The following is a 144,179-nucleotide window of genomic DNA, read 5'->3' as shown; positions in this document are numbered from 1 at the left end:
TTAGAGCTAGATAGAGGTGATGGTGGCACAACACTGTGAGTGTACTAAATGTCAATGAGTTGTTCACTTTGAAATGGTTAACGGTTAGTTTTATGCTGATATTATAAAATTTTACTTCAATGAAAAAAAACAGATTGACTCTGGGAGAAATGAAATTCCAACAATTTATTTGTTTTTCTCTGTACTTGCTCAAGATTAAAACTTTTCAGTTTTCAGGCCAAATTTAGGTCACGTGTCCTCCTTTTTGTCGTATGGGGACATTGAAAGGAAATATCCTCCCCCTTAGGCTTCTTAGTGAGAGGTAGGCTTCAGGATTTCATGGGCCCCCAAGAATAGAGAGACAATGGGAAAGACGTAATTTCCCCAAATAATAACAATTCTATTAGTAATGCATAGTGAATACTGGGCATACAGAAACACCCCTAAAATATCCGTATATGAGACAAAAAATAAATCTGGTGTTTGTAAACAAAATTGATAAGATGTCTTAAGAAAAAGAATCTTCATACATATTTACTACGATTTTTAGAGTCTAGCTTTTTCTTAACAATATATGTGGGCCAGTCACGGTGGCTCACGCCTGTTATCTTAGCACTTTGGGAGGCCGAGACAGGTGGATCACTTGAGGTCAGGAGTTCAAGACCAGCCTGGCCAATATGGTGAAACCCTGTCTCTACTAAAAATACAAAAATTAGACACGGTTGTGTGTGCCTGTAGTCCCAGCTACTCGGGAGGCTGAGGCTGGAGAATCGCTTGAACCTGGGAGGTGGAGGTTGCAGTGAGCTGAGATCTGAGATCTCACCACTGCAACTGCACTCCAGCCTGGGCGACAGTGCGAGACTCCATCTCTCTCTCTCTCCCTCTCTTTCTGTATATGTGTGTGTATATATATATATCTGCCTCACCCAGAGTGCTGGGATTACATAGTGCTATATATAGATCTCTCTCTCTCTCTCTCTCTCTCTCTCTATATATATATATATATATATATATAGTTGTTCTGTATGTAAAACAAGTGCTTTGGAATATTCAAATAGCGAAAATTAAATTCGAATTAAATTCAATTCCCTTTGAATAGCTACTAGAACATATATTGTACAGAATTCAGATAATAAATGGAGCTGGCATACAGCCTCTTGTGAAAACAGTATAGGAAAAGGAGCATAACAATTAGTTCATTTTTCACAAATCACATTTCTTAGAATTCTTTGAGGAATTGTTTTGAATAAAACGTGGGGATTTAGATTGGTTTTCTTGAGGTGTTTGAGAAGTCTTAAGGGGGATTATTGAGAAAAACTAATGATAAACTGACACTTGATTTTTAGGACACAGAGAGTATAAAGAATTCAGCTTCAGGTTATGTCTGCTTCTATTTCTGTGTCTAATATGAGCAGCATGCAGTGATGCTTGTTCTCTGTGACAACTATGAAAGTTGAACCAGAAAAAGTATTTAAATTTTGTACAAAATTGAATATAATCTCATCAATGCACCTGTTTTCTGTGTAAAGGAAATAGCTTGGTTAGTCTGTATTTATTCCAAGGAATTTACCTGAAATGCAGATGACCTGCACTGTATTCTTATACTATAGTAATGCGTCAGGCAAGTGTTCATCCAAAAGGGAGGAAATTAATATCAACTTTCTAATACACAATATGATTTTTTTTTCTTGGAACACAAGTCAGAAAACGTACAGATTTAGACATCAACCTAACAGAGTAAAAGAATCACTGGGTATGAATTCCAAATACCACAGTTTGAGTACTGAAGGCTATTGACTACCTTTGCAAACTCAAGCAGGGCATCAGACTTCTCTGTAACTTAGTTATCTGCCTTAAAGTAATGTTGTGGAAGTGTCATTTGTTATAATAAATTTTCTGGGTTTTTTAATTTTATGGAATCTTTCTCAAAAAACATCGATCATGGTTTTAATGCTGTTTGAGATAAAATGAGGGAATAATCAGAGTAGGTTAACGTCATGAATTACCCATTCTACTAAAAAGCTTATTCTGCAAATTGATGTTTTTCCATTGGCAAAATTACACATTAGCTACTAGTGTGGGAGAATGTAATCTACCACTAGTAAATTTTGACCGTGAGTTACCCTTGTTATCAAGCTTCACCTCTTACTATCTTTCACCATACACTTTATACACAGTGAGTTCATTTAACACTGGTTCCTGGTTCTGGTCTAGTTATCTTCCATAATGCAATTCATAGTGTTAAAATAAAATGAAAGCCAAAAAAACCAACCCAGTGTGAAATCTGTAGGTGACAAGGTACAACAATAGGACAATGGGAATAAAACCAGTAATGTTAAATAAGCACAGATGGAGAGTGGTGAGCAGTCACTTATTCTTTGGGATGGTGAGGAATGAGATGCGAATTGACACATCTGTGGTAGAAGGGAGGGGAAGATAAAAGGAAGACTAGAGAGACTGTGCTGAAGGTGAGGGATGGGAGGACAACCAGGATCAGTATCCAAGCTCAATTGGTTGTACTTAGATTCTATTTTAGATTGTGTCAAATAACACTTTTAGCCATGTAGCTATTTGAAACTGGCATTTAATTAGTGAATGGCAAGCAAGAAATAACAAGGTGACATGGAAGCACTTAAGAATAAAACCATCATTAGTTCTTTAGCAGTTTATACTTGTAAAAGTTTTGTATTGTCCTTTATTAAACCTTCACAATATTACTGTGAGAAAGATGGATAACAAGAACTAGCTACTCTCTCTTCCATGTGGACTAAAGAAAGGGAAATTGCTTTGTAGTTGAGTAAAAATGTCTTGGCTAAAAAGCCCATAGCCGTGCTGTAAAGTATTTCCTAAATGAATTGCCCATTTTAGTAAATGGCTATTGAATGTACTGATCTTTGTTTTTACAACACATCAGCTTTATGCCAAGGTGATACATTCTAAGACCTAGGGTTTAACCTAGACATAGAAGGCAAAGTCAGCTTTCTACAATGTATGTTTGGCACTCTCTGGCCCTAAAATTTTCCTTCACATGACTGTCACATTTCTTTTTTTTTTTAATTAGTTTTTTTATTATTATTATACTTTAAGTTTTAGGGTACATGTGCACAATGTGCAGGTTTGTTACATATGTATCCATGTGCTATGTTGGTGTGCTGCACCCATTAACTCATCATTTAGCATTAGGTATATCTCCTAATGAGATCCCTCCCCCCTCCCCCCACCCCACAACAGTCCTGGAGTGTGATGTTCCCCTTCCTGTGTCCATGTGTTCTCATTGTTCAGTTCCCACCTATGAGTGAGAACATGTGGTGTTTGGTTTTTTGTCCTTGTGATAGTTTACTGAGAATGATAATTTCCAGTTTCATCCATGTCCCTACAAAGGACATGAACTCATCCTTTTTTATGGCTGCATAGTATTCCATGGTGTATATGTGCCACATTTTCTTAATCCAGTCTATCGTTGTTGGACATTTGGGTTGGTTCCAAGTCTTTGCTATTGTGAATAGTGCCGCAATAAACATACGTGTACATGTATCTTTATAGCAGCATGATTTATAATCCTGTGGGTATATACCCAGTAATGGGATGGTTGGGTCCAATGGTATTTCTAGTTCTAGATCCCTGAGGAATCACCACACTGACTTCCACAATGGTTGAACTAGTTTACAGTCCCACCAACAGTGTCAAAGTGTTCCTATTTCTCCACATCCTCTCCAGCACCTGTTGTTTCCTGACTTTTTAATGATGGCCATTCTAACTGGTGTGAGATGGTATCTCATTGTGGTTTTGATTTGCATTTCTCTGATGGCCAGTGATGATGAGCCTTTTTTCATGTTTTTTGGCTGCATAAATGTCTTCTTTTGAGAAGTGTCTGTTCATGTCCTTCACCCACTTTTTGATGGGGTTGTTTGTTTGTTTCTTGTGAATTTGTTTGAGTTCATTGTAGATTCTGGATATTAGCCCTTTGTCAGATGAGTAGGTTGTGAAAATTTTCTCCCATTTTGTGGGTTGCCTGTTCACTCTGATGGTAGTTTCTTTTGCTGTGCAGAAGCTCTTTAGTTTAATTAGATCGTAGGAATCCAACTTACAAGGGATGTGAAGGACCTCCTCAAGGAGAACTAGAAACCACTGCTCAATGAAATAAAAGAGGATACAAACAAATGAAAGAACATTCCATGCTTATGGGTTGGAAGAATCAATATCGTGAAAATGGCTATACTGCCCAAGGTAATTTATAGATTCAATGCCATCCCCATCAAGCTACCAATGACTTTCTTCACAGAATTGGAAAAAAACTACTTTAAAGTTCATATGGAACTAAGAAAGAGCCTGCATCGCCAAGTCAATCCTAAGCCAAAAGAATAAAGCTGGAGGCATCATGCTACCTGACTTCAAACTATACTACAAGGCTACAGTAACCAAAACAGCATGGTACTTGTACCACAACAGAGACATAGATCAATGGATCAGAACAGAGCCCTCAGAAATAATGCCGCATATCTACAACTATCTGATCTTTGACAAACCTGACAAAAACAAGCAATGGGAAAAGGATTCCCTATTTAATAAATGGTGCTGGGAAAACTGGCTAGCCATATGTAGAAAGCTGAAACTGGATCCCTTCCTTACACCTTGTACAAAAATTAGTTCAAGATGGATTAAAGACTTACATGTTAGACCTAAAACCATAAAAACCCTAGAAGAAAACCTAGGCAATACCATTCAGGACATAGGCGTGGGCAGGGACTTCATGTCTAAAACACCAAAAGCAATGGCAACAAAGGCAAAATTAACAAATGGATTCCTTAATTTTTTGAAGGGTTTTTTGTGTCTCTATTTCCTTCAGTTCTGCTCTGATTTTATTTATTTCTTGCCTTCTGCTAGCTTTTGAATGTGTTTGCACTTGCTTTTCTAATTCTTTAAATTGTGATGTTAGGGTGTCAATTTTGGATCTTTCCTGCTTTCTCTTGTGGGCATTTAGTGCTATAAATTTCCCTCTACACACTGCTTTGAATGTGTCCCAGAGATTCTGGTATGTTGTGTCTTTGTTCTCATTGGTTTCAAAGAACATCTTTATTTCTGCCTTCATTTTGTTATTTACCCAGTAGTCATTCAGGAGCAGGTTGTTCAGTTTCCATATAGTTGAGCGGTTTTGAGTGAGTTTCTTAATCCTGAGTTCTAGTTTGATTGCACTGTCGTCTGAGAGACAGTTTGTTGTAATTTCTGTTCTTTTACATTTGCTGAGGAGAGCTTTACTTCCGACTATGTGGTCAGTTTTGGAATAGGTGTGGTGTGGTGCTGAAAAAAATGTATATTCTGTTGATTTGTGGTGGAGAGTTCTGTAGATGTCTATTAGGTCCACTTGGTGCAGAGCTGAGTTCAATTCCTGGGTATCCTTATTAACTGTCTGTCTCGTTGATCTGTCTAATGTTGACAGTGGGGTGTTAAAGTCTCCCATTATTATTGTGTGGGAGTCTAAGTCCCTTTGTAGGTCACTCAGGACTTGCTTTATGAATCTGGGTGCTCCTGTGTTGGGTGCATATATATTTAGGATAGTTAGCTCTTCTTGTTGAATTGATCCCTTTACCCTTATGTAATGGCCTTCTTCATCTCTTTTGATCTTTGTTGGTTTAAAGTCTGTTTTATCAGAGACGAGGATTGCAACCCCTGCCTTTTTTTGTTTTCCATTTGCTTGGTAGATCTTCCTCCATCCCTTTATTTTGAGCCTATGTGTATCTCTGCATGTGAGATGGGTTTCCTGAATACAGCACACTGATGGGTCTTGACTCTTTATCCAATTTGCCAGTCTGTGTCTTTTAATTGGAGCATTTAGCCCATTTACATTTAAAGTTAATATTGTTATGTGTGAATCTGATCCTGTCATTATGATGTTAGCTGGTTATTTTGCTCGTTAGTTGATGCAGTTTCTTCCTAGCCTCGATGGTCTTTACAATTTGGCATGTTTTTGCAGTGGCTGGTACTGGTTGTTCCTTTTGATGTTTAGTGCTTCCTTCAGGAGCTCTTTTAGGGCAGGCCTGGTGGTGACAAAATCTCTCAGCATTTGCTTGTCTGTAAAGTATTTTATTTATCCTTCACTTATGAAGCTTAGTTTGGCTGGATATGAAATTCTGGTTTGAAAATTCTTTTCTTTAAGAATGTTGAATATTGGCCCCACTCTCTTCTGGCTTATAGAGTTTCTGCCGAGAGATCCGCTGTTAGTCTGATGGGCTTCTCTTTGTGGGTAACCGGACCTTTCTCTCTGGCTGCCCTTAACATTCTTTCCTTCGTTTCAACTTTAGTGTATCTGACAATTTTGTGTCTTGGAGTTGCTCTTCTCGAGGAGTATCTTTGTGGTGTTCTCTGTATTTCCTGAATCTGAATGTTGGCCTGCCTTGCTAGATTGGGGAATTTCTCCTGGATGATATCCTGCAGAGTGTTTTCCAACTTGGTTCCATTCTCCCCGTCACTTTCAGGTACACCAATCAGACGTAGATTTCGTCTTTTCACATAGTTCCATATTTCTTGGAGGCTTTGTTCGTTTCTTTTTATTCTTTTTTCTCTAAACTTCCCTTATTGCTTCATTTCATTCATTTCATCTTCCATCACTGATACCCTTTCTTCCAGTTGATCGCATCGGCTCCTGAGGCTTCTGCATTCTTCACATAGTTCTCGTGTCTTGGCTTTCAGCTCCATCAGCTCCTTTAAGCACTTCTCTGCATTGATTATTCTAGTTATACATTCATCTAATTTTTTTTCAAAGTTTTTAACTTCTTTGCCATTGGTTTGAATTTCCTCCTGTAACTTGGAGTAGTTTGATCATCTGAAGCCTTCTTCTCTCAACTCGTCAAAGTCATTCTCAGTCCAGCTTTGTTCCATTGCTGGTGAGGAACTGCGTTCCTTTGGAGGAGGAGAGGCACTCTGCCTTTTAGAGTTTCCAGTTTTTCTGCTTTGTTTTTTCCCCATCTTTGTGGTTTTATCTACTTTTGGTCTTTGATGATGGTGACATACAGATGGGATTTTGGTGTGGATGTCCTCTCTGTTTGTTAGTTTTCCTTCTAACAGACAGGACCCTCAGCTGCAGGTCTGTTGGAGTTTGCTAGAGGTCCACTCCAGACCCTGTTTGCCTGGTTATCAGCAGCGGTGGCTGCAGAACAGCAGATTTTTGTGAACTGCAAATGCTGCTGCCTGATCATTCCTCTGGAAGTTTTGTCTCAGAGGAGTACCTGGCTGCGAGGTGTCACTCTGCCCCTACTGGGGAGTGCCTCCAAGTTAGGCTGCTTGGGGGTCAGGGACCCACTTGAGGAGGCAGTCTGCCTGTTCTCAGATCTCCAGCTGCATGCTGGGAGAACCACTACTCTCTTCAAAGCTGTCAGACAGAGACATTTAAGTCTGCAGAGGTTACTGCTGTCTTTTTGTTTGTCTGTACCTTGCCCCCAGAGGTGGAGCCTACAGAGGCAGGCAGGCCTCCTTGAGCTGTGGTGGGCTCCACCCAGTTGGAGCTTCCTGGCTGCTTTGTTTACCTAAGCAAGCCTGGGCAATGGCAGGCGCCCCTCCCCCAGCCTCCCTGCTGCCTTGCAGTGTGATCTCAGACTGCTGTGCTAGCAATCAGTGAGACTCCGTGGGCATAGGACCCTCAGAGCCAGGTGTGGGATATGATTTCCTGGTGTGCCGTTTTTCAAGCCTGTTGGAAAAGCACAGTATTAGGATGGGAGTGACCCAATTTTCCAGGTGCTGTCTGTCACCCCTTTCTTTGACTAGGAAAGGGAACTCCCTGATCCTTTGCGCTTCCCAAGTGAGGTAATGGCTCGCCCTGCTTCGGCTCGCACAGGGTGCGCTGCACCCACTGTCCTGCACTCAGTGTCTGGCACTCCCTAGTGAGATGAACCCGGTACCTCAGATGGAAATGCAGAAATCACCTGTCTGCTGCATCGCTCACACTGGGAGCTGTAGACCGGAGCTGTTCCTATTCGGCCATCTTGGCACCTACCGTGACTGTCACATTTCTTGAAATTTTCACATTTTTTATTATTTGGGATGAGTCACTGAGGGCCCCAACAATGGAAAATAGTGTCCGCTTTATGCTATACATTTATTTTAGCCATCTATATTTACACAGATAATTTTCAGAATAATTCCTAATCATCTAGAAAAATTTCAGGAGAAAGGAACACAGGACAGGTGGTTTTCAGTGTAGCAGGGAAGTGAATCAGGAATCATTTAAGACAAGAGTCACTGGATGGAGTTCCCCAGTGGTGGCTTGGGAGCATGAAAATCTCTCATAAAGGAGTCCAGCCATTTGAAATGATAAATGGCATATCTAGTAATTGAATTAGCCATTCAACAAATATTTATAGAACCCATATAATGCATCAGGAACTGATCCTTGGTGTGAGGATAGAGTAGTTAGTAAGACAGACAAAAATCCCGGTCCTCATAGAGCTTAAATTCTAATAGGAAAGACAGACAATAAACAATGACAAATGCTAAAATGCATATAGTGTATTAAATATTGGCATGTGTTAAGGAGAAAAATAATTCGAAGTAGGGGATAAAAAGTGTGTGTGTGTGTGTGTGTGTATGTGTGTGTTTCCCAGAAGGGAGGGTTATCTCATGGGAAAGGCTGAAGGAAACCAGGAAATGAAACATCTGAGGGAAGATCTTTCAAGCAGAGGAAACAGTCAAAGGCATTTGATAATCTCATGATAGTGTAAGGAAATAGAAATTTCAAAATGAATGATGAAACACTGAAATAACTTCTTTAATAATTTTGCTAATGCCAGTCTTTCCTTGAATCACATCTTCGAATAAGCATACAGACAGCAGTGCTTGCATTATCTCACCACTCACTTTGCTACCCAGGTCTCTGGTGCTTTACTAAAAGTATTATTATCTACAGGCACTCTCCTAAAAATCTCATCTCTCTCTTCGGCCCACACCTCTGTATCCCTCTATTTATCATTTGACTCTTGGTTTCTCCATGTCTGGAAATGGATTTCTTTGTCAACTTTTGTTACCCTTCCACTCTTTCACCATCAATATCTTTGATTTTCAGGTCCTTTACTTTTTGTGAAAAAGCAGTCTATAACTGCCAAGCTGTAATCATTCCCATCACCCTTGCCTTGGATTAGGTCTTCCTCTATCACCTGGATTCAGGCACTATCTTTTCCTTCCCTCACAGCCCATCACTCCTCCCCATTGACTACCACTGTGCTTCATATGCACGGGAGGTGGGGATGTGTGTGGGATGGAGGCGCCTGATGAGGACACTGTCATTGCCTCTTACTGTATCCTGGTAGTGCTCTGATGCTTGGCCATCTTCAAACTGAGCAATGGACAGCTCCACTGCAGCACCACTATCAGCTGCTCCAGTTGTCTGCTGAGCTTCTTAAAGTCATGACAATTCAATTTCCTTCCAGGGGATCTGGAGCCCTTTATCTCAGCTTTGTCAGTATTTCCAACATGCTACTGGATCCGAGGAATGTTGGGTTAAGGATGGTTCCAGACTGATACCTATCTGGGTACAAACCTCTTGGAGGAAGGTAACTTTTCCTTTTAAAAGTCTCAAATAAATCCCAGCACTTTGGGAGGCCAAGGCGGGCAGATCATGAGATCAGGAGATCGAGACTATCCTGGCTAACATGGTGAGACTCTGTCTCTACTAAAAATACAAAAAATTAGCCAGGTGTGGTGGCATGCACTTCCCTGATGAACCACTTCTAGGATCTTATTGCTTGTCAACATTTCCATTTTGGTTATTTGGGCGGCATCCCCATTCTGCCTTTGCATGCTGCAAACTATCCCTATTACCAACACTCTATTTTCCTGTTTCATTAATTTTCCAACTATTCAGGTTTACACAAAGCCCAGTTTGAACTTACTCCTTCACCACCTGAGAGAATACAACCAAGATACTTTTCAGGTGGTAACATCTACAGGCCTCGGTGATTGATTGGCTCGGGGTGAGGAAGAACTGTCTCCAGTGCTACTAACACTTCCTTACTAGCTAAATAGATGGGATATTGGACATTAGCCCACCCCACACTTCTGGTCTGAATGGCTGAATGGATGCTGACAGAGGTATTAATAATTGAAGATGGGGACAAAGAAAGCGTTAATAATGAACATAGTCTGTTGACTGGCTAGCTGGTAGTGCCATCAACTGAAATAGAAAATGTTGAAGAGAAAAACCTTTGGGGACAGTGTGGTAAATTATAGATACAATTTTGGACATAGTAGTTTTAATTTGCCTTTGAGAATGAAGGTAAATATATAACTCAAATTTAGGAAAGGGTTAGAATAAGAAAGAGAGACATGAGAGCTATCTACATGTGATTTTGTGTGTCTACAGAGGCATTACCATAGAATGGCTTGGAAGAGACAGAATTTATGTTGATTACCAGCAATATTCCTAACTATATCGTAATAAAAATAATATTTTTTCATGTGAAGGACTTATGCTTTGCCATACTTATATAAAGGCTAAATAAAATCCTACAAAATATTGCCATTTTATTGAATATAATATACAATCTAAATAAAAGCAGTACACTTGCTCTGCAAATGTGGTTTCCTGACAAGTTTCCTGGCTTAGCCAGATTGCTGCCCTTAAGATCTATTTGTGTATAATTTTGAAGCCACCTTTCTATGTTCAAAGTATACATGTACTGAACTCTACTTTCATCAAGACATTGCTGTATACACATTCAAGATGTGTTTAGAGAAAGTCCTACTTTTATTGGCATTAGTGGACAGTATGGTAAGTCATGAAGACTATAAGTATAGCCATTGTGACAGTTAATATTGAGTGTCAACTTGATTGGAATGAAGGATGTAAAGTATTGTTCCTGGTTGCATCTGTGAGGGTATTGCCAAAGGAGATTAACACTTGAGTCAGTGGACTGAGAGACGCAGACGCACCCTCAATTTGGGTGGACACCATCTAATCAGTTGCCAGCATGTCTAGAATAAAGCTGGCAGAAGTTGGAAGGATTTGACTGGCTGAGTCTTCCGGCCTTCATCTTTCTCTTGTGCTGGATGCTCCCTGCCCTCGAACATCAGACTCCAAGTTCTTCAGTTTTTGGACTCTTGGACTTATACCAGTTGTTTGCCAGGGGCTCCCAGGCCTTCAGCCACAGACTGAAGGCTGCACTGTTGGCTTCCTTGCTTTTGAGATTTTGAGACTCGAACTGGCTTCCTTGCTCCTCAGTTTGCAGAAGGCCTATTGTGGGACTTCACCTTGTGATCATGTGAGTCAACACTCCTTAATAAACTTCCCTTCATATGTACATCTATCCTACTAGTCCTGTCCCTCTAGAGAACCCTGAATGATACAGTTGTGGTCCCTCTGTGATATGGTTTGGCTCTGTGTCCCCACCCAAATTTCATTGCCCTTTCCACATATTGAGTACTGAGGGAGAACTGGTGGGAGGCGATTGGATCACAAGGGCGGTTTCACCCATGCTGTTCTCATGATAGTGAGGAAGCTCTCATGAGATCTGATGGTTTTAAAAGTGGCAATTTCCCCTCTGCTCTGTCTTTCCTGCCACCACGTAAGACATGCCTTGCTTCCCCTTCACCTGATGATCTGAGGTGGAACAGTTTCATCCCAAAACTATTACCACCCTGTCCTGCGTCCATATATGGAAAAATTGTCTTCCACGGAACTGGTCTCTGGTGCCAAAAAAGTTGTGGACCTCTGGGTTAAAGAAATAAAAAAGATTCCTTACTCTATAAATCATGATTCTATGCTTATATATTTTCAGAATTATATTTTGTGAACTTTTCTTAAAGTGCTATAAAATTTAAGAATAACGAGGAGGTAAATTCTTTCTTATAAACTTAAACATACCTATTGGACAGGCAATTAAGTCTCATTGATCTTTCTAAATATATTTACAATAATCATCTTTGTACCAACATATATCCTAGTCTGCGTATAATGTTTCAATTAACTTTCCTATAGATATATTTGGTCACCCTTTTTGGCATCTTTCTTCCTTTTTTTTTTTTTTTGTCCAGCGATCTCCGCTCACTGCAAGTTCTGCCTCCCGAGTTCACGCCATTCTCCTGCCTCAGCCTCCTCAGTAGCTGGGACTACAGGCACCTGCCACCACACCCGACTACTTTTTTTGTATGTTTTAGTAGAGACGGGGTTTCACCATGTTACCCAGGATGGTCTCGATCTCCTGACCTCGTGATCTGCCCGCCTCAGCCTCCCAAAGCGCTGGGATTATAGGCGTGAGCCACTGCGCCTGGCCTGTCTTTCTTCTTATGAAATGTATGCAAGTTGCTATCTGTGCTGCTTCTGCGACCCTGTACAGCTGGATAGATGGGACACTAATACAAGGATTAGTCCTGATTTTGCTAAGAAATGTTTAACTTTCATCATTTGGAAAATTATTCTTAACACTACTTGGTGATGACAACTCCACATTTCTTCTGAAATATGTTTGTCCCACTGAAAGCTAAACATCTTCAATAATAGGCTTGTGTATTGCTTGACAGCAGAGAGTGTAACTTTTCTTTTTGATAACACTTGGCATAATTCCTAGGATGCAATATGTTCTTTATAGTATTTGTGATCTAATGAAACAGTTTTAACTATTTTGTATTTATTGGGTGTGATCCGTAAGTCTCAGGTTTTCCTGTTGGTGTGGCTGCTTATTATCCGATGATATAAAACATGTCTAGTTTAGAAAGGAACCATTGGTGGTGCATTTTGCAAATGAGCCACTCCTAAAATATTTTAACAAATATTTGTTTCTTCCTTCTAGGTTAAACTCAAATGTTATTTCTTCCAGAAAGCATTTTAAAGACAGAATTAATCATTTACGTCTATCTTTCTAGCAAACTAAAAGTGTGATAGAATCTGTATGTTGAACATAATTTATGTGGCTTTCTCTTTTGCCTTTCTGGACTATGTTCCATTGAAGAGATCCTTCTAGTTTGATGTAGATTAAGACTTCGGAAGAAGTCTTAAAGTAATATTAAGTATTCAAGAACAGAATTTTCAGTAAGTTAATTGTTTGGTTTTTCAGTGATTGGGAATTCAATGTTCAAATTCCATTATATCTATTGTTAGCATAGGCTTGGGAGCCTCATCCATAGACTTTTCCATAAGGGTTCTAGATAGAAAGAGGATAGAGAAAAAGCCTTTCCCTTTCTGGTCCTGTAGAAATGTTGCAGGGAAAACAGAAATGGGAGAATGTGATGAGCAGATTTATTATTTCTGTGAGTAAAGATATCACTGGGAGCAGAATGAGATTTTGCCCCTGTCCCCCGACCCCATCCCCATTTGGGACCCGGGGTATGGGGGCCCTCTCATACTTTTCCTTGTACCATCCTGGCTTGGACTCAGCCATAACAGCGGAGTGTTAAAATTTTAAAAGCACAGCCTGAAATTTTATATTTCCAATTCACTCTTACCTTTTCCTGTCTATTATAGGCCCCAGGGTAGCTAAGAGTCTGACTGGCAGCTTGCCAAAACTTGGCAGTGTAGTAGAGTGTTTCTGTGCTGGACCACCTAGGCTGGTACTCAGCTTAGCATTTATAGCAATGATATGAGTGAATGTGAAGCTGAACCTGCTAGGGGAATAATACTGGCACATTGTAGAGGCTGAAAGAATGGTTCCCAATTTCCTTGCTCAGATTCCGGTGTTGAAGGACCACAGAGCACCCAGAAAGCAGGCAATTGGAAACATTAATGGGAGACTGGAGGATCCAGACTTCTTCACTAAACGAACTTCCTCTATCCCTGTCACCCTTATCCCACACCCACTTGCTGTATTGGAGAGGAACCTGGGAGGTGGTACAAAAGGGTGAGAAATCTGAGAGATTGAAAACAGCTTCCTGGAGTTACTGAATATTACCAAAATATATTTTTTCACTTGTTATTTTGGACTAAGTTTTAAATTGGATTGGACCATCAGTTAATGCTTCTCCCAAGAAACCACAGATGGGGCCTCTTGAAGGAGAGCAGATCAGCTATAGACAAAAATAAAGAAACTGTATATTCTCTAAGAATTACACTTTATAACTCAGCTTTACACTTTAATTGAAGTTGAAATTTATTCTCCTCAAATGTTTAATTTATACATCTATTCGTTCTTTTCATATTCTTAATGCACCTATCTCTGTATTAGTCTGCTAGGGCTGCCATAATGAAATTATAAGTCTGAGTGGCTTAAACTACAGAAATTTATTATTGTACAGTTATGGAGGCTGAAAGTCCAAGATCAAGGTTCTGGCAGGGTTGGTATCTGGTGAGGCCTCTCTTCTTGGCTTGTAGATGACTGTTACTCATTGTGTCCCCACATGGGCTGTTGTCTGTGTGCACGCACTTCTGGTATGTTTTCTGCTTTTTATAAGGACACCAGCCTTATTGGATTAGAGTCCTACTCTTATGAACTCATTTAACCTTAATTATCTCCTTGAAAACCCTATCTCCAAATACACAGTTCATTAAAGGATGGGGCTTCAACATACAAATTTGGATGGGGTGTGGGGGACAATTCAGTCAATAACACTGTTCATCCCTCATCTTATATTCATACTCTCTAGCATGGTGACTGACACATAGTAGGTGCTTAATCAGTGAGGAATATACACAGAGGAAAGTAACATATGCACAAAAGTAGTATGATGTGGCAATTCAAGGCACAGAATTTTGAGACCATGGGTCAAGTTCCAGCTCTACCTGTGATCCAGACCCAGTTTCTATATCTGTAAAGCAGCATAATAATAACTTCTCTCCTATAGAATTGTAAATAGATTAAATGAGCATCTGGTAAATTAAAGATGCTCAATAAATGTTACTTGTGATTATTATTTAGCTGTGCCAGCTCTACCTGTGATCCAGACCCAGTTTCTATATCTGTAAAGCAGCATAATAATAACTTCTCTCCTATAGAATTGTAAATAGATTAAATGAGCATCTGGTAAATTAAAGATGCTCAATAAATGTTACTTGTGATTATTATTTAGCTGTGCTTCATTTTATCAACCTATTCTCACTTGCACATCAGTTAAAGCTAACACCTTTCTTTTCTGGTAAGCAGGATCCAAGCATCCTAGGTTGTAATCAAGAGCTGCAGACATGGGAATAGAGTGAACATGTCATGGAGCTGTCATCCTGGGCAATTGTTCTCCAGGGATGGTTTCAGTCTGCTTGGAGGAGATATTTTGGCCCTCATGATGGTAATATTCTTAGTGTTTTCAGGCAAAGTTAGGCTGAATTAATTTTAGAGCTGACCCACTTACATATTTTTTACTTCAGACTACAGCAGCTGAACAGCTAAATTGGACAATTTACAAACTATATTATGGCTTATGTGGGCCAGGCCACTCTTGAAATAGGACCAAGAGGCCTGAGAGTCCAAGTGAGTGGTTGCATGACAGATTCAAAATATCAATTAAATCTTTAACTCTGCTGCAAATTTAGCAATTTGTAGGGGAAGGAAAGAGAACATATCATATCCTTATTGGGGAATCACAAACAGAAACAGAAAAATGAAATCTAGAATGTCAGAGAATAGTTATTAAATAAACAGAAATTAGGGCAAGTTTCAATTACACTGAACTATATGTACTTGCTAAACTTAGATGTTAAAAAATGTGAACTTATTTGATAAACTTACAGGCTCTTCAGTTCAGAGTTCAGGCAGGTACAGGACTTTCTTTCTTTCTTTTTCCTTCCTTCCTTCCTTCCTTCCTTCCTTCCTTCCTTCCTTCCTTCCTTTCTTTTTTGGTGTATTGGGGCTGAGGGGTGGAGCCCCACTCTGTCACCCAGGCTGGAGTGTGGAGTGCAGTGGCGCAAGCTCGGCTCACTGTAACCTCTGCCTCCCAGGTTCAAGTGATTCTCCTGCCTCAGCCTCCCCAGTACCTGAGATTACAGGAATGTGCTACCATGCCCAGTTAATTTCTCATATTTTTAGTAGAGACAGGGTTTCACCATGTTGGCCAGGCTGGGCTTGAACTCGTGACCTAAAATGATCCACCCACCTCAGCCTCCCACAGTGCTGGGATTACAGGTGTGAGCCACCATATCCAGCTGATATAGGACTCATTCTTAACCTCCAAACAGTATTTGTAAAATCTTTTACCATCTCCACCATGAATCTTTATGAAAAACTTCTTTGAACTAAAATAATCTCCTTTCTCCAAACTCCCAATTAACACTTTATCTGTACCCTTCATATGTCACTTTTATCATTCAGTGCAATATGGTTTGTTTTGCCTCTTTCATCCTCCTCACTCTGCTGCCTTCTTTGAAGTCAAGAGTTGCAACCAACTTATCTTTGTATCTGTTGCAGTCGTATGCGTGGAGTCTTCCACATACTAGGTGCTGAATAAAAATAAATTAAATCCAACGTCACCAGCATCTATGTAGACTGCATTCCCTGTTTCCTACTATTATGTAAGATTCCATTAAAATATTTTTCCTACTGAGTTGGATTTGTGCTTACATTTTTTCTCAACGGTACTCAAAGTAGCAACTATCTGTCAGTTGTACTTTGTATGAAAATAAAACCTCTTTGCCATTCCGGCTCTTATGTTTGAGATTTAATCTTACATTTTAATTATTCACCTAAGCTCTTGTTTTGAGGGATAAATGAAATGAGGTGTTTTCAAATCAGGCTAAAGCTATCATTGATACCTATGAAACAACACATATAATCTATTATGTTGATACCAGGTCAGGGCACTGTTTTAATATAGGAAAGGTAGCCAGCATCTATCAATTATTGTGACTAAGTATAACTGAAAGTGTGAAATAAATACTGCTTATGAGTTAAATTATGTTAATTGTTTTGATAATTAGACATAGGCGTAGCCTTGTTTTTGATGATTTTTGTTCATTTAATGTGAAATAATTCCAAGATGTTGGCCCACCATTCTCACTGGAGAAGTTAGTTTCTTGACCACCGTATTAAAGATTATGGGTTTCTCCTTTACTCTTCCTTTAAACATTTATAAAAGTATTTGATACTATTATAATGTTTCTAAGAAAAGTTACAGACCTTTGCTTCAAAGTAAATAATTTTACTCTTTTTAAAGTTGGACAGTATTAATCATGTTATTTACTTTTATGTGCACAATATCTAATATCTTTACATTTCCTTCTAAGTATAGTAGTTCTTGGGTTATTGGACATTTAGGAATTATATGGTTCTATAATGTAAAGATACTAGAATTTTGTCTTATCAACCAAACTAAAGAATAATATTACTTCATAGTCTAGGGTTTATTTATTGGCAAATACTTTCTTCCTGTCAAAATTCTATAAGAATCTGATTTGATTTTCTAAGCCTATTAAAAATAATAGGCAAGTCAGTAATAATTTAGTGAACAGCTTCTTTCCACTACAACCTGTTTCACATAAAATGAGTGAGAACTTTCATTTGGCCACTTATTGGAAGATTAATAAAGTCCTAATCTATTGACATAGAATCAAATGTCTACTGCTTTACCTTGGCCTTGTTATTTTACCTAGAGCAAGGACATATTATCATGTGAAAATATTTTTAAATATATGTATTTTTAAATTAAATTTTAAATTAAACTCATTTGGCCACTTATTGGAAGATTAATAAAGTCCTAATCTATTGACATAGAGTCAACATATACTGCTCTACCTTGGCCTTGTTATTTTATCTAGAGCAAGGAGATATTATCATGTGAAAAGATTTTTAAGTATATTTATTTTTAAATTAATGGATAAGCCTTTCTATTCAACCAATGGTTAGCTATAGATGTGACAATCTAAGGTTGCCAAGATTTGGGTACATAGTGAATACTGGGGTCAAAAACCCTGAAGATATAAAAATGTTCCTTGGTGTTTATCAATAATATTGAACTAATGTCTGAATATGGAGCACATTTCAATAGCACGCTACTAGTAATAGTTCTGCATAGTTCTTCTAATACAGGAAAAGAAAAGTTTTCTTATGGAAATATATTGGCTACTTATTATGTATATTGTCTGAGAAACATTTTCAAAATACTTTTTATATAGACAAATCCTTAATCACTAATGATTTATAAAGCAAATTGGATAAAAGTACTTTTAATGATAAAACAAAAATTATATAATTCAAAATGGAAGCATAGATACCATTCAAAATTAAAATTACTGAAAAACTAATACAAAAGTTTTTGCAAGTACTGGCTGTTTTTATCCTTAATGGAGAAATCATGAGATAATTCACATCTTTATTTTAATATCAGTATCTCACATCCTTTATTTAACTTTGAAAAATATCTTTGAAAACTAAAATCATATCAGTTCTCAACTTTGTGTTTTTATAACTGTTAAAAATATTATGTTACTTGTAAGCTTGATGAAACATTTTGTGTGTTTTAATTTATACTAGTTGTAAAGTTCTATTTGCCTATTGTGCATGACTCTTCAGTTGTTTTTTTTTTTTTAAGGTAGGTGAATTAAATGTGTAAAAGGCAGAATTAATGCCAAATGACTCTAGAACACCAGCATTCAACTTTGCACTTTTTTGAGTCCTACATTGCTTTTAGTCCCTATTCTATTTTCAGTTCTGTCTTTGTTCTTATAACATATTTCAAACTCTATAAAGAACTTCTACATAAAGACCTTATAGGGGGTCCATGCATGGAGCATGCCTGCTACATCCTGGGCAAATAGAGCCCACTGTAATTACCTCTATTTTATAACGGATGAAACTGAGATGCAGAAAGGTTAAGCCATTTGTGAGAAACCACATAGAAGTAAGCATTCTTTGAGATGGATATAGAAACCTTTAATCAAGAGGAGGTTAAAATGTCGCAATTCCAAATCTGAAATTGATGGTCTGAAATGGCAGATTCTTAAGAGAGAATAATTAAAGGAGTTGATGCCTCATTGTCTTTAACGATATTCCTTGCTGTTCCATCAAACCATTGAAGAGGTGAGCAATAAGTTTCAAGCTGATCTTTTGTGTAGCCAGATAATTTAGACAAAAGCTCATAGGGATGATGTGGAAAGTAAATTCACCTACCTGGCTTCCAAATGCCTCAAGTTTCAGGAAAGGATGAATGAGTAACATCTAGACACATGGAGCAGAACAAAATGATTCTGTATATTCTGGTTTCATTTCTGAAACTTGCATTGTTGAACCACAGACCATGTATGCTATGATGATTGTAGTGGTTTGAACCTTGGAAACAAAGATTGATATGCCACTTCTGAATCTTAGAATGGGCAAATTAACTTTATTCATATTTTATTTTCATTTCACCTATGCTGAGAATACTTAACTTATAATTATGTAATATGAGATGGTTAATCCTCCTTCCTTACTGCAATGATTATAATTTCCACTGTTTGAAGAGTAGAAGAAAATTTCACATTCCAAGTAGGCTAGAACATAATTTTCAGAGGCTTTACCCCATGTCTGGGGAAGTTCTGGATCAAAAAATTTGTGATGAACCTTCCCTACCCTGATTTAAATTCTGATTAGCCTCCTGGGGAAAGGAAATAGGCCATTCCTAAATTTAAAATCTTTACAACCAGGTAGAAGTAGTGACAGTGTGTATTTATCACATCTCCTCTAATGGTTCTAATTATCTGATATCAAGTTTTAACAGATCATTTCCCTCGTATCTTCATATTTTATATAAAACTATACTTGAAAAAAGATCTAATGTTATTCTATTTGTTCATGGGATTTTAACTGTTTTCCTTTGTACCTGTTCTTTAAAATTCATCTTTCTCTTTTTTACTTTTTGAGAAGTCTATGTAAAACATGATGGAAAGTTATTCTTTAAGGCTTCTCATATAAATAAGTTTATAAGCCTCATATATATGAGAACTTTTTATGGTGGCTATTTAGCTATTCTTTTAAAGGAGTTCTTTGAAAAGATGTAAAGCACTCTCCTTTAGACTCTAGCATAGACAGTGGAAAAATCACTTCCAAGCAGGGATGAGCAGAGAAATGATGACATAACTGTGTGGTAGGAATCCCTTACCAACTGAGGGATCATCTCTGGATGTTCTCATTATCTTGGAATGTGGTAATGATCCTTGTTTGCTTTGCTTGAATTAAAAGAACAGATTCCACTTCCCTTCAGGAGACTTGCCTGATTTTCAGAATTGGATTTTGTGAGTCCATCCAATCTTAAGTGTGGGTACCATAAACATATCTGGAAATGGCCGGGCACAGTGGCTCACACCTCTAATCCCAGCATTTTGGGAGGCCAAGGCAGGAGGATTGCTAGAAGCCAGAAGTTTAAGACCAGCCTGGTCAACATGGCAAGACTCTATCTCTATAAAAAATAAATAAATTAGTTGGGTAAGGTGGCTCATCCCTATAGGAATAGCTACTCATTAGGCTGAGGCAGGAGTATCACTTGAGCCCAGGAATTTGGGCTCAATTACAGTGAGCTATGACCACGTCACTGCACTCCAGTGCAGCCTGGGTGACAGGGTGAGACTTGTTAAAAAAAAAAAAAAAAATCTAGAAAAGAAAGGTCTAGCTGCTAATGTTTAAGAGGGCACCTTCAGGAGTGACACAGGGACACATTTTAAGGAGTTTTCTTAATTATTCAAATTAAATGTCTACTTAACAAGTTCAAGGAAAAAGGCCATTGGATTATGAGCCAGCTGACCAAATTCTGACTTTGCCTATGCTGCAAGTGCACTAAAAAGAGGAGGGAAAAAAACTCTTTTCTTCTCTGTAGGCCTTCTTTGTACAATAAAATGACGCAGAGAATCTAAATGCTCTCTAGAATCGCTTTCAGTTAAAATATGTTCTAGTATACAAACGTCTACCGGTAAGGCCGTATTCCGGAGCTGTGAGAAACATGGTATCATAGAAACACTTTTCCAGATTTTTAATAAGCAGTTCTCACTTTAGCATATCTATAAATAATAGAGAAAATTCAGCTTAAACTTTGAGCCAATCCTACAGTATTATGCAAGCAATGGAAAGATTCCATAATGCTGTCTAATCCATCTAATCTGGACCTGGCGATACCTATGATTATATCTTCATTGCCTGTTTGTTGGGCATGCAGACTGCATGACAAGAGTGAAGTACCATTTGCCGTGGCAATCCATGGTTATAAATGCCGTTAATCAGCAAAGTTCAATGTGATGCATTTTTGATATAGGCAGATGACCTAAATGGTGTGTAGAAAGCTAACTATTAAAATTTTAAAAATTAGAATGTCACAGGTTGGTAAAGTTTAAAGGAAGTAAAAGGAAGAACTGTAATTATTGTATCTAAAAATATTTGTCTAATTCAGAATGGAGAAGTTATATAAGCTAAATTTTCTGTTATAAATTCTGGTTCCTTTGAGGGCACAGAAACTTCCTCAATCATTTTCTAGGTACAGGGCCTGTCATAAGAATATCAATAAGTATTTACTGAATGAAATTTCATAGAATGGAAGTTTTTAGAATCAATCAGTAGTGCTAGTCCCAACATATACATGTACACACACACTGAAAAAATAGGCACAATTCAATATACAGATTCAATTACAGTATAATAAACTCTGTGGGCCATAGAGTTAGAATTACAAAACTAAAAATGCCTTAGAAATATTCTAATTATTTATGATAACATTTTTATAATGAAATAACATAACTGGAAATCATGTTTTCATTCTGTGAGAGCTAAAGATGAGAGTTTTATGTTTAACATTTCTGAGGGAATTATTAAATGAAAATAAGTTTAAATTCCAGAATTATAGAAAGAATAGTATCAGTTTGTTTTTTTTTTGTATTCCTACGTCTTTACCCTTTCAACTTCTAGGTACTTATGTTTTATATAGTTATTTTGGTTGTGGTTTTGGAGTACATGGGAGTGTGTTTTTCAAACAAGCTGATAGAATTTGGGGATGGAAGATGGAAAAATTAAATGTTGCCAGCCTGATATTTTAAGTGGGTTCCTGATCCCATTCCTCATCACTGGGTGGAGCCTCCCAACCAGGATCTCCAGCTACCCCTATTGGTATTTTCTGGCTGACAGAAGTTTCAGGTCCCCTGAGATGGCACTCCCAGGGGCTGGGGTGGGCTAACAACTTTGCAGTTTGGGTGACTTATCTGTTCTGCCCTTCAGGCTTTGGAGAGTCCAAATCAACCATGGGTAGAAGGGATGCCCCAGTACAGCATAGCTTCTCTATAAAAACATGGCCACAGTGCTTCTTTAAGTTAGTCCCCGATCCTGTTCCTCCTCATTAGGCAGGACCTCCCATCTGGGGCCTCCAGCCTCTCCTGCCAGTATTCTGCAGCCTACAGAGATTTGGAAAACTGCTTGGGATGGAGCTTCCAGAGGAAGGGGTGGGCCACCATCTTTGCTGTTTCGGCAACTTAGCTGTTCCAGCCTTTGGGCTATAGAGAATCCAAGCTGACCGGGGGTAGAAGTGGTACCCCATCACAGTACAGCTGCCCTACATAAATGTGGCCAGAATGAGTTTTAAATGGGTCCCTGATCCTGTTCCTCATCACTGGGTAGGGCCTCCCAACCAGGGTCTCTGGCTGCCCCTGCCGGTATTCTATGGCTGACAGAGGCTTCAGGCCTCTCTGAGATGGAGCTCTCAGGTGCTGGGGTGTGCCACCATCTGTGCTGTTTAGGTGACTTAACTGTTTCACCCTTCAGGCTTTGGAGGGTCCAAGGTGACTGGGGACTGAAGTAGATCCCCAGCACAGCATAGCTTCTCTACAAAAATGTGGTCAGACTACTCTGAAAATTGAGTTCCTGATCTTGTTCCTTGTCACTGTGTGATACCTGCCAGTTGGGGTCTCCAGCCACCTCCTACAGGTCTGTTCAGGCTGGCAACAGGTTTGTACATCCCTGGGACAGAGCTCCCAGAGGGAGGGGAGCTCCAGAGGGAGGGGCAGGCTGCCATCTTTGCTGTTTTTCAGCCTTCACTGGTGACACTTCCAGGTACTAGAAAATCTGAGGTGACTAGGGACTGGAGTGGACTCCCAGCATACTGCAGTAGCCCTATGAAAAAATGGCCAGACTCTAACATTGGTGCCCATTCCCATATTTCCTCACTGGGCAGGTTCTCCAGGTCTGGGCCTGTAGCCACCCCCTGCCAGAGCTATTATGCCAGTAGCAATTAAGCAACTCCCTGGAAAGAACCTCCAGGGGCAACTGAAAGCCTCTCTGCCACTGTCTCTGCAGTGAAACTATCCTTGCTACACTCAGACTAACAAAGGAGCAAAGACCCTAAGCTTCTCATCCATACCTCCAACAGTCAATGCAAGGAGAGGAGGCCAGCCTGTCTCCCATGGGTCCTAAACACCCCTACTACTTGTTACCAGACAGGGAACTCCTGGCTTCAGCCCACAGCACAGGCCCTCCATCCTGACCAATTGCTGACACATATCTCTCTGGAATGGAGCCCCAGGAGTCAAGCTAAGTGGTGGAGGAGCAAGCCAGCTGATGTGGAGACCAGAGGCTTTGGTGCAGGAGAGTCTGTAGTGGAGTGTGGCCAGGGTCAATTATTCTTCTAGGCTCAATTTACTTCCATAAGACTTTAGTCCTAGGGGAACTGTCAGATCTGATCTCTGTGGGGTAGTCTTGAACATCAGATGGGGCTGGTCCAACCTGATGGTTGGTCTGCTGGCCTCACTTGGGGCACCAGCGTGGCCATGTCTGCTTACAGGGCAGTCTCAGGTGTCCTGGGGGCCCACACTATAGCGTCTGTGTCTGTGGACCGCACCTGATTGGCGGAGAGCTGGTTAGCTTTCTTTGAGCCCGTGGCAACTCCCCACATCATTTTGCTGGCATGTATCTGCATGGGTGGGTTTTGCATCACTTGCCCCACCAGAATGTGTGAGTGCAGTGTGCCCTTCCACCCCCACCAACCACCATTACAGATGGAGCCTTGATGCACAGAGCCAGGAAGCACCACCCCTGTCAGCACTTCACCCTTGTTCTAACATTGTGCAGAGATCAGGGGATCTTCCCACACCCTGAGTGATCTTCCCACACCCTGAGTGACACTCCTGCTTGCAGGGCACAGACAAGGCACCCAGACCTGCACTGGCCAGCACCCTGCCCCAAGCTAACACTGCCTCCAGTGCAACAGTGCACACAATCATCAGGAGGGGATCCTTGCTTCCCCCCCAGGCTGCCTTGCCTCCACCACTGTGATAAGCACCTGCAGGGAGGCAGGCACCCCTGTATCTGCTAGCACTCTGCTGCAGCTGCCACACTTTGGTCCCCCCAGTGCAGCAGACTCCAAACCTCAAGAAGCCAGAAAAAAATGATGGGGCTCAATACAAGTTTCCCAGAGTAACAGCACATAGTCTGGGAGCCTGGAGCTGATGATTGGCCCCCTAAAATCTCCCAGAAATGAAGGCAGTCAGCTGGATCTTCCTTATACCACAATAAAACCTTCAATGTCACCAAATGGGATAAAAGAAAATAAAAAGAAAAGAAACTCATCCAAAGGTCAGCAACTTCAAAGATTGAAGGTAGATAAGCCCACAAAGGTAAGAAAGAATCAGCACAAGATCACTGAAAACTCAGAAAGTCAGAATGCCATCTTTCTTATAAATAGCCACATAAAATCTCCAGCAAGTGTTTGGAACTAGGCTGACACTGAGATGGCTGCAATAACAGAAATATAATTCAGAATATGCATAGAAATGAAGTTCACTGAGCTACAGGAGTACACTGTAACCCAATGCAAGGAAGCTAAAAATTATGATAAAATATTACAGAAACTGACAGACAAAATAGCCAGTATAGAGAGGAATGTAACCAATCTAATAGAGCTGATAAACACACTACAAGAATTTCACAATGAAATCATAATTATGAACATCAGAATAGACCAAGTGGAGAAATAATCTCAGAGCTTGAAAACTGGCTTGCTGAAATGACATAGACAGAGAAGAACAGAGAAAAAAGAATCAAAAGGAATGAACAAAACCTCTGAGAAATATGGGATTATGTAAAGAGACTTACTCTGCGACTGACTGGTGTGCCTGAAAGAAATAAGGATAATGGAACCAACTTGGAAAACATATTGCAGATTATCATACATGAAAACTTCTTCAACCTAGATAGAAAAGCCAATATTCAAATTCAGGAAATGCAGAGAGCCCCAGTAAGACACTCCACAAAATCATCCCCAAGACACGTAATGCTCAGATTATCCAAGGTCAAAGTGAAAGAAAAAATGTTAAAAGCAGACAGAGAGAAAGGCCAGGTCACCTACAAAGGGAAGCCCATCAGACTCACAATGAACCTCTTGGATAAAACCCTACAAGCCAGAAGAAATTAGGGACCAATATTCAAAAGGAAATTTTAACAAATAATTTCTTACCCATTCAAACTAAACTTTATAAGTGAAGGAGAAAGAAGATCCTTTTCAGACAAGCAAATGCTGAAGAAATTTGTTACCATCAGACCTCCCTTAAAAGAACTCCTGAAGGAAGCACTAAATATGGAAAGGAAAGGCCATTACCAGTCACTACAAAAGCACAATGAAGTACACAGACCATTGTGTACATAAACAGTGTGGTTTATCATAGTGCTGCAAAATACCTAGCTAACGTCATGATGACAGACTCAAATCCACACATATCAATAGTAACTTCAAATGTAAATTGGCTAAATGCCCTAATTAAAAGACACATAGTGGGAAGCTGTATAAATAACTAAGACCCATTAGTATGCTGTTTTCAAGAGACCCATCTCACATGCAGTGACAAACATAGACTTAAAATAAAGGGATGGCTAAAAAAAATACCAAATAAATGGAAAACAAACAAACACAAAAGCATTAATTGCAATCCTAGTTTTGACAAAACAGACTTTAAACCAGCAAAGATCAAAAAAGAAAAAGGTTTCAATTCAATAAGAAAATCTAATTATTCTAAATAAATATGCACCCAACACAGGAGCACCCAGATTCACAAAGCAAGTTTATAGAGATCTTCAAAGAGACTTAGATTCTCACACAATAATAGTGGGAGACTTCAACACTCCACTGATAGCACTGGACAGATCATCAAGGCAGAAAAATAACAAAGATATTCAGGACCTGAACTCAGCATTAGATCAAATAGACCTGATAAATAGCTACAGAAGTCACCACACAAAATCAGCAGAATTTACATTCTTCTTGTCAACACATGGCACATATTTAAAGTCAATTACATAATCAGGAGCAAAACACTCCTTAGCAAATGCAAAAGAATTGAAATATCAACGAACAGTCTTTTGGACAACAGTGCAAAAAAATTAGAAATCAAGACTAAGAAATTCACTCAAAGTGATATAATTACATGGAAATTAAATAACCTACTCCTGAGTAACTCTTGGGTAAATGATAAAAGTAAGGCCAAAATCAAAAAGTTCTTTGAAACTAATGAGAACGAAGATATAACATACCAGCAACTCTACGACAAATCTAAGGCAGTGTTAACATGGAAGTTTATAGCAATAAATGCCCATATCAAAAAGTTAAAATGATTTCAACTTAACAAGCTAACATCACAACTAATGGAACAAGAGAACTAAGAGCAAACCAACCCCAAAGCTAGCAAAAGACAAGAAATAACCACAATCAGAGCTGAACTAAAGAAGATTGAGACACAAAATCATTTAAAAGATCAGCAAATCCAAGAGCTGTTTTTTTTTTAAACAAAGAAAACAGACCACTAGCTAGACTAATAAAAAAGAAAAGAGAGAAGCTCTAAATAAACAAAATTGGAAATTACAAGGGGGACATTACCACTGACACTACAGAAATACAAACAACCATCAGAGAATATTGTGAATACCTCTATGCGTATAAACTAGAAAATCTAGAAGAAATGGATAAAGTCCTGGACACATACACCCTTCCAAGACTGAACCAGGAAGAAATTGAGTCCCAGAGCCAATAATCAGCTCTGAAATTAGGCAGTAATAAATAGCCCACCAACCAAAAAATGAAATTAAAAGCCCAAGAGCAGATGGATTTACAGCTGAAATCTACCAGATGTATAAAGAAGAGTTGGTACCATTTCTTTTTCTTTTTTTTATTATACTTTAGGTTTTAGAGCCAAAATTGACAAATGGGATCTAATTAAACTAAAGAGCTTCTGCACAGCAAAAGAAACTACCATCAGAGTGAACAGGCAAACTACAGAATGGGAGAAAATTTTTGCAACCTACTCATCTGACAAAGGGCTAATATCCAGAATCTACAATGAACTCAAACAAATTTACAAGAAAAAAACAAACAACCCCATCAAAAAGTGGGCGAAGGACATGAACAGACACTTCTCAAAAGAAGACATTTATGCAGCCAAAAAACACATGAAAAAATGCTCATCATCACTGGCCATCAGAGTTGGTACCATTTCTACTGAAACTATTCCAAAAATTGAGAAGAAGGGACTCCTCCTTAACTCATTCTATGAAGCCAGCATCATCCTGATACCAAAACCTGGCAGAGATACAACAAAAAAGAAGACTTCAGTCCAATATCCTTGATGAATATTTATGCAAAATGCTCAACAAAATCCTGGCAAACCAAATCCAGTGGCACGTCAAAAAGCTTATCCACCATGATCAAGTAGGCTTTATCTCTGGGATGCAAGATTGGTTCAACACCTGCAAATAATCGATAAATGTGATTCATCACATACACAGAACCAAAGACAAAAACCACGTAATGATCTCAATAGATGCAGAAAAAGCTTTTGATAAAATTCAACATCGATTTCTGTTAAAAACTCTCAACAAACTAGGTATTAAAGGAACACATCTCAAAATAATAGGAGCCATATATGAAAAACTTACAGCCAACATCATACTGAATGGGCAAAAGCTGGAAGCATTCCCCTTGAAAACTAGCACAAGTCAAGAATGTTCTCTCTCACCACCTGTATTCAACATAGTATTGGAAGTCCCAGCCAGAGAAATCAGGCAAGAGGGATAAATAAAGGGCATCAAATAGGAAAAGAGGAAGTCAAACTATCACTGTCTGCAGACAATATCATCTTATATCTACAAAATCCCATAGTATCAGCACAAAAGCTTCTTAAGCTAATAAACAATTTCAAAAAAGTCTCAGGATACAAAATCAATGTGTAGAAATCACTAGCATTCCTATACATCGACAACAGTCAAAGCAAGAGCCAAATCAGGAATGAACTCCCATTCACAATTGCCACAAAAAGAATAAAATACCTAGGAATACAGCTAACTAGGGAGGTAAAAGATCTCTACAAGGAGAACTACAAGCCACTGCTCAAATAAACCAGAGAGGACACAAACAAATGGAAAAATATCCCATGCTCATGGATAGAAGTATTACTATCATTAAAACGGCCATGTTCTCCAAAGCAATTTATAGATTTACTGCTATTCATATTAAACTCTCACTGAAATTCTTTACAGAACTACAGCAAACAATTTTAAAATTCATATGGAACCAAAAAAGAGCCCAAATAGCCAAGGCAATCATAAGCAAACAAACAAACAAACAATAAACCAAAGCTAGAGGCATCACGCTACTCAACGTAAAACTATACTTCAGGGATACAGTAACCAAAACAGCATGATAGTGGTACAAAGAAAGACATATAGACCAATGGAACAGAGTAGAGAATTGAGAAATAAGACTGTACACCTGCAACTAATTTTCAAAAAAAATAAATGGGGAAAGGATTCCCTATTAAATAAATGGTTATGGGATAACTGGCTAGCCATATGCAGAAGATTAAAACTGGACCATTTCCATATACAAAAATTAACTCAAGGTGGATTAAAGACTTAAACATAAACCCAGAATTATAAAAATCCTGGAAGACAACCTAGACAATACTGTTGAGGGCATAGGCATAAGCAAAGATTTCATGACAAAGTTGCCAAAAGCAATTGCAAAAAATGCAAAAATTGACAAGTGGGATCTAATTAAGCCAAAGAGTTTCTGCACAGCAAAAGAAACTCTCAACAGAGTAAAGAGACAACCTATAAAATTAGAGAAAATTTTTACAAAATATGCATTGGACAAAGGTCTAATATCTAGCATCTAAAAGGAACTTAAACAAACTTACAAAATAAAAACAACCTCATCAAAAAGTGGGCAAAGGACATGAACAGACACTTTTCAAAAGAAGACATACATATGGCCAGCAATTATATGAAAAAAACTCAGCATCACCGATCATTCAAGAAATGCAAATCAAAACCACAATGAGATGGTATCTCACACCAGTCAGAATGGTTATTACCAGAATGTCAAAAAATAATGAATTCTGGCAAGGTTGTGGAGAAAAAAGAATGCTTGTACACTGTTGGTAGCAATGTAAATTAGTTCAGTAATTGTGGAAAACATTGTGGGGTGATTCTTTGAAGACCTAAAGATGAAAATACCATTTGATTCAGCAATCCCATTACGGAGTATATACCCAAAGGAATATAAATCAGTCTGTTACAGAGACACAAGCATGTGTTTGTTCATTGCAGCACTATTCACAGTAGCAAAGACATGGAATCAACCTAAATTCCCATGAATGTTAGACTGGATAAAGAAAATGTGATACATATTTGCCATGGAATACTATGCACCTATAAAAAAGAACAAGATTATGTCCTTTGCAGGAAGATGAATAGAGGTTGAAGCCATTATCCTTAGCAAATTAACACAGGAACAGAAAACCAAATATTGTATGTTCTTACTTACAAGTCGGAGCTAAATGATAAGAACACATGGACACACATAGCAGAGAACAACACACACTGGGGCCTTTTAGATGGTGGAGGGTGGAAGAAGGCAGATTATCAGGAAAAATAACGAATGGGTAGTAGGCTTAATACTTAGGTGACGAAATAATCTGTACAACAAACCCTCATGACACAAGTTTACCTATGTAACAAACCTGCACAGGTACCCCTGAAAAAAATCTCTAAGTGATGTTAATTTTTTCTTTAAAATCTCTATGAGACTTGTCCTGTGGCTTATTATATGGTGTAGCCTGGAGAATGTTTCATTTGCTAATGAGATGAATGCATATAATGAAGTTCTTGGGTAAAATGTTCTGTAAATATCTGTTAGGTCCATTTTCTCTAGAGTGCAGTTTAGGTGCAGTGTCTCTCAGTTGACTCTCTCCCTTGAAGACCTGTCTAGCTGTCAGTGGAGTGTTGAAGACCCCACTATTATTGTGTTGCTGTCTACCTCTTTTCTTATGTCTAGTCATAATTGTTTTATGAATCTGAGAGCTCCAGATTTAGGTGCATATATATTTACGGTTGTTGTATCTTCTTGCTGAATTGATCTTTTTATCATTCTATAATGACCTTCTTTGTCTTTTTCTACTGTTGTTGCTTTAAGGTCTGTTTTATCTGACATAAGATTAGCTATGCCTGCTTGCTTTTGGTTTCTGTTTGCATGGAATATATTTTCCACCCTTTTATATTGAGTCTATAACAATCCTTATGTGCCTCTTGAAGACAACATATTTGGCTTGTAATTTTTTATCCATTCTGCCATTGAAGTGGAACATTTAGACTATTTACATGCAATGCTAATACTGAGATGTGGAAAGTCTTAATAATAGACTAGACCAAATAGAAGAGAGCATTTCAGAACTCAAAGACAGAGGCTTTCAAGTTAACCAAATCAGACAAAAATAAATAAAAAGTAATTAAAAGAAATTAACAATGTCTCCAAGACATATGGGATTATGTAAAATGGCCAAACCTAGGAGTCACCATCTATCCTTAAAAACAAACAACATTAAAAAAGGATAGATAAGGTCATTAATAGTGAGATGTGAGATTCTATGTTCCTGTCATTTTGATGATTGTTACCTACTTTTTCTTTTCATTGTATTATTCTTTTATAGGATCTGAATTTTATGCTCTTAAGAGTTTCTATTCTGGTGCATACCAATCTTTTGTTTCAAGGGATAAAACTCCTTTCAGCATTTTTTTGTGGGGTTGTTCTTGTAGTGACAAATTCCCCCAGCATATGCTTGTCTGAGAAAGACTTTATTTATCCTTCATTTACAGAACTCAGTTTTGCTGGTTATAAAATTTTGGGCTGACAGTTACTCTGTTGGAGACTAAATTTAGAACTGCAGTCCCTTCTGGCTTGTAAGGTTTCTGCTGAGAAGTCTGCTGTTAGTCTGACAGGTTTTCTTTTATAGGCTACCTGATGCTTTTTTCTCACTACTCTTATAATTCTTTCCTTTGCATTAACTTTAGATAGCCTGATGACTGTATACCTTGGTGATGTCCTTTTTGCAGTGAATTTCCCTAGAGTTCTTTGAGCTTTTCATATTTTGATGTTTATATCACTAAACTATGAAAGTTTTCCTAACTTGTTTTATTTTTTCTTCTCCCTTCAGAACACCAATGATTCCTAGGTTTTGCTATTTTACATAATCTGATGATTCTTGGAGACAGTATTCATTTCTTTTAATTCTTTGTTCTTTATTTTTGTCTGATTGGGTTAATTTGAAGGCTTTTGTCTTTGAGCTCTGAAATTCTCTCTTCTACTTGGTCTAGTCTATTATTAAAACTTTCCACCGCATTTTCTAATTCTCTAAGTGTGTCTTTTGTTTCCAAAAGTTATGATTGTTTCGTATTTAAAAATCTCTATTTAAATTGTTTTCAGTCACATACTGAATTATTTTTAAAATTTCTTTATGTTAGTTTTCACCTTTCTCTTGTATCTCCTTGAGTAACTTGTTAATCATCTTTTTGAATTCTTTATTTGGTATTTTGAAGATTTCATCTTGGTTTGAATTCATTGCTAGACAGCTAGTGTAATTTCAGGGTCTATTATAGAACCATGTTTTGTCATATTGCCAGAATCATTTTTTGGTTCACACCTTCTAATTATTTTTTAATTAATTTATTTATTTTAATATATTATTTATTTTTTATTTCCATAGGTTTTTGGGGAACAAGTGGTGTTTGTTTACATGAGTAAGTTCTTTAGTGGTGCTTTGTGAGATTTTGGTGTACCCATCACCCAAGTAGTATACATTGTACTGAATTTGTAGTGTTTTATCTCTCACCCCTCTTCCACCCTTTAACTAGTACAGCCACTATTGAACACAGTGTGGAGATTCCTTAAAGTAATAAAAATAGAACTACCATTTGATGCAGCAATCCCACTACTAGGTGTCTACCTAGACGAAAAGAAGTCATTATATGAAAAAGATGCTTGCACTCACATGTTTATAGCAGTACAAATTGCAATTGCAAAATATGGAACCAGCCCAAATGCCCATCAATTAATGAGTGGAGAGAGAAACTGTGATATATATATATGAATTTCTGGCTGATATATATATATCACAATTTCTCTATCTCTCAATATATACATATACATATATATACATGTATATACACGTATACATATATACATGTATATACACATGTACGTATATACATGTATATACACATGTACGTATATATACATGTATATACACATGTACGTATATATATACATGTATATACACATGTACGTATATATACATGTATATACACATGTACGTATATATACATGTATATACACATGTACGTATATATACATGTATATACACATGTACGTATATATACATGTATATACACATGTACGTATATATACATGTATATACACATGTACGTATATATACATGTATATACATATATACATGTGTATACATATATACATGTATATACATATATGCAATATATACATATATACATATATATACAAATATATACACATACACACACACACACCATGGAATACTATTCAGCCATAAAAAGGAACAAAATAATGGCATTTTCAGCAACCTGGATGGAACTGGGGATCATTATTCTTTTTTTTTTTTTTTTTTTTTACTGTTATTGAGAGAAAATTTATTATTAATACTTTTGTGAAGAGATTTCCTGTTATTTTATCTATGTGTGTTTAATTTGTTTTTCAAACTTGGGAGCATGATGTACTATGATGTTTTAATGATACTTTAGTTAATATATCTTGAGCATTTATTTATATCATTATCTTTTAAAATTTTATATAGCAACCCTTATTGTTTTCCTGGTTTTAAAATTTCTTTTACGCTAAAATTAAGTAACCTTAAAGTCATCCAAAAATGATTTAATTAAAAAAAATTCTCAGATAAATAAGAAGCTCTAGCTCAGCACTATCCCAGAGAAAATGTGAAGCAGGTATGTAATTTAAGATATTCTAATAGTCACATTTTAAAAAGTCAGAAGAAATTTCAAATTAATTTTAATAATATATTCTATTTATCCCAATAGATTCCTGTATTGCCATTTTAAGATGTAATCATTACAAAATATTAATGAGAGATTTCACATTCTTTTTTGTTTTAAATCTTTAAAATCTAGTGTGCATTGCACACACACAGCACATCTTAATTCTGACTAGCCACATGTCCAGTGATCAATAGCCATATGTGACTAGTGGCTGCCATGTTGGACGGTGTAGCTCTATATTGTCTCACTTTTTTTTTTTTATGTATTTATCTAATTTTTTTTTTTATTATACTTTAGGTTTTAGGGTACATGTGCACAATGTGCAGGTTTGTTACATATGTATCCATGTGCCATGTTGATTTCCTGCACCCATTAACTCGTCATTTAGCATTAGGTATATCTCCTAATGCTGTCCCTCCCCCCTCCCCCAACCCCACAACAGTCCCTGGAGTGTGATGTTCCCCTTCCTGTTTCCATGAGTTCTCATTGTTCAATTCCCACCTATGAGTGAGAACATGCGGTGTTTGGTTTTTTGTCCTTGCGATAGTTTACTGAGAATGATGTTTTCCAGTTTCATCCATGTCCCTACAAAGGACATGAACTCATCATTTTTTATGGCTGCATAGTATTCTATGGTGTATATGTACCACATTTTCTTAATCCAGTCTATTGTTGTTGGACATTTGTGTTGGTTCCAACTCTTTGCTATTGTGAATAGTGCCACAATAAACATACGTGTGCATGTGTCTTTATAGCAGCATGATTTATAGTCCTTTGGGTATATACCCAGTAATGGGATGGCTGGGTCAAATGGTATTTCCAGTTCTAGATTCCTGAGGAATCGCCACACTGACTTCCACAATGGTTGAACTAGTTTACAGTCCCACCAACAGTGTAAAAGTGTTCCTATTTCTCCACATCCTCTCCAGCACCCGTTGTTTCCTGCTTTTTTAATGATGGCCATTCTAACTGGTGTGAGATGGTATCTCACATATATGCAATATATACATATATACATATATATACACATATATATACAAATATATACACATATATATATACAAATATATACACATACACACACACACCATGGAATACTATTCAGCCATAAAAAGGAACAAAATAATGGCATTTTCAGCAACCTGGATGGAACTGGAGATCATTATTCTTTTTTATATATATATATGTATATATACATGTATATACATATATGCAATATATACATATATACATATATATACACATATACATATATGTACACATATATATACAAATATATACACATATGCACACACACACCATGGAATACTATTCAGCCATAAAAAGGAACAAAATAAATTTTCAGCAACCTGGATGGAACTGGATATCATTATTCTTAAGTGAAGTAACTCAGAAATGGAAAAGCAAACATTGTATGTTCTCACCCACAAGTTGGAGCTAAGCTATGAGGATGCAAAGGCATAAGAATGATACTATGGACTTTGGGAAGTTGAATTTATTTTTGAGTTGATTGTGCTCTTTTTTATTTTTTATATTTCCCCTTAAGGATTTGACTTTAATGTTTGTAGTTTATTGAAACCTATATCAGCTCTGGGTGATTTCACTGGTACAGACTCTGTATGAATTTTTTAGTTATAGAGTCTTTGTGTGATGGTTTTCTCAGATTCCGATTGCAGTAGTGATGTACTCAGTGTGTTCACTGTCTCCTGTCAGGCCAGAATGGCAAAGGTTTCATGAAGCTTATCTTATTCCCCAGTGGTATTCACTTTTTAAATTATTTTCCCCCCAATATTTTATTCACTTGGTTGAACAGTTCAGCCTTCAGTCCAAAGGAGGTTTCCACAGATAAAAACCAGCTGCAGCTAAATCAGGTGGATAAATGCAATGCCCAATGGTGGGCAGAGGTTCCAGCCTTGACAAAGATAGCTGGGGGAACTCTCAGTGAAACACACTGAGATCTTTTTAGGGGGAAAAGAGAGAGCAACTTCAGCTCTCTTACCCGGCCATCAGGAATGCAATCCACCTTCCAGTCCCACTCCTGATCCAGTGTTCCAGCTATTCAGATCAGACAGGTACCTCTTTTCATCTGCAGGAATGCTATTGTTCCATGTAGAGAGAGACTGTGGCTGTCCCTCATGCAAGCCTGAACCTGGAGGGCACTCCTCCTGTGGGGATGCAGTCAACTTGAAGTGTTGCAGAGAGACTGTCGCAAATGCACCTATGCTGAGCTCCCATGGGAGAAGACCCAAAGTCTGTAGTAGTAGATGAGATGGAGAAAAAGCCCCCTCCTCCAAGACTCTTCATGAGCCCCAGGGCTGCCTGACTGTTGGGGTAGAGCTGCAGACTTTCCCCACTGAGCCAAGCATTGCACCTGTGCCTCTGCTGAAAGAAACTTCTCATAAACTAAAAGTTCTGGGACTCAAGACCTGCAGTCTGGATTCTTTTGTCCTACAAGGTGCTCCCTTGATGTGATGCACTTTCTCTTTCCCTTGGAGTAGGAGTCCCTGAGGGCCAGAGAACTACAAATCCTTCTGCTCCTCTGGGTCTAACTGCCTAGTGGGGCTGCCATGCTTCAGACTGGTACTGGGGAATGTATGCAAGGAACCTAGTGATCTGACCTGTGCGGTAGTCTTCTAGCAGTGGGTACCAGCGCACACTCTGCTGGGGGTAGCAGGGGACTGATGTAGACTCTGTGAGATTTCCTTGGTTATAAATAGCCTTAGAGTGTTGGCTTTCTCAACTGCCAGCTGTAGTAGTAATGTATTGGTCACATGGACAGACTCACGACCTCCTGGTTAGCCAGGGTGGTGCAGCAGTGGTGATAGCTGAGGTCATGCAAAAGTTTTCTCCTTCTTGGGCTCTGTGTTATTCTGCCTGCAGATGCTATACTGGATTGTGTTGGCTGGCCTCCAGCCAGGAGCTGGTACTTGCAAAAAAGCACCAGCTGCACTGGTAGTGGTAGGATTTGTGCTTGTCTTATGTCCTTGCCAGAGAAGGTACTCTGATTTCACAGGCAATGGGTGGGGCATTGGGGTTACCCAAAGTCCCCATCCTTTGTGATAAACTACCAGGTCAGGTGGGGGGACAAAGCCAGGTTGGGGCTAGGTCAGGTAAGTCTATGGTTTGGCTCCCCACGTTCAGGTACAAGCAGCAGCTCCAGTGGGGATGGGAGGGCATTTCTCTGGCCACTGGGGTAATGTTCCAGGGAGAAGTGCAGCTACATCTGCTGTACAAAAGAACCGGCACAGGGAAGTGGGGGTAGCAGGCAGCAGTAAGCCCCACCCAGCTCCCATGTACTTGGCAAGGCAGGTTTTACACCCACAGTGTTCTAGCAGCTAGCTGGGTTCCAGGCAGCCTACACTCAGAACTCAAAACTGCCCCAGGCCATAAGCCTTCCCTACTAAGACAGAAGCCACAGCTTTCAGGCCATGCCACTCCTGGTTTGCCTGCAAAGCAGAGATGCCCAGCTTCTGCAGCTGCGTCTACAGCATACTTCCTACTTGCCCCTTGGTTCTGGCCAAAGGGGTTTGTTCCCACTCAAGATTATATCCTAAATCTCAGTTGGGAGCTTCTCTCAACTTGTGAATGCCACCTGAGTTAGCTAGCTGAGTTCCATGAGGTCCTTTGTGAGACAAGATCAGGAATGGCTTCCCTTCTTCTCTGCTGGAGTCTGGGAGTGCATGCAAAGCACACCCTGATGCTGCTCCTTCTGTACTCCTCACTGCTCACTACATCAGCTCTGGTTCTAGATAGGGTTAAGGGATTCCCCCATGCCCTGGATTGCTAAGGTTTCCCAGTGGGATTGTATATTACAGAGACAGTCTCTCCCCATCTCACACTCTGGAGACTCACAGTTTTCCACCTGATTTATGGTATATTCTCTGTCTGTCACTTTTTTTCAAAGGGTCTGTGGTTTCTTTCACTTTTCCTGTTAAGTTCCTGTGTTGCTTCTTGGGAAAAAGTTCACAACATGAATCTCTATACACTATTTTGTCTTTCCAAGTGGGAGAGGCATGCTAACAAATTCTCCAATCCAACGTCTTGGGAAAAAAATCTTCTGCCCATTTTCGAACTGGGGTATTTGATTTTTTATTCTGATGAGGTTTAAACACTATAGAGATTCTATTTATGAGTCCTTTATCAAATATATTATTAACAAATATTTTATCATTTTCTGTAGGTGGTCTTTTAACTTTCTTGATAATGTCCTTTGTAGCACAAACATTTTTAATTTTGATGAAGTTCATTTTTTTAATCACTTGTAATTTTGGAGACCTAGATAAGTAAAATTGTCTACTCCAAACTCATGAAGATTTATGCCTATATTTCTGTCTATAAGTTTTATAGTTTTAGCTCCTACATTTACATCTTTTATTCCATTTTGGGTTAATTTTTATATATGGTGGGAGGTGGGAACAACTTAATTATTTTGCATGTGGATATCCAGTTTATTCAGAATTAAATGCTATACTTAATGATAAAATACTAAAATCTTTTTACCAGGTGAGAACTTAAACAAGGATGCTATTTATAGGAACTACTATTGAATATTGCATTATAATTTTTGCCAGTGCAATAAAGCAGTAAAATAGCACAAAAGATATACAGAGGAGAAATTGGGAAATGAACTATAATTATTCACAAAAGACATGATATTGTACACATAAAATGCAAAATAAACTATAAATAAACTATAATTAATAAACTTAGTAAGATCATTAGATTCAAAATCAGTATGGAAAAATCAATTGTATTTCTATATAGAAACAAAAGGAAAATTTGAAAATGATATGTTTTAAAGGACACTATTTATGCTAGCATAACAAATAAAATACCAGAGAATTCATCTGATGATAGATGTGCAAGGGCCGCTCAATGCAATCTACCAAATATTATTGAGATAAATTTTAAAAAGCTAGAAGATGAAGGGCTACACAATGTTTACCAACTGGAAAGGTCAATAATGTAAAAATGTCAATTATTTTCAAATTCTCTTCAAATATTCTATAGGCTCAATGTATTCTAAATAAAATCCTAGCAGTATTTTTGGGAGAAATTAAGCTGATTCTAAAATTTAAATGGAATTGCAAAGGGCCAAGAAAATTGTGAAGGATAATGAATCTGGAATTTACTTTGCAGGATGTTAAGGCTTATAATAAAATCTCAGTAATGAAAAATATAATCCTAGCATAAAATAATAAAATAAACCAGTTGTTCAGACTATAGATTATAGACTACAAAAACAGATCTCCACACATATGGTTATTAATTTTATTATAAAGGTGACACCACAGTATATGGAAAAAGAGTAATCTTTTCAATAAATGCTGTTGGATAAATTGGATATCCTTATGCAACAATAATATATCTTGATTCTCCTACTTCATATCATACCTACAGATTAATTCCACATGGACTATAGATCTAAATGTGAAAGAAATTTTAAAGGATTTACATAAAGAACTAGCAAATGGACCCCATTTAAAATAAGTTCTATTCATCAAAAAACACCATTCAGAGTGGAAAGACAAGTCACATAATGGGAGAAATAATCACATATAGACATATACACATCTCTTTCTGAAAGAGGACGCATATCTACATATATTTGTGTCTATCTACCTGACTTGAACTTCACTTCAAAAAAGCAAAAGATCCAATGGCCAAAAAAAAAAGGTGCTCAAATTTATTAGACATTAGGAAAACTCAAATGAGAAACAAAGGATACCACCGTAAAACGACCAGAGTGACAAGCAAAAATATTGACAATATCAAGTGTTTGCAAGGATATGATGCAACTCAAATTCTTACACATTGCTGTTTGGGAGTGAAAATTTGTCCCACCACTTTAGAAAACTATTTGGCAGTATCTACTAAAGCATATATCTAATGGAAATGTGTATACTTCTGCATTAAATGACATATGCAAGAATGTTCAGAGAACCATCTTTAGAGGTTTAAACCTAGAAACAAACCGTAATGTTTATTATGAGTTATTTATAAAATAGAATATTATACATCAAGAAAAATAGGTGAATCTCACAAACATAATATATTAGGGAGAAAAGCTAGACACTGAAGAGTCTGGCTCTATTTATATGAAGTTCAAAACCTGCAATACTAATCAGTATTTTTCTACCAATGATAGAAGTTAGGATAGTGGTGCACTTTAAGAGGCACCTATTAGGAATAGACATAAAATGAATTTCTGGCTGAAGTGCTGATGATCTCTTTTTTGAACTAGTTGAGGGTTATATAATTAAGTTTACTTTTGAAAAATTCACTGAGCTGTATATTTATGGCTTGTGAATTGTTCTGTACGAAAGTAATACTTAAACATTTTGCAGCAGTTACAATAAATTTTTATGAAGACTTTGGTTCACACAATACATTCTTATGAGAATATCAAATGCTGCTTCTAAAACAAAAATAAAAATAAAACACAAAAACTGATACGCATTATATTGTGGCACAAAATTAGAAAGAAGTTTTAATTAAAGTTTTTCAAAAATGAAAGGTGCTGTTGTATGCAGCAGTGAATTTGTTATCATTGGATGTAAGCAAGCTGAAGCATTCCTGTTAACATATCTTATGGGGAGGCTTTAAAAGGTGAAGGTTGGACAAAATGACTTCCAAGCAGCTTTTCAACTCTAAGACTATATAACTTAAGTTGTATAATTCCACATAATACAAGTTCCCAAATGGGTTATACCACATAATTTGCCAAACACTGTTCATCAGTGAACAAATCACTTAAACTTTCAAACTGATTCCACTTGAAAGAACATATATTCCTCACTTCCTTCTATTTTTGATAACTTTTGTTACATGATTTAAAAATATATATGACTCAGCTACTGGGCTAGGAAAGAGATTATGCCTAGGTTTTTTTTTTCTTTCTATTCTTAAGAAAAATCCAAAATAATCTAAAGATAGTTGACTGCTATAGTGGTAAAAGATGATTTGCCATAGGAAAATTTAGAAGGATGCTAAATATATCTATTCACTGTACTAGGAAGTACCTTAAAAAATTAAGCAAGTTGCTATTTATTTCTCACCTGAATATTCAGATTATATATACATAATATGTATATGCCTTCGTATTACATAGCAAAGATAATTTAATAACAGATACTGGTTTAATTTTAGCTGAACAATAACTTTAGATGCATAAAAGGTAAATACTGGCATATACTTTACTTTTAATTCATAGGACCAACTCCTCCTGATTGTTAAATAATGATTTGCATATATCAGTAATAATCATCGTCTTCTGCAGATTCAAATTTTTTATTTTCTATCATTTTATTATAAAAATTTAAAGCATACAAACAATTTGAAAAAATTATACAGAGACATTCCTAAATTTTTGATTCAGGTACCTGGGCCGAGAATTTCATATATTCTACATAGTGAAATGTAGACATGCACAAACAAAATATAATTTTAGATAATATTTTGGACCCTTTGTTTTCCATCTACAGACTCTGTGGGGTGTGCATATGCTAGATTACAAACTCCTGGCCTGGCAAACTAGTAAAATACAACATTTAGACAACTAGCTAATTTTTCTGGCTTTTTCATATTATTAAACATGATTAAGCATCCTACCCTGCAGGCTAAATTCAGTCAATTCTTTAAATTGTTGCAGAGACATAAAGTATTCATTATCACCCAAACTGTGCCAAGTACTGCATAAAGCATATGCATAATCTTTGAAACTTTTGGAGAAATTTATACTTATTGCTGAATTTTTACCTATATTAAGTAACCCAAATGATAGAAGATCCATAAAAAAATAAGTCACATATCTTACAATACTACCCTATAAACAGGTTGGAAAAAATGAAAACTTTTGTATGCTGATTTATGTAGGACCCTGTAATAAAATCCCAGTAACTCTTAATTTTCCACAATCAAATTTTGTTTTCTTCCATGTCTTATGTTGTTTCATCCTATTTTAAACCATTTATTGAATTCTATGGCAACAGGAAGGACTAATATGGACTAGTGGAAAAGTACATAGTGAAGAAGTCACATAATTGGTCTAGTGAAGAAGGCAAAAGTCTTTTAGTAATCTGTACTAATGGTGACAGTCTAAAGAAAACATATGCCTCTAAAATAGAGTAGTATAAAGCAAATCCAAAACAACTAAGCAATTCTTCTGCTCTGATTTGGGTATACACATGATGGAGCGTCATCAATATCATGCATTGGGATTTACTCTCTTTAGTATGGAAAATATCTGATCTAAACAAAGAATAGAGATTTCTGTTTAAAAAATGCTTTGGAGATGGAGAATTGCCACATATACCACACATGAATAACCATTTTGTAATGATTTAGAAGGTACTTCAAGATCTTATATTGTTGAACATTGATTTTTACTATATTGTAGAAGTACAGAAATAGCAAGAAAATGTATCATTAATAGACTACTAGGAAGATGAGGGCTTATGTTAAATTCATTCATTCTGCCTGGTATCTATCCATTTACCCATCCATCTATCCAGTCATCGATCTATTGATCCATGGATGCATCCATTTATCCACACCATCCATTCATTCATTTACACACTATGGGATTTATGGGGATACAGTGTTACACAAAATAGATATTTTTTTTTGTCATGGAAGTTTCAGAAAGAAAAATACGCAATGGCTATACTAGATAATGGGATTTTAAGTAATCTTTTCCCTTGTAAATTTTTAACTACGTAACTTTGACTGATACAGATATTGTTATTGTTTCAAAGCTTTCTATTAACTCATTTGATCCCTGTAGCATCCTTTTGAGGTAGTAACTGTTAGTGTTCTTATTTTACAGTTGGGGGAATAAAAGCAGAGGAAGAGTGAATAATTACCTATGGTCACTCAGCTAATAAATAGAAGAAGCAGGATTTGAGCTTGTGCAATGACTCTTCAGACACCGTGACACTGTGTTCTGAACCCCACAGCTATATTGTCTCTCAATATTAGAAGTATGTTAATACAATCATCAATACTGCAATATTATCAGCAAGAATAACAATAATAATATATGCCACTTTTACTGCTTATAATAAACTTGTCACTGTTGATAACTGCTTATAGACATGCACTAGTTTAATCCTCCCAGTGATCAAATGAGTTAGGCATTATTGTGCTTCATTCATAGAATGAAAAGTAAGACACAGAGTGATTTAATATCCTGCTCAAGATCAAACAGCTTATAAGAAAAAGAGCAGGCATTTGAATCAGGTCTCTTATTCTAAAACCCAGATTCTATGCCAAGAAGCCATAAGAAAGAACAAGATGGTGCCATTTGCAAAAACATGGATGGAGCTAGAGGCCATAATCCTAAGTGAACTAAGGCAGGAACAGAAAACCAAATACTGCATGTTCTCACTTTTTTTTTTTTTTTTGAGATGGAGTTTCCCTCTTGTCTCCCAGGCTGGAGTGCAATGGCGTCATCTTGGCTCACTGCAACCTCTGCCTCCTGTGTTCAAGTGATTCTTCTGCCTCAGCCTCCTAAGTAGCTAGGATTACAGGAATGTACCACCACGCCCAGCTAATTTTTGTATTTTTAGTAGAGATCTGTTTTCACTATGTTGGCTAGGCTGGTCTCGAACTCCTGACCTCAGGTGATCCAACCACCTCAGCCTCCCGAAGTGCTGGGATTACAGGCATGAGTCACCACTCCCGGCCTGCATGTCTTCACTTATAAGTGGGAGCTAAACATTGAGTACACATGGACACAAAGAAGGGAACAACAGACACTGGTGCCTACTTGAGGGTGGAGGGTAGGAGGAGAGAGGGAATCTAAAAACTACCGCTGGGCACAGTGGCTCACGCCTGTAATGTAGCACTTTGGGAGGCCGAGGTGGGCAGATCATGAGGTCAGGAGTTCGAGAACAGCCTGGCCAACGTAGTGAAACCCCATCTCTACTAAAAATAATAAAAAAAATTCATCGGGTATGGTGACAGATGCCTGTAGTCCCAGCTACTTGGAGGCTGAGGCAGAGAATCACTTGAACCCGGGAGGTGGAGGTTGCAGTGACCCAAGATTGTGCCACTGCACTCCAGCCTGGGTGACAGAGTGAGACTCCATCTCAAAACAAACAAACAGACACAAAAAACTACCTATCAGGTATTATGCTTATTATCTGGGTGATGAAACAATCTGTACACCAAATCCCCATGACACACAACTTACCTATATAACAAACCTGGACCCTTGAACCTAAAATAAAAGCTAAAGAAAGAAAAAAAAACCCACATTCCTGACCACTTGCTAAACTTCCAGCTAAATGTTTAATGAAATAAATATTGTGTATAGGCTGGGCGCAGTGGCTCACGCCTGTAATCCCAGCACTTTGGGAGGCCGAGGCGGGTGGATCACGAGGTCAGGAGATCAAGACTATCCTGGCTAACACGGTGAAACCCCGTCTCTACTAAAAGTACAAAAAATTAGCCGGGTGTGGTGGCAGGTGCCTGTAGTCCCAGCTACTCAGGAGACTGAGGCAGGAGAATGGTGTGAACCCAGGAGGTGGAGCTTGCAGTGACCTGAGATCGCGCCACTGCACTCCAGCCTGGGCAACAGTGCAAGACTCCATCTCAAAAATAATAATAATAATAATAATAAGTATTGTGTATAAAAAATATGACATACATTGGAACAACATGGCCAACTAGATGCAGCCAGGTGGAACTGCCGCTAAGGGTCTAGGACTGCTGGTGCACTCCTAACAGATCTGCAGAGGGAAGGCACTGAGAGTGCAGGGAGGGAAGACACAGAAGCTGAGCTGAAGGGGAGGAAGCTGGGAACCCTGCAAGGGGCTAGCTTGCACCAAGACTCCTACCTGGCCCCCACCGACTCTGGCAGAATGGGCGAGTTGAACTGGCAAGGAGCAACCTGCTCTTCCAATCCTGGAAGGAGGACACCCCTTGACCACCATGGACACTTGAGTTGGCAGGGAAAGCTGCTTAGAGAAGTCTTAGGGGTAGCACATCAGCCAGTGCAGAGCCCTGAGGGTTTGGTGTGAGAGCATCTGTAGTAAAGCATGGGCAGGAATGCCCATCCCCCTAGGCTCCACTTGCACCCATAGCAGACTTAGGTCCTAGGGAGACTGTCAGACCTAAGCTCTGCAGGGCAGTCTTGCTCATCAGATGACGCCAGTCCTACCTGAGCAATCCTTGGTCTGCTGGCCTCTCCCAGGGCCCCAGCCTGTCCATGCCTGCTTGCATTGCATCCTCAGGTGCCCTGGGGGCCCATTCATAGCTCCTAGGCTGGCAGACCATGCCTGACCAGCAGACAGCTCCAGCAGGGCAGCCAGCCTATAGGGTCATGCACCAGCCTGCCTGCTCCCTCCCCAACTGCAGCTTCCTTGGGGGACCATGGCCACCCCCACATCACTTTGCTGGTGTGTGTGCACACACAAATTTTGCCTTCCCAGTCCTGCCAGCACATGTATGTGCATGCACCCTGCCCTGACAGCACATGTATGTGCATGCACCGTGCCTTGCCACTGCTGCCAGTGGAAATTCACTCTGCCCCTCCTCTCCTGCTGTATTGCCATTGCACTTGGAGCCTTGGTGGGCACAGAGCCTGACAGCCCCATCCCCAACAGCACCTCACCCCCACCAGCACCTCACCCCCACCAGTGCCCCATCCCTGTGCCAAAACTGCCACCAGGGTGAAACTAGGCACTGGAGAACAGCAGACACTCCCTTGCCCTGAGTGGCCACCCCCAACTGCCTTAATGCACAGAGAGGGCACACACAGGCCTGCATCTGCCACTGCTCTGCCCCTGTGCTAACACCACCACCAGTGTGACTACGTGCAAAGTTACCAGTGGGTACCAACAGAGCCATGCTATCTCCATTGCTGCTGTGAATGCAGGCATGGAAGAAGGCACCCCAGCACCTGCTAGCACCCTGCCACAGCTGATGAGCATGGACCTTGCTGTGTTGCCACTGCTGCTGCTGGCACATGTGAATGAGGACAGATCCTGCTGCCACCACCCTATGAAACACTTTGGCTGGATGGCACCCACCAGAGGGTAGTGGCCAGTGGTCCAGGAGCACCCTGGCTCCACTGGTGCAGTGGGTTCCTAACCTCGAGGAGATGGAGAAGAAAGTTGGGCCTGTTACAAGTCCTTCAGAGTTAAAGCATGCAGCCCAGGAGATGGGATCTGAATCTTGGTCCCTAAAATCTTCCAGAAACAAAGCCAGTCAACTGAACCCGCCTTATACCACAATCAAACTCTCAAGATCATCAAATAGGATAAAATGAAAAAAAAAAAAATCCAAAGGACAGCAACTTCAAAGATAGAAGGAACATCAGCCCACAAAGATGAGAATGAGCCAGTACAAGAACTCTGAAAACTCGAAAAGCAGACTGCATTCTTTCCTCTAAATGACCACACTACCTCTTTAGCAAGGGTTCTGAACTGGGCTGAGACGTCTGAAATGACAGATAGAATTCAGAATATAGATAGGAATGAAGACACTGAGATCCAGAAGTATGTTGAAACCTGATATGGTTTGACTCTGTGTCTCCACTCAAATATCATCGTGAATTGTAATTCCTATGTGTCAAGAGAGGGACCTGGTGGGAGGTGATTGGAACATGGAGACAGTTTCCCCTATGCTGTTCTCGTGATAGTGAGGGAGTTCTCATGAGATGTGATGGTTTTAAAAGTGTCAGTTTCCCCTGTGTGCTCTCTCTCTCCTGCTGCCATGTAAGATGTTCCTTGCTTCTGCTTTGCCTTCTGCCATGATTGTAAGTTTCCTGAGGCCTCCCTAGCCATGTGAAACTATAAGTCAATTAAACCTCTTTTCCTTATAAATCACCTAGTCTCATGTAGTACCTTTATAGCAGTGTGAGAGCAGACTAATACAGAACACAATCCAAGGAAGCCAAGAATCATGAAAAAATGATACAGGAGCTGACAAAAAAAAGAATGTAACTGATCCGATAGAGCTGATGAACACATTACAAGAATTTCATAATGCAAGTATTAATAATAGAACAGAGAATGCTGAGAAAAGAATCTCAGAACTTAAAGACTGGCTTCCTAAAATAAGACAGCCAGACAAGAATAGAGAAAAAAGAATAAAAAGGAACAAACAAAACCTCCAAGAAATATGTGATTATGTAAACAGACCAACTCTATGACTCATTGATGTCCCTGAAAGTGATGGGGAGAATGAAACCAATTTGGAAAACATATTTCAGTGTATTATCCAAGAGAACTTCTCCAACTTAGTTAGAGAGGCCAACATTCTAATTAAGGAAATGCAGAAAACCCAATAAGACCCTTCTTAAGGAGGCCATCCCCAAGACACATAATCATCAGATTCTCTAAGGTCAAAATGAAAGAAAAAATGGTAAAAGCAGCTATAGAGAAAGGTCAGTTTATCTATAAAGGGAAGCCCATCAGTCTAACAGAAGACCTGCCAGCAGAAACCCTACAAGCCAGAAGAGACTGGGGGCCAGTATTCAACATTCTTAAAGAAAAGAAATTCCAACGACTAACTTCATATCCAGCCAAACTAAGCTTCATAAGCAAAGGATAAATAAGATTGTTTTCAGACAATGCTGAGGGAATTTGTTACCACCAGACCTGCCTTATAAGTGGTTCTGAAGAAAGCACTCAATGTGGAAAGGAAAAACCATTAGCAGCCACTACAAGAACACACTTAAGTACACAGACCAGTGACACTAAAGCAACACACAAGTCTGCATAATAACCAAATAACATCATGATGACAGTATCAAATCCACACGTATCAATACTAACCTTGAATTTAAATGTGCTAAATGCCCCTAATTAAAAGGCATGGAGTGACAGGCTGGATGAAGAACCAAGATCTATTGGTATGCTGTCATCAAGAAACCCATCTCACATGCAGTGACATGTGTAGGCTCAAAATAAAGGGATGAAAAAAAAATCTACCAAGCAAATGGAAAACAGAAAAAAGCATGGGTTGCAATCCTAATTTCAGACAAAATAGACTTTAAACCAACAAGGATTTTAAAAAAAGAAGGCTGTTACATAATGGTAAAGGGTTCAACTCAACAAGAAGAACTATCTTAAATATATATGGACACAACACAGGAGCACCCACGTTTATAAAGCAAGTTCTTAGATACCTTCAAAGACTTTGACTCCCACACAATAGTGGGGGACTTCAACATTCCAGTGACGGTACTAGACAGATCAAGGCAGAAAATTAACAAAGATATTTAGGACTTGAACTCAGCACTGGTTCAAATGAACCTGATAGACATCTACAGAACTCTCCACCACAAAACAGCAGAATATACATTCTTCTCCTCACCACAGGGAACATACTCTAAAATAGAACACATAATCAGACAAAATGCTCCCCAGCAAATGCAAAAGAACTGAAATAACAGCCACTCTCTTAGACCACAGCACAATAAAAGTAGAAATCAGGACTATGAAATTCACTCAAAACCGTACAATTACTTGGGATTCAATAAACTGTCCCTGAATGACTTTTGAGTACACAATGAGATTAAGAAAGAAATCAAGAAGTTCTCTGAAACTACTGAGACAAGACATACAACATGCCAGAATCTATGGGACAAAGCTAAGGCAGCGTTAAAAGGGAAACTTGTAGCACTAAATGCTCACATTAAAATGTTAGAAAGATCTCAATTTAACAACCTAAAATCACAACTAAAATAACTATAGAACTGATTTGATTTGGCTGTCTCCCCTCCCAAATCTCATTTTGAATTGTAGCTCCAATAATTTCCATGTGTTGTAGGAGGTACCCTGTGGGAGATAACTGAATCATGGGGCCAGTTTGCCCCATACTCTTCTTGTGGTAGTGAATAAGTCTCACAATATTTGATGGCTTTATAAGGGGTTTCCCCTTTCACTTGGCTCCCATTCTGTCTTGTCTGCCACCATGTAAGACATAACTTTTGCCTTCCATCATGATTGTGGAGCCTCCCCAGTCATGGTTTTTCTTTATAAACTACCCAGTCTCAGTTATGCCTTTATCAGCAGCATGAAAATGGACTAATACAGTAAATTGGTACAAGGAGTGGGTGCTGCTGTAAAGATACCTGAAAATGTGGAAGTGATTTAGAACTAGGAAACAGGCACAGGGTGGAACAGTTTGGAGAGCTCAGAAGAAGACAGGAAAATGTGGAGAAGTTTGGAACTTCCTAGAGACTTGTTGAATGGCTTTGATCAAAATGCTGATAATGATATGGACAATTAAATCCAGGCTGCGGTGGTCTCAGATGAAGATGAGGTACTTGTTGGGAACTGGAGTAAAAGTGACTCTTGCTATGTTTTAGCAAAGAGACTGGCAGCATTTTGCCCTTGCCCTAGAGATTTGTGGAACTTTAAACTTGAGGGAGAGGATTTGGGTTATCTGGTGGAAGAAATATCTAAGCAGCAAATCATTTGAGAGGTGACTTTGGGGTCAGGCACGGTGGCTCATGCCTATAATCCCAGCACTTTGGGAGGCTGAGGTGAGCAGATTATGAGTTCAAGAGATCGAGACCATCCTGGCCAACATGGTGAAACCCCGTCTCTACTAAAAACACAAAAATTAGCTGGTTGTGGTGGCATGCACCTATAATCCCAGCTACTCAGGAGTCTGAGGCAGGAGAATCACTTGACCCGGGAGTTGGAGGTTGCAATGAGCCAAGATTGCCATTGCATGCTAGCCTGGCGACAGAGCAAGACTCCGTCTCAAAAAAAAAAAAAGTTCAGAAAATTTGCACCCTGATAATGTGATAGAAAAGAAAAACACATTTCATGAGGAGAAATTCAAGTTGGCTACAGAAATTTGTATAACTAATGGGAAGCCAAATGTTAATCACTAAAACAATGGAGAAAATGTCTCCAGGGCGTGTCAGAGACCTTTGTGGCAGCACCTTCCATCACAGGCCTGGAGGCCTAGGAGAAAAAAAATGATTTCATGAACCAGGGCAGGGCCCCCCTGTGGTTTGCAGCCTAGGAACTCGGTGCCCTGCATCCCAGTTGCTCTAGGCATGGCTTACAAGGGGCGAAGGTACAGCTTGGGCCATGGCTTCAGAGGGTACAAGTCTAAAGCCTTGGCATCTTCCATGTGGTGTTGAGCCTGTGGGTCCACAGAAGTCAATAATTGAGTTTTGGGAACCTTTGTCTAGATTTCAGAGGATGTACGGAATTGCCTGGATGTCCAGGCAGAAGTTTGCTGCAGGGGAGGGGCCATCATGGAATACCATTGCTAGAGCAGTGTGGAAGGGAAATGTGGGATCAGAGCCCCCACAAAGAGTCCCCACTGGGGCACTGTCTAGTGGAGCTGTGAGAATAGGGCCACTATCCACCAGACCCCAGAATGATAGAGCCACCAACAGCTTGCACCATGCACCTGGAAAAGCCACAGACACTCAACTCCAGCCCATGAAAGCAGCCAGGAGGGAGGGCTATACCTTGGAAAGCCACAAGGATGGAGCTGCCCAAGACCAAGGGAATCCACCTCTTGGAACAATGCGACCTGGATGTGAGACATGAAGTCAAAGGGGATCATTTCAGAGCTTTAAGATTTAGCTGCCTCACTGGATTTTGGAATTGCATGGAGCCTGTAGCCTGTTAAATTTTGGCCAATTTCTCCCATTTGCAATGGGTGTATTTACCCAATGCTTGTAACCCCATTGTATCTTGTGAGTAACTAACTTGCTTTTGATTTTACAGGTTCATAGGTGGAATGGACTTGCCTTGTCCGAGATGATACTTTGGACTGTGGACTTTTGAGTTAGTATTGAAATGAGTTAAGCCTTTAGGAGACTGTTGGGAAGACATGACTGGTTTCAAAATGTGAGGACATGAGATTTGGGAGGGGCCAGGGCAGAATGATATGGTTTGGCTGTGTCCCTACCCAAATCTCATCTTGATTGTAGCTCCCATAATTCACACATGTCATGGGAGGGACCCCATGGGAGATAATTGAATAATGAAGGTGATTCACTACTGCTGTCCTCATAGTAGTGAATTAGTCTCATTAGATTTATTTACTAGTCTGATGGTTTTATAAGGGGTTTCCTCTTTGCTTGGCTCTCATTCTCTTTTGTCTGCCACCATTTAAGATGCTTTTCACCTTCCACCATGACTGAGGCCTAACTAGCCATGTGGAGCTGTGGGTCCATTAAATCTCTTTTTCTTGATAAATTACTCAGTCTTTGGTATGTTTTTATCAGCAACATGAAAATGGACTATTACAAGAACCAAGAGCAAACTAACTCCAAAGCTAGCAGAAGATAAAAAATGACCAAAATCAGAGCTGAACTGAAGGAGATTGAGACATGAAAAACCATTAAAAAGATCAACAAATCCAGTTGGATTTTTGAAGAAAATAATAAAATAGACAACTATCTGGAAAAATAAAGAAGAAAAGAGAGAGGATACAAAGAAACAGAACAGAAATGATGAAGGGGATATTATCATTGACCACACAGAAATACAAATAACCATTAGAGAATATTGTGAACACCTCTATGCTCACAAACTAGAAAACAGAAGAAATTGATAAATTCCTGGACACATACACCCTCCTAAGACTGAACCAGGAAGAAATTGAATCCCTGAAGGGACCAACAATGAGCTCCAAAATTAAATCAGTAATACATAGCCTGCCAACCAAAAAAGTCCATGACCAGATGTCTATTAGTCAGTTTTCATGTTGATGATAAAGATGTACACAAGACTGCGATGAAAAAGAGGTTTAATTGGACTTACAGTTCTGCATGGCTGACGAGGTCTCAGAATCATGGAGGGAGGTGAATGGCACTTCTTACATGGCAGCAGCACGAGAAAAATGAGGAAGAACCAAAAGCAGAGACGCCGGATATACCCATTAAATCTAGTGAGACTTATTTACTATTACAAGAATAATATGGGTAAGACCAGCTCCTATGATTCAATAACCTCCTCCTGGGTCCCTCCCACAACATGTGGGAATTCCGGGAGATACAATTCAAGTTGAGATTTGGGTAGGGAGACAGCCAAACCGTATCATTTTGCCCCTGGGCCCTCCAAATCTCATGTCTTCACATTTCAAACCAATCATGCCTTCCCAACAGTCCCCCAAAGTCTTAACTAATTTCAGCATTAACCCAAAAGTCCACAGTCCAAAGTCTCATATGAGACAAAGCAAGTCCCTTCCACCTATGAGCCCATAAAATGAAAAGCAAGCTAGTTAGTTCCTAGATACATTGGGGATACAAGTATTGGGTAAGTACTGCTATTACAGATGGGAGAAATTGGTCAAAACAAAGGGGTTACAGAGCTCATGCAAGTCTGAAATCCAGTGGGGCCATCAAATTTTAAGCTCCAAAATTCTCCCCTTTGATTTCAGGTCTTACATCCAGGTCACACTGATGCAAGAGGTGGGTTCCCATGGTATTGGGTGGCTCTGCTGCTGTTGCTATGTAGGGTACAGCCCCCCTCCAGGCTGCTTTCACAGGCTGGTATTGAGTGTCTGTGGCTTTTCCAGGTGCACAGTACAAGCTGTCAGTGGATCTATCATTCTGGAGTCTGGAAGACAGTGGCCCTCTTCTCACAGCTCCACGAGGCAGTGCCCCAGTGTGGACTCTGTGTGGAGTCTCCAAACCTACATTTCCCTTCTGCACTGCCCTAGCAGTGGGTCTCCATGAGGACCCTACCCCTGCAGCAAACTTTTGCCTGGGCATCCAGGCATTTCCATACATCTTCTGAGATTTAGGCAAAGGTTCCCAAACCTCAATTATTGACTTCTGTGTACCCACAGATTCAACACCACATGGAAGCTGCCAAGGCTTGGGGCTTCTACCCTCTGAAGCTGCAGCCCAGGCTGTATGTTGGCCCCTTTCATCCATGGCTGGAGTGGCTGGGACACAGAGCACCAAGTCCCTAGGCTGCACACAGCAAGGGGACCCTGGGCCCAGCCCACCAAACCACTTCTTTCTCCTGGGCCTCTGGGGCTGTGATGGAAGGGGTGTTGTGAGTGTCTCTGACATGGCCTAGAGACATTTTCCCCATAGTCTTGGGGATTAACATTAGGCTCCTTGCTACTTATGCAAATTCCTCAGCTGCCTTGAATTTCTCTCCAGAAAATGGTTTTTATCTTTTCTGTTGCATAGTCAGGCTGCAAATTTTCCAAACTTTATCCTCTGCTTCCCTTATAAAACTGAATACCTTTAACAGCACCCAAGTCACATCTTCAATGCTTTGCTGCTTAGAAATTTCTTCTGCCAGATACCCTAAACCATCTCTCTCAAGTTCAAAGTTCCACCCCTCTCTAAGGCAGGGGCAATATGCTGCCAGTCTCTTCACTAAAACATAGCAAGAGTCACCTTTGCTCCAGTTTGCAACACGTTTCTCATCTTTGTCTGAGACCAACTCAGCCTGGACCTTATTGTTTGTATTGCTATCAGCACTTTGGGCAAAGCCATTCAGCAAGTCTCAAGGAAGTTCTGAATTTTCCCACATTTTCCTGTCTTCTTCCAAGCCCCCTAAACTGTTCCAACCAGTTGCAAAGTCACTTCCACATTTTGGGGTATATTTCAGCAATGCCCCACTCAACTGGTACCAATTTACTATATTAGTCCCTTTTCACACTGCTGATAAAGACATACCTGAGACTGGGAAGAAAAAGAGGTTTAATTGGACTTACAGTTCCACATGGATGGGGAGGTCTCAGAATCATGGTAGGAGATGAAAGGCACTTCTTACACGGAGGTAGCAAGAGAAAAATAAGGAAGAAACAAAAGCAGAAACCCCTGATAAACCCATCAGATCTCGTGAGACTTATTCACTATCATGAGAATAGCACTGGAAAGACTGGCCCCCATAATTCAATTTACCTCCCGCTGGGTCCCTCCCACAACACGTGGGAATTCTGGGAGATACAATCCAAGTTGAGATTTGGTTGGGGAAATAGCCAAACCATATCAAGATGGTTTCACAGCTGAATTCTACCAGATGTACAAAGAAGAAATTGTACCATTTCTGCTGAAACTATCCAAAACAATTGAAGAGGAAGGACTCCCCCCAAATTCATTCTATGAGGCCAGCATTATCCTGATACCACAAACTTGCAGAGATACAACAATAAAAGAAAACTTCAGGCCAATATTCTTGATGAACATTGTTGCAAAACTTCTCAAAAAATACTGGCAAAGCAAATCCGGCAACACACCAAAAATCTTATCCACCATGATTGAGTAGGCTTTATTCCTGAGACACAAAGTTGGCTCAACATCTACAAATCAATAAATGTGATCCAAACAACTAAAGTCAAAAACACATGATTATCTCAAGAGATGCAGAAAAGACTTTCAATAAAATTTAACATCCCTTCATGTTAAAAACAATCAATAACATAGGTATTGAAGGAATAAACCTCAAAATAATAAGAACCATCTATGACAAACCCACAGCCAACATCACACTGAATGGGCATAAGCTGGAAGCATTCTTCTTGAAAACTGGCACAAGGCAAGGATGCCCTCTCTTGTCACTCCTATTCAACATAGTCTTGGAAGTCCTGGCCAGGGCAATCAGGCAAGGGAGAGAAATAAAAGGCATCCAAATAGGAAGAGAAAAAGTCAAACTATCACTGTTTGCAGATGACATAACTCCATATCTAGAAAACCCCAGTCTTGGCTCAAAAGTTCCTTCAGTTGATAAACAACTTTAGCAAGGTTTCAGGATATGAAATCAACAAACAATAATCACTAGTATTCCTATACACCAACAACAATGACGATGAGAGCCAAATCAGAAATGTGATCCCATTCACAATGGCCACGAAAAGAATCAAATACCAAGGAATACAGCTAACCAGGGAAGTGAAAGGTCTCTATAATGATAACTAAAAACCACTGCTCAAAGAAATCAGAGATGACACAAACAAACAGAAAAACATTCCATGCTCATGGACAGGAAGAATCAATATTGTAAAAATGGCTGTATTGCCCAAAACAATTTACAGATTCAATGATATTTCTATCAACCTACCAATTATATTATTCACAGAATGAGAAAAAAACTATTTTAAAATTCACGTGCAACCAAAACAAAGCTCAAATAACCAAGGAAATCCTAAGTGAAAAGAACAAAGCTGGAGGCACCATGCTACCTGAAACTCTAGTATAGGGTCAAACTCTAGTATAGGGTTACAGTAACCAAAACAGCATGGTACTGGTACAAAAACAGACACATAGACCAATGTAACAGAAGAGAGCAGCCAGAAATAAGGCTGTACACCTAAAACCATCTTATATTTGACAAAGCAGACAAAACAAGCAAGGGGGAAAGGACTATCTACTCAATAAATGGTGCTGGGATAACCACTAGCCATATATGGAAGTTTGAAACTGGACCCCCTTCCTTACACCATATAAAACAATTGACTCAAGACGGATTAAAGACTTAAATATAAAACCCCAAAGTATAAAAACCATGGAAGACAACCTAGGAAATACCATTCTGAACATAGAAACACTCTGTACATTTGTTTAAGTTGCTTATAGATGCTGAATGTTAGATCTTTATCAGATGAATAGTTTGAAAATATTTTCTCCCATTCTGTAGGTTACTCTGTTGATAGTTTCTTTTGCTGTGCAGAAGCTCTTAAGTTTAATTAGGTCCCATCTGTCAATTGTTGCTTTTGTTGCAATTACTTTTGGTGTCCACTCTGGACAAAGATTTCATGACAAAGACACCAAAAGTAATTGCAACAAAAGCAACAGTTGACAAATGGGATGCAATTAAACTAAAGAGCTTCTGCATAGCAAAAGAAACCATAACAGAGTAAACAGACAATCTACAGAATGGGAGAAAATATTTTCAAACTATGCATCTGACAAAGGTCTAATAAGGAACTTAAACAAATGTACAGAATAAAAGCAAACAACCCCATTAAAAAGTGGGCAAAGGACCTAAACACACACTTTTTAAAAGAAGACATAACATGCAGCCAAGAAGAATATGAACAAAATCTTAATATCACTGATCGTTAGAGAAATAAACATCAAACCCACAATAAGAGAGCATCTCACACCAATCAGAATGGCTATTATTAAAAAGTAAAAAATAAAAGGTGCTGGCAAGGCTGTGGAGCAAAGGAAATGCTTATATAGTGTTGGTGGGAGTGTAAATTAGTTCAACTATTGTGGAAAACGGTGTGGCAATTCCTCAAAGACCCAGAAACAGAAACACTATTCAACCCAGCAATGCCATTACTGGGTACATACCCAAAGGAATATAAATTGTTCTATTACAATGATACATGCACATGTATGTTTATTGCGGCACTGTTCACAATAGCAAAGACATGGGATCAGCATAAGTGCCCATCAATGGTAGACTGGATAAAGAAAATGTGGTACATATACATGATGGAATACTATGTAGCCATAGAAGAGAATGAGATCATGTCCTTTGCAGGAACATGGATAGAGCTGGAGGCCATTCTCCTTAGCAAACTAATTCAGGTATAGAAAACCAAATACTGCATGTAGTCACTTGTAAGTGGGAGCTAAACGATGAGAACACATGGACACATAGAGGGAACAGCACACACTGGGGCCTACCAGAGGGTGGGGTTTTGGAGGAAGGAGAAGATCAGGAAAAATAACTAGTGAGTGCTAGGCTTAATACCTGGGTGACTAAAATCTGTATAACAAATCCCTATGACATGAGTTTACCTGTATAACAAACCTGCACATGTACCCATGAACTTAAAATAAAAGTTAAGAAAAGACATATGCATGCAAAAAATGAGTGGAAATATACATTGTCTAAATGTAACTATTAGAAATAATAAGTTTAAGTTTAAATTTAAAATGATCTTTTGATAATTCATATTAACATAAATAGAACTTTAAATTTTGCCTTTCCCCCTAATTGCACAAACCAATGATTCAAGGCTATCTGTATCATACCAAGGGATATTTGACTCTGGTATGGACTCCTTGGTATTTCTTGGCTGATGCCTTTTGACTGGGGTGAAAGTGTGGGGTAAAAAATCAGCAGAGTTTTTGATTAGCATACAAGCACTTGAGTCCCTGCCACTGAATGGTTAACAAAATCAACAAAGTCAATAGTCACAAAAGTCATTATTTGCAGGTTTTCAAGTCCAGACTTCTTTGAAATAGTGATGGATAGTCCCTTGCTGCTAAAAAAAATTGTAAAAATCTGTCTATAAGAGTCCAATTCTAACATAATAAAGGGGAGACTATGGGCAGAACACCTAAAGCCAAGTTTATGACTTCCCAATCAATAACCAAAGCTATTAGCACAAGGAAGTGAGATCCATAATGACGGAGAATTTCTGTTGTTCCCTCTCTCCATTAGATGCTAGGGTATTGAGAACAGATTCTATATTTTATAACTTACTTTGTAATCTTAGGATCTAACACAGTGCCTGATGGAGTAGAAGTCAATATACGTTTGCTTCACAAATAAATGACAACTTTCATGATAAAATGTTCATGTGTCTGCAGATTTCACAGTTTCGAAGAGATTTTCAGTAATATTCAGACATTTATACAAAGAATTTAAATGATTTCCAAGGTCACAGTTTCTTAATAATAAGCATGGCTCTAGAACTTAGGCCTACTTACTCCTAATACAGTGTGCTTAGCTATATTTTTAAATATCAAAATGCATATACTATGAGCATAAATTTTATGGGTCAATTAAAAATTTCCTAACATATTATTAGATGGTATCTGTCTTTAAGCTTATAATATATTTTCCTTCAAGGGTTAATGCTGGAATCACACGTCAAGGGAGAATCCAGTTGACCACTGAAATTTCAATTTTCTTAAGTGTAAAATGAAGAGGTTATCTCTGATGTGTGCTTGCTAAACACCTTACAGATCTAGATTTCTGACTATATATTTGTATGTCTTTATTTTGGTCAAAATGTAAAGCACATTATACAATTCCTGTAAAATAAGCCCTTGGTGCTTGAGTATTATACTAGTTTATCTTTGATAAATTAAGCTAAACAATCTGAATGCTGCCTTTGGTGGCCAGACTCTTCTGCTATAACATGATCAATTATCTATATTGAATAATTAAACTCTTCAAGAAATAAATGACACATCCCTTTACAAATGTAGTGACCAGCCTGGGCAACATAGTGAGACCCCCATCTCTCCAAAAAAAAAAAAAATAGCTGGATGTGGTGGCATGTTCTTGTAGTCCCAGCTTCTAGGGAGGCTAAGACAGGAGAATTTCTTGAACCCAGGAGGTTGAGGCTGCAGTGAGCCATGGTCACGCCACTGCACTCCAGCCTGGGCAACAGAACTAGACCATGTCTCAAAAAAAAGAAAAAATTACCTATATCTTGCAAAGTTTCCATTCTGTTCTGACTTAACTGTGCATGCCCTATTGGTATATATGAACATTTTCAAAGAAAACTTTTCAGTGAGTGACATCTGAAGAACAAATCTGTGTCTCAAACTATATTTGAAGTGATATCCTTTCACTAGTAGTCTTTTAAAATACTAAATATCAAATTTAGTTCTAAGAAATGACATAATTCATTTTTATAACTTAGATCAGTAATTCTCAAATAGAAATATAGCAGTGTCTCTGAGGGAGAGAGAGAACAGTATAAGATATTAAATTTATTAAAGGGGACATAAGCTGGAAAAGGTTGAGAGAGCTTCTCACAAAGAAAAATTATCTGGACACCCCTGGAGATCTTTCATCAAATGGAAAAAAGAAAGTTCACAAAAGTTAATTGATTTTAAAAACATAAATGAAATCTAGAACAAATTAATTTTAATGACTATTTTCAAAGAATGATTAATTTGTTAATTATGAATTCTAAAACTAGAAGTTGGCATATGTATGGAATAATATGGACAATATTGGACTGAGAGCAAGAGAGAGCTGAGTTCAAGTCAGCTCTCTGCTATTAAATAATGGAGTCCTTCATTGTTCTGAATTTATGTTTTCTTATGTGAGTATGAAGGGACTAGCCTAGATGATTGCTAAGTGACCTTAAAGTTCTACCCAATTCTTGTTATTTTTTTGTAAAAGCATTTTATAGCCCACACACACACTAAAATAGCACATAGTACATATGTAGAGGGATAATAGCTACAATTGTTTTCATAACTAGAACTTAAGTCCCTGACTATGGCAGACAGACTAGGAGATCATGCATTTTTTTTTTTTTTTTTTTGAGACCTAGTTTCACTTTGTCTCCAGGCTGGAGGGCAATGGAGCAATCTCCGCTCACTGCAACATCCGCCTCCTGGGTTCAAGCAATTCTCCTGCCTCAGCCTCCCGAGTAGCTGGGACTACAGGTGCACACCACCATGCCCAGCTAATTTTTGTATTTTTAGTAGAGATGGGGTTTCAGCATGTTGGCCAGGATGGTCTCGATCTCTTGACCTGGTGATCCGCCCGCCTTGGCCTCCCAAAGTGCTGGGATTACAGGCATGAACCACTGCGCCCAGCCAGAGATCATGCATCTTAACCAAGTCTATATATCAGAATCACTTGTGAACCATCATCCTCTTGGAAAATCTTATTTGAACATCTCTCCCAGTGATTTTTGACATCTATCTCTGGTTTTAAAAACTACAGTTCTACACTCTCTCTTGACAAAACTTTTCTTTGGGTTGCAAAAACCTATGCTAACATGGGAAACAAATGCAAAATCATAATTAATTTCAAAATAGATTATTTCTTTCCTACCCGTTTGTGGATAAACACAATATCTCTTATTTGTGATTCTCACTGGATCAGAGCTGATCAGACCTTAGATATTTAACTTTTTCTTCTTGAACCCATGACAGTAGAAGATCAGGTAATAGAAACTCAGTTGGCATTGAGATAGAGTATGTATAAATAAAGAGGAACACACATATGTATTTTAAGTTATATATGTATGTATGTTATATATATAATTATATCTGCATATATTTCATACCTCATATCTTCTGTTTGCTCCTCCAAATCCACTTACCACCCTTTCCACCATCTTCCTCCCTGTTTTCTGCTGCGGGAGACTGACCTGAATGAACTGTAATAGTTCCCATGCCCTCTGGCCAATAGGTAGCTCTAGTAGGACATCATAAAAAGGGAGAAGAATGAATTCAGTTTATTTATGCTCCCGGATCACTCCTGGAAAAGTCATCTTCAACTGGCTGTGTCCCTTGACCAGGTCTCCAGTTGGTAAGTTCTTTATGGCACTCTTTGCTTTCAAGTTCTGATAAGTGTTCCCTTCCCTTATCCCTTGAGGATGGTAAAAGCTCTGATGCAACTGACCCCAGTTTGTCACACTAGTTCTTGTGGCTTCTCTGCCTTTACACTTTATAAATAGACCCTTGTAAATAAATCCTCCTGGAATTATCTTATTTGAGCATGCCATCTATTTCCTATTTACTGGGTTCCTGACTGATACTGTTTTTTATGTTAATGGTGCCTTTGAGAATATTTGATTAATACCAAAAATTGTGGAATGCACGGAGAGCTTTAGTTTGTAAAAAAAAGAGCTTTAGTTTGTAAAAAAAAAAAAAAAAAAAAAAAAAGAAAGAAAGAAAAAGCTCTAATTCTTCTAAAAACAATATATCTTAGCAGCTGAAGAAGAGTGTGATAAATTGTGTTGAAATTGAGGTAGTGGTGGATATGAGAAAATGGGACGTTGGTCTGATCTGTGATATGGAAATAAAGCAAGGAAATGTGAATTTTAACTGAATGCAAACACCAAGTCACAAGGCTGAGGCTGTTAGTATTTCTTTTCATGCTCCAGAGACACTTGATCTGTAATATTGCATTCATCTGGGGGCAGCTCATTAACAGAAAAATATAGGCAAGCTGGAAGGAGTTCATAGAGGAGTAACAAAATGGTAAAAAGCACTGGAGGATTGACATGTGAGAAGAGATTAAAAAGATGAAATCACTCTGCTTTAGCTAAGTGGTGACTAAGGGGGAATATGTCAACTGTCTACAATTATGTGAAGGTTATAAATTCCAAAAGAAAGGCAGTGATTACTACAAATCAAGGTAGTGCTCTCTGTAAAGAGACACATTAACAAGGGAAAAGTTTAGATCAAATAACAGGACCATTTTCTAATGTATATTATGTCTTATATTATGTCTTATAAAGCTAAGTGTTACACACTATAGCCTTTGAAAAAGACAAAAATGAAACAAATTACAAATCATTTCTTAATGATATATATGAATTCTCTGTAGCTAGATAGATTACATATCTATCCATCTATCTATTGATATATCTTAGAAATCTGCCTTTTACAAACATATATCGGAATTAAAATAGTGACTGGTGCTATTACTATAGGTTTTGTGCTAGACATTTAACAAGAATCTTGTTTAATTTTTAACATTGTACTTTGACAATTAAGGCAACTGTGGGTTAGAACATCTGAGTAACATTCGGAAGATCATCCAGCTAGTAAGCAGCAGAGCCAAGAAATGGACCCAGGGGTCTTCATTTCAATTCCTTTGCTAACTAACTCCTGGATAGTTAAAATATTTCAATACATTATTATATCTTAAATTTTCATTATCCCATTATTTACATGGCTATATGAACTATTTTACTAATTTCCATAAAGCATTTTGTTGTTGATTTCCTTGACTACATAGCAATGTATTTCAGGTACCTTGAAATATAGCTACTCATGGTCATCAAATCTGCAAGGCACAGACATTTCCACAGCCATTACCCATTCTTGAGCAATCCATGTGGTCACCACCCATTCTAGCTATGTGGAGGAGATAAAGCTCAAATAACTTCATTTCTTTATCCTTCTAGACACTAATCATTCATAATTTTAGAAAATAATTTCCCCATCCACTACTTTATGCAATTCAAATTACCTAATAAGTTATACCATATTAATGAGGTTTTCATTTGAAAGAAATTATGCTATTGGGCTCTTTTTAAAAAGAAAAACTAATCACCTTTCACACTTTATATATTTTTTCAGTTTAATTAATAGATATTTTGCAAGAAAACCATGCTCATGTATAATATTTCAAACAATACAGCAGACCATAAAGTAAAATGAATAGAGCCCCCATTCCTCTGCCATCTTTAAGTTCTGTGGATAGAAGTAAATACTGCTAACATTATCTTTTGTATCCTTCCAGGAATTTTCTATGCACATATCTGTACACATTTTCTTTTTTTTCACTTAGCCATTTACCTTGGTTATCTTTCCATATTAGCACATAAAGTGCTACTTTATCCTTCTAAAACATTCTATTGTATGGGTTATTTATCCAGTGCTCTTTCGAGAGGGACATTTAACAGGTTTGTAGAGATTGTTAAACACACAATTCTGTTATGAACATAGATCTGTATTTATCTCTGTATACTTTCCCATACTGATAGAGCAAATTTCTAGCTGGGGCATTTCTGGGTCAAATTGTGTGCAGTTAAAATTTTTATAGGTTTTTACCAAAATTATCATCCCCCAACTTGGGTTTTATGACATAAAAAAATGTGACAGTTTAAGCAGGCTGTTCATACTTTAAAACTCATATCAAATTTCAAGGTGTGATGGTATCAACTTCTGCTTTGTGGGCATAAAATGGCCATTTGCAAAAGAACATTTTATTCTACATAAATGTATTAGTCCTGGGTCAGGCTTACCTTTGCCCACTTATATTTGCAAGTCAGTAACACGTGTCTTATCTGTATTTTCCCATGGCTTAATTAAAATAAATGTACTAATGTTTAAAATAATGAATTTGATTACTTCCTTGTTCTAGGCTTTTGCTCGGGCTATTTCTCCTACCTGGACAATCTGCCTTGTTCCAAGCTTGCATGTCTAAATTCCACCTACTCTTCATGCTTTATTTAAAATGATACCTTCCCCATCTGAATCATGTTTCCTTCCTCAGAACTTTCAGCACCTCTATTTAACCCTTTTGTAATAAAACTATACATTTATAAATCCCTGAAAATGATAGCTGTCATTATTAGTAGGCTCTGGATCTCTTCAGTTCTATAAATGTTCTTATCTTTTCCTGTTTGCACTTACCTGCTCCATGGATTAATTTAGTCCAAACTACATATTCAGTATTGTGATACTACTTTTATTTTATTTTAAAAAATCCACATTTTCATTTTTAACATCAACTAATTAAAATAATATTTTTATCCTAAAGTTCCAGGATTTCCAATACAGCAGAACATTATTTAAAAATATCTGTGTGGAACTTAGCTCATAAGCAAATACAACTTTAAAAACTGCCAGTTAAATCTGAAACATACTGGCGGGAGTAGCATGGATGCTATCATATTCAAGGCCTTTAGAGGGAGGCTAGCAGGGTTGCAGGCTAGCATAGTTGACACGCCATTGGACCTATTTATAGAGCTGACTTCTTTTTGCAGTGTCAACTGTAACGTTATACTTATTTTAAGCCTCAGTATCTCAAATGTCAGCCTCTACTAGTTGTACATTTGTCTCTTATTTAATATCAGAGAGCCCAATGGAGCCTTCTGAAGTACCTAGTCAGATTAGCAAAGATAATTTTTTAGAAGTTCCTAATTTATGTGACTCTCTTTGTGAAGATGAAGAAGTTACTTTCAAACCTGGTTTCTCCCCTCAACCGAGTAGACGAGGTTCTGATTCTTCTGAAGACATATACCTGGATACCCCATCTTCAGGTACTAGAAGAGTTTCATTTGCTGATTCCTTTGGATTCAATCTCGTGTCTGTTAAAGAATTTGATTGCTGGGAATTACCGAGTGCTTCAACCACTTTTGACTTAGGGACGGACATTTTCCACACAGAAGAATATGTTTTAGCCCCACTGTTTGACTTGCCTTCTTCAAAAGAAGATCTTATGCAACAACTCCAAATACAGAAAGCAATACTGGAGTCAACTGAGTCTCCTCCTGGGTCTACAAGTATCAAGGGTATTATTCGAGTTTTGAATGTTTCTTTTGAGAAGTTAGTATATGTAAGAATGTCTTTAGATGACTGGCAGACACATTATGACATTTTAGCAGAATATGTTCCTAATTCATGTGATGGTGAAACTGACCAGTTCTCCTTTAAGATTTCATTGGTTCCTCCTTACCAAAAAGATGGCAGTAAAGTTGAGTTTTGTATACGTTATGAAACTTCTGTTGGTACATTTTGGTCAAATAATAATGGCACAAATTATACATTCATTTGTCAAAAGAAAGAACAAGAGCCAGAGCCTGTAAAACCATGGAAGGAAGTTCCTAACAGACAAATAAAAGGCTGCTTAAAGGTAAAACCAAGGTGAGGATATATCTTACAAATTTTATTATTCGTAATCTTAAAGTTTTTATGTCATTCTTTATTTCATGTGTTGTAAGAAAGTCACTCTATTTAAAAATATACTGCTTGCTATGTAAAAAACAATAGTGCCAGGCTTTAACAAGGTCAAAGCTATTCAAATAATAGCACTGTGTTATCCTTTCTACAAATGTGAGAAAAAATATGGCTATAATGCAATAGGTTAGGAGAGAAGTGCACTGTGTATACTACTTGCCTAATGAGTTATAAATTATTCCTGTTCAAACCATGAAATCTAGGTTATTCACATATAAAATTATTTACTTTGACATTTAAAGTACTTTTATTTTCAGTCGTTTTTAAATGTCTATGCTTTCCTTTGAAACAGTTTTGACTAACGTAAAACTATATTTCAATATGTATCTAGTTCTCAGAAATTTCTAAACTTCTCCCAAAAGCTGCAAAGAACTTCTTAATAACTGTTTGAGCTATACAGGGATGTTTGAAGTGATACATGTTAATTTAAATTATAAAAGAAATGACCTTAATGATTAACAGAAGGACATAAGTACATCAGTTATATATGAGTTACACCCAAAATTTCATTAATTATAACCAAGAATAACATTATGGAACACAAATTAGTATAATTTAGTAAAAGTCAATGGAGCAGAACAAAAAATGACCCAAATATAAATAGGGATATTCAGCTATATAGATTAGAGATTTGGGATGTGACCCCTCATTAGTAACCTTGCTCTCTTGTTAATGTGAAAAATAAGAAAAACTGGCATTCAGCTGTCTCGATAGTACATAGCTGGCTAATTTCTGTGACACTAGGTAAGTAGAGAAAACATTCAGGAGAAGTGAGACCCCTTCTGCTCCTCAGTATCCCAGAAGGAAAGTCTACATTGCTTCAGCCACAGGCAAATGTTTGATCATCCTCTGAGTGCTCCATCCTAACTGTCCCTAAACCCAAGGATTTTGGTAACTGTACCAGAAATAGTGTAATATAGGAAATAGGAAAGATAGGAAATAGGGAAGGGAACTGTTTTGGAATCAAGACACCCAGATTTAATTCTCTAAGGGGAATTTAATACAAAGCATAAGATATTATATTGGGAAATTTTTTAAAAAATTATGCTTTAAAGGATAAATAATAACCACTAAATGCATTGTTCCAATGTATTAATAAACTAAATGCAGTATAGATGGAAGCAATTCAAACATATACATTATGTTTATTTTCATTTTCCTTTAAAGTCATTTGAAATACTGGCTTAATCAACTTCATGAATTAGGCCAACTTTCTTGGTCTAAATCAAACTTTCTTTGATTTTAACTGATGCTGTTAGGACAGAGAGTATAATAATAATCTCTACATAGGCTAAAATAATAATTTGGATGTTTATGAAATTAGCACATTAGCTACACTAACAAAATAAGTTCAACATTATTTAGCAAACTAATTTATATGCATAAATACATACATATTAAATACTTAAAAAAAAGATAATCATTAGTGAATATCTGTTAAACACACTGCAACTTGCTCTATATGTTAGAGAAAAAAAAATTTAGAAAAGGCGCAGCATTATTGTCTAGAAGCTCATAAAAGAGGCAGTGTTGAACTCAGCGGATTTTTCTGCAATTTAATGCAGTTTTAAAATTCAAGCAATACCTGCTGAACTGTGGTTTGGATAGGGGATTCCTTTGATTCCTTTGATAGGCCAAACTTGACTGATACCAAGACAAAGACTAGCCAACTGATAGGCCTCATCTTCTACCTTGGTCATAATATTTTTGGAACTTCTCCTAGTTGAAGATATGTAGAACTATATGTATCCACACATACATTTGTATTCAGAACAGTAATCATTGGATTCACAGCGGACACTATTCAAGTTTTAATATTGCTTTGGGGAAAAACCTGAGAAGAACTAAACCACAAAATGGTCTGAAGGCCTGTAAAGTTTCCTAATGAGTTATAAAAATGGAAAAAATCTCTCTCCCTCAAAACCACAAATACATTTTCTGCACTTCTGTAACTTAAAAATGACCAACATAATTCAAACCACATTTTGAAAAAAGCATTCGCCTCTGGAGGAGGCATTTTGTGCTGAATTTCAGTCCAACATGAATTTTTACATCTGATTTATATACCACTCAAAATGGAGTGCATAAAGGAAATCCTGACAGATCCTTAGAACAGCATGTGCCATAATAGAATATTTATACAGCTTTTCCATGATATAATTTATATGCAATGAGGTTTCAAATATTCCTAAAACTCACACAAGAGAGCATTATCAAATTTCTAAATGAATATTGCAGTTGGATTTTACTGTGAAGAGTTTGGTTAGAGAAAAACAGCACACCTTATTGGTGTTATTTTACAAAATATGTACTTGACTAAAATAAAAATGAACTAATACTTATTTGATCAAAAAATTATAGATACTAAAATCTCCTCCTCTCTCCAAATAGTTACAGAATCTAAATGGGTCATTTCTGAGCATTTCTACACTTCCTACATAGCTTAATTTGGAGGTTATTTCTTTCAGAAGGTAAAAACAGAATATATATATGTATATATGTATGTGTATATACGTATACATACATATGTATGTATATGTGTATATACGTATACATACATATGTATGTATATGTGTATATACGTATATACACATATGTATGTATATGTGTATATACGTATATATGTATGTATGTGTGTATATACGTATATACACATATGTATGTATGTGTGTATATACGTATATACACATATGTATGTATGTGTGTATATACGTATATACACATATGTATGTATGTGTGTATATATGTATGTATACGTATATATACATATGTATATACGTATACATACATATATATATGATTTTTTTCTTTATACCTGCAAATAGATTAGTAATAGTGTGTAATATCATAGTTAAAATGAAAATCAGGCTGCCCTAGTGTAGAGAATAACAGCTAACTTCAATTATTCTTAATACAAAAGTTAATTTGCTATCAGGGTCCCTGAGATTGTATCTTCTGAAAGTGTCAATAATCCCTTCTAATAAGTATGGAATGAACGAATGTGGAAATACATTTAGGTAGGATTTCTGTTAAGTCAATCACCCACCCAGGCATTATGTTTTCTCTATGGAGATTTTTCTTATGTTAAGAGTTTGCAAATCTCCACATTGTTGTGGGTTGTCTATTTTCTTTTGATGCCTGATAGTCTATACACTTTGGACAGAAAGAACTATGTAGAGAGAGGAGGAGGCAGAGCTTGTAACTCATAGGCATGTGGTTGAGAGTGACCCAAAGATATTTAATTGCACCGAAAGGCATGCATCATGAGGTACTTGTTAAGTATCACCACGTATGCTAGCAAACTAAGCAGATTTCTGATATATCTGATGGGTTTTATTTTAAAATCAATGACAAAAATGACATTGATATAAATCACATTAAATGTACATAGACAAATAAGCTAAAATAGCATGCACAACAATATAACCCCAAAGTTAAGTTTTTAGGCTTCAGAGTTAAAGATATCTGAGTTTGAATCCAAGCTCTCCTACTTGCTAGCAATGTGAACTTGGGCAAGTTAAGCTTGTTTTTCTGGTATGTTAATTGAGAATAACCACAGCTCTATCTCATAGGAGTTGAGATTTTGGTGAAGTAATACATATAAATTTTTAGCACAGTGTCTGCACATAATAAGTTATCAGTAAATGTTAACTGCTGTAAAAAGGCAATGGTAACTTCAGCTTTAGGTGTATCTGAAAAACTGCAAGGCTCAAGCTGCACCAAATTTCTTCTCCTCTTTCCTTCCAGAGCTTCTAAATTTTCAGCTTTGGAGAGCCATTCCTTTGTCTCTTGCAAGATTTTGATCAACAAGGAAAACTAACTGAACTATAAATTTTCTTGAGATATGTGTCACTTTATATATGAATTATCTTAAAGCTGGAAGAGAACTTAATGAATGTTAAAATTTCCACATTTAATAGATGAAAAAAATGAAGAACTAGACCAAAAGAGATAAAAAGGCATTCATTTGGGATTGAACAGACATGCATATTAATTTCAGTAAAGTTTACAATTAGTAGCTATGTGGCTGTGGGCATATTACTTCAGAGCTCAAAGCCTCAGTTTATTCACCTGTCAAATAAGGGTCATGATGTCTAGTGTCACATTGATTAAAATAAGTTTATATACTTAAAGCTTTTAATATAGCATGTTAGACACACATAAGGATATCATCAAAAGCCCTTCATCACAATTGTCCCTATTATTATCAAATCTTGTTCAGCTAATGTCCTGACTCTTGAACTTGCATTATTTCTCCATACATCATAGGTTTCCTTGTTTCAGGCTCCAAAACTTATTCAACAAATGTTTACTAAAGAACTGTATGTCAGGTGCTGAGTTGTTAGGCAGCAGTATCTAACTGAGAAATGTGGCTGGAGACAGGTGCCTGTGAAGACAAGAGGCCCCAAGGGAAAAGGTCTTGAAAAGCAGAGAGAAATGAAGGGGAGAGAGAAAACACCAAAACCAAGTTCAGATTCTCTGGGTATACAATAGAAGCCATAGATAAAAAATGAAATAAGAATTATTTCCACTTGAGGTTTTCTAGAATATGTGACCTAGAGCTGACATTGTGTACTTACTGGCCTGGGGGGTGGTCTCCCTTCTCAGCATCTTGGCTTTTTTTCCCCACTGCTTGCTAAATGTATGTTCCTAATGGCTGGGTACACCGGTTGAGTTCATCTGGTTTTGTATTTTATTAAGTGAAACCAATTTATTATTTTAAGTAAAGAAACTGCATGATATAGGTGTTTGATGGTATTTATAACTTGGCCAGGTGAATGCAAATAAAGTCCTAAATGACTTTAATGCCAAAGAAGAAAATTGATTAGTCCTTAATTTTTGTACTGTAGGAAAAAAACCAGGTACGTTCAGGAATAGGAAAGGGAGAACTCCTTTCTAAAACATAATTTTAAGAATACAGAGGGTTTATCTTTCAGGGTGGTAAAATTGTGATAATGAGGCCAAGAAAAGCACTGGGAAATGGGGTCTAAGATATGGCTACATTGTGTGTTTCAGTCAGAGCTGTTGGATTGCGAGACTTCCTTAATTTACACGTACAGTATAATCTGGGGTCCTGGAAATAGTCCAAAGAGGTGTAAATAGCCCCAGGAGGCCTTTGGGACCTCATGTATGCCATAACTAACTCGTTTTGAGTCCACACTAATTGTGGAAGCTGGGTCTGTTTAAGGAGGGACCTCTGGCAAGGCCACGTGGAAACATAAAACACAGCTGTGCAGGGCCCATCAGGAGGGTGTTTGGAAGCAGCCAGCTGGTTGACAGCGAGGCGCCAACTGGCTTCGAGTTTCCTTGGAGGTCCACCAAGGCTTCATGGTTTCCTGGTTTTGTGGAAATCCATACCCCATCCTAGACTTTCCCTAGAGTGGTTTTGAAACTTTTCTGAGAGAAGAGGAACAAAAGGGTATCCTCCTTCGGGGTGTCTCTCATGCTGTGGCTGAAAGGAGTCACTATGAATGCCATGCCTCAAATGGATCCTCTGGGATCTCTGAGATCCTATCCCTCCCCACCTGAAGCCCATCTGTGGCCTGTAAAAATAAAGCAGGGCCCACTATTTCTGAGCCAAAAATGCTCTTGGCAAAAAAAAAAAAAAAAAAAAAAAAAAAGAAAAAAGGAAGAAAAAAAAGATGGCACCGTTACAAAGTAGGCCAACTTAGTTTTTCACCTTCCTCCACTTCTGCTAACTGTGACTCTCATCCCTATTCCAGGTTTTTACCCCTACCCCTCAGCAGGAAATAACGCAGGGGAAAAGACCTCAAGGGCAGATATCTGAAGTGGATCCGATTGCCCAGGGCCCTATCAAACTTTAAAAATCGTCTATAATCTGACACCTCATTTTGTAACCCTGCCTAAAATTTACATACATGTGTTTGTGTATATATATATATGTGTGTGTGTGTTGTATGTTTATATATGTATGTACACATGCACACACATGTATGAGATTTTCCTTCTTAAATGCAGACCCCTCGAGCGTGGCAGGAGCTATTTCAATCTTATACCCATTGAGGTCAGTTGCACGGAGGCACTTTGAGTTTGGATTGAGAAAATGGAAATGTCTGATTTTAGAGCAGAGAGCACTACAGAATACAAGGTAGATTTAAGTACGTTGTGATAGGGTTCCATAGAAGTATAAGACTCATGGGGTCTGGAGTACATGTGTATATGGAGGGTGGAGAATTCCAAAAACATTGAAGCATAATGGAAACAGCAAGAGCTTTAAAGTAAGGCAAGGCCTTGAGGCTTTAATTCTAACTAATTACTATCTGCTTGTACTTGGATAAATTATATTTTGTATCTATTTTATTCAAGTGTAAAATAGGGATAATAATTTCTACTTGGCAGAGTTGCTATGAGGAATACATTAGCTAACACATATAAGCATCTATTCCAGTTGCTGACATTTTGTAGATACTCAAAATGGTAGTATTAATGGCATTGGTGATAAATTCCACATTTTCCAATCTTGTATATGGCTAGTACTATGCCCAAGATTAACGGAGAAATGCTGTTTTCCCTCATTATCATTCCTGCTACCAGGACCCAGGCTAAAACAAATAGTTTCAAAATTAATCACGTTATGGTTCAATAAGTCTTGGGGGACTAGCCAGGGAGACGAGTATTTATAACATTGCTTCTATGGGAAAATGATTTCCAAATTTTGGCAACTTCCGGGTCACAAAAAAAAAAAAAAAAAAACTTTGGAACATCACCTGTTCATAAATTGGAAACTGAGGACATGTTTTTTCTTAAGATAGCTCTTCTGAAGATGGTTCTTTTGGACTAAATAACTGAGTTGATTGCACACAATTCACCTTATTATCCCTTTATGCCTATGAATAGAAGACGAAATTGAAGTTTATATAATTCTCTTCTTCGAAGAAAATATATTATGCAACATCAAATTTCAGTCATTCCTCTGTTTTAAAGCATTCTGTGTACCCCAAAACTATACGAAAAGGAATATATCTCTTTTCAGAGTATTATCTCTCAAATCTTTGCCGGTGTCTATTCTGCTGCTTCAATAGCTTTACTAGGTTAACTAGCATGGTAGTGTTATTATCTGTTAAATAAAAATAACAGCTGGTTTTGAAGCCTTAATCATGCAATCCTGCTGTTTAAAGATCTTATGATAAAAAGATGAAAACAAGGAAGTTGCTAAATTTAACTGTTATACTGCATTGCTCAGGGACAGAGACCAATTAAACAAACCTGTCTTAGGAAATTCTAAAATTCCCTCCACACCAAATTACTCTGAAAATGATCTGTCTGTGTTGTACATCAGCACTATTCAAGTCACAACTATAAATTGAATTTTAATATTGTAATAGTTGTCCTATGTGTAGTCATGGTTTTGATTTTTATTTACACCTTTTGAAATTTGCAGTAGTAAAAAGGATTCAAGTACCCTCCCCATTGATATTTGTAAATTATACTGAATAGTGAAAATGCTTTTCCTAATTATGTGAAAACATTTCTTAGCCCATTGACACCATCAGAATACCATCCGTGGTATTTGGAGAATTAAGCCATGGTACAAACCTAACCTATTGACTCTAAAGCTGTATGAATAACCTCCAGCTGATTTTCATTTTTAAAAATTACTGTGGATGTGTTAACACAATTACAAATCACATAGAATTGCTAAGATAAATTTTAGTTTCACAAACTATATTTGAAATACAAAATATAGTCTATCAACCTCACCTTTTGAAGATTAATATTTATAAATAATTTTATAATATGTTAAAAAAACTTAAATCTTGTAAGTACTTACCAATAGAAAAATTGAAGTTTTAAAAAGTCACATTTAGCTGCAGCAGAAAATAGATTATATTGTTTACATATAATCTTAAGTAGGTGCATAAGATTATTGTGTTTATTGTGTTTAGTATTTAGTGTAAATATAGTTATAATTATTGTTTCCAATGTTAATACAGTACTTGATTTCTGAACAGTTTATGTTGAATCCTTTTGTAGAAGAGACCATCTAATTCTATCCTTTGCTTTTAGCAGTATTCAGAAAACACTCAGGTTAAATTGTTATATAGTTTCTTCTTAATCATCTTGATATGGTTTGGCTGTGTCCTCATCCAAATCTTACCTTGAATTGTAATAATCCCCACCTGTTAAGGGTGGGGCCAGGTGGAGATAATTGAATCATGGGTTTGATTCAATTATCTCCACCTGGGGCGGCTTCCCCCATACTGTTCTCGTGGTAGTGAATAAATCTCATGAGATCTGATGGTTTTATAAATGGGAATTCACCTGCACAAGCTCTCTTGCCTGCTGTCATGTAAGACGTGCCTTCGCTTCTCCTTTGTCTTCCGTCATGATTGTGAGGCCTCCCCAGCCAAGTGGAACTGTAAGTCCATTAAACCTCTTTCCTTTATAAGTTACCTAGTCTTAGAGATACCAGGTATCTCTTTATTAGCAGTGTGAGAACAAACTAATACGTATCTCTTGGGAAGATTATGTTCTTCATTAATGTGTTCTATCAGAAAAGTTCCATGACTTTAATGTAGCCACTTACACTGTTCTGTCTTTAGTCATTTATTTACTGTTTCAGTTGAATTAAATGTTGGAATCCCTATCCTTATACATTAAAATCAAGCAAAATTATATTGTTTCTCTCACAGACTTCTATTTTCCATGTCAAATAACCTCAATAACTTTTTTTGCCTTGAGGTCTGAATTAGTTAACTAGAAAACAAGTTTGTAGTGTTTTAATGCATATGCCAGAGAAGAAAAAACCCCATCAACTGAATTCTCATACGGGGTGAATGATATCACTATTATCAGGACCATACATTGCCAATACTGATGGATCAGGAATAGCCCAGTTGGTCAACAGTAGTTTAACTAAGACGCTCTCCAAGTCCTGCCTTCTTTGTTTGAATTCTCAGTGTTGGAGGTACTATTATTACAGTATTTCCTCTGGGAGTCAGAGAAGGAAAGGAAACTTTATTTTATAAAATTAGAAAGTTAAAAGTACTTCAGAAGATCGCTTCATTTATTCTTCTATCTTACCTAAAAAGATAGCTATATTAGAATTCTTGAAAACTGGACAAATAATGAGCAATTAAGAATTAAAGTTACACTATTTTCTAGATACCTAATTTTAAAATAACATTTCTTTCCAGAATGTAACTGTATAAATAAGATGCTGAACATAACTTTTTAGACGTTATTAATTTCTTTTTTACATTTTTATTTTATTTTAGATTCAAAGGTGTGTGCAGGTTGGTTACATGGGTTTATTGCATAAGGCTGGGGTTTGGACTTCCATTACTCATATCGTAAATGTAGTAACCATGAGGTGGTTTTTCAAACCTTGCTCCCCTCTTTCTCTTCACAATTCTATCATCCCCCGTGTCTATTGTTTCCATCTTTATGGCCGTATGTACCAATTATTTATCTCTCACTTATAAGTGAGAACATGCAGTATTTGAGTTTCTGTTTCTATGTTGATTCACTTAGAATAATGGCCTCCAGTTGGATCCATGTTGCTGCGAAGGACATAATTTCATTATTTTTAAGGGATGCATTGTATTCCATAGTGTATATATACTTTTTCTTTATATAATCCACCCTCAATGGACACTTAGGTTCATTCCATGTCTTTGCTATTGTGAATAGTGCTACAATAACATCTACAAGTGTGTCTGGAAAACAAATGTTGAATAAATTTATAAAAATAAAATGCAGTTTAGACCCAGTGAAATTTAAATTGGTTTACATTGTATCCCTTTGTTTTAAAAAGGTTAATATTGTGTCTACAAGCAGAAATTATTTGAATATATGCTAAATTTCTTGACTTTATGTGTATGTATAATTTTAACTAAAAGCTGTTCTATCAATGAATATATACAGAATATTGGTACAGCCATTCCAGTTGTTTATTTAGGAAATTAAACATGGGGAGCAGTGTAATACTGCCCAGTTACACTCAACTCATCCTTGATGCACCGCTTTTTTCTGTGGAAAAAATACACACACACACGTGCGCACACACATGAGCTTTTCACTTTACCTGATCTCTTTCTTATGTGTGTGTGTAATCCCTATAATAAAGACATTCTTCACAGAGTTCGTATGTTAACTGGTATTTTATATTTTCTATATCGGTAATATCTCATTCCAAGTTAACGTTGGTAAACCGAGTTAAGTTTTTAGACGTTGGCAATTATGTGAACATTCAAGGCATTTGCTTGCAAATCTCATAAAACCCATTTATTTCAACAGGACCCCTAGTGCTACTGTCTATCCATATTATGGAACTTGCTTTGACCTCTGATTACTGTTTTTACTTTCTTTAATTTACCAGTATTTCTAGCAACATTTTCCCATGAAAAAGCTAATTCTAGAGCACAACTTTTCCTAAATAAAAAGTTGCTGTTTGTCACTATTACATCTGATGCAATTTATTTATAGGCGAAGAAATTAACACCTAGCAAAAGACTTACCAGATATTTTTGTGTCTGGAAGAAATAGAACCTTTGCCACACTGCCCTCTATATCTGTTTAGTCAGCATGTTTACAATGGTGGCATTTCTAGGCAGCCTCCAGGTATGGTCTATTTTTTTTCAAACCATAACATTATATTTTATCATTCATAATTTTTATATTTTAATAAGTAGTTTTATTCCCTTGTGAAAAATTCAAAAATTATTTTACTGTAAAACACTTCAGTTAATTCTTAGGCTACTTTCAAAGGTCATTTATTACATTTACACCATTTAAAAAAAAAACAATTACGAAACTACATCTTGCTGGCCATAATATAGGCAGGGTGACGGGAACAAATATGTTGATTTTTTTTGGTTAAATTCTGGAAATGTATTCCCTTAATCCCACGAGGTAGTTATAGATGAAGAAACTGAAACTCAGACTTTTCAAGGTAACTCCTGATGAAACTGGGATTACAGCCGCTTTTGATGTCAAAACCACCTTCCCCTTCACTACTAATGCTGCCTCATTAGGTAGCCATTTGTGAACAGTAACGGATATTAAATCTCAATAAAGTAGTATACCCTCAATATGCTGAAATGTAAATATTTAGAAAGCTCCTCCAAATTTATGAATACAATGTGATCGTAATAGGACTTTCCTGGTTTCTGATGCTATTCATGAGCAGTAGTGATAAAAATAATACATTATGGGGTTTAACAATCCTATTAATAATAAAAGATTCTGACTTACAGGTAAACATGAATACAGCCAAAAGTATGTTTTTAGAGATTTCCCTTATGCAGACACTAGCTCTTCCACTTGTGTTCACTGTTTCTATTCAAGCCACTTGCGTGCTTTGAAAACATTTTTTTCCTTGTCTCTTTCTATTCCATTTCCACCTTCCACAAGAACCAGTTTGATTTTCCCTCTTACTTGAGGCTTTCCTAACGTCTCTAATTTATCCAGATCCTTCCTTTCTCTAGGCTCAGCATTTAATGCCTACATCATTCATCTGGTAAATGTTAAATATTACCTATTTCTGCACTTAAGACCTTGTACGTGTGACCTTTTTCCCAAGTTCTTTGAGGTCGGGAATGGTGTATTAGTCTAAGTATTCGTCCCCATGTGACTAACAAAAACCTTTGAAAAACTATTAATGGCAAATAGTTTTCTCATAGATAACTCTGAGGCATAATAAAATCCAAAAAGACTTCTGAATAGTTAAATAATGAATTATGTTTATTATAGTTCAAATGATGAATGCATTTATTGTTTTCATGATTTTTAAAAATCAGATGCCCCCTATACATCTCCATCTGGATCTCCAAGTTGCAAATTATTTTATGTCCCAAGTCAAAGTTACATTTATCCCCCAATCCTATTTCTTCATCTTATATTTTATATTTTGTTTAAGTCATAGTCATCATTCCTATCATTCAAATAAGAAACTTTAATATCATACCTGATTTACCTTTGCCAACTCCTATTCTACATCCATATTATATTATATGGCCATGGCGGTGATGATTGTTCCTTTGATCAAAAATACAAATTATTTTAAAAATTAAGAATGCAGTAGAATATACAAAGACTATATTTACATATGTTAAAAACAACAGATAGAAGGGGATTTGTCCCTGCAATAACTACATGTTTGTTGTCTAAATTGAATAAAAATTAATAGGTAATTGAACACATTAATCATTGTAACATCTTGTAGACAGTCTAAATTTAGATGGTTTCTTTCAGTTACAAGGATATCAACGAAGAATTGAATTGAGAAATAATATAATTTCCTACAGCATACTCTAATTGTTCAACACTTTCCTCTTTTCTATGACTTCTAAATAAATGATTAATTGTGCCATCATAATTTTACTTTTCTATAAGTTCAAGTAATTCTAACATCTCAAAAGAAATATTTATTGGTCAGCCTTTGGCCTTCTTTATGATTCATACCAGTGGGACCAGAACAAGAAACATCCAATAGACTGAATAACAAAAGACCAAAGGTAGAAATTCTATGTTCACCGATCAGAAATGATTTACTTACCTTTTTCTTCTTGACAGGGCCACTGCTCATATTAGTGCTGACGCTTATGTGGTCCTCACTGATGCTGGCATCCCTAGACATTCTACTGGTTGTATTCCACTGACATTTCTGTCTTGAGATTGCTGAGTCTTGGTCCTTCCCTAAATGAAACAAAAAGCAAAACAAAAACCTAGAACCAGTAAGAGTAATGCAATGCGTCTAAATGTTTAAACTCAAGACCTACAAAAATTTAGTGTGATGTGTCTGCTACACTCTATTGTATACTACTTAAAAGGTTTTTAAAAATGATTTTTGATAAAATTTTAGATTTATAGCAAAGTTACAGGAAGAATAGAAACAATTCCCATATTCCTGTATATAAATATTTTAAACTGTGTAACAGAGGGGTCTAGTTGCATTGATTCTTGTAGGCAAGGGCTTTTACTTTTGTAAACTTTAAGCAATGGGAATTTTTAGTTTGTAGCTGATTGCTGATTTTACTGAATACAAAACATTTTAAATATTTTGTGAAAATATTGACAAACTCAAACAGAATAGTACTATCAGGCATATTATAACACTCATAACTCTTAAAATTATAGTATTTTTATGACAATTGGAAACATATTTTAGGAAATTAAGGTGAAGTCTAAATAATTATGTATTTTATATAGCAAAAATAATCCATCTATTATACATCAATTAATTCTTACATTACTACCTTTAATCCTCATAGTTTTCATTAAGAATTCTAGTATAATTTTTCCTAATACTCTTGCGAACTTCATTGTACGAAACCTGAAGTCTCCACCCAAAGTAAAAATGTGTTATGGAGGTAGGTAATACATGGTATTTGTAAGTATTTTATTTTCCACTTTCTCAGAATAATTGTTTCAGTGAAAGTAGCTAAAAGGTAAAATTTTATTGATACATTTTGTTGTTTTCCTATTAGCTTCAATATACAAATATGGGTCCCAGTGAAAACATTGTGAGATTGAATTAAACATGTTTTTGAGAAGGAATTAGCTGTTGACTGAACAATATGGAGAGATACTGTTTTTAGTACAATAGAATATACTTGTCTGTACAAACTGACTTATGAAGCAATTAATTTTTGAAACCCTTTATATAATTTTGCTGACATAACTATTTTGTATTTCCTATATACATTTCCTATATACATAACTATATATACATACTATATACTATATACATACTATATACATAACTATATTGTATCTCCTCAATTTCTGGGTAATTCTTTGACCACTTATGATGATTTTGGACCAATTTCCCTTTATTCTTTTAATTTTGTATTTGAGGGTCTGTAACATTTGTTAGAACTTGGCTACAAAACCAGGTAAGAATCTCATCTCGTGTATAATGAACTGTAGTGTACTGAGAACTTGAGATTTATGGTGTTCTTACCATGTTAATAAGTTAGCTTGTTCTTCATCAATTTAGAATTTGCTATTACATAAAATTATATTTTTTAAATCTCTCTATTATGACTTCTTAGGTGATATAACATTATCTCCCATTACTTCACAGTTACATTGTAGTAAGCAGAGCCAGTCCCATTTCACATAAGAAGAAATTTGTCAAAGGAGATTTATTTGATCAAGTCCAGGAAATATATAACAGGCAAAGCTGGGTTTAGGATTTAAGGTCTTTAACTCCCTATAGTTCTGAGGCATAGTGCTTCGATAAACTAATTATTCATAAAGAATTTATAGTCCCTATTTTACATAGAACTCTTTTAGGTAGCTTCTATCTCTAAGCAAAGATTTGGTTTAGTGATAATATTTGTACACATGAGAAGTTAGCTATCGACATGGTATTTACCAAATAGAGAGAAACATACTTGGACGAATTCATAGGAGATAGAGAGCAATAGGCATTAGAAAAACGATTATACTGCAGGCTACCACGATTAGGGACAGCACCACAGAGGAATTGAATTTGACCTGCAAATGGTAAAATTTGTGAAGGTGGAGAAGGAACAGAAGAACATTTACATACAGTATAAATATACTTATGGAGATGAATGTACAGAAAGTAAGTTGAAGATGTTATTAATCACACTGCCTGAAATGAAAGGAATTGTGGGAGTCAATCTTGAAAAGCAAGATTGAAAAAGAGTTGTACAGTCTTGCTAGGCTGAAGATTTTGTGCTTTAGTCTCTATGCTCAAGAACAAAGTATTTTTGGTTATATTAATCCAGAAAGAGTTTGGAGGGCACGTTAGAATGGAGAAAAATGTATGATTCAGTTTGCTAACTGTAAGGAAGAGAATTGAATGTAATCGTATTGAGTATGATTTCCCAACTTTTTTCTCCTTAGAGGTTTTGCATTGATGATGTTATACGAATGGTCCTTCATTGCCTTCTGCTGAAGGAATTTATGAACACCATGATACTTACAGGGCATATTTTGGGGACGTCATAGTTTAAATAATTGTTTGTGTTCATAAGCATTTTTATTTACTTGTCTATACGTGTTGCTATGTTTAAAACATGGGTTTCATCTTTTTCCCATTATCAATATTAAGTACTCAATTCTTCTATAGGTCATTTTTTATATAAATAAGATACATATTGCACAGATTTTAGCTATTTCTATACCTATTTCATGGGTGATTCATCTTACTACTCTGGCGGTGCTTAAGGGAACTTTCTTATTGTAATTAGTTTAATCCAAATTATTCCTTCAAAATCTAAAGTTTACACTTTTACCTAGTGAAAAGGATTAATCTAGGCACCTCAATCTTTATCCTCTTAGATGGATATATGGGAACTACTCTACTATGGTTTCTTCTGTAATACCAGTGACTTCAAGGTTGAGAGGGCATGGATCTTGGTTAACATTAAAGAAAGAAATACACAAATATCTAGCAAAACTCTTACTATGCTCTTAGCTTGTATATTGATGGAAAGTAAAAAAAACAATCAGTGACGGGAAGAAATGAATGATGAAGGACCATCAGTCATTCAATAAATATTATTGAAAACATACTATGTGCCAATATTGTTCTAAGCACTGAGGATACATTAGCAAAAAGACAATGCTATTCTTATGTAGCTTACATCCTAATGGAGAGAAAACTAATAATAAATTATAAGTATAAAGAACAACTAAAGTTACCAGATAAATGCAGTTGAGAAGCATAAGCAGAATGAGTGTTCTTCCTTCACATTCTCAAAAGAATGCACTTCATCGAGAAGGTGACAATTGATCAGAGACTTGAAAAGAGTCAGTGACGACTCTGTTCTATGCTGAAGGAACCACCCGGTACAAATTCTCTAAGAAGGGAGTGAACAGGAATGTCTGCAGACTAGCAAGAAGGCCAGTGTGGCTAAAGCAGAGTGAGTGAAGGTGAACACAGCAGGAGATGCGGAGAGCTCACAGAGAGGCAAGCTGACTCTGACTGCATGGATTGCATTAAAGTGCATTGTAAGTCTTTATCCAAGTGGAGATGTAGAGTGGACAATTAGATGTAGTCTGCCATTTGGGAGAGAGTTCTGGGCTAGTACAAATTTAGGAGTCTTCAGGCTATAAACGGTATATTAAAATGTAAGACTAGAAGTCATCACCAAGAATATATCATACATAAAGAAGATAACAGGCCAGGCGCTGTGGTTTGTGCCTATAGTCCCATATACTTGGGAGGCTGAGGCTGGAGTATCACTTGAGTTCAGGAGTTGGAGTCTGCAGTGAATAATGATTGCGCCCCTCCACTCCAGCCTGGGTGACAAGGTGAGACTCCATCTCTTAAAAAAAAAAACACACACACACAAAGAGAAAAGAGGAACAGGACTGAGTTCTCAGAGATTCCAACACTAAGAGGCCAGGAAAAAGATAAGGAAGAAAACAAAGATCGTTAAAATTAGGAGCCAAGTTATACAACATGCTTCTTGTTTTCTAAAAGTTATGACTAAAATTATATATACGAAATGACTTCAGTTATAAACTTAAAAATCCCTGTTTTGATGCTCATAGTTTGCAAAAGGTGGCATTTGTTTATGATCTTTTTTCAACAACCCTGTGATGTAGGTCAGGCTGATGTTATTATCTCCATTGTGACAATTGCAGAAAGAGGATTAAAGAGGTTTGCAATACCTTTTGAGGTCACAGAATGAGTATGTTGGTTTTGAGGGTAATTGAAAAGAATACTTTTGACACCACTGCATATGATCTTTCTACTGTGTCCTGCCACATGACCCCTTACCACTCGCAGCTAACCCTGGACCAGTTTGCTTAGTTAGAAAGAGTGCTGTCACGAAGATCGTTGGCAAAGAGGGTTAAGAATATTAAAATGAAAAAAGCAAAACACATTCTTTATTTCGTAATTTTTTCTGTGACATTCCTACTTTAACCCATTCACAATTTTATTTCATTGAGGAGAAATTCATTTGGAATATAAACTTCGAGGTTTTTTCCTAAGTTGATGCAAATGTATATACACACTGTTGTCATGTTTTAAATAGAAGTGAAATTATGCAATGCCTGTGTATTGGACTACGACCTGCTTTTTTCTGCTCATCAATATATTAGGTACACTGTCGTGGGCCAGCTATAGAGTTGGAGAGTCTAATTTAGAAGGGGGATGGTGTCTATGTTTGGAAAATGTTCAGGTAATGGACCTTCTCCATCTGTTTTCATTGGGTTTTAATGCTCCTTGGGGCCCCTATACCCTCTTTGGATTATTTCACACAGAAATGTCACTACCCACAGTGAGGGAGAGTGCAGGAAGAGTGCGGATGAACACATGCAATTGGTGGCTTGTCTTTGAACTCTTTGGGGATCCCTTTTACCTTTACTCTAGCTGCCTTCTTGCTGTCCAGATCTTCAAATTCTATCCTTCAGGTTCATCTTCTCCCACTGAAGGACCCAGTTGCTAATTCTGAGTGAAAGTAGAATTGTGTTACAGTAAATCTCTTCAAAGAAGAAATTCTACATCTGCATTATTTAAAAAAAAATACTTAATCATTGTAGCTATCATTTTTTGTTTCAAAATGTCTTAACTTGAATATTAATTTCTAGTACTGTGCAAGTTGGATAAGTTTATGTAAATTAGTACTTAGAAAATATTTTTTATAAAATTAGTATATATACATATATAATTATATATGTATATACTATGTAAGTATATACTTTATATAAAGTATAAAGTACACTTGTATATAAAGTATATACTTACATAGTATATACATATATAATTATATGTATATACTTTATATACACTTGTATATAAAGTATATACTTATATTTACCATTATACATACTTAGATATATCATGTATAGCACTGTATGTATATATAAAAATATATAAAAATCACTATATATACACATAAAGTGCTATATATAATATGTAAATATACATTTTTGATATGTCATATATACAATAAGAGTATATACATACTATATGTGTATGATATATATCAATATTTTATGTATAATGACATATATAATGATGTATGTATAAATCAAGCAAACCATTGGAAAGCGATGATTCTGAAAGACTGCAAGTGTAGTCTTGCAAGTGCCTTCACTTATATACCATATTAGGAAGAAAGAAAAAGACCAGAATATATATGGTTATGGTATTTTTATATGAAATATTATCTTACACATAATAAACTCCTAATACATGAAACTACCAACATTATCCATGAACTTGCATTTAAACCATTATATTGCAGTTCTACCTTCTTCAATAACTGCCACTTTATCTCTATTATTTTCACCTCAAGACTCTATTTATTTTATGAGATATACTTTGTGGTACTTGCATTTATAGTAATTGCGCTATTCACTACATAGTGCGACAACTGGAAAACATTTTGCTAGCCCAAGTCTAAATCTTCATAAACATGATCAAGTTTGTAATAAGCAGAAGTTGTTAACATAGAAATGATAAATGTTTCCTACCTAAAACAACATCTAGGCTTCCTTTCAGTTAAAAAAAAAAAAGTAATTTTAAATGCATTGAAGTATGGAGAGATAATCCTCATGATGAGTGAAAATTAATTGTTTTATAGACTTAGTAGCAGAAGTGCAATCCATATACAATTTACATTAATGCTAGCATGTTTGATTATGCATGCCCCTCTCGTCCTCACTCCTCTAGAAAACCTTAATAGCAGAATATTTTTACTAAAGGGCTTAATTTCACATTAACCATACCTTCGTATAGTAAAAGCCGATGTAGAATAGCAGTATAAACCAGTGCTTCTCAAAACTGGCTGCACATAGCAAAGGGAAAAATAAGGCACCCACACCCAGATCCAACTACAAAGACTGTAAGTTAATTGGTCTGGGGTGGTTTCAGGCTTGGTATTTTTAAAAGGTCTCCAGACTACTCTAATGTGCACAAAGATTGAGAATGACTGATGTAAACAAAGGACATAAATACTGGTGTTTTGAGTTATAATTTAAAAAATAATGAAGATCTTGTAACTAGTCACACTATCCACCAAAAGAATAATGCTATTTAAACAAATAAAAATTAGTAAATCCAAATAAAACAACACTTTAGAAAATGTGGCATGAAGTATTTTTAAGTATTAGAAACAATATTAAGGATGTGGGACATTCAGATACAGAGATAAGCTTTATATATTTATTAAAGATACTTTGCTGCCTCAGTGATGACTTGGAAAAAAGGAGAACATTTCTTTGGGAGAAAAGGTACATCACACAGCGTGGCAAAGTTAATTTTCATTTAGAATGAAGTAAACTTTTAGAAAGTATTCATTTTTCTTTTTAAAGACGTTGGATGAAGTGGTAAGCACAGATTTTAATCAATAATACACTACTGAAATAAGGAAGTGGGGTACATCATGAACTGAACTCAGCTTGAATTGGTACAGAGGTGACTGGGCATTTTTTAAGGGAGAATTTTTAAGTAGAGAAGGGGCAAATAGTGTCCAGGTGAGTTCCTGACTCTTAGTAGAGTCAGGAAACTGAAAAATTGCAAAGGACTGGTCTTTATAAATGCTGATTAGGCCAGTCAGTCTGTTAGCTTGAAATTCTAGTTAGGATTCTGTCCTTCCATAGACTGGGAAATAGAGAACCTATCCTTCCTGATGATTACATTTTAATGAAATGGCTTTCAGGCCCTGGAAAAAGACAATACTGAATTGTAGGACACACATATACATCTTAACACACAGAGAAAGGATTTACACTTGTGAGCCCTTTTTAGTAAAACTCTAAGAAATGGTGGTCGGGGCCTTATCTTCAGGTGTTGGCTGGAACGAACAATAAATTCTTTTGGCAGCCTTGAGCTTTCTCAAGCAGGCGCTTTAAGTATGGCTAGGGTCATCCTAGAAATATGGCCTTGAGCTTTAGAAAAGATGTTAGTATTTGCTTAAGTCTTTTATTGTGGGGAAAGGAGGAGGACAAAACCATTTGTGCTGAGAGGCTGTAGTTTGTGTAGGCCAGGGTTGAGGCCTAGTCAAGAATATGGGCCTGAAGAGCCTGGCTAGAGTTTGGTCAAAGAGAAAATTTTTATCATTATCTTTGTCACTAAGATCTAATTGTACTCATCTTTTAGTTGTTTTTGTTGGACACATATCTCTCTCACTACCATGCCCCATGATATTCCATCTGCCTGGAATATTCTGCTCTGTCTTCTTCATCTCAGTAGTGATAGTAAGCCCTCAGGACTCAAACAAAATGTTCCCTCTGCCAGGAGGCCTTCCCTGGCCACCTCTGTTCTCTGAGTTTGACTTAGTTCTCTTATTATTTTCTTCTATTGAACTCCATGCTACCCCAGTCATTAAGCTTACAGCTGTGATTTTAAAGTGCTGTTTTGTGTTATCCTTCATTAGACTGTAAACTTTATAAAGGCAGAATTTGATGTCAGCCTGAGCTAGGGGTTTAGCTTCTAGCCCAGTACAAATTAAATATTTGTTGAATGAACACATGTTGAATTTTATCCAACATTACTCTGAATTGGTATCATATGCAATAGACGGATTGAGTCCTTTAAACTCACTGGGTAGCAGTGTCCTTCCAAGTGTCGACTATAATGTCCTGTGCTGCTTTGTTAAAAGTGTGACAGAGATCCCCATCCTTATCAACATAACTGCATCTCAGCAGAGTTTGGCTCTTGCACTTCACTCCTTTAGAAATCCCCGTGCGTGGTCCATTTCCTCAGTCACCTGCTGTTTGCCTTTCTCGTTTTATCTGGTTCTCAACTTGACCTTTCCAGAACACCATATTGCTCTTATACTAATTTTCAACAGTAGTCATCTTAGTGAACGCTTCTCACTTCATGTTAGGATTTTCTGGTAATAAATTCTACTCATTTAATCAGGGACCCAAAAGCCTTCAATGGGGCAAGTTGTCTTGGCACTTATAAGCTCATCCTGACCTCCTTCATCCCCTCCAGTGAGTGGCTCCAGCGAATATAAGATGGTGTCTATGCTGTAAACTTCTAAGCTTCCTACATAATTTGCATAACTTTTTTTTTTCTTTTAAGGGACAGGGCCTCATTCTGCTGCTCAGGCTGGATTGCAGTGGTGCAATCATAGCTCACTGCAGCTTCGAACTCCAGTAACTATTTGATGTTTTCTGGCATTCAATATTGAAATCAATGTTAGCCAGAATAAGAAGTGTAATTAGCTGCTTGTGATAATCATGTTAATTAGCATAATTTATTCTAAAACATATTACCTCATATTTAAAGAGTTTTAATCAAATAAAATCTATGTAGGATCTCCTCAAGATAGTGAGGACCTTAAAGCTAACTTAAAAATTATACAAATTAATTTATATATATGGAGATATAGTTATTTTATACTCAATAAATATAGACTTCTGTAGACCCACTGCAGTGCTTAGGATATATGGAGTTTATAAGTAAAGAACTAAGGGTCTGTATCTCCCGAAATTTAGGAGAGAAATAGTAATGAAAGATTGTGTTGTACTTTAGATCAGGCTAGAATAATAAAGTGTCAAGAAAGTGAATATAAGCAATATTTAAAGTCTCATATGAAAAGTTATACTGTAACATATTTTCCATAACATGGCATATGAATAGGCTTCAAAAAATACTTGAATACCTTTCCATGGATTCTGTAGCTAATTCTCTTGCAGGAATGTAAGTTTGATTCCCTTCTTCATAGACTGTTAGTTCAAAGACTGAACAACTTTTACTCCATATGTTTTTTTCATAAGGGAATGTGTTAATTTTTTTGCATAAATGCAAAATGCCAATATAATAATAATAGTTGATGCTTCCTGCTTCCTTGCTGTATGCCAGACATTGAGTGGCTTATATCTGTTTCCTCATTTATTGTGTTACATTGGTATCAAATACTCTCACTTGATTTAATTGCATTCTTTTATCTGGTGTCCTCTCTTGGGCCTTTCTCTGCTCTCTTTTTCGGTATCCCATTCCACTATGTTTTCCCCACCCACCTTCAGTCCAAATTATTCAACTGCTAATTATGCTACTCATGTTTCATTTTTAAAAACAAGTGCTTTCTTCACTTTGATATGTCTTTAGCCAAAAACCAATTTCACATTGGAGAAAAATATAAAAGCAGCTTTTGTACTGAATTTTGACTGGTTTAGTCAAAACGGTGCAAGCAAGTGGTTTGTATGTATAAACTAGCCTTAAGTAAAAAACAACAGAAACCCAAAACTGAAAAAAAAAAAAAAAAAAAACCCATGAACTGAAGAGGAGTTCTCTGAATGTGAAGTGGTAGATTCCATATCAGTATAGGCTCTTTTATGAAGAAATCTGTGACAGAGGATGGAAGAAACAAAATAGTTCACAAAAGGTGTGGGTGAGGGGTTGACAAAGAAAATGTGTAACACAAAATGTGGGCATTTGTGAGGTATGCCTCAGTGCTTGGCATTCATAATTTGCATATTAAGAAGTCACGCATCTGCACGTTAATGAATCCCCAACTAGTCTCTGACACAATAGACTGATAGTCCCTGGAGGAGTCATTATGGCCTATCATGTCAATGATCCGCATATTAATGACTGTCTTATACACTCATCAACAGGTAGCCTAATAGGCTTCCATTGAGTTCTTTTTCATTTGCTTTATAAATATATCCTCTCTTCTCTTCCTTTTGTAATACTATTGTGAAGAATTGACAAAAAGGTGCATTAAGATGATTTTAATGTGTGACGTAAGTTCATCAAAGCATTAAATTTAGAAATAATGCTTTAAGACTTACTGAGTCTGCGTAGAAAACTTTTCAAATGCTGTTAAATACAAATCCAGTTTAATAATAGAGTTCTTGTTTGGATTTTAATGCAAACTAACCCAATTTACTGTATTTCTATTTTCCCTGATACATTAATTTATGGCATGATTAGCATAAGTAGAATAACTAATTTGAAAATATGTTTGTAAAATGGAATTGCTTGAAAATAGATACAAATTCCAACAGATTTCATATCATAGAGACATCTAACCACTTATAAAAACTATAAAGCAGTAACTGATAATATAAACAAAAACATAGAGGAAATACTAGACATATATTTGATTGCATAGCAATCCAGAAACATGCCCAGGATCTAAAAAATGACTTCATAGCTTTTAAAGTTAATATTTAAATAAGATATTCACTTCATTGTGAATACTTTTAACATTCTAACTTGCTTTGGCATGCTTTAATTTTATTAGTCCAAATTATTTAAGATATCTGGTTTTTTTTTAACAAATGTAAAATCTATGATTTACCATAAAACATATTGAAGCATTGCTTTTCCAGTATTTTTATTGAGTTATGCATCATTTCACATGATTTACTCTCCAGATAATGGGAGGGCTGTTGACACACATTTGAAATTCGTTGTCAAGAGCCAGGAATGAGATAGAAGCTGGGAAAAAAAGTTGAAGTTTGGTACTTTGTTCTCCTTAAAAAATAAACAAACCGCATGAAAACATCCTATCTTGGGGAACATTAGAGGCCACACATGTTCAGATGAGTGGCTGCAGTTTGATGCTGTGAGGTCACACCTGCCACCCTATTGGGTAAGATATTCCTCTCCTGAGAGCTGTCACTTCTGAATGATTTGACTTCAAAGTTGGGAAGTCTCATGTCCTGCTGTATTCGTTCCTTCTCCAAACCCTTCCAAACATATACTGAGAATATTGGTTTACGTTTAAGATCACCTTTTCTTAACAACAGTTTTCAAAATAATATATTAATTCAAATACTGTAGAGTTTGGAGGTTAGAGCTCAATATTTAACAAATCAAGTGACTTAGGTGAAGTTTATTGTAGATTCCATGGAGGAAACAGGTTTTGTTGAAATGGAATTAGTTGACTCAGTGGTCATGACTCTAATAATGATTTTTTATACAATCACAAAAAATTAGCATCATTATGAAGAAAATAATGCCTGAAATTTAGTATCCCTAGGAAAAAACCACACATGACAATACACTGATTATTTTTGAAGGCTGTAGCTAGTATAAAGCTGTCAGCAGTTATGTTGTGAGGAAATTGTGGAGACAGAATTGTGGAGATAAGACTTCTGAGGTAGCAAGACTCTCAGCTGGACAATCGCTACTTTCTTGCTACCCACCTGTTCCAAGGGTGACTATTGTTTAAGAACGCAGGTAAAATAAGGACTTTAGGCCAATAAATTTGAGATTTTTTTAATGGTATCTCTCTGAAGTATATTCAGTTGTTCCAGTATCTGTCACTGAAAAACATTTGTAGTTTTCTCTCAATTGAATACGTTTGGCAGGTTATAATGGAGTTCTTTGGGCCAGCTTTATCTGTAAGTCTTCTTCCGCTTACAATTTATGAATGCTGCTTGTAATTATGTCTCATTCCAAAGCAACCTGAATGTTTTTTGGTTCGCATTTGGACCTCCCAGATTCTACTTAGTCATGCGTTAGATCCTGACAATTGAGTGCCTCTTTGGAGAGTACACAGCTCTACAGAATCACACATGGTGCCCAAACCAATCAGAGAATTAAGTCTAAAATGTCTTTTCTCCCTACTTCCTTTGGGGTAAGCTAGAAAAAAACACCACCCCCTACCACTTTGTCAGGACAAAGTAAATTTAGACCTGTTATCCTTGGTAGGAACTGAAGAGTTAACAAAATGAAGAAACTTTTGAAGAGAGATTTAGCAAACAATTCTCCAGTAAGATTTTTTTCAGTTGCTTTTCTGTCTGCTGTTGAAATTTCCTGGATCAATAAGGCAAAGTACCTCTTGTTTTCAGTAAGATCAAGTTCCGAGGTACTGGGCAGTGTTCTAACTTAGATATTGAAATAGAGAAGATTTTTAGAAATGCAACAACTCAGTTTTATGCAAAGAGGAAGATAATTCAATGAAACAATCTGGTCACAAACATACTGGTATGTTCTAAGTTACTAAAATGCTTGAGCAGTTTAGTACAGTTTCCCCAATGGACTTGTGATTTTCCATGGTTTATAGTCACATTTTAAAATTAATAAATTAGCTTATATAATAGGTATATTCAAAGTATTTTTCTTAATCAATTATAGATATTCATAATGTTTTACTTTTAAAAAGGTTTTCTTTGCCATTAAATAAAATATCATGGAAATAAACCATTCCATTACATGTAGTAGAAATAATATAAGACTAGCTCACAAACTATGCAGGTGAGATTTCTGTGGCATTAAATTTAAATTAATAATACCGATCATATGATTTAATTGACAATTTATCCTTGGCTATATTGCAATTTTAGGTTAGCAGTTACTTCTATTGATTCTACCAGCATTTTTGTTTTTGAAAAATATTAAGAATTTGTTCAATTAAATACCTCTAAATGATACTCAGAATATTCCTATTAGTTATGCAGATGTAGAGCTCTTAAACTGCAAGGCATGGTTATTTAATATTAAAGCTGAGAAGTGAAATTGGTTCCATTTTGAGCAATGAAGGGGTTGATGGGTAGTGGCTGCCTGGCTGTGTAAAAGAAAGGTAGGGGGGTGCTCAATATGGCCACAGCAAGGAAGTCCCTTTATCTGTTATCAGTGCTTGCCATGAGGGTTAGAGAGAAAGGTCAGCATGACTGTATTGTATTTGTGGCCTTCTAATCTAATCCAGAGCTTTCACTTTACAGATAAGGAATGTGATGCCCACAAAAAAACAATGTGTGGGTCAAAACCAAAACAAAACGATGTGCCTTACTGTGTCAGTTATTAGTTCCCAGATTCAGCATAGAAGAATATAAAGACATTTTTAAAATTCTCACTTTTTTTCTTGAGATTATTTTTGCTTCTTTCAATGCCTGTTAATCATGCCCAACTGTATTCATTTCGTTTTCATTTCTGGCATTATCATCAAGAAACTGAACCTAATGCATTTTTTCATCCTTAATTCCTTCTGCATAGTTCCATAAATTTGTTTTTCCTCAGGTGCTTCTCTTCACAATTAGACACTGATCCCTCTTTTAATCAAATGTTTCTCTTCTGCTTTTGGTTTCATTCCTGATCAAGAGAAGATTAGCCAGTACTGTAACACCAAAGGAAAATATGTTAAGCTGTAGTAGTTGGCTAATGTATTATGAAATTTGCCTATTGTTAAGTCTTTACAATAGGCATATTGAATATTCCTTTCTTCAATATATGAGTGGCTATGAAATAGCAGAATTCTAGAAAGTCAATTTTTAAAGAAACTGCAACATAACATTATGAAAAGAAACAGTCCACAATACACTATATAATTATTTACCCTTGGAAAACCTGTTCGACATTTCTGTTTGTGTCCACTTAGTGCCAACGATGATATACTATTCTTGAGTGACTTTTTAAAAAATCTCAAAGGAGGCTCATATTTCTGATTTTAAAGGTCATTTATTTTCCTTTCTTTTGTGGAGAGAAGGAGAGTGAAAGAAACGAGATCACAAGCTTTGAACGAAGAGGGCTGGTCTGAACTTGAGTTTCACATTTACTTTTTAGCTGTTTATCATAGAGTGAGAGGTGATGCCCAGGAATTCCAAGTTGGTCCTATTTAGAAAATTCTGAGCACTTTCAGGCTGAGTGTTAAGGAGACACAAATACAATATTCATGATTCACTTTGGAAATGATCCCTTTTCATGCCAACATTTTCATTCCTCTTGGAGCAGAGTTAGACTTTGCTGTTTACAACCTAATCCTGCCATTCACCTTAACTGGTTGGGTAATTCAATCACATCAGACTTAGACTTTGTGGCATAGACCTTTAAGAGGTTTTGCTCGTTTTTTAAGAGACATATGGGGTTTTAGCACAACGGCATTATAGGACCTTTGGAAAAACCATATTATTATACTAAAAATGACTACATTTTGACAATGTTAAAATTAATTGTAATTCCAAAAGCAAAAGTGCAACACATCCAGAAACTGCAGTAATATTAACATGGTGCCTAAATCCTGGCACTGAATACATCAGTTGGGTAATGAAAGAAGGTGCAAATTACCATGCCAGTGTACGTTGTATTTAGAGAGGATACTTTCAGACAAAAGGTTACTGTCACTGAAGATCTAATGATTTTTCTTTGAAGGGTGCTCTTCTGATAATAAGGGTATATTTACATGGCTGAGCAAATATGCTATCACAGACTGCAAATTTTACTCTTAGAAGTACCTTGAATATTAAAGATATGAGAGAATTTGGTAAACATTAAAAATATAGATAACTCAGAGTAAACAAAGCAGCATACAAATTGGTTTTTGTGATAATGTAGAATTAATGATCAGTGTGCCATTTACTACATTTCCTAATAACAATAATAATTTATTAAACACTTTCATGAGTTGGAAACTATGCTAAATAATTACTCTGTGTTAGGAGGAGGCAAGATTTTGGAGAAAAATGAGGCGCAGAGAGGTTGATTAAGTATCTTGACTGAAGTCACATGGTGAGTAATTGAGTTAGTAAGTGTTAAGTAACCGGAAAGACCGAGATTTGCATGCAGGTTTTTTGTTGTTGTCGTTTTTTTTTTTTTTTTTGCTTTTTTTCACCACAGACTGACCCTTTATGGAAAGGACACTAACATAGTGACTAAGAAACTTGGAGCTAGTTATGGATTTTCCACTAGTTGGTTGGTATGACTTCTGCCATATTGTTTAACTGGGCTTTAGTTTTCTTTTCTCTATAAAATGATGGGATGAGACAATCCAAGTATGAGGTCTCTTACAAATCTGAGAGGAATTTGGCATAAAAAGTAAAATAAACTTTCTGTAAGTTGCATGGGGCTCAGAGGTAGAGTCTGTAGAACTCACATTTTTGAATGATCAACAGCCGACTCAGAAACACAAATTATTTTTTGCTTACTTATTAGATAGGTTGAAAATGTCCTTCAATTTCTATCCCATTGATGTTTCATTATTTTATTCTGTAAGTCACAGAAGATGATTGGTCTATTCTTCAATGTGTTTCTTCTTTCCTGGGTATGTATGAGATACACATTTATTCTTTTGTGTGTAGAGCTATGGCATAATTGTGTGTAACTTGCTGGAAAAGTTTGAGACGTAAAGAGGCACTTCATGTACCAATTTCCTGGAGTCTTGAGTGTCCGCCTGCAGATATTCTTTTTTAATATATGTAGTTAGACAAGCACTAGTGCACCTCAGCTAACTCTGAGGTTCCAGTTAAAAATGCAGATTCCCACTGCCCACTCAGAGATGCTGATTCAGTAGATCCAATTTTAGTGCACTGCAGCTAACTCTGAGGTTCCAGTTAAAAATACAGATTCCCACTGCCCACTCAGAGATGCTGATGCAGTAGATCCGATTTCTGGCCCCTGAAGCAGCATTTGTTATAAGTACCAGGTCATTTTCACATAGGAGGTCTGTGAACCACATTTTGAGAGGCACTGTTTGGGTTTGAATTTGTGCCTCTTAAGCTAGTTGACTACAAATTGGTTGGTGCCCTGGGCCTTTAGTCTTTCATTTTTGCTAAATTGTATCTTGGATTACTTGACATGTTGAGAATAATTTTTTTTTTTACTTATAAGATTTTTATAAGCTTGGAATTGCTTCTCTCCTTTTCTCTAGCTAAGGCTTCTTATTTAGGTTTCAGCTTACAGGCCATGTCCTTCTAGAAGGTATTCCTACCCCACTCTGTTCCTCACGGAGCACAGTTATCATACCCTGGGGCTGTACTTGTCCACTCTCCCCATTAGCTTGTGAGCGTTTTGAGGGCAGGGACTCCGTCTTGCTTTTTGTGGTAATCTAGCACATTTCACAATTGGTGGGTACTCACTAAATATTTGTTAAATGGTGATGGATTGAATGAATAAATACAGATTGCTATAAATTTAAAATTGCTACTACATTTTACAAGTGTAACTATTGCCTGGAAAACATTCATTTCTTACGTTCAGCACATATTTATTTAATGTCTACTAGAAGTCATCACATAAAATTTCAATATTATGTCTCATTTCTTTGAAGTGAGGGAAAATTTACCTCAACTTATAAAGATAGTGCAAGCCTTTGTGCAATGATATTGTAAGGGAAAAAGGAAAAAATGTCAGTCTGGGCATTTTCCATTAAACAAACACTAGTTTTCACTTCCCATTTGGTTAAAGAGTTTACAAGTTTAACATATTTCCTTCAATAAAGCTTATCCTCTTTCTTTCACCCATGCTTTTCCTTTTAAATCTCCATGTCAAGTAATGGTGGTTCCATCTTTTTAGATCTCCAAGTTAGAAACCTCTGCATAAGTCTTTATTTCTTGATTATCTTGAGAGTTAGGTAATTAGTAGCAAAGCATGCTTTAAACTCATATGGAACTAGTAAGAAGCAGGGGAACTGGGTTTGAGGCCAGGAATTGCAACTAAAGGAATGACTCTCCCATCTGCCTATCATCTAGGGAGGAGCAGTCTGCATAGCTAAATCCGGTGGGGCAGTGAGATGCATTGTTGTCCATACTAGGAGTTTGCAAATCTGGCCTCACATCAAAATCATTTTAGGAAATTTTTAGCACCATCATTCTCTATTCCCCATCTTCACCTCCATATACAGGTCTAAATTATTTTAGATTTTACAGAGGTAGGGCCTGAAGTTTCTGACATGAAAGGCAATTCTGGGAACTATTGTTATATTTGAGATCTATTGTATTTATGAGAGAGGGGAGAGACAAGGTAACAGGGCTTCTAAACAACTGAGAAGTTTAAAGTTCCTTTGTGAACTTGATTTCTAGTTCCTTAGAAATTCATCTAGTAGAATGCCCAAGGGGGCATTCTAAATGTTAGTAAGAACTCCTTAGAATGTTATGGACCCAGGTGACTAGTGTGAATGAGAAAACATTTTATTTTCCTCAGTGAACAACTGGAATCAGAAACCTAGAAATAACTTGCTGGTTCACCATCTAGACATGTGTGCCAGAGGTTAGGGAGGAACCCTGAAAAAGGTGTCCACATAAACTCCTGGGAAGCAAGTCACCCAGCACATAAAACATGAAAACCAATCTGCAGACTAGTTCAGGATCTTGCTGACTTGTAGTGCAGGACCCCTCAGTTAACTGTCTTTGCCTAGGTCTTGGAAAGGGCAACAATGTAGATTTCTAATTCTGATGAATGCGACTGAGGTTGGGTAGAGAAGGGCATTTAAAAATCTATGTACAGCATATTGATCAAATCACATTGATGCTACATCAAAAATTAAAACTCATATTTGGTTCTTTTTCTCTTTCTTCATTAATAGTACCCTTCGCCCTTATCATTTTGTGCCTGATATGTTTCAGGAGCCTCTGATTAGTCTTTCTGCTCCATTGTGGCTCATCCCATTCAGTTTATCCTGTACATTACCTCCAGAAACAGGTTGGTAAATGTAAATCTGACCACATCTCTCTCCTGTTTAGCCCTAATTCCCATGCCACTGGTTAAAAAGTACCTAAATAATTCAACCTCATTTTGCCTGCTATGCTATGCCCTTTACAATCTGGCTTGAACTAACTCTCATTCTTCCCCTTGGCATTCTTTCCCCAAACAGAGTCCAGCCCTCTGAACACTTCACTGTTTCTAGATGTGACTTTTTCTTTTGTGCCTTTTTTTTTTTTTTTTTTCTTGAGACAGAGTCTCGCTCTGTCGCCCAGGCTGGAGTGCAATGGCATGATCTCTGCTCACCGCAACCTCCTCTTCCCGGGTTCACGCGATTCTCCTGCCTCAGCCTCCCAAGTAGCTGGGATTACACGTGCCTGCCACCACGCCCAGCTAATTTTTTGTATTTTTAGTAGAGATGGGGTTTCATTATGTTGGCCAGGCTGGTCTCAAACTCCTGACCTCATGATCCACCCTCCTCGGCCTCCCAAAGTGCTTGGATTACAGGCATGAGCCACCACACCCTGCCGTTTTGTGCTTTTTTAATCTTGTCTTTGGCCACCTGTTGTTCTCTCTGCCTACAATGGCTGTATTCTTCTCTAACTGGGAAACTTCTAGTTATCCCTAAAACCTAAATCAGAATGTTGGGAACTTTGAGATAAACTTCCTGATTCCTCCAACAGTCTCCTGATAACTTCTGTCCTTTCTTCTTATTTCTAAGAGAATATCTATCATATCCCATTGTTTATTATAATACTTATCACTTATAGTAATTATAATTACCTGTTGATATGTCTGTTTCCATCTTCACATTACAGCTTCCTTGAGATAAGAAACTAGGGCATATTTATTTTCAATTTCTCAGTGTTTGTTATAATTCATGACACACAGATATTTTAAAATATCTGTTAGAAAAAAGACCATGATTAAATAATATAGATGACTATTATCTAATTTAAGGTACACTGGAAACAAAGTATTGTTCCATTAATTAATTTCTTTTTTACTTTTTAATTTCTAAAATTATAATAATTTTTAAATTATGCTTAAATCTTGACTCATTATTAACTCCATAATTGAAAACATTGTCCTGAACTCCAAAGGGGTAATACTTTGTCTTAGAAGATAAACGAAAATATACATATTTTAAAATATCATATTATTTTCTGAAATTAGATGAGGAAATAAGAGAACACTGTCATAGTAATGTTGGCAAAAGGTAGAGAGAAGGGAGGGTGGAAGGGATGCTGTGCATTTATTCACTCAACAGCATTTCTTATGCCACTACTATGTGTCAGGCACTGTGTTAGCCACTGAGGATACGGAAAAATATGAAACTTTCCTTTATCAAAAAGAACTCAAGGAACATAAAGGGGAAATGAGAGATATTCAAAAGTGTACTTTCTTCATGTCACAATTGTCATAGTTCTGGGCCCTATCATCAACCATCAAGTTCTTTGTCGTTTTTCCCAAATGTTCTAAAGCTCTTGAATTCATCTCTTTAGATGTAATTGGTCATATGGCTAGTACTTTGAATTTCAGAGTGGTATTTTATTAATAGGCATCCTCTAATGTGGGCCAGAGAGTAATCCATCTATCTGCATAACTTATTTGAAACTAGAATTGAACTATTTAGATATTTCAAATTATTAATAAGCACCTGCAAAACAGTCACCCAAAACGGTGACTGAATTCTACTCATTTCATTTCCTGATTCCTTCCCCCTAATTTGACCCACCTATATTAGTCTGTTTTCATGCTGTTGATAAAGACATACCCAAGACTGGGCAATTTACAAAAGAAAGAGGCTTAATGGACTCACAGTTCCACATCTCACAATCATGGCAGAAGGCAAGGAGGAGCAAGTCACATCTTACGTGGGTGGCAGCAGGCAAAGAGAGAGCTTGTGCAGGGAAACTCCTGTTTTTAAAACATCAAATCTCATGAGAGTCATTTACTATCATGAGAATGGTGCAGAAAAGACTCACTCCCATAATTCAATCACCTCCCTCCAGGTTCTTCCCATGACACGTGGGAATTGTGGGAGTTACAGTTCAAGATGAGATTTGGGTGGGGACACAGCCAAACCATATCACCACCTGATATAACCATAATATCTTGAAAATCAAGTTATTTTTAGTGTAACTATTTATTATATATAGCAAGTGATAAGTAATTTAATATGTAATTTATATAACAAACCACAGAGACATACAACAGTATGTATAAATCTTAGCAATATAATATTAAATGAACAGTTCCAAAATATTAGAGGACATTCTTATTAAGCTAAAAACTACACATATGTAAATAAAATTACTTATCCCTTGCCATATATATTATAAGTTAAAGTTACATATAACTATATGTAACTCTGTAATTTATATTATATAAATATATTAAATATTATATATAGGTATATATAGCTATAACTGTATAATTTCTATATAACTATGTATATAGCAAGGGACAAGTAACTTTATTTACATATATAGGTAGTTTTTAGCTTAATAAAAAGAATGTCCTCTGTTATACTTTGGAATGGTTCATTTAATATTATATTGCTAAGATTTATCCATATTGTTTCTGTGGTGTGTTAATTTTGAGTGTTGTATAATACTCCTTTTGTGATGTTAATAATTTTGTATCTATTCTTCTGTTGATTTGGGTTGATTCAAGACTTATACAGCTAACAATGACACCATGAACATTCCAGTTAACAATGATACCATGAACATTCCTTTAGATATCTCAGGTAATATATGCAAGAGCTTCTCTTGGGTATACACCTGGGAGTGGAAGGTAGTGGTCATCATTTATGTAAATGTTGAATTTTGAAGATAATATCAGTCAAACTGTTTTTCAAAGTGGTTTTACCTATTTATTCCCCCACCAGCAATGTACAAGAAAGCCTGGGGGCCAGGTGCGGTGGCTCATGCCTGTAATCCTAGCACTTTGGGAGGCTCACGCGGGTGGATTGCCTGAGCTTAGTAGTTCAAGGCTAGCCTGGGCAACATGGTGAAACGTCGTCTCTACTAAAATACAAATTAGCAGGATGTGGTGTCACGTGCCTGTGCCTGTAATCTCAGCTACTTGGGAGGCTGAGGCACAAGAATCTGGGAGGCGGAAGTTGCAGTGAGCTAAGATTGCACACTGGACTCTAGCCTGGATGTCAGAGAAAAACGTTGTCTCCAAAAAAATTTAAAAAAAGCCTGCAGCTTCAACCATCTTCAACTCTTGGTATTAATAGACTTTTAATTTTTTATCAATTAAATGAGTATAAAATTATAACTCTTTGTGGTCTTGATTTCATTTATTTTCTAATAATGCTGACCGTCCCATTATGTACTTATTGGCTATGCATTTTCTCTTCTCTGAAATGTCTGCACCCTTGCCCCCCTACACACAATGAATTGTTTGTACTTTCTTGTTGATTTGTAAGAGTTCATTGTGTATTCTTGATGCTTATTTGTGTTGATTTTGTGTAATGAAAGCATCTTCTCCTACTTTGTAACTTCTATTTTTACTGTATAGTCTCTTAATAAACATTTTAAATTTTACTACAGTTAAACTGACCAATTTTTTTAATCTTTTTTTTTCTTAAGAAAATATCTCCTCTTAGGCCCAGAAGATATTCACATATATTTTCTACTAAGAATTTCAAGGTTTTTGACATTTAAGATCTAAATCCAATTGGTAGCCATTTTCTCTATCTCAATTTACTGAAAAGTACCATATTTCCTATTCTCTGATACCATATTTCCTATTCTCTGACATGCTATGTTTGTCATATACCAATGTTCTGGATATACCATTTGTCATATACCAAAGTTTCTAAGCTCTCAATGTTGTCTTATTAGTTTGCCTGACTCTGAACCAATATAACACTATCTTAATAAATAAATCTTCATTAAAAATACTTAATCTGATAAAGTTCCTCCTCCCTGCTATTTCTCAGAAACATTTTAGCCATCATTTGCTCTTTATTTTTCTGTTTAGAGTAATATTTTCAAATTCTATAAAAAATGTTTTGGTGTTTCAGTTAGTATTAAATTTGTAGATAAATTTGTGAGAGAATTGACATCTTCATAATATTTTCTATCTATGAACATGGTATGTTTATCAACTTTTTGAGGATCGTTAACATTCTTTGATATAATTTTATTACTTTCCCCATAGAAATCTTACATATTTTCGTTTTTGTTTATAGATTATTTCATATGTTTAAATTTCATTTATTTCTACTTTTATTTGTACTTGTTCCTGAATTTGAAGTTTTTCTCATATATTTCTATGTTTACATTTTAAGACACTAACATAAGAATACATAGTCGAATACTTATTTTGTCCCCAAATAAGTTAAAGCAGGCTCCTGTCCTTTTGACTCTATCATTTTTTAAGAACTAAACTATATTAGAGAATTGAATTAGAGAAGTGATTGATAGCATTTTGATTAGATAAAAACAAAAATCTTTGACTATTTTTCTTCTACAAATAATACTTTCAGTATTGTTATGGGAATAGAGATGAAGCAGGAATAAATAAATGCTGTTTAATGGCTTATATATTTTAAAGCACATAAACATTATGTACATGGAGAAGGAAAGGTGTGTCAGCCTGCAGTTGGACTTCGTAAAAATAAACCTTGGCATAGTTTTTGACCTCATTAAGCAATATAGATTTATAAATTAAGTCAGTATCAATTATGCAAGCAGTATATTTTTCTAATAAAATTATATAGAAGCATTATTTTCTATATGTGGGCCCACTAAAGTTACCAAATGTTTTTAGTAAAGTTAAAATTATTAATCATAAAAATATATAAAACTGAATTATCTTCTTGCATGGTCAGGATGGAAGAATTTTCAATTTCTCATGATTTGTGGATATAAAATTGGCCTTGCTGGGATTTGGATCAGAATTGCTCATGCAATGAAGTCTAGACTCTTATTATACAAATTTATCAGCCATTGCCAACTTTCCAGATTTCTTTTGTTGCAGAAAAGTCCTTGAGAATAGTCACCATAAGTAAATTCAGTTGAAGACAGTACAAGAAAATGTGTATATTGGGCCAAGTATTTCTTATAAATTGACTTGTGATATAACTATACACGAAGTGGGCTTTTTTACCAACATTTTTCCTACTGAGTTTCATGGACAAATCTAAATTCTAATGACTCCACAAAGATAACTACAAATAGATTCCATTTGAAAGAAAAAGGTATTTGTCTTTTGCAATCAGTATGCAGGGTATGCTAGAAAAGGAAATGTAACCCAAATCATTTTAAAGAAGGAAAGTATATGCTTGCATATAAATGATCCAAAGTCTTGCTTATAAAATTGGCCTGTGGCAATACATATATAAAGTCTTTTAACTGAGTATAAATTCAGCTGCCTTTCAGTTTTTCAGTTAGCTTGTTTCTTTCTTTTACTTTTTGTGGGGTTTTTTTTTTTTTTTTTTTTTTGCTTTTCTGGAGAGAGAGTTAATGTTAGTCTAACTGGAATAATTTTGAGTAAAATGGAACACAAAAAATTAATTGAAATGTTAGCAATTTCCATGACCACAAATGGACTGTCAGTTCATAAAATTTTATCATTAAGCCATGAGAAAAACATTCTCACTTGAAAAGATGAAATTTATTGAAGATAGAATAATCTACATTTACATATATTTTTACTTTGGTTATATAAGTTTTAATATGAGAAATACACTGTTTAGAAGTATGGCATTGTTTGAATTACTTTTAAATTTTTCTACAACCAATACTTACTATTGCATCATTCCAAAAAGATCATTTCTATTTCAAAAAATCCCAAGTAATATAGGAAAATAAGAAAGGCTATATAATGTTTATTTGGCTTGTTACTGACTGAATTTCCCCGTGTAAAAATACTTAGAAGATGCAGTCCCAGAAAAATATATAACATTTTCCTTTAAATTTAACAGTAAAGAAGAATCATCAGTAACATCAGAAGAAAATAACTTTGAGAATCCAAAGAGTACAGGTAATATTCATTAATTTTAAAACCAAATTTGTCTCTTTCGTTAAGGTCTACAATTAAAACAATCTTACATAGGCACAATTATATTAACTTTACAGATACCTATATCCCAACGATCGTTTGTTCTCATGAGGACAAGGAAGATTTGGAAGCCAGTAATCAAAATGTAAAAGATATAAACAGGGAACATGATGAACATAATGAAAAAGAATTAGAGTTGATGGTAAGTGTTCTGGTTGCCACGGTATTAGAGAAGATGAATCCATTTCTGCTTCAAAGATGCTGCAATGCCTGCCTTTCAATAGCTTCAACTAATATAATTTGCAAATGTGAAAGCACAGCCTATTCTGTCCTTGCATCTCTAGCTTGATCAACAAGGCACTTTGATTTCTGTATGTTACTTCTGGTCTGTGCAGTGGTAAATTAATGACATTCATTTCTTATCTCTTTACCAGTGGCTCTGAGTAATAGTTTGTAGGAATTACAGGAGAGGTAACACTATCCTGATGTGCATTTCTAATCTTTGTGACAAGTGTATACTTAGCATAAACTCGTCTATAAAATGAGAGGGCTGGACTAGAGGATTGTTAGTGTCCTCTCCTACTCTACAAGTCTATGATTCTCACATGTAACAGCATTTTTTAAAAAATTCCATCCTTGTGAGAATCTCCAAGTTCTATATCATTGTAGAGTATTAAATTACCAAGTAAAAAAAAAAATACCCTGTGCCATAATTTTAAAAGAGGAAACAAATTCAGTACTATACAACTTAGTATTAAATTTGTTATAAATTTCATATTTGGTGAGCATTCAATTTATTTGGAATTTTTGGGTGGATGGTTTAGACAGCACTTTTATCACAAAGGAAGAAATAGGAGTAAATGAGTCACATAATGCAATTTATCCTTTACTGTATTTAGATGGAGCTCATATCATTGGAATACATGGATTCATAATCATCTAAGATTAAAATGACATTTGCCTCTTCAAGTGTCAGTGCTGAAACAGGAAAGAAATAGAGCTCATCTATTTCCCCGCATATTCCACCTTTTCTATAGTGATCTGGGAGCTGCATCACTAAAGTATGCAATTTACTTTGTTCCAACTTTAAGAAACTACAAAGTTGTCACCCATTGTGAGAATTCTCACCAGCTGAAAGTTAACATGGCCATTTTTTTCAAACCACAGAATATAATGAAAGGGCCCTGAAAAATCACATACTTCACCAATACATCTCATTACAATGAGCAGGCTCAAATATAAAAGTTTGTTTAGAAGTTACTGAGATTGTACATCCAATAAATGAACAGGGAGCTGTAATTTAGATGCTAATTTGCTCCATGCTGACGTTAATGCATAAAACAATGAAGCTCTATAATAGATGGAAATACAACCAAATCTGTGGAACCCACAGGCATTGGCTTACAAGACAGCTGTGCAGTTGACAAGTAACATGAGCCTTATGTGAGAAGAAGGGGAAAACGTAAGATTTGCATATAATTATTGAGATCATGCAAATGTCAGTTATGAGGAGAAAAAAAAAAAAAACCACAGGCATCTCACTGTTAAATCCTGACAGTTGCCATCACTGAAGAGCTCAAATAACATTTGAGTACTAGTTGGCAGAGGGTCATTAAAACAGAATTTGCAGAGACATTAACTCCCTCACTTTTCTTTGAGTGACGTTTTGCTATTAATAGTTTGCAGAGGCTTTGCAGAAAACATATTAATAAGAGAAACTGTAATGGGGGCATCTACAGCAAGTGTAAATGCAGCAACGGGCACCCAGGAAGCTGCTCTCTAATTGATTAGCATGGAGCTATCAATGTGTATAGCCTAAGTGAGGAGAAAGTGCAATGACAAACAAGAACAGTTGAATAATACAATGTGATATTTGGAAGCTGGGAAGGAGAGTGATTAATTTGGGCCCCCTTTCTTACTAATCTTGTTTGCCAGTCATAGCCTGCAAGGATCTCCCCAAAACATCTGGCTTCAAGAGTTTATATGAAATGCACAAATGAAATCAGTCAAAGAAATCTACCAGATAATTACTAGCCGAGTTAATAAAACCTATCTAATTCACTGTATATTTAAAAAGATCTTATGGTCATTATTTCTTTGTTGTTTTTATCCCATAAGATAAATCAACACTTAATAAGAACCAGAAGTACTGCTTCCAGAGATGAAAGGAATACATTTTCAACAGATCCAGTCAATTTTCCAAATAAAGCAGAGGGGTTAGAGAAGAAGCAAATCCATGGTGAAATATGTACTGACTTGTTCCAAAGGTCTCTGTCTCCAAGTTCATCAGCAGAAAGCTCAGTAGAGGGAGATTTTTACTGCAATGAAAGATATTCCTCAGGAAATGACTGTACGCATCAACCTTCAGAGGAAGTTACTTCAAATATGGGAGAAATCAAGCCATCGTTGGGAGATACTAGCAGTGATGAACTAGTGCAATTACACACTGGCAGCAAAGAAGTCCCGGATGATAAAGCTAATCCAGCCCATGGCAATGGCACAATGCAAATACCTTGCCCCTCTTCAGATCAACTAATGGCAGGAAACTTTAATAAAAAACATGAAGGAGGAGCTAAAAAAATTGAAGTAAAAGATTTGGGATGTTTACAAAGAGATTTCCATTCAGATAAATCTGCATATCTCAAAGAATCAGCAGAAGAAGGATCTTCTAAGGAAGATTATGGCAATGGTAAGGATGATGAAGAACAAAGAAGATATTTATGTGTTAATGAAAAACAAAGAAAAACTTTCCAAACGATCTTACATGACCAAGAAAGGAAGATGGGCAACCCTAAAATAAGTGTGGAAGGGATTGGAGCTAGTAACAGAGACCTGACTGCTCTGCTGAGCGAAGATACTGCAATCCCCACTCGGGCAATCAGAGCAGACATGTCTCATTCACCAAGGACAAATTTAAGTTGGGAAGAAGCTATGTTAACCCCAGAGCATCATCGTTTGACCAGTGAAGGCAGCGCTTTAGGAGGGATAACTGGTCAAGTTTGTTCATCAAAAACTGGAAATGTTTTGAGGAATGATTATCTTTTCCAAGTTGAAGAAAAATCAGGTGGGATTAATTCTGAAGATCAGGATAATGGCCCACAGCATAAACAAAGTTGGAGTGTTCTGGAAAGTCAGGGAAAATCAAGAGAGAATAAGACAAACATAACAGAGCATATCAAAGAACAAACAGATTGTGAAGATGTGTGTGGAAAAAGAGATAATACGAGGAGTTTGAAAGCTACTACAGAAGAATTGTTTACCTGCCAAGAAACAGTGTGCTGTGAACTGTCTTCTCTAGCTGATCATGGTATTACTGAGAAAGCAGAAGCTGGCACAGCCTATATAATTAAGACAACATCAGAAAGTACTCCAGAAAGCATGTCTGCTAGAGAAAAAGCAATAATTGCTAAGCTACCTCAAGAGACAGCACGAAGTGACAGGCCCATCGAGGTAAAGGAAACAGCGTTTGATCCACATGAAGGGAGAAATGATGATTCACATTATACCCTTTGTCAACGAGCTACAGTAGGTGTAATCTATGACAATGATTTTGAAAAGGAATCACATTTAGGTATTTGTAATGTACGTGTAGATGAAATGGAGAAGGAAGAAACCATGTCTATGTACAATCCTAGGAAGACACATGACAGGGAGAAGTGTGGCACTGGAAATATAACATCTGTGGAAGAATCCTCACGGGTCATTACAGAATATCAAAAAGCAACTTCAAAACTGGATTTACAGTTAGGAATGTTACCAACAGACAAAACGGTATTTTCAGAAAACAGAGATCACAGGCAGGTTCAAGAATTATCAAAGAAAACAGACTTGGATGCCATTGTGCATTCTGCTTTTAACTCAGACACTAATAGAGCTCCTCAGAGTAGCGCTCCTTTTTCCAAACATCATACTGAAATTTCAGTGTCAACTAATGAGCAGGCAATTGCTGTAGAGCATGCAGTTACTACCATGGCTAGCCAAACTATTTCTATGAAATCAGAAAATATTTGTAATTCAACAAGAGAAATCCAGGGTATTGAGAATCACCCTTATCCTGAGTCTAAACCTGAAGTAGTTTCCAGAAGTTCAGGAATAGTGACATCAGGTAGTAGAAAAGAAAGATGCATAGGCCAGATTTTCCAAACAGAAGAGTGTAGTGTGGAAAAATCTCTAGGGCCAATGATTTTAATCAGCAAACCTCTTGAGAATATGGAAGAAGCAAGGCATGAAAATGAAGGATTAGTAAGCTCTGGGCAATCACTATGCTCTTCAGGTGAAAAGGAATCTGAGACCTCTGCTTCTGCTAGTCTTCCTGTCCAGGAAAGTCAAGCTCAAAGCAATGAATCTTTGTTTTCAAAATATACCAACTCTAAAATACCTTATTTCCTTTTGTTTCTGATATTTCTTGTAACTGTCTACCATTATGACTTAATGATTGGCTTGGCATTCTACCTTTTGTCATTGTCCTGGCTATCCTGGGAAGAAGGTAGACAAAAAGAGTCTGTCAAAAAGAAGTGACCCCAGCACTACTATTCTCTCTTAAAAGATAAGCTATTTAACCCCAAACATTTGGATTGGTGAATGGGACTATTCATTGTTGAAAGATCCAGTGCAGTTTTTCTCTTGAAGGATCATTTAAAAAGGAACGCGAATAAGTTTGCTCCTTCATATAAGTAATTATTCTATATAGGACCATTATGTTTGGATCATTAAATACCTATATGAATATGAGATCTGAAGCACGTCAAGTTGAAATTAGGTACAGCTGTTGCTCCTTAGCAGGCTATGAAGTTGCAATGCTTCACATCTCTTCACTACTTAAAGTGCTATTTCTTGAATTCATTTCTCTTGCAATAAAGCTTCATTTTTTTTTCCCTTGAGAGTATATATTTTCCCCTACGGTTTTAAAAAACAGATAAAACATGGACAATGGCAGAGGACCTTTTTGGTCTTTTAGTATTGAACATGAATTTTGTATTTAACACTGTATCATTTATCAGGATTCATTGATAAAATATTTCAACCTTTCATATTTTTAAGAAAACACCTATATATATTGAAATGTAAACTTAAACATATTCTGTTCACTTGAGTGTAATACTTGATGTGCATACACACACACACACACCTTATACCTTCTTTATAGCTACGAAGTCAGGGCGTTCATAAGCAAAATCTGACAAGACTGAAACAATTGGGAGATTATCTTTCAATTCTGCAAAATTCTGTGGGTGGCCTGTCTTTAAGCAATGCTTTTCTCTTGTGAGGGAAGACTGTAACACAGCTGAACTATTTCAATGTCAACTATTCAGAATTGAAAATGTAAATTAAAATTTCCACAAGCATTGCTTCAGAATGAATTTATACCTATAAAGCATAAGGCATTAAATGACAATAAAAATTCCAAATGGACTATTTGTTCCACATTGTAGTATTTTTGCCTTCAAACAAAGTTTTGATATTTTCTCCTAAGACAATGAATTATCCCCCAAAGTGCATTTAGAAAACAGTCTTTGGTGATATTTATTATGTGATTATCAGGTTGTTAGATGATAACTCAAAATTTTCAGTAGGCAAATAGGTAATATGGAAATCTGAAGAAGAAATGAATATCCAGTATAGCAGTGACTTTGACTGCTGTTATTACCTATAGCTAAGTGTGTATGATAATGAAACTCATCATTTTAGTCAAGTAGAGGCAATGGGAAGATTCGCATAGTTTATTTCAACTATTTATTGAATGACTACTATATGCAAAACTCTGTGCTCTGTTCTGTGGCATAGCACTTCCTTTGATATGCTGCGTAGATAGTTCCAGGCATAGGTACGTAGTGTGACACTTTTGACTTCACTGAAATTATGGAAGAAAGTCACCCAGAGGAGGCCTCTTTGGCTGGTTCTTTTTTCATAGGAAATTCTTTCATAAAACATGTAACACTGATCTTCAGATAGAAAAAGCAATCAGTTTATTTACCTGTAAGGGCAAAGTCAATGTGTAAAACTTGCATATGTCATCCCATATAGCTAAGACATATGCATTTATGGGAAGACAAAATAAGAATGAAACACTTATACTGACTTTCATCTGGTAGTAAATGATTTCCTTAATTTTTATTAGGTACATAACTATTTCCAAATCCTCTAATTGCATACTACTCTCAAGTCCCATTGAAAATGAATGCTTGACTTCAACTTTTTAGTTGACCAAATACAAACATCCTAAAGTAGAGCTTAGGGCAAATATTTGATTGAGAGGGCACAATTTAATTCAATACAAGAGAAGTACTGTAAGCAGTACTTAGAAATAATCTCTAAAATTGCTATCCTGATAATTTTGTTGACAGGTCTAAATTACAATGAAGTTAAAGTTAGGATTTCCTTAGTTCTTAATGTCTCAGTTTTTGAATTCTACCTTTAAGGGTTTTAGTCAACATGCCATATCATTATTGCAGAGAACACTACATTACTTTATGAACACAGGTGTCTGAACTAGAATTATTCTCTTAAAAGACAACATAACATTTTATGTCTTTTATTTACTTTTTGGTAATATTAACTTACCAAATCTTCTCCTATACATTTTTAATATGACAAAACAAATTTAAAAAGATTTGAAATAGTTGTACTTCTCTGAATTCAATGAAGAAATAATTCATGATTCAACTGCATCTCCAAACATTACTTATGACCTTGAAATAAAGTAAGAACCTATGAAACTATTGAGTGTGAAGAGATGGGTTATTGCAACCTGTTTTGGTCACATCACTATGCCGAGCAAGAAAAGTGGATCTCAGGGGAGGACTAGCAGCCCCTGGTTAATGGAGATCTGGCTGTGAGTCATGATGTTAAGGGTAATCTTCATAAGCATAGCTGCATGCACTCTGTCTCTCCAAGTACTCGTTAAGGCCCAAACGAGGGCATGTCAGGAGAGTTAGAGGTGCATCACACATCTGCTTCATATGTTGGGTAAGAAACATAACCTAGTCTTTATTTTGCTGGGCTTCTGACTTTTAGAAACAAAATTCTAAAAATTTACAAGTCAAGTAAGTATGGGTAGCAAAAACAATTATCTTTAAAAAAAAATCACAGCGGTATAGGCCATCAATATCACAATAGATTTCTCAAGGTAAGAGAAAATAAGCTCATGAGATGACATTCACCCTTCAACATAAAAGAACATTGGGTTAATGCAGCCATGGTTTCCTGCTGAGCTCCAGTATTTTGATAGTGAATTATTTCAAATAATGTATCTATCTCTATATCATCTATCAATTTATTAAGCAGGCCTATCTTTAATTTGTTATCTCAAACCAGTCTGCTGGGGAAATGGAAACTTAAAAATATCCATGGCAAGCTTTGTATATAAATGAACCAAAAAAGCAAACAAAACGAACTAGTAGAAGAACTAGTAAAAATACAAGCAGATTCCTCTACTGATTTCTGTTTTTGTGATCTCTGACTTTCCTTTCGAATTTTTACTGAAAACATAGAAATTGAATTATGCAATAGGATCTTACTTAGTTATTTGAATCTGTCTTAGCCAGTTCCTGTAGAACTGAGAAATAGGATTGACTTTGATTCTGCAACAAGATCTGAAATAAATGAGAAGCCAAGCTCTTCAAGCACCTCTATCTGTACTCCCATATGAAGAGAACAGTAAAAAAAATTACTGGTATTTATTTGGTTAAATTCATTTGCTTATTTTTTCTGTTTTTGGAAATAATTAATAATAAAAATCATGGCAACATAATTCACTTTTCATCTTTTAAAAATAGATTTTGCCATTAATCCAATATGTTTCCATCACTTTGCCAAAACCTATTTAAAACAACGAATTAAATTTTCACTAGGTTTGAATGATCATGTTTTATAAGAAATGTCTTTATTTTAGTGTGTTAAAACCTTATTAAACAACTCTTTAAAAAGCATAACATTTTTATTTTGTGTCACTTCTATATTTGAAATGCATTCATATTATGTTCATTTTTCAAATATGAAACAAATGTGAAAATTTGATGAACTCCCTTTTTCCTAACATACTGAATTCTTTGTATTAATGGTAAAGAGAGGCGTGGGTAAAACAATAGATTATAGAGAAATTACCTTTATTTAGCTGTGATGCCTCCAACATAGGATTTGCAGCAGATTTCAATGCCTAATTAAACTGGCCTTGGTTACAATTGATACATCTTCCTACTCATACCCCTACTGGAACCATTCAACCTTATTTCTCACTGCTCCCTGTCTCAAGCCCTTAGTCAGTGACATCATCCCCAGAACATGCCATAGGAATCTGTTCCTCCATGACTGTTCATGTATGCCTCCCTGCCTAAAGGATGCTTTCGGTTATCTCTACTTCTCTCTTCCTATCCAGTTCTGCACACTTTGCTATGGAAATTCAAGACCCTGTCTTTTGGAAGTATCCTGTTTCAGTCAGTAGGATCTCTCCACTTTCATATCTCTGACCAACCTTCTTCTTGCACGCACTAGGGATTTGACTCATTATTCTAACTGGACTGTCTGCTTGTTCAAGACGGACAAGGTTTTCTATCACACTGCAAGGTCTAGTTTGTAGGAACGTTCAGTCAATACTTGTGGATAGAATTGAATTGCAGTGAGGTCTTTATTGTCCTTAAAATGAAGACAGGATACTCTGAGGTCTGATTTAAAAAGGAATAAATTTAACCGAATCAAAACTAGAATGCTTTAGTAAACTACCAAACACAAGGTTGAAAAAGGCAGAGACATTGAGAAAAAAAGGACAGAATGGTACAATGGATTTGGGAGGTAGGGAGGAAAGAAACATCCCCTTTTCTCTCCATTTCTCTTAAGAATTAAGTTGATTTATTATATTTATAATTTTTTTCTAGCATGTGAATCATTCCCTTTATTTCATGGAGAATTAAATACCAATTATATGTTAAAAGAACAATAATGCAAACTTAAATTCACTGGCTAAGGTGAAAATAGAACAAGACATGTTTTCAAATAAGGTAGCTCAGTAGCTTAAAAACCAACAAACATCACAAGACATAAAGTGTAAGAAACTCAATCTTCTTAACTGCTGCCATGCCCTTTGAAAATGGCTGATCTTTCAGTTTTGCACCTGTTCTGCATGTCAACTTTTAGGGTAAACAAACAGAACAACTAGAAAAAATAATCAGTGGATTTTTTTTAAAAAGAAAGCATTTGCTTGATTAATATATGAGTACCCACCCACCATCATACACATGATTTTAACATTCAATCAGTGACAAATGGCAGTGAATACAGTCTACTAATACTTCGTGTAATGATGCATGTAATATGTGGAGGTTCATTCTTTACGAGATTCATCGTATCAAACTCAGATATGAGATTAAAATGTTAATACAAAGACATGTCTAATTTTGAGGCAGAGTCCAAAGGAAGGAAATGTAGCCTAGAAATGTAGCATGTCACGTAACAGCTTAAGACTATCGGCATCTAGTATCTGAAGGCTCAAAGCCAGATACATGTCTATCATATGGTAGAATTCAATAATCCTGTATATGATTGACTTGGTTCTGAGTGGAAACAGACTTAAAATTTCCTTAAAGACAAACTCTATAAAACATAATATCAAACAGCAGAGAGATGGTGCTTAAAAATCATTATGAGTTTAGAAATTCTCTTTGTAAACACTTAACCCATAACCTACTTTTAGTAATTTTATGTAGGAAGCTTTTATGTTAGAATTTGTAAACATTTTTAGCATAAAGTGTTTATAGAAATATACATTTAAATCATTTTATACATACACACTAAAAAGATTATATTTTTCAACATATTAAATTGACTTCCCAATTAATAAATATTTGGAAAAGCCAATTGTCCTTTTTTCTTGATGCAAATACAATTTCTTTGTTTTTAAGTGAAATGGTGGAGTCCTACCTAAAGAAGGGAATAAAGAAAAGATTATTTCCTATCTTCATAAATATGTGAAAATATTTTAAATAAGTTTCTACTCTTTGAAATTTGGAAAAAAATAGAAAGTAAAGGTAATGTTTTTCATATTTTCATAATCTTTTGCTTTTATTATTTTTAATTGACATAATTTTGCATATTTATGAGTACAGTGATATTTTGATATATTTTTACAATGTGTAATGACAAAATCAGGGCAATTAACATATTCATCACCTCAAACATTTATCATTTCTTAGTGTTGAGAATATTCCAAATCCACTCTTCTATTTGAAAATAAACAATAAATTGTTGTAAATTCTGTTCTACTCACCCTAAGCACTATAGAATGATAGAATGTATTCCTCCTATCTAGATGTAATTTTGTGTCCATTAGCCAAAATCTCTGACAATTTCTATCTATCCCATCCATTCAAACTCCTAGTAGCCACTATTCTAGTACCCTCTACTTCTATAAGCTCAACTTTTTAAACTTCCACATATGAGTGAGACTATATGGTATTTGTCTTTCTGTGCCTGGGTTATTTCACTTAACATCATGTTCTCCAAGCTCATCCATATCGCTACAAATAACAGGATTTCATTTTTTTCATGGCTGAATAGTATTCCATTGTGTATATATACCATATTTTCTTTATCCATTCATCTATTGATGAAAACTTAAGTTGATTCATATCTAGGGCTATTGTGAATAGTACTGCAATAAACATGCTTCAGTTCAGAGGTCTTTTTGACATACTGATTTCCTTTATTTTTCATAAATAGCCAGTAGTGGGATTGCTGGATCATATGGTAGTTCTACTTGTAGTTTTTGATGAAACTCCATATAGGTTTCCAAAATGGCTTTACTAATTTACATTCCCACCACAGTGTATCAGGGTCCTCCTTTCTCCACATTCTTGCCAACATTTGTTGTATTTTGTCTTTTTGTTGATAGCCATGCTAATTGGAATGAGGTGATATTTTATTGTGGTTTTGATTTGCATTTCCCTGATGATTAGTGATGGTGAGCACTTTTTGTTAAATATACCTATTGGCCATTTATATTCTTATTTTGAGAAATGTTTATTCAGCTCATTTGCTAATTTTTAATCAAGGTACTTGTTTATTGGCTGAGTTGTTTCAGTTTCTTGTATATTCTGGCTACTAATTCCTTGTTGGATTATTACTTGCAGATATTTTTCTACTGATTGTCTGTTTACTCTGTTCATTGTTTACTTTGCTGTACAGAAGCTTTTTAGTTTGATATAGTCCCATTTGTCTATTTTCGCTTTTGTTGCCTGGGCTATTAAGGCCTTCTCCATAAAATCTTTGCCTAGACCAATGTCCTGAAACATTTCCCCTATGTTGTCCTCTAGTAGTTTCAAAATTTGGGGTCTTAAACCATTTATGTCTTTAATTCATTTTGAGTTGATTTTTTTAATATGATGAGGGAGGTCTAGTTTTATTCTTCTGCACGTGGAAATTCAGTTTTCCCACCACTATTTATTAAAGAGACAGTCTTTCCCAAAGACTGTTTTTTTGCTTTTGTCAAAAATCAGTGGCTGTTTCTAGTTTCTCTATTTTGTTCCATTGGTCTATATGTCAGTTTTTATGCCACTACCAGGCTGTTTTGGTATAACTTTGTAGTATACTTTAAAGTCAGGTAGTGTGATGCCTCCAGTTTTGTTCTATTTCCTGAGAATTGCTTTGGCTATTTGGGGGTCTTTTGTGGTTTCATATGAATTTTAGGGTTGCCCTTTTCTATTTTTGTAAGGAATTTCATTAGAATTGTGATAGAGATTGAACTGAATCTATAGATTGCTTTTGGCAGTATGGTTATTTTCACAATATTAATTATTTGAATCCATGAACACAGGATGTCTTTCCATTTGTGTTTTTTTCCAATTTTTTTTCATCAGTGTTTTATAGTTTTTCTTATAGGGATCTTTCGCCTCTTTGGTTAAATCAATTCATAGGTATATTTTGTGGATATTATGAATATAATTGTTTTCTTAATTTCTTTTTTTGCTAGTTGTTGGTGTAGAGAAATGCTATTCATTTTTGTATGTAGATTTTGTTGCCTGTATTTTTACCGAATATGTTTATCAGTTTTAAGGGTTTTTTGGCAGAGTCTTTAGGGTTTAAAAATACATATATAAGATAATGTCGTCTTCAAATAGGAACAAATTGACTTCCCCCTTTCCAGTTTGGATGCCGTTTATTATTTTCTCCTGCCTGATTGTTCTAGCCAAGACTTTCAGTACTATGTTGAACAAGCGTGGTGAAAGTAGACATTACTGTCTTATTCCAGTTCTTAGAGGAAAAGCTTTTAACTTTTTCCTGTTAAGTATGATGTTAGCTGTGGGTTTGTCATATATGGCCTTTATTATGTTGAGGTATGTTCCTTCTATACCTAGTTTGTTGAGAGTCTTATTTATGCAGGGACATTAAATTTTATCAGATGCTTTTTCTGCATATATTGGGATGATTATATTATTTTATTATATTAATATAATGTATCATATTTATTGATTTTTGTATGTTGAACCATCCTTACAACCTTGGGATAAATCCTACCTGATCATGGTGAATGATTTTTTTAATGTGTTACTGGATTCAGTTTGCTAGAATTTTGTTGAGGATTTTTTAAAATCCGTATTCATCAGGCATATTGGCCTGTAGGTTTCTATTTTTTGTGTTTGTATCCTTATCTGGTTTTGGTACAGGGTAATGCTAGCCTCATAGAATCAAACAAAGAATGAATTTGGAAGAATTACTTCCTTAAATTTTCCTTCCTTCCTTCCTTCTTTCCTTCCTTCCTTCCTTCCTTCCTTCCTTCCTTCCTTCCTTCCTTCCTTCCTTCCTTCCTCTCTTTCTCTCTCTCTCTCTCTTTCTCTCCCCCATCTCCCTTTCTTCTCCTCTTCTCCCTTTCTCTCTCTCTCCTCTCTTCTTTTCTCTTTTCTTTTCTTTCTTCTTTTCTTTTCTTTCTGTGTCTGTCTCACTCCACTGCGCAGGCTAGAGTGCAATGCCGTGTTCATAGCTCACTGCCATCTCAAAGTCCTGGGCTCAAGCTATTCTCCTGCTTCAGCCTCCTGAGTAGCTAGAACTACAGGTACATGCCAGGCATGCCTGGCTAATTTATTTTTTATTTATTTATTTTATTTTTTAATTTTGTTATTATACTTTAAGTTGTAGGGTACATGTGCACAACGTGCAGGTTTGTTACATATGTATACACGTGCCATGTTGGTGTGCTGCACCCATTAACTCGCATTTAACATTAGGTATATCTCCTAATGCTATCCTTCCCCCCTCCCCCCACCCCACAACAGGCCCTGGTGTGTGATGTTCCGCTTCCTGGGTCCATGTGTTCTCATTGTTCAATTCCCACCTATGAGTGAGAACATGTGGTGTTTGGTTTTTTGTCCTTGTGATAGTTTGCTGAGAATGATGGTTTCCAGCTTCATCCATGTCCCTACAAGGATATGAACTTATCATTTTTTATGGCTGCATAGTATTCCATGGTGTATATGTGCCACATTTTCTTAATCCAGTCTATCATTGTTGGATATCTGTGTTGGTTCCAAGTCTTTGCTATTGTGAATAGTGCCTCAATAAACATACATGTGCATGTATCTTTATAGCAGCATGATTTGTAATCCTTTGGGTATATACCCAGTAATGGGATGGCTGGGTCAAATGGTATTTCTAGTTCTAGATCCCTGAGGAATCGCCACACTGACTTCCACAATCGTTGAACTAGTTTACAGTCCCACCAACAATGTAAAAGTGTTACTATTTCTCCACATCCTCTCCAGCACCTGTTGTTTCCTGACTTTTTAATGATCACCATTCTAACTGGTGTGAGATGGTATCTCATTGTGGTTTTGAGCTGCATTCCTCTGATGGCCAGTGATGATGAGCATTTTTTCATGTGTCTTTTGGCTGCATAAATGTTTTCTTTTGAGAAGTGTCTGTTCATATCCTTTGCCCACTTTTTGATGGGGTTGTTTGTTTTTTTCTTGTAAATTTGTTTGGGTTCATTGTAGATTCTGATTATTAGCCCTTTGTTAGATGAGTAGATTGCAAAAAACTTTCTCCCATTCTGTAGGTTGCCTGTTCACTCTGATGGTAGTTTCTTTTGCTGTGCAGAAGCTCTTTCGTTTAATTAGATCCCATTTGTCAATTTTGGCTTTTGTTGCCATTGTTTTTGGTGTTTTAGACATGAAGTCCTTGCCTATGCCTGTGTCCTGAATGGTATTGCCTAGCTGATAGGCAGCTTCAGCAAGTGTCAGGATACAAAATCGATGTGCAAAAATCACAAGCATTCGTATACACCAATAACAGACAAACAGAAAGCCAAATCGTGAGTGATTCTCATTCACAATTGCTTCTCAGAGAATAAAATACCTAGGAATCCAACTTACAAGGGATGTGAAGGACCTCTTCAAGGAGAACTATTTTTATTTTTATTAGAGCCAAGGTCTTGCTATATTACCCAGGTTGGTTTCAAACTGTGGGGCTCAAGTAATCCTCCTGACTCGGCCTGTTAAAGGGCTAGGATTATTGGCATGAGCCACTGTACCTGGCCCAATTTTCTATAAAATTTTGAGAACTGACAAGCCACTAACTAGACTAACAAAGGAAAAAAAGACAAAAAAAAGATAACCAAATAAATCAAATAAAAATTAAAAGGGTACGTTACCACTGATACCACAGAACTAAAAAGGATCATTAGAGACTATTGTGAACAACTGTAAACTAACAAATTGGAAAACCTAGGAAAAATAAGTAAATTCCTGGACGCATACAATCTACTAAGACTGAGCCAAAAATAAATAGAAAACTTGAACAGACTAATTATGAGTAATAAGATTAAATCAGTAATGAAAAATCTCCTCTCAAAGAAAAGCCCAGGACCTGATAGCTTCTCTGCTGAATTCTATTAAACATTTAGAGAAAAATGAATACGAATTCTTCTGAAACTCTTCCAGAAAATTGAAGAAGCAGGTATAGCCTTTAGCATGTTGGGTAAGCCTGTAGATTATAATTTAAGTCAGATTGGCTCTTCGCATGTGAATTCTTTGGCCTATTTAGTCCTATTCGCATCCTTAAATTACTATTTAATTTAAATCCAGCAGTTGATTTTTTATTATATGAATAAACAAAGTATCAAGTTGTACTCTTAATCTTTGAGTATAACTTATACATATATATCCTACTGATCTGTGCATGTGAGGTTTCCATCTTTAATAATATCAACAATAAAAATAATAAATTTATGGCCAATTATTGAGTGTTTATAATAAATTGGGTAGTATCTAAAACTCCTTATGGAAAATAACACATTTTATTTTTCACAACTGCATGAGAAAATTTTCTCATTTCATAGGTAGAAACAGATGCATAGATTAATTTTTCCAAGGTTACATAGCTAGTCAGAAGTAAAGTCTAGATTCAGATCCTTAGCAGTTTTTCTCCAGAGCTGATCCTCTTAACTATTTCACTATATTGTACCTTAAATCCAGATACACTGAGCTATTCTTATAAATTGCACAGTTCTATGTCAGTGTGCTCTCTGGTACTATATTTACATACAAGTACACTACACATAACACACTGTATCTTTTGCACAGCTAATTCTTTCTTTATTAATGCTCCTGAAAAGTTCCTAAAACATTCTATTCTTTTCAATTCATTTTTATTCAAATGGATTCAATTCAAAAAATACTCATTGAGCTCCTTCTAGGCTGCATGCAATATATTAGTCCTACATCTTACCTGGCTTGAGCACAGCAATGGAGGTAGAGACATAAACCAATAATCGCAGTATCTGTCACCAGTTCAGTAATAGAGATAAAATTTAAGAGCAGAAGTGGCACAAAGTAAGGATTGTTTGGTTTTGTAAGCAATTTGCTTTACACATTTCAGAGATATGCCATCTTTTTAACACTGTAATTTTAGGGGTCAAGGAAATCACACACACAAAATACCCTCCAAATGCATTATTATATCTAACTTCTACTTGCATAATAACTGGGATGAGGATACATGTTGATGTAATTGTAGTAGTGCTTACTTATGCCTAATGTTCTAATGTAATTAATAATAGCACCCCTTTTAACTGTCATAAGTAACATGGTTTGGATGATAAATTGTAAGATCAGCCTAAGAAATCTATGAAAATAACCTAGCCAATAGGTGTGAAGTACTCTGTGTCACATGAATAAAAGAGGCAGCTTTCAATGCAACAGCCTTCTATTACCTAAAGACAGAATTCTTGTCCTTGGGATCATAGATTGTAATTCATATATAACAGCCCCTGATCAGCTTAGGTAAAGTAGACCAATATTTTTACATATTCAATAATGCTGAGGACAATGTCAAAGAAAAAAAAAGGAAAAAAATGGTAGAAACATGTTAAAAAGAATGTGCTGGCCAAAATCCAAGAAATAAATAATTTATATTACTGACATAAGGTAATTATACCATTGTGAAACCAGATACTGTAGGCCTACTCAGACGGTCCAGGGACATGATAATTCCATCATCCGAGATAGCCAGCATGGCACAAGATGGAAGAAACTTTTGCAAAAGTTGTGGAGCCCACTGTGTGATACTCAAAATTATAATGGCTTAAGGTGCTAGAAGCTGTATTATGGATATGCATTCTGCTCCTCATCAGTAAAAGGAACAAAAATTTGGGGGGAAGTAACTATATCCTATTACCAGGATTTAACAATCATAGGGTAAAACAACACTATTAAAACATCAAAAATAAATGAAAATGCGAACAAACGACCCAAGATATCCAATAAGAGACAAAGATTTTTTTTTTTATTTTTTGAGATGGAGTCTCGTTCTGTCGCCCAGGCTGGAGTGCAGTGGCATGATCTCGGCTTACTGCAAGCTCTGCCTCCTGAGTTCACGCCATTCTTTTGCCTCAGCCTCCCCAGTAGCTGGGACTACAGGCGCCCGCCACCACGCCCGGCTAATTTTTTTAAAATTATTTTTAGTAGAGACGAGGTTTCACCGTGTTAGCCAAGATGGTCTCGATCTCCTGACCTCGTGATCTGCCCACCTCGGTCTCCCAAAGTGCTGGGATTACAGGCGTGAGCCACCTCGCCCAGCCAACAAAGATATTTTAAGGCAGAACCAATGTCACTATATTTAGTTTTGGCCTTTGCAGTAACTTTAACTTTTGGCCGTACTTCATGCAGGTGATGCTATGCTGAGACTGAATAGCAGTGGATCTCTTTTCCTTCACTCTGCTTAAGGAATGTGTGTATTGGAAACATATCCAAGGAAGTACTATCATTATGTGAGACCACGGAATAAGTTCATACGGATATGCTAGCAAAAGACTGGCATAGTTGCTTTAAAAGCTTTTAGCTATGCTTCTACTAGCAGCATAACCTTACCCACATAAGACACAGAGGAATGGTTTTTGAAAACTGCTCTTTTTATATTGTCTCTTTGCTCAATTAAAAAAAATTAATGAGTCAATTTGCTGCATCTATAAAGCTGTTCTATCACTGGGAGTCAGAAAAGAAAAATACCTTAGAGCAGCCCGAGCTCTGTGAGTTACGCAAGCTCAGAGAGACATGAGGATGGGATTTCAGTCATGCCCTGCCCCCTCATGCCTGGGGGCAATTGTTTAAAGCAGGGGTACCCAAGCCCTGGGCCGTGGACCAGTACCGTAGTCTGGTCTGTAGTCTGTTAGGAACTGGGCCATGATGTCATAGGCAATGTAGGGAATCTCCTTGTCTGTGGGTTATGAAGACCATGGGAAAAGCATAGTATCTGGGCCGGAGTGCACCATTACACACAGTCCCTCAGGGCTTCCCTTGGCTAGGGGAGGGAGTTCTCCAACCCCTTGCGCTTTCTGGGTGAGGCAATGCCCCACTGTGCTTTGGCTCACCCTCCGTGGGCTGCATCCACTGCCTATCTAACCAGTCCCAGTGAGATGAGCTGGGTACCTGAGTTGGAAATGCAGAAATCACCCACTCTGTGTTGATCTCGCTGGGAGCTGCAGACTGGAGCTGTTCCTATTTGGCCATCTTGCCAGCCACAGAGTATTTCCTGATTCCTATTGTAATATAACATATGTTTTTTAACAGGATATTCATTTTTTAAATTTATTTTACTATTGATATCCATTTAGATTAGGATATTATCATAGACTATTGCTTATAGGTAATTATTTGTAACGTGATAATACTGCCTTTGTGACCTACTGCATTGTTAATTTGATTATTATTCCATGTATACCTATTTTCTTTTGGACACACAGTTCTAAAACATATTTATTAGCTAAAGCTTTTTAAGTTGTTGTTCAAAACAGTATTGCAAGTAATATATAATATATAATAATATATAGTTCACTTTGGTCTTTTAGTCTCTTACTAATATTATTGAGGTATCCATTTATCTTTGCAGTTGTGCCAGTTTCACTTTGTATATTTCAAGGCTCTTAGTTCATAGTTGCAAACAAGGTCATGGTTATTAGCATTACTTAGCAATTTTTCCCTTTTATTATTGTACATAATATGCTTATTAATGTTTTGCCTTAAATTCTATGCCATCTGATATTAATATTGCTGCATTAGTTTTCTTATAGTTACTATTCACATATTATCACTTTCACCATCATTTTATCATGGCTCTTGCCAAAAATTTATAACTATAATAATAAAAATCCAGTCTGTAATCTTTTAGTAGACAAGTTTGAGCAATTTACACTATTTTGATTAGCTACTATGTTTGAACTTATTTTTATTATATTATTTTGAATTTTCTGTTAGTCATCTTTGTACATTATTTTTCTGTATTAGTGCTTTAGGGAGTACAAATTTAAAAAATTTGCTTTATTTTCTCTGCTGCTTTAGAAGTGACACAAGCTGACTATCACTAATCAAAAATTCCAAAATGTGAAATACTCCAAAATTTGAAACTTTTAAAGTGCTGACATGATGCTCAAAGGAAATGCTCACTGGGGCATTTCAGATTTCAGATATTTGGATTAGAGATGCTGAACTGCTAAGTATAATGCAAATATCCCAAAATCCAAAAAAACTCCAAAATCTGAAAGAATTCTGTTTCCAAATGTTTTCAACAAAGGATATTCTCAACCTCTATATGTTCTTTCAATTCTGTTAGTAGTCACTCTTAATTTTTAAAATTTATGCTTAATGATTTTTCTTTAACAAAGTCATTTATGTTTTCTGTTCTGTCAAAAAAATAACAAAAATGAAGCCACAGTGTGTCTTGATTACGCCATATTGCTGTTGTTTTCTGAAGGTTTTAAACCAATATGACACAAATACAGTTTTTATATTTAAAATCAATCATTAAATTTACAGATACCTTATCCAGCTTGGTGTTAACTCTTGTTACTTGTATCTCATGCCACTTATGTGGGTTTCCTCTTTTTCCTGTGGAAGTGCATCCAATTACCATTCTTTTACTGAAGGTCTGTTTATGATTATTTCTTAGTCTTTGTAAACCTAAAAATGCCTTCTCAGGTGATGATTCTTTTGTGAGTGTGGCATTTGATGTGGATATTTTTTTTCTTAGCACTTTGAAGATATTCCATCATCTTCTGGCATCTGAGTAGTTAATTTATGCTTCCTCTTGGGAAGCTTTTAAGATTTTTCCCTTTAGATAAACATGGTAGAGTCAGAATGATTGTTAATTTTTCTGCTTCTTAAAACTTTATAAAAATGAGATTAAAAGGACAAAATAATATAAAGAGCTATAAAATAATATAAAAAATGAGGAAAGATGTTTTAACAACAAGTTTTTGGAAGCTATAACACATACTGATGAGGATAATTTACTTAAAATACCAAATAAGGCTGAAATTTATTCTAGCATATGCAGAAGCTCAGAATCAATCCAATTGTGCCACACAACACCAGAAATGCTGAGAAATGCCTCTAAAACTGGTAATGCAGTTAGAGCTTGAAACCGTAAGGAATATTTGGAAGATTGTATAAGATGCATTTAGACCCTTCGATCTCTTTGCCCCTCCTACATAGCCAGTCAACTGTATTTCCTTAACCCTGGCAGGACCAGAAGTTTACTTTCTGAGTAAACTGATTAACCTATAAATAGAAGGGTAAAAATAGCCTTCAGGGACAGCAAAATTTGGAGGTGCATCATTTGAAGACCTACCATTGAAATAGCTGTTTCATCATCCTATTATGAGACCCATCAGTCAACACATCTCCCTGCCTCTCCCTAAGATAGGCAAGCACACATAACTTCCAATTAGCTTTTTAGTTCTTGTTCACTCCTACATATTATTAGAAAACCACTACAGCCATTGGAAGAAAATATTTAACATAAAAATAGAAACCAAAAGAAAGAAGTGGACCAATAAACTCAAATAAAAAAACAAACTTGGGAGCAGAAAAGAAAATCATAACAACTATAACTGGTATCCTCAAAACAGAAGAAAATATTGCAGAAACACACACAGACACACTCACACACAATTAAAAAGACTAGCCAATGAACAAAACAATTAAATAATTGTGGGAATAAAAAATTGGAAAGTGCCGAAAAAGAAAATTGAGGAAATTTCTCAGAAATGAAAATGAAATGAAAAAGACATGGAAAATAAACTAAAGAAAAAACAAGAGAAATTAGATCATCAGCATCAAATCAGAAGATCTAACATTCAAGTAGTTTAACAAAGACACAAACAAATATAATGGATGTGATAATATATCACATAAATAGTAGAAGATATTCTGGGACTGAAGAACGTGAGTTTCTAGATTTGAAAGGCCCACTGACAGTCTCAATTAAAGATGAAAATGGATGCACACACACAAAAAAACACATCATCATATAATTTCAGAACTCTGAAACATGGAGAAAATCTAGAAAAGTTCTCAGAGAAAAATAAATTACACAAAGTGTTTACTTATTGACATCTTCTTGAAAGCTGAAGTATATATTTAAGAATGGATTTTACCCCTAAATTCTAGGGAATTCTCAGCTATAATTTTTAGGTATTAATTTTCCATCATTCTTTCTCTTCTGGAATTCCTATCAGGTGTATGTTGTGCTATTTTAATTTCTCCTCCAGACCTTTAAAATAATGTTTTATGTTTTTCTATCTCCTTTTTCTTTGTATTGCATTCTTTTTTTTATTATTATTATACTTTAGGTTTTAGGGTACATGTGCACAATGTGCAGGTTTGTTACATATGTATCCATGTGCCATGTTGTTTTGCTGCACCCATTAACTCGTCATTTAGCATTAGGTATATCTCCTAATGCTGTCCCTCCCCCCTCCCCCTCCCCCCACCCCACAACAGTCCCCAGAGTGTGATGTTCCCCTTCCTGTGTCCATGAGTTCTCATTGTTCAATTCCCACCTATGAGTGAGAACATGCGGTGTTTGGTTTTTTGTCCTTGCGATAGTTTACTGAGAATGATGTTTTCCAGTTTCATCCATGTCCCTACAAAGGACATGAACTCATCATTTTTTATGGCTGCATAGTATTCCATGGTGTATATGTGCTACATTTTCTTAATCCAATCTATCGTTGTTGGACATTTGGGTTGGTTCCAACTCTTTGCTATTGTGAATAGTGCCGCAATAAACATAGGTGTGCATGTGTCTTTATAGCAACATGATTTATAGTCCTTTGGGTATATACCCAGTAATGGGATGGCTGGGTCAAATGGTATTTCTAGTTCTAGATCCCTGAGGAATTGCCACACTGACTTCCACAATGGTTGAACTAGTTTACAGTCCCACCAATACCAAGTACAGATAGCCAAATCAAGAACTGGAACATGGATTCACTCCACATCAAATTATTTTTATGAAACAATCCAATGAAGACTTTAAGTATCTATATTTGAGATACTAAAATTGATAAATGAAAGAAACATTTTATTTTTTCAATTGCAAGGAATTCTTTTTAAAGAAGAAAATGATGGCTATGTATGAAAAGAACACATCAAATAAAAATCATGGTCATTAAAATTTAAAAATATCCACATTAAGCAGAATAAAATAGAGGATTGGTGAATTGAAAAGATGATATAAGAAATTTATTAAGAATGCAGTACAGTTACACTGTTGTGTAACTGTAGGATTCACCAATCCTCTATTTTATTCTGTTTAATGTGGATATTTTTAAATTTTAATGAACATGATTTTTATTTGATTTGTTCTTTTCATACATAGCCATCATTTTCTTCTTTAAAAAGAATTCCTTGCAATTGAAAAAATAAAATGTTTCTTTCATTTATCAATTTTAGTATCTCAAATATAGATATTTAAAGGCTTCATTGGATTGTTTCATAAAAATAATTTGATGTGGAGTGAATCCATGTTCCAGTTCTTGATTTGGCTATCTGTACTCGGTATTTGAGTTTATCATGTGTTTTAGAATTTTGTTTGTAAGTCTATTGCCTCTTTCTTTGGGTTTATTTCTCTTTTTCAACCTTCTTTTGAGGTAGTCTTCACTTGGCTTCTTGATCCTCACATGCAGAATCAGAGCACATCATGATGCTTGGGGGTTTCTGTGCCATGGGGATAATAGAACCATTGCATATTCTGTCAATTACAAATTCAGTTTGTCGTTTTTGTGCTTCTCTTAAGAGGAAGGCTATGTCTGCATTCTTCCTAGGCTTAGAGTCTGTTAAAGTTGCATACCAGATTTTAGTCAGTGTTATTATTAGTATTTTTTCTTCAGAAGGAAGCCCCACTCAAATCCTTGGCTTCAAATTGTGAACATGCCTTGAGTCACTTCATTAAATGTTGCTTTTAGTTATCCCAATATTGTATGTATTATATACTAGGAAATGTCAGGGGTTGGGGGTGAGTGAGGGAGAACAATTCAGCCCTGCCACATTAGCTAAAGTGGATGTTAGAAGGAGAGGGAAGATATTATGTGTACTAGCTGTCTCCATTTCAACCTTATATATTTAGGGTTGTCTCATAGTCCAGTTGACTACAAAAAAAGGCTTTGTTTAGAAGGCCTAATTGATCTATGCCAATTTTAACAAAAACAAGTGATATTGGTTTAGTATGTTACCTCTTGTTCTCTAGATGGACACTAAGAGTATCTTAAAATTAATAAGAATTTAGAATTTAGATCAGAGATGCTATGTGAAATTAATTTTTCAAATATTTATGATGTACCCATAAATTATACTACCTCATATCCTTCTATGAAATTCAAAATACATAGAACTCATGTTAGAAAATTATTATGTTTGAAAGAGGAGGAAGTGATTCATTATTAAAAGTTCCTGGACATTTGATAAAATACTTGTTTCATTGTAATCCAAGGGTCCCCAGGACTTGAGTGGTATATATTTGAATGACTGGTGAAATAATACCTCCTTTGTTGTGAAATGCAGGTACATGTATTTGAAGTAGTTGGTATTATTATTTTTTTCTATACCTCATACTGCAGCAGAAAAACTGATGGTGACTTGTAAAAGGGTATGAAGTTCCACTGAGAAACCTGAGAAAGAACTCAGTTTTGGGATGTCTCGGCTGTTCCTTTTCTATTTTCATTTAATATCCTACCCTGTCTGCTTTTCTTCCTAAACTTTGCCACATAAGTATTTTACTGTTACCTTGAAATGGTCTTAGGCATTTTTTTTTAAAGTATCTCACAAAGTCTTGGGCCTGAGTCAAAGCAGGTTAGTGTTCTTTCCTATTAAATAATAAAATCACTAAAATATGAAATGATATCTAATATTATCTTGATTATTCCCACTACAGAAAGAGGATGAAAGTGTTAAAATCCAATTAGCCAATGATCGATTTTAACTACTCATACTTTGGTTTCAAAAAGCATGACTGAAATACAGCAACGTCAAAATACCTCATTGGAATCTCTCGTCTGGTTATTTGTGTCACTCCTGAGCCTCGTCATGGAGGATGGCTGACCTAACAAGCTATCAAGTCCCCACAATTGTTGTAAAATCCCTTTCATTTTATTCAGGGAAAATGCCTGGTATATATTTACTTTTCATTATAGGAAAATACATCTTTATGGATTACCTCTTAAAAATCATGCTTTAATACAACCTAGAAAATTGAGTATGATTCCTCAGATATGAAAACAATTCCTGTATGGGAAAAGATTGAATTAAATTGGGATTTTACTAGCATATTGAGTAAACACTCCATCTTTGATATGTTAACACTACCTGGGCACCCTGAGAGACTTTTTTTCCTTCCAATTTATAAATTAGAATTCTGGTGTAGGTGTGATCATGTATAGAGTTTTTATTTTATGTAGTCCTATTCAGGTCATTCAAAGCATTCTGCCTACTATAAGAATCATTTTTACGTATTTAGGCAAGTCAGAAGAAAGACTGGATCCAAAACACAGAAAGTTAGATGATCATTTTTCATTATTGTGATACAAAGTTCATAATTCATTAACTGTTTCTCACATTATAGCTAAGTTTAGCTGAAGATAACTGTTTCCTATAGCTAACATATAGTTAGCTGCCGTGTAACGTTAGAAGGTTAGAAATGTACAACGTTATGAAGGAATAAACTTGTTAGCATTGGGAATGATTTCACAGAAAAGCTGGCTATAGGCAGGTCCTTAAAGTTAGAACAGGATTTTGACAGGAGGTGGGAAAGTAAGAAGTGTTTTTCCCAGGAGGGTTGAATTAATTAACTCAAAAAATATTTAGAAAAAACTAAATAAATAGAGCTATTCTGCACTGCTATGTGCTAGGCACTACTCAAAGTATTTAAAATGTATTATTTTAATTCGTCTATTAAAGTACCTGTGAGTTAGGTACCATTAATATTTTCATCTTATAGATGAAGCCCTGAGGCACAGAGAGATCACTCAGCTATTAAGTAGTAGAATCAGGATTCAGTCCAAGACAGCAGACTCCAGAGCCCACACTGCTAAAAACAAGAACCCTGGAGCCAACAGCCTGGTTTCAAATCCTAACTTCATTTACAGTACTTGGATTAGTGCCTGAGTCAGGGTAAGTGTCTAATAAATGTGAACTATTTTAATTATGTCAATTGTTATTAATAAGTTACTTATCTGTGGCTATGCATAAGTCATTCAATGTACTACAGATGATACGAATATGATAAGAGAAGGCCCCAGTCCTCAGTGAACTTTCAGTCTTGTGGGAGAAAGAGATACAGTCAACTCTCTGTATCCTCGGATTTCACATCTGAGGACTCAACCAACCATGATAGAAAATATTCAGAAAAAAAATAGATGACTGCACCTGTTCTAAACATGTACAGACTGTTTTCTTGTCATTATTCCCTAAGTGATAGAGTATAACAAGTATTTACCTAGCATGCACATTGTATTAGGCTATAAATAATTTAGAGATGATTTAAAGTATAAGGGAGGATGTGCACAGGTTATATGCAAATAATATGCCTTTTATATAAGGGTCCTGAGCATCTACACATCTTGTTACTAGTGGTTCTTGGACCCAGTCCCCCTTGGATACTGAGGGAGGACTCTGTGTACCCCAGAAGTCTAATGGGCTAAGCATGGCAGAGATTATCTCCGATAGAAAGAGAAGAAATCAAGAAAGAATCCAGTTGTTCTTTGAGCAGAACATAGAATACATAAGTTTGTATTTGAAGAGGTAAGGAGGAGTGCTTTATGGGGCGAAAGGACAGTGTGCACTAAGGCATTTTGTGTTAAAAATATTCAGCATATGTTGGAGAATAGCTTTGCTTGTTTTTTATTTGCAGAGGGGACAGGCAGGGTAGCGAGAATAAAAGGCAGAAAAGCAACCTTAAGTTCAGATCTTGTGGAGCCTTGAAGAGGTCTTTAAACAAGTGAGTGACAGATCAAAGGCGTTTTGTGAAGATCATTTTGGTACAGGGAATAGAGTGGAGGAAGAGAGGGCAAGGGATATTATAAGCATGTAAACCAAATCGGGCTTGATTTGTTTTTAGTTCCACTGTAATAATTCTAACAGTATACTAGATCATTCATTTGTTTTATGTCACTGGACAAATCAATTACTATTATGTTCCTATGTTTCCATATCTCAAAAAGGAGAGCTGAATTGATAAGTATATGATCATCAGCTTATAGAGGTCATAAACTCTCTGTGCTTGACTTCAGGCTTAAATATTTTCACAATTATGTTTTGCTCATGATGGTGATTCACAGATATGAATATCTTCTCTCTCAGTAAATTCTTATTTTCATCTTGTTTTTCTTCTCGAACTATAATTAAGAGAAAACTGTATTTCATGCTTTTGTATCATACAGAGATTAGTATATAGTATAGACTGAAATAATTCTTATTTGATTATTGACAAGATAAAATTCTTTGACAAGCTAATGCTTTGATTATGATTCTTTTCCAGTGGGCTGAAGAATTTGCCAGGCCCAGTTTTTAGAACAATTTTGATGTGTAAAATTAGGATCATAATTTGTGTTTTACCATCACTGCTTAGTAAATTAAAAAAAGATATTTTTATTTTGTATATTTTCATATCTTACTTCCCAAACCAGAACACACACCATTAAAAAGAGTGGAATAAGATATGTTTTTCCCCAAAATAAATATTCAAGTCCATAGAGTAAGAGACAGTTATACAGATTTTTTTATTATGAAAATTCATAATGTATTATATTTTCCAAATAAGGAAAGCTGATCTCAAGCTAATAGCTTATATTTGGGAAATTTCATTGTGCCTTTCACATCATATTTTCATATTCCTCTTTGGACTGTAGTAAAACATGTCTCCCTTGATATTTCAAGCCTGAATGTCCCTTAGATACTTTAAGATGCTACAGCAAATAAAGTCCTGTTGGTCTGAGAAGATACTAGAAGTAAATTTTAAAACTAATTATGACTCTTCTGCTGAGAGTTTCTTTAAGAGCCACTCTCTAATTTCTGTCAAACATTTGCAGTTCTAGTACAAATACATTTATTTTTTTAAGAATTAATTCACTTGCATTTAAACTTCAAGGTAGTGTTTGCCTTTCATTGTGAAATAGAGAAAGGTTGTGAAGAAATTTCCAAGGAATTAAAAAATTAACTCTGAAAATTCTCTTTTAATTTTGCAAAAACGTAATGGGTCCAGTCCTAACAATCACAGAGTTACACAATTATCTTACGGATTTAGGATGGTCTCATTGTCAATTCAGGCTTTTAAGAAAAAACAAATCAATTCTTAAAAATAAACTCTCTGAGGTGATTGTATTGCCAATCTAAGCTTTAGTGGAAAATTACCAAATGTCCTTTCTTCTTCTAGTCACATTTATTTTCTTTCCCCATGAAAAACAAACACAGCAGCAATGAATTTCCCTTAATGTTCTCTGACCAACACAGATGAGGTGTAATTGCCTGTGGATGAAACATCCTCCTGAGTCAAGAGTTGCACCGAGACTTTCTACATGTAAAGTGTCTTCCTGCCTAATACTATTTTTTTTGTCCTAGTAAAGGAAGTAGATTGGATTTAGTTCAATTTGTTTTTAACCTTTGTATCATAATATTTGTTCAAAGAGAAGATTCAAAGTCAACAATAAGTCTAATTGGATCATTTTCACCTATTAGAAAACATATTTAAAATCAACATTTGATACGTAGATAAATATCATTTATAAAATGAATTATATGGTTACAAACATTTAATTTGCATTAGATTGTAAAATACTGAGGTTTATTGTCACCCTCTTACCTAAATAATTCATAGAAAGGGTCTCTTGTAGCCTTATATTAATGACCTGAATGGAATGAAGGCTACTATTTAGAATATACTAATGTAGCTACTAAAATATGTAAAGTTAGTTTCATTAATTAGGTTTACATTATCCATTTTTCTTACGACAATCGTAGTTCTTATGACACACAAGAACATATCTGTTTAAAATTGTTGAATAAATTATTCGCTTTTTTTCTGGGCTTATTGTCATTTGACTGAACTCCACCGTTACATCCAATAAGAAGTTAAAAATGAAGTTTCTGTCAACTATTTTCTACTAGCAAACATAGTGACTCACCTTCCAAATAAAAGCACATCAACATGAAATTTTCCCAAGGGTATATTCTAGGTCATAATCTTTATGTTAATGAATTCCTTACTGAATAGTAAATCGTAAGAATATATTACCTTATTCCTATAATACATTACCTGCCAGCAGGTAATTACCCATCAAAACCCTAAACAGAAAGGAAGATCTTGACACTAGTGACTCCTGCAGGTAAAATTAAAGAAAAAGTACACTGTAATTGGACAAAAGATACTATTGCATATCAGAGTGCAATACCAAAGCATTAGCATCTATCAGTAACTCCCAATGAGATTTGTTATTATTATTTACTAATTACCATTGGAGATTTTGTAATTCGCAGAATAAGTCAAGCATATGTTTTGGGATTTTACTAGCTATTATTGAACACATTTACATTTTGCATATCAACTATAATTTCTAGGGAATGCTGTCCAGATAGGCTCTTAAAAAGCTATTTGGAGTTATTTGATTAAGGAGTTAGAGGAGATCACAAACGGCCATCTGGTTTGTCTGCCTGCCTGACGATTAATTTCAACAACCAGCTAACTGATGTACAAAGCACTTCATGGGCAGTCTCAGGAACTCCCAATAAGATAAGCATTATTATCCACATATTATGGAAAGATATGAGTAAGTGGCAATATAAGTGTCAAAGCTTGGAGACGCCCTAAAGCCCCTTCTCCTGAGCATTATTCTATGGGGTGAAGGTAATATTTAGGAAAGGTCACCGAATGGATAAGTATACCCCAATTCCCAATGGAAAGGCATATATTTAATGACCAGTTATTTATTTAATGTGTATGAAGTGCTTACTTAGTATATCATTTTGGGCTGGGTCATGAATAGCTTTTAAGAATCTGCAACAATTAGCATGAAGATTTTTTTTAAAAAAGAACAATTTATCACATTAATGACTTAAACAAATGCAGTTTGATACACTAACTGATGGTAATAAAGACAGTAGCCACAAATTCAACCATTTCATATGTAATTGAGTCATTATTTGTAGTACTTATGTCAACATTAAAATTTTGTGGCAACTTATGAGAGATATAATCAATTTTTATAGCAACACATTTCTTCTTGATATCTTACCTTTTTTTCAGAAAAGAGAGTTATCTTTTTAAAGTTTATGCTTTGAAATTTACTATTAAGTTTAGCTTTGTCTTTTATGTTCCCAATTAATCCATGTAAAATATGAGACACAAACAGAATGTCTGTATGGATGTTTCCGTTACTCTTATAATGGTGGAGAAGTGTTGTTAAATATTGTCTTTAAAAGAGCTGACAATTAACTATAAACTCCTAAAGTCTCAATGTCATGAAAACTGCAACATAAAATAAAACAAAAGCAGAATATCTAATATCTTAGTATTTCTTTGATTTCTTTAATGTAGTAGTAAGTGTATCATGATAAAATAATATTTAAAATGATTTGATCATTACATGTTATATGCATGTATCAAAATATAACATGTACCCAGAAATAGGCACAATCATTACGTGTCAATTAAAAAATGTACCAAGACTTCAGAGTGAATCCAAGTATTAAATGCCTATTTATATTTTTCCACAATTCTTTAATGCATACCTAATAAATAACAGGCAATGAAATAGGTAGTATAGATAGTGTAGTATAGTCAAGAAAAAAATATATTCCGCACATTCACAGACCTTACAGTCTAGAGGGAAAACTGGTAATAACCAGGAAATAAATAAGTAATTAAGGATGTTAAGTGCTTTTAAGGAAATAAATAAGGCAGGGGGTTGGAAAATTACATGGGGAAATAGACTTAAAAAGAATAAGCAGAGAAGGTAACTGTCTTAATTAACTTGGGCTGCTATAACAAATACCATAGATTGGGCAGCTTAAACAAGCATTTATTTCTCACAGTTTGGGAGGCTGAAAATCCACAATCATGGTGCCAGCATGGTAAAGTTCTGGGTGTGGGCCCTCTTGCTGGTTTGCAGAGGCTATCTTTGTGCTGTGTCTTTACATGGCAGAGAGAGAGAAAAAACAAAACAAAACAAACAAAAAACACGTGCAAGCTCTCTGGTCTCTTCTTATAAGAGGAAACTCCACCCTCATGATCTCATCTAAACCCAATTACCTCCTAATACCCTCAACTCCAAATATCATGACATTGAGTATTAGGACTTCAACATAAGAATTTGGAAGGGACACGGACATCCAGTTTATCACAGCATCCACGAACACACATTCCAAACATGCTTATGAATGATTGGAAGGAGCTAGCCATGGAGGAGCTAAGGGAACAGCATACATGGAGGTTCTGAGGAGGAAAATAATCTGTTCTTGTAGTAACTACTGCGAGGAGGCTAATGTGGTGCTGTGGAATGTGGCTGGCATCAGCACAAATGAACTGAATTCATATCAGGCAGCATCTCATGAACTATGAAAGGGTGTCTGAATCTCATTTAATGTGTAATGGGCTTCAGGTAGAAACAAACAGGGCCTTCTATTCTGTGTAGTGAAAGGTCATAAACAGAGAAGAGTAGAATAAGGAGATTTTTAAAAGGAGAATATTACATTAGTTAAAAGCTAAGTTTTGATATTAGAACAAAGTCAATTATTTCCTCAGGTTTTGGTAAATAGAGCAGGTGTGAGATTATTGTCTTAAAAATACTGTGATCATAATAATGCTAAAATAAGAGGTTTGTGTCAGTTGAATTGAATTAAATATTATTTATATCAGGTAAAGATATACATTGCCATATTATAATGGCTTCAATCTGAGTTTGTTCTCTACATTAAAGTAAAATAAAATTGTATCCCTTTTAATTGAAAATAGGCAGAAAATTTTCTATATACACCTTCAAAAAGAGTAGTAGACAAACAAATGTTCCAGAAGGTAAATTAAGGGCAAATGTTCCCCTCTATAATAAGCATAGCCTGGGTGTAAAATTGTAATGAGTCAATACATATGTCACACCAAAAGAACCAGTCAAGTCAGGGAGGAAAAAATTAGTTGAGCCAGTTTTTCGGCTTAAGAGAAAATTCAAAAGGTAGATTTGCTACATTTAACACTTTATAAGAAGTTGTTGGCCTCACGTAACTATAATTAGTTTGTCACTTATATGTAAAATTGATAAATAACTAACGGAATAGGATTTTGCAGAGAGTTAGATAAAAAGCTTATTGCCTGGGGCCTGACACATAGTAGGAATTTGGTTTATAGCCTTAGTTGCAAGCCTGTCTGAAACTAATCTGTATTAAAGATAGACTTAGGGATTTGAGGAAGGTATGCTAATTCATTAGCAGTTAATTGGTAAACCAGAATAACTAGTTCCAAGTAATTTTTTAAGAAATTATGTCAAACACATCACAAATGAGGAAGCTCTGCTCTTCAAATATTCTACAGCTTTAAAATTCTAACAAAGGAATGCTAAAATTAGATTGAGAAGGTAAGAGAGTCAGTGAAATTCAAACATAACTTTAAGTACTCTTGCAATTTTTCTCCTTGCTGGCATGTGCTTCTCACCCTCTTACATGTGAATATATCCTCCAAAACACAATAGGTTTAGGAAAATCAATTGAGAACTGTCATGGGTTGAATTGTGTCCTTCAGAAAAAGATGTGATGAAGTCCTAACCCCTAGCATCCCAGAATGTGAATTTATTGGATGTGTAGGGTCTTTGCAGATGTAATTAAGATGAGGCCATACTGGAGTAGAATGGGCCTTAATACAATATACTTGATAGTTTTGTAAGAAGAAAAGAACACAGCAAGTGAGACACTGTGGTAAAAGACAGCCATGTGACAATAGAGGCAGAGATTGAAATAATGTGTCTACAGGGCGAGAAATGCCAGTGATTTCTGACAAATACCAACAGGTAGAAGAGGAAAGGAAAGGTTCTTACCTCCAGACTTTGGAGGAAGGATGGCCCTGCCAACAACTTGCTTTAAGACTTCTAGCCTCCAAAACTGTGAGACAATAAATTTCTGTTGTTTTTAGCCACTTGGTTTGTGGTTCTTTGTTATGATGGCCTAGGAAACTAATAGAAGAATATAGCCACATGGAGATCTAGGTGACCATAGTCTTCAACCTACAGCTGTTTACTCTATCAAAACAAAAGAGGATAAAAGCCATGTGGAATGAGATTATACCAATAACACCTCACTCTTAGCCTTAATTTTGGTCTGGTCAACAGCACACCTGAGCAAAAACAAAACAAAAAAGCAAATGAACACCCCCACCCTTAATTGTATCTTCTCTTCTGAATGATTTATGTATCATGTAAGTGACAAACAATGCTTATTACCATCAGACCTCTAAAGTCTACACAGTTGTAGAGAAATCAGGTCTATTCCATTGACTTCATGCATCTTTAACAAAGGTGCCATCTGTGATCCAGGACCAGAAATCTCTTTTATTGGTGATGATGTATGAGACCAAAAGAACACAATCTGATTTTTTTTTCAGACCCAGGTACATGAAATTGAGCTTACAGTGCTGTAAGTTAGGAAAACCTTGTTTTAAAGGCTGTAAATTGCATATAACTTTGTGAATATATTCATATGCATGATATTAAAATAGCTTATGTGTGCCTAAAATCCTAGATTATAAAAATAGCACCCAGCTAAAAACTATATTTTTTTTTAGTCAATGCTCTCTCCTTCTGTGACCATTATAGTTTTCTGTGTCCTGTCTTCCCTGCACAGTCTTATTTGCCATCAGTCTTAATCCATTTTCACAAACAAATTAAGGCAGAGAGCCAGATGAAGTATGCAGCTCTACACTCTATCATTCACTTGCCTATGCCTCTGTCAGAATCAATAAATACTCATTCAAAAGAGGGGGCCTAAGCAACTCATTAATCCTCCTGCTCACTGTTTCCAAAATATGGGTGACTTGTTAGGGGCTCTCTGAAATCCACAATGCAAAATATAGCTCTTGAGCACTGTTAAAGCCCCAGCAATATGGGCACAGAGCATGAGGAGGGGGACTTATCAGTGATAATTACATTGGTAATTCTGTGTTCTGTGATTCATCCATGCACAGCATTTTCCAAATAATGTCTTTTTGTCATACAGGATTATAGGTTGCCTTTGTTTTCGAAGACTCATCCAAGCCTGGTGTCTCCTCATTGTTTAACTCTGTCCTTGAAAATAAACAACACTCTGGAAATTTCCAATTTTATACAACACGTTTCAAAGCACGTAAAAAGAAAGTTCTTCAAACTCTTAAGAGTGAATAGTGATTGCTGACTTGTTTAGAGTGGGTACAGAAGGAGATGCTATACAAAAACTCCTTCAGCGATTCATGTGAAGGATGTGAATATGAACACCATAGAAATTCACACACAGTATTAGCAGTTAAGGAACCCACACAAATAGAGACTTTGAACGGATCTATATGCTTAGGTTTCTTACTCTCCTTGACCTTAAAGTTAAAAGTGTGATATCTTGGTCTTACTTTTCTAATTCCTTTGTTGCCTCACGTTTGGGGGACTTTATTGTTATTCCTCATGGATTTTCTAACTCTAAGAGAAATGATGTGAAAAATAACATCAGTCTGAACTTGGTAACCTCTACTTTATTTTATTTTTTTAGTTTGACTTGGCTAAAAGCCATTATAGCTGCTGTTTATTATTTCAAAATACCATTAATACTTACTAGGTCATTCATTTCCATGTAAATTTTTCTTTTAGAGAGCTTTGATTTAGAGCAATGTATGCATTAGAAGGAAAACATCAGATAATTATTTACTCAAAAAACAGGAGAGAGGAGGGTTGAAGAGAGCATATCCCATGAGATTTAAGACTGACAGATTAGCAGCAGAAAACCTTTTGTCTGGAAAGGAAGAAAATGATCCTGAGAACTAAGCACAATATACCTCTCAACTTGTCAAACCAAAAAAGCTTTATATGTGCAAAATGTCCAATTCTCTTTCCTCATGCACAACTAACTTGAAAATTCATCTGACTTGGAAAATAACCAAATTGAAAATAAAACCTGTAATCATAAACATAACATTTTTATAGATAAAGAAGAAACCATTGGATTATTCAGAAGTAAGATTTTGCTGCCTCATAATTACAATATTTATTTCAGTGTATTAATTTATTAGTAAAATATAATAAAATGACAGCCTTTCAACTGGACAGTATAGAGTATCAAAATTTTAGAGATATAAAATTAATAGTTTCCACCTTCTAGGGACTTAAAATATTCCAAGAATAATGCTATGGTCTTTATTTAAAAAATTTCCTCTAATCTCCACAATAAACTGATACATTTAATGGTATTATTTCCATTTAGTAGATGAGGAATCTGAGAATCATAGAGATTAACTAACTTGTTCAAGATCAAGTATCAGAAGAGTGGCCGAGTTGGGGGTCATATCTAGTTTTGACTACCCTAAAGTGGATGTTTTGTCTACTTTGGCCTGGCAGCCTTGCAGACCAGATGTTAGAGATGATGCTAAGTCCTACCAAATCACTGAAGTTTTTGAATTCAAAATTACTTCCCCCTTCTAATGAAATGGACACAATTCACTTATTTTGCAACTAGATTACACTAAATTTAACACTATGTATGCTTTCTCATTTTTTCCCTTCCTTCCTTCCTTCCTGACTTCCTGACTTCCTGCCTTCCTGCCTTCCTGCCTTCTTGCCTTCCCTCCCTTCTTCCTTCCTTCCATCCCTTTCTCCCTCCCTCCTTGTTTTCCTCTTCCCTCCTCATTCTACTCAAAAAAATAATCTGAAGGGACTCATAATGTAATGCATATATAATAGAACCACTAAAACCTCTGAAAAAGATTTTATGTCCACAAGTTTGTATGGTATCAATGATTAAGTATTAGAATAGAACTGCTATTGAATAAAATATTAAACAATTTTGACACTTTATTAGTTTAGTGTTTACTCATTCAACACAATGTGTTGGAATGCCCTTATATTCTAGAGATCATGGGAATGGAAAGACAAATACATCATACATCACAGGCCTTTCCTTCGCTACATGTACTGTATTAGGGTAATATACAAAAGTGATGGGAATAGGGGACTAAGTAAATGTGTTCAGGAGAATTGAAAAGGTTTCACAGGAGAGTGGACATCTCAAGGGGTCACAAAGAATATGAAAAAATTTTCTAAGAGAGAGGAGAGGTGAAAATGTTCCTGGAAAATGATGAGTGATGGATTGGCCAGCTCTGCAACTGAAGCAGGTGGTAGTCATTGCCAGGGAAGTGTTACATACAAGATATAAGGTGAGATAAAAAACTAGAAGGTAGAAGGCATGTGGTTATTATGTCTGGAAATTTTGATGTGACACTAAACCATGTGTAGTTGTTAAAAATATAATTTGATACAATCTTTCACTTTTAAAAAAGTACAAGTACAGAAAACAACGACAAAACCCTTTTCTGAACCACTTCAGAGTAAATTGCCGCCTTGATGCCCCACCACACTGAATTCTTTACTGTGTCTCCTATAAACAAGGATATTCTCCTATGTCAACACAACGCAATCATCAAAATCAGAAAATCAGCACTGATACATTTCTACCATGTAATTTTCTGACTCTGTTCAAGTTTACTAGTTGTCCTAATAATGTTCTTTACAGCAAACATATCCAATTCAGAATCACAAGTTGCATTTAATTGTCATATTTTTTAGTCCTCTTTAGTCTGGAGCAGTTCTTCAGTCTTTCTTTGACATCAATACATTTGACACTTGTATTAGTCTGTTTTCACACTGTGGATAAAGACATACCTGAGAATGGGCAATTTATAAAGAAAAAGAGGTTTAATTGACTCGCAGTTCCACATGGCTGGGGAGGCCTTACAATCATGGCAGAAGGTGAAAGACATGTCTTACATGGCAGCAGACAAGAGGGAATGAGAACCAAGAAAAAGAGCTCTCATTATAAAACCATAAGATCTTGTGAGACTTACTACCACGAGAACAGTATGGGCGAAACCACCCCCATGATTCAATTATCTCTCACCTCGTCCCTCCTGCAACACATGGGAATTATAGGACCTACAATTCAACATGAGATTTGGGTGGGGACACAGCCAAACCATGTCAAAACTATTGAAAACGACAGGACAGTTGTTTTGTAACTATTCCTCATTCTGAGTGTCTGATGCTTCCTCACAATTTGATAAAAGTTATTTAACTTTTGCAGGAGTATCACAAACGAGATCCTGCTTTTTTTCTCGTTGCATCCTATCAAGTACTGTTGAATTTTAATTCGTCCCATTAATGACTATGTTCACTGTGATCACTTGATTAAGATGATGTATGCCAGCCTTCTTCATTGTGAAATTCCTTTTCTGTTTTTGTAAATAAGTAGCATTTGCATGGGGAGATAATTCGAAACTATGTACATAACCTATTCCTCACTAAACCTTTTTATTCTCTTACTTAATTCAATGGGTTATAATCAGTTACTAGTTAATATCATTATTTATTCTGATGTTTAAAATGGTTGCAGAGTTGGCCAGTGGAACTCCTTCAAGCTGAAGTCTGTGTTCTTTTGGCAGCCCACATCATTCTTTGCTTTCTGTCACAGAAGGTTCTAGATTCATCTTCATCTTGTGCTTTTCCTGCCCTACCTCTTGCATCAGCAATTTCCCCAAGGAGCCCTGGTTCCTTATAAAGAAGAGTGGTATTCAGAGGCCAACATATGAACACTAAGTGTGCTCTCTTCTGTTAGAGTAGGCGTGATTGCTACCCTTAGGCTCTCTTACTGAATGTAGTTACAGAATATGTGCACCCACGAATGTGTGTGTGTGTATGTACCTGTATATATATATCCACACATAAAGTGGTACATTGTATTTTTCAAGATGGTTACAAGATTGCCCATCCCTTATGATCTTTTTACAATATAATTGTGATACTCCTCTTCTCAACCAGAAGTCAGGTCTATACTATCCCTGTCACCTAACTTGAATCTGCAAGTGCAATTGACTGAATTGTGCTTGTCGCCAAATTCATAAGTTGGACCCCTAACCGCCAATGTGATGGTATTTGGAGGTGGGGCCTTTAGGTGTTAATTATGTTTGGAAGAGTTCATGAGGGGAGCCCCTTATAATAAAAGGCACCAGATGTGTCTTAGTCCCCTTGGGCAGCTATAACAAAACACAACAAACTGGGTGACTTAGAAACAACATAGATGTATTTCCTATAGTTCTAGAGCCTGAGAAGTCCAAGATAAGGTGTAGGCAGATTACATATCTGTTGAGGGCTTGCTTTCTTCATAGACAATGTCTTCTCACTGTAACTTCACATGGTGGAAGCAGGGGGCTGGGGCAGCTTCCTCAGGTCCTCTTTTATAAGAGTCCTAATCCCATTCATTTGGGCTCTACCTTCATCGTCTAGTCACTTCTGTGTTAGGCTGTTCTTGCATTGCTATAAAGAAATAATTGAGACTGGGTAATTTATAAAGAAAAAATATTTAGTTGGCTTACAGTTCTGCAGGCTGTACAAGCACGGTGCTAGCATCTTCTCAGCTTCAGGGGAGGCTCAGGGAGCTTCTAGTCATGGTGGAGGACAAAATGGGAGAAGGCATCTCACATGGCGAAAGCAGGAGAAAGAAAGAGAGTGGAGGGGAAGGTGTCACACACTTTTTAACAAACAGATTTTGTGAGAACTCACCTATTATTGTGAAGACAGCACCAAGCCACAAGGGACCCACCCCCATGACCCAAACACCTCCCACAAGGCCTCACCTCTAGCACTGGAGATTACAATTCTATATGAGATTTGGGCATGGACAATATCCAAACTGTATCAACTCCCAAAGTTCTCACATTCTAATACTACTGCATTGGTGATTAGGTTTTCAACATATGAATTTTAGGGGGACAGAAGCATTCAGACCATAGTACCTGGGCTAATTTCATTTCTCCTGGGTCCTATGTCTCTCTTTTATTTGATTTATTCTCAAATGTCACTGAAGCTACTTCCTAATATTAGGTGTAAGAGAAGTAGAATTTCTGAAGTCATGCCTGTATGAAAATTTTTAAAGGATAATTTTTATATAAAATACTAAAGAAATTATGAGACCACTATATATATATATATATATATATACACATACATACATATATATATACACACACATACATATGTATACACACACACACACACACACACATATATATATATATATATATATAATTATATATATATAATTGCTTTTTCTGGCTTTTTCATCTGACTGATTATGGCCAAAATACTAAACACATGATTGCGACTACTTTCCAACACCATTGAAACCACTTGGAATCTTTTTTATTAATGACCTTTAGATCCAAAATATAATTAATAGTGAAGCTTGTAATAGTATATTAGAGCACATTCTCTCTAGAAATGGTTTGTACAGCTATTGTGTATAAATGCATACATATAAGTGTATATATATATATACTCTTGTATATATAGAGTATAAACTTGTATATATATTTATACACAATAGATAAATTGTGTATACATATATGATAGATAAATTCTATATACATACAAGTATACAGAATAGATTTTGGGAACTTTTAAATAAACCTTTAGAAGGTAAGAAAGTCAAGAAACTTTGAAAAGCAGAATGAATTAGAAGGGCTAACCCTGGAGAAACCTGGATTGGGATCTTGTGATGATCTCAAGTCACCTGATTATAATTCAAGTCACTTTCTTACAGTTATGATACCTACAGAATGAAAAATCATTTGGATTAACATGAATTCTCTTTCAAAATTTGAATATTTCTTATAGGGTCTAATAAGTGGTGTTAGTTTGCTGCACTTTAAAGCAAGTGGCATCCACCTTTACCCCCTTGAGCTTTCCCTTAACATCTAGCTGAGATGATCAGCATCAGAGCTGAGAAGGTAAAGATAATTTTCGTGAGTGGTAGGGCAGGCTTAGGGCAGCATATTAAGCTAATGTGACTCTGGCATCAGTACATGGAGGTGACATTTGTTAGGAAAATCCAAGGGAAAGAGAAGAGATTCCAAGTGGGTGATTGAGAATTTCCTCCATCACAATGGGATAACAGACAGTGGCTAGAAGTATGAGAAGCAGGAAATCTGTTAAAGATGAGCTAGTTAAACTGGCTGTAATTAGAGGCAGAATTACCTATGGTGGTAAGAATGGGGGACTCCCACATATTCTAGTGGCTTCCCCTGCACTTAAAACAAAACCAAACTTTACTAGGGCTAATAAGGCTCTATATTTGCTTATTTCCTGAACACCATCTTGCCTCCTACCACTTTCATGTCAGCTCAGTAAATTGCATCCACAATGGCATTCTGGCTATTCTGTGAACATACTTTTGCACTTGATGTTCCCTCTGATGGGAACACCCAGCCCCAGATCACCCGGTGTCTTCTTTATATCATTCAGAGTCAAGCTCAGATGTCATCTCCTCAAAAAGGTCTCCCCATTTAAAATAGACACTCCCCACTTCACCAGCCCCCCTTCCCATATTCTCTATCATTTCACTCTGTCAGTCTTTCCAGCACTTATCACTTTCTGAAATTATCCTGTTTGTTTATGTCTTGTTGCCTGACTTCATCCTGACACTATAAATGATTGAGAGCAAGGATTTGGTATTGTTAACTTTATGTCCTCAGTTCCTAAAACCATGCCTGTTCTGTGGTAGGTATTCAATAAATGTATTTTGAATAAATAACTGAATAAATGAACTGGAAAGATGATGGAATAAGAATTAAGAGCTTCAGCCTATTGGTCTGATAGAATGGAAGGAATGAGGATAGGGAACAGCTTGATGTAGTATGCAGTGTGTTCAGGATGAAATATAAGCTCAAGTTTGCCATTGTATGACAAGTTGCCATTGTATGACAAGTTTGCCACTGTATGACAAGTTCCATTGTATGGAAAAGTTACTCTTGCTGAACCTCAGTTTCTTCAGCTGTGAAATGGAGATAACTATTGTATACGACCATTTTAAAGACTTAGGTGAAACAATAAATATATAAATGTATACATAAAGAGTAAGGCATAGAGAAGGTACTCCATAAATATAGCCATTATTATCAGTACTATTGAGCTAACTGAATTTTTGCATACTTAGTATGAGAAAGGTTGGGAACTCCCCAATTTTCTTTTCCTAAACTCTGCCTTTTTATACAACTTATTATATGTTTATGAAAGTAATAGAAACTTTAGTATATTTTGCATATCAAACAAAATATTCATATAAGCTTGATTTTCAGAGGCAGCGAAATAATAAATTGGACCATAAAGTATGAACACTTTACCTAGCGATGAAAGAGTATACACATGAATAGAAAAGACATAATGGTTGGCCATAAAATATGATTAACCTAGTTGAAACAAAGGGCCTTAGTACCTCACAAGTGGTGAGCTCATTAGTGGGTTATAGAGGTTCCACATGAGTGAAAAAATCATGTATAATGGTTGCTCATTACATACCCTATTTATTCCTAGGGTGCATTTTGTGAAGCTTGTTTTTTCAATTAAGTTTAAGCAAGAAGAGAGAATAGCATGATATAAGAATACAAAAACCATATTTTAAAACAGTATTATTTTAGGAAGTCGGTCTATATTAATCAAAAGAAACTTAACCCTTGATAATAAAGCGAGTTTTGTGTGCATTCCATGTATAACCAAGCCATTTAACATTGCTTTAAAATGAAGACTTTTATGAAGCAGAACCTTTTGATGGGCTATTTCCACGAGGATCATGCTGGCTTGTTCCCTCTCTCCTTTTTGTTATTACTATTAGTGCTTTTGTAGCTCCAGTTCTGCCACCACGTCTGTAAGTTTGGGTAGTAAATTAACCCATGCTAGGCCTCACTTTCCACACTTGATACTGGGAGAAGGACATCAAAGTTGCCTGTATTGTAACTCAAAACAACACAATACTTGTGAATACTGGAAGCACATCATACACATGCAGTGTGCTATTACAGAGCACTTAGTGCATGCCTTTGTATCACAGGTGTCCAGTAAATATTAATTTAAAAAAAAACAGAGCCAGAGCCATGTTGATAACTGGCCCAGCCTTTTTTTTTTTCTTTTTTTTTTTTTTGAGACGGAGTCTTGCTCTGTCTCCCAGGCTGGAGTGCAGTAGTGCTATCTTGGCTTACTACAACCTCCACCTCAGAGGTTCAAGTGATCCTCCCAGCTCAGCTTCCCAAGTAGCTGGGAATACAGGTGTGCACCACCACACCCAGCTAATGTTTGAATTTTTAGTAGAGACGAGATTTCATCATGTTGGCCAGGCTGATCTTGAACTCCTGACCTCAGGTGTTCCACCTGCCTTGGCGTCCGAGGCAGCCACTGCGCCTGGTCTGGCCCAGCTTTTTAATATGGAGATTGGTGGGGAAAGAATCTGACTTACCTCTCTCACGTTTTTCCGTATATGTGATGGTATGGAATACATGTGAGAGAGGTCAGATTCTTGACCCACCAATGGGGCAAGACCAATGATAAACATAGGAAACTTACAAATACTTACACTTTTCTCTAATAATATTGTAAGGATTAAAATTTGGCTCTAGTTCACTAATTCTAAGCAAATGTTTTAAATGCTTCTTTACTTGAAAATGTTGCACCCTTCAAACTGGTTTTCAATGGAGCCACTTAGTAGATTTCAAAATATATTGTAGTATTTTAATATGGTATATACCTGCTGAAAATGTTCATTTTTGAATACAAGTTTGGAAAAGCAATGTTAGACAACATTATGTTGTTATCAAAATGCTATGGACTCAAATTTTCAAGTTTAATTTTTGGACCCTTTTAAAATAATCACAGGAATAGTCTCTGGTAGTTTATGACACAGGGGCACAAATGATAGACTAAGATAATTAAATTAATGATCAATTTTATAATTCAATGAAATAGATTAAGCTGATCGTGTCATTAATTCAGAGAAAAATATTATTTATTGACAACAAAATTTTCATCTAAAACATCCATTTACCTCAACACTTCCTTTAATTTGCCAATTTGTTCCATCAGTCAATCCCTTCATTTATCTTTTCAGGAATTTTTTTTCAGTGTGTGATAGGCAAGACACCAGGTTCCAGAAAACAGAAATAGTTAGAAATGGTCCTCATGTTGGAAGTAGTCACAGTCTCATAAGCAGTGCTAATGAAAAAAACAAATACCAAATGTATCTCTCTAATAAAGGCAAAAGATTTTGAGTATTAGTTTTCAAAATAACTAACCAAACTTAAAATATTAATAGATCCTTTGGGCTGAGCTGCTAGCTTAACTATCTAGGCTGATATTTTAAGTAGCTTCATTTTATACAGCAGGTTAGTACAGACCATATAGATTAAGGTTTGAAAGCATGGACACTCAAGCCGGGATCTGTAGGTTTGAATGTCAACTCTCCTACTTATGAACTGTGTGACTTTTATCACATTACTTAATTTCTCTGGGCCTCAGTTTTCTCATCTGCAAAATGTTCATAATGAGAGTGTCTACTTCACAGATTGCAAAGTTTAACTGCAAAGCTCTTAGAACAGTACCTAGTGAAGTGTAAGTTATAGAAGTATTAGTGGTTACTAGCAAAATAAAATATTTATTTAAATGAAGCATAATAATTGTAATTATGTGATACAATAATTATGTGCTATATATGTTATAGATGTATACATAGATGACAAATGAAGCACTGTTGTGATATTAGTGAAATGAAAGTTATGTCTTAAATGAGGAACATACTGTTTATATTGAGATGGAAGTACAACACGACTTCCTCCTTTGTCTTTCCAGGAAATAAACTTTCCCTTTTTATAACGAATATTGGTTGAAGTGAAGTTGTGTTGATTTGGGCTGGCATTAATCAATGTTGTACTCCTTCAACATTGAGGATACAGAAAGGAAAATATTTCAATGAAATAGAATAATTCTTAGCCATAGACATGTATGCTTTTTTTTTTTTAATCTTTTTTTTTTTTTATTTATGTATATCTACTTTTATTATACTTTAGGGTTTTAGGGTACATGTGCACAATGTGCAGGTTTGTTATATATGTATCCATGTGCCATGTTGATTTCCTGCACCCATTAACTCGTCATTTAGCATTAGGTGTATCTCCTAATGCTGTACCTCCCCCCTCCCCCCACCCCACAACAGTCCCCAGAGTGTGATGTTCCCCTTCCTGTGTCCATGAGTTCTCATTGTTCAATTCCCACCTATACTCTCAGTAAACTATCGCAAGGACATGTATGCTTTTTAAAAACTTAATTCCTTCCATAGGATTAATTAATACTACAACAGTAGGATCTAATTATAGGTCTTACCATAAAAAAAAATGAAATAAATAAATAAATAAAGTTCTACAGCTCTGGATCTTATTTAGGGAATGTGAAAATTTGTAGTTTTTTTTTTTTTTAAAAAAACTTCAGCAAAATGCAGCACCCTCCCATATTGAAATGAAATAATAAAACCCCCATGATTTGAGTTGGGTAATGTTTTATTATGATATTTTAATGAAATTGGCCTTTATCCTTGAGTGGAACAAAATAAACAGGTCAGCTAGTTTCTAAACCCTGCTAAGTATAGAGTATTTCTTTAGACATCCCTTCTCTAAGAAGGAAAACAGAGTCCCACGGAGCTAGTGGCTGTGGTAACCAAGTTACTAAGTAAGCAAACATTGAGTAAAAGGAAGGACTCCCAAGGAAACCAAATAGAATCCTTCTCACTAAAGAATCTCCTTTCTGGTTTATAGTTGCCTTGACCCTCTCTCATGAAGTGTGGTATTCTGTTTTAGTAAGAAAGACTGTCCTCAGTAAGCGTTTATTTCTTTTTTTTTTTTAGACAGTCTCAGTTGCCCAGGTTGGGGTACAGTGTCGTGATCTCAGCTCACTGCATTCTCCCTGATTCAAGTGATTCTCCTGCCTCAGCCTCCTGAGTAGCTGGGACTACAGGCGTGCACCACTACACCTGCCTAACTTTTGTATTTTTAGTATAGACAGGGCTTCACCAGGTTGGCCTGCATAGAATGTAGAGAGTATTATTTGCTATTGTTGCATACCTTTTTGCAGTTTTTCAAAGTGGGTAATTGACATTCTTTATTGCTATATTCAGCTGTAATTTTTCCTGCTATATAATATTTCTGTGGAAGAATATATCTATATCACAATTTAGGTGTCATTCTCCTGTAAGCAGACATTTGGATTGTTCCTAGTTTTATTTTTTATTTATTTACTTGTTTTTGCTTTTGTACACAATACTTCTATGACTGTAATGAAAGCATAATACTGAATAAATAAAATGCATAAGACTAAATGTAACTTTAATGAAGCTCAAAAACAAGAAAAACTTTGTCATATCTTGTTAGGGGATATATATATATTTAAATAAAACTAGTTTTTAATGTAAGAGAATGTCAAACATAAAATTTCATGAGAATGAAACGTGAAAGGGGAGAAGCACACTGC

At 36.2% G+C, this 144,179-nt stretch overlaps 1 protein-coding gene across 1 annotated transcript; it reads left to right on the top strand.

Moving 5' to 3' along the window:
- Positions 1-62,643: 62,643 nt before the first annotated feature.
- Positions 62,644-105,316, top strand: PPP1R3A (protein phosphatase 1 regulatory subunit 3A). Its single transcript, XM_055281416.1, has 4 exons — positions 62,644-63,438; positions 99,750-99,808; positions 99,904-100,028; positions 101,945-105,316. The coding sequence occupies exons 1-4, from the start codon at positions 62,657-62,659 to the stop codon at positions 104,342-104,344; spliced, it is 3,366 nt and encodes a 1,121-aa protein (XP_055137391.1). The 5' UTR covers positions 62,644-62,656; the 3' UTR covers positions 104,345-105,316.
- Positions 105,317-144,179: the final 38,863 nt, after the last annotated feature.

Source organism: Symphalangus syndactylus, chromosome 6 (assembly GCF_028878055.3).
Source record: "Symphalangus syndactylus isolate Jambi chromosome 6, NHGRI_mSymSyn1-v2.1_pri, whole genome shotgun sequence".
NCBI lineage: Eukaryota > Metazoa > Chordata > Mammalia > Primates > Hylobatidae > Symphalangus > Symphalangus syndactylus.
The sequence above is the reverse complement of the archived record's forward strand: the minus strand, read 5'-3'. Positions and strand labels throughout refer to the sequence as shown.

Bases quoted from the DNA above. Each gene is read 5' to 3' on its own strand.
- PPP1R3A (XM_055281416.1), top strand. From the start codon at position 62,657: ATGGAGCCTTCTGAAGTACCTAGTCAGATTAGCAAAGATAATTTTTTA. The intron at 63,439-99,749 runs GTGAGGATATAT...TAAATTTAACAG, and splicing joins TGCTTAAAGGTAAAACCAAG to TAAAGAAGAATCATCAGTAA. The intron at 99,809-99,903 runs GTAATATTCATT...TTAACTTTACAG, and splicing joins TGAGAATCCAAAGAGTACAG to ATACCTATATCCCAACGATC.